At 42.6% G+C, this 144179-nt stretch overlaps 4 protein-coding genes across 7 annotated transcripts; 1 reads left to right on the top strand and 3 right to left on the bottom strand.

The window, feature by feature from the left end:
* Nucleotides 1-746: 746 nt before the first annotated feature.
* On the bottom strand, nucleotides 747-9122 carry eif4e2 (eukaryotic translation initiation factor 4E family member 2). 2 transcript variants are annotated; one of them, XM_060906036.1, is made up of 8 exons: nucleotides 8989-9122; nucleotides 4593-4704; nucleotides 4210-4344; nucleotides 3860-3964; nucleotides 3540-3692; nucleotides 2127-2263; nucleotides 1837-1914; nucleotides 747-1633 (listed from the first exon to the last, which is right to left on the bottom strand). In XM_060906036.1, exons 1-7 carry the CDS (start codon nucleotides 9006-9008, stop codon nucleotides 1866-1868), a joined length of 711 nt encoding a protein of 236 aa, XP_060762019.1. In that variant the 5' UTR covers nucleotides 9009-9122; the 3' UTR covers nucleotides 747-1633; nucleotides 1837-1865. The 2 variants fall into 2 exon arrangements, with proteins under 2 accessions (XP_060762019.1, XP_060762018.1); XM_060906035.1 differs by having other exon boundaries at nucleotides 747-1914; nucleotides 8989-9121.
* Nucleotides 9123-32538: 23416 nt separating this feature from the next.
* On the bottom strand, nucleotides 32539-111627 carry capn10 (calpain 10). Of its 3 annotated transcripts, none has more exons than XM_060906030.1 (13): nucleotides 111397-111627; nucleotides 110889-111031; nucleotides 97837-97968; nucleotides 80494-80690; nucleotides 77653-77849; nucleotides 71777-71918; nucleotides 70749-70915; nucleotides 61442-61695; nucleotides 61134-61336; nucleotides 56746-56986; nucleotides 52063-52256; nucleotides 49018-49063; nucleotides 32539-33504 (listed from the first exon to the last, which is right to left on the bottom strand). In XM_060906030.1, the coding sequence occupies exons 2-13, from the start codon at nucleotides 111012-111014 to the stop codon at nucleotides 33475-33477; spliced, it is 1929 nt and encodes a 642-aa protein (XP_060762013.1). In that variant the 5' UTR covers nucleotides 111015-111031; nucleotides 111397-111627; the 3' UTR covers nucleotides 32539-33474. The 3 variants fall into 3 exon arrangements, with proteins under 3 accessions (XP_060762013.1, XP_060762014.1, XP_060762015.1); XM_060906031.1 differs by having other exon boundaries at nucleotides 110889-111016; XM_060906032.1 differs by lacking the exons at nucleotides 32539-33504; nucleotides 49018-49063 and adding an exon at nucleotides 49267-50294.
* ccl20a.3 (chemokine (C-C motif) ligand 20a, duplicate 3) lies at nucleotides 111056-128138 on the top strand. The gene is made up of 6 exons (XM_060905396.1): nucleotides 111056-111106; nucleotides 111559-111666; nucleotides 127084-127270; nucleotides 127518-127617; nucleotides 127740-127817; nucleotides 127909-128138. The coding sequence occupies exons 1-6, from the start codon at nucleotides 111056-111058 to the stop codon at nucleotides 127949-127951; spliced, it is 567 nt and encodes a 188-aa protein (XP_060761379.1). The 3' UTR covers nucleotides 127952-128138.
* Nucleotides 116400-120035, bottom strand: ccl20a.4 (chemokine (C-C motif) ligand 20a, duplicate 4). Its single transcript, XM_060906034.1, has 4 exons — nucleotides 119882-120035; nucleotides 119297-119399; nucleotides 117022-117098; nucleotides 116400-116848 (listed from the first exon to the last, which is right to left on the bottom strand). Exons 1-4 carry the CDS (start codon nucleotides 119946-119948, stop codon nucleotides 116814-116816), a joined length of 282 nt encoding a protein of 93 aa, XP_060762017.1. The 5' UTR covers nucleotides 119949-120035; the 3' UTR covers nucleotides 116400-116813.
* Nucleotides 128139-144179: the final 16041 nt, after the last annotated feature.

Genomic DNA, 144179 nt, shown 5'->3' with positions numbered 1-144179 from the left:
TGTCAAAAACATGTCATCAGCACTTTAAGATTGTCTGTTAGAGGAGGGGTACTGCTGGATGTTTATTTTTGTTGACTTGTTGCCATGCCTCTGTTACTGTTTTGCTGGTTATCGAGTGATGGAATTTTGTACACCGTGATGGTGATAACCACTATTTTCAAATAAAGATGTTACTTTATTCAGACCATCGCTCTGTGTGTATCCTGACTTATATGCCTGTTCGAATCCAGGAGCACTGTGAAAGCCGTGTGAACAGCTAAGTGAGCAAGCCGGATTCCCCCACTTCCCAATTATGGTCAGAAATGCAGAACAGGGAAGGTAACATACTGTCATGAATTTTGGTGAAGGATATTTCTCCTGGGTGTAAATATTTAGCAGAAGAAGTGAGCTAGGTTGTCTGCCCAACCAGAATCAGCCATTTCTTCTTGTTTTTAATTCATCAGGGCATACTGAACAAATATTTCTCCATAGTTTTCATTGTCATTTTTTAAATTTACGTTGTCGTTACAATTTAGTCATGAAATAAGAGGTCATCAACAAATACTTGTGATTCCTAAATTTTACAGCTAGATCAGGTAAACCAATAATCAAATTTAAGTAGTCTACAGAAAACCTCAACTCACTGTTTTCATTTAAACGTACATCCACTGATTAAATCTGATCTCAAGTAGAGATCAGATTGCTTACATGACAATGTTTCCTCCATCTTAAACTCTGCCAAAAGTACATCATTCCACAAGCCAACGTTAGCAGCAGCTGCATATTTGATGTTTATTGCTATCAGTCATCTGTAATCCAGACATTATTTCAAACACACTCAACTTTATAAATCCAGGCAGTATGTAAGAGATGTAGACAAACCATGACCAACCCCAATCTCCAAATCCACATCTGTTATTATTCTTCAGTTTTACTTGGTGGTAAAGGAGAATCAGGATTTTTCAGCTAACAGCATAAATCACACACAAAAAAAATTATTTCCAAGGCAAAAGTCACAGAATGCTGAGGGCTTCTAGGAAGCAGGCACAGTGCGATATCATTTAGGCTTTTAAACTTCAACACGCTCAGCTTAAAACAAAAAAGTTATCAAGAACAGATTCCATGATATCTCTTCAAACAACTTTGAAAATATATTTGTTTCTTACAATTTCAAAAACAAAATTTTAACACTGAAATTAAAATACTGCACTACAGTAAAATGTAACCATTTATAACAATATCAAATAAAAAGTACTTGCTTTCTAAGAAGGATGGGTTATGTGAATCTGAATACCTTGCCAGATGAGGTAAATGTGACTGTACAACGATGCACCAAATTTCATTTGATTGGTTTTATCAGCCTTCATCAGAACCACAGTAGCAATAATTCTTAAGGCTTGTTTCTGCACCGACTTAAGGTTTTTTTTTTTAAAAATAATTATCAGCTGATTTGAAAAAAACATTCATTACTGGTCATTTGGCTCCTCCTTCATTCTCAGGGGCATTTTAGCTGATCAGATATTTCAACCAGGAAAACGGGCTTTCCAGTAGTCAATATCGTTTTTGTTGTCTATTCAAAACAATGTTAATTCATAAATAAGTGAGTTGTATGCCCGAGGAAAGTCCTCTTCACCCACACTGAAGGTAATTAAACCTAGAAATATGAAATAACATTGTATTAAATTACAGACTGCAAATAGCACATTGTCCATATCAAATTTAGTGGGGTGTTGCATTATAGTGGTTAAACTTTAGACTGAAAAGTTCAAGTATAATGGAGTTTTGCTTTTGGCATGAAGTTTTGAAGTGTTATATAGAGATGGATGGATTTTTTTTAAGGTGCTATACTGGTCATACCCCTGGCACTGTTCACCCATGAGAAAGACCTAGCGGCCACCACTAGCATTCACAAGTCCATGGAAATCCTCCCAAGCCCTGAAAACACACAGGAAGGAAAAATAAATAAAATTTACACAAATGTAAAATAAAATCTTCCTATTATAATTTAAATGTCTGTGTCTTTTGTACTCCATGGTTGTTTTGGATCAAGTTCAAACGTGTTTTTGTGTAAGTTTTGTACACCCTGGTGGTGCTTCGGATAAAATTAATTAATGCAAGGATGTGTGCATTTGTGTGCAGCCACTTACTTGATGCTGTCAGTGTGTGTTTTGTACTCCATGATGGTGTTTGGTGGCAGGTTGAGGACTCTGCGAAGTGTGTCTCTGATGCGAGCAGTAGTGGCTTGATCACTTGCTGTTTTGTTCCAGATAGATATGATGTCCTCCTAGACACACACATACACACATGCCTACTTAAATTAAACCATCTACCCTTAAGGACATCAAATTACAGCAACACACCCTGACCCAGATCACTTATTTCAGTTAATTTTTGCATCATAATTAAATGTGTGTTAGAGCAGCAAATACATTAAATTCTGCAGTGCACTGTGTCCAATCATACAAATCACGAAGGAAATATTTAAACAATTTAATAAAATCCTACACGTAAACTTATTTTACAATGTGTTGCTTGCTTTGAAGATGGAGAGGGCTAGAATTATGATGACACCTTCAAGGTTTATAAAAAAAAGTGATTAAAGAGGAACAACATAAAAATAGTAAAACAACTGCATTAAATTATCTAATGCAGGCAATATGTTAACAGACCTCTGTACAGATTTCCAGATTAGTCACATTAATAGAAGTTATAGACTAAAGGAGTGAAGCTACAGACCTCTAGGACTACGTTCAGACTGCACCCTGAAACGACCCATATCCGATTTTTTTGCCCATATGCGACCTGTATCCGATTTGTTATTGACAATCTGAACGACACGGATCCGATTTTTTTCACATGCGACCCAGGTCGCTTGGATATGTGGTCCTAATTCCGATGCGTATCCGTTATTTTCACATGCGACTGCAGTCTGACCGGACAGGTCGCATTCATGCGACCTACACGTCATCAACAAGAGACAAATGTCACTATTCTGCGTTGGCTAATCCCGCTTCTTTGGTGGAAAACAACAACATTTGTACAGTTTTCAGAATTTAAATAGACTTTTATAGAATTGATCAAGCTAATGGTGGATTTGGTAGGGACCTGGATGTTAAATCATCCTGTATTACAAGATTATAAGATTGTTCTGGAAATTTCCAGTAATTTGACACCTTCGGTCTCATTAATCTGCTGCCCACATTAATCAGATTCTTGTGCGAGTTCCGCCGCCGCCACAAAAACCACATCGCCAGGTCTCGCCTCATCTCCATGCTTTACTTGCAAACTTGAAGAGTGCGCTTTTTTTTTTGTTTACGTATATGTGCTTATTACGTGTCAATTTGCGCGTGCGGGACACTTTTGGGTCGTTTTCCGTTCATATTGGAGATCGCATACAAGTCTCATATAATTGGTAATGTGAACGGCCTAACAAAAAAATCGGATTTCACAACAAATCGGATATGGGTCGTTTCAGGTTGCAGTCTGAACGTAGTGTAGGTTAGTACAATGAAGCAAAAGCCCATGATGTAATTGGGTATTCAGGTTCAGCGTTTTAGTACCTGGAAGCGGACAGAGACAACAGCGCCACAGATCTCCTCACCAACCATGAACTGCTCACCCAACATGGCCAGGATCAGATTCTCCCAGCAGCGTGAGGCCAGACCCTTCCTCAACCGAATTATCCACTTCCCTCCGCTCTTATTAGCATCATCCTAGTGACAGAGAGGAGAGAAAACAGAGATAGACATAAGTGAAATAAAACTAGAAGTATATAAAAAAAATAATAAAATAAAATAGTATATCTGATGAAAACTAATAACTATTCGTTTCTCTTCCTCTAAATTTTAAAATTGCTGGAATAATCCTTTATCATACGCACCTCCCACATGGGCTTGATTCCCTCCTTAAACAGGTGGAAGTCACTGTGGCCAGTCAGATCACCTGGTCTGATCATGTGACTGTAAAACCGCCAGAACTGCTCCACCTATGGTACAGACTGCATATTAGATATGTTGAAATGATACAACAAGCTGAACTGTGAAGAATTAAGAAAATGCATTGTTATATTAGTGAATGTGTGCTTGCTTTTGTTTCTGGTTATAACAGCAAGTGTGTATGTGAATGAAGTCTGGGTTTAGACAGATTTAGGCTTAAGAGGAGAAGCATTGAGTGTATAATCTATATATTCAAGTCTGGCTCTCAAGTTATCCAAATAAGCATGTGACAAACCGAAGCAAAGCTGCCGATCTGTTTGATGTTCTGTTCATAGCTCTGTGTACTGGCTGGTCTGCCTGGGGTACGCCGAGAATACCAGAATGTGTAGTTATATTGAAGAGGGTGCTCACCTGCCCCAGGAACCACAGCCTAAAACACATATATGGAGGAGAAAAACTGTTTTGCCTCAATACTTTTATAAATGTATCTACAGCTGTATCAATTTCAGTAGTTAGTTCTGTCACATGCGAAACATCACACTGCACATGGCAGCAAAACATAAACACAAATAATAAAGCCAAGCATGCCAAAAATATGTGAAATGAACTTGTGATCTTTGTGAATACATGTCCTGGAATGAGCACAGGACAGGTTTAGGAACACACCCAGACACACACCTTCCTCTTGGTAGTGTTTTGGTCCTTTTCCTCATCCTCATTCCTTTCCTTCTCTCCATCTTTCGGTGAGCCGTTGTCCTGGTCATGATCTCCACTGTCGTCATCTTTCAGACTGCAGTTACCAAAGGGGGTGGGGGGGAAGAGAATTCAGTGTATTTAAAAAAAAAGGGGGGGGGAGGGGCAGCAGCATCAACTACTTTCTAAAAGCATCAAAAAGACTGAAGTGTCCTGAATTTGTGATGTCACCAATTTTCATAAGAGCCCCTGAAACCAGCAGCCACAAATCAGACCCAATGCATCCGAAAGAAGAAAAAAATATATATAGCCACTGTAAAATATAGTGGTGGATATCTTGTATGCAGACCCTTTGCTCACCAGACATGCTGATGGATGGCATGCTTCCATTTACTCCCATTCTATAGGAAGGAAGCCAAAATACCACCACCATGTTGTCAAATTTGTAAGCAGAGTCTGTGCAGTAGAGACTTTCTCCTCCTCGAGTTCGCACAGTAGAGACACTAGGCAAAGTGAAATACACCCCAATCAATCTTATGGTAGACCTGCCCCCTCTCAGTATATTTTGGTGGAACTCCATCTTGCATCTATCCAGAGAGCTTAAATAGTTTCAGCTGGAGATATTTCATTAATATGGATGTATCTAATAAGGACATTTATTACTTGAACATGAACTGGACATACTCGGACACATTCCTGTGATTTCAGGAAGAGCAGCTGATTTAGTCTGCAGTGCAGTGTGATTTAAAAAAAAAAAAATCACCTTACTATTTGGGACATCTCATCTCATCATCTCTAGCCGCTTTATCCTGTTCTACAGGGTCGCAGGCAAGCTGGAGCCTATCCCAGCTGACTACGGGCGAAAGGCGGGGTACACCCTGGACAAGTCGCCAGGTCATCACAGGGCTGACACATAGACACAGACAACCATTCACACTCACATTCACACCTACGGTCAATTTATGCTGTGTTCACATATATACCGGTAAGATAGTGGTATAACTGTATCGATACAAAGTATACCGGTACAGTTTAGTGCATCTGTCCACACTAGCGAGAAATGTTTGCGGTTTTCTTTCACGATAGCTGAAATGCGCGTGCGTGAAATGTTTCTGTGGTTACCGAGTAACTTCCTTCCGAGAATATGGCGGATGAAACAACGTGTGTGTGCTTTTTGTTGTCAATGTACAGTCTGTATTTATTCTGGTCTGGTCAGTCTGGTCATTTATTCAGTCGAATCGTATAAAACGTGCGAGGCAGTTGAGAAAGAAACAAAGAAAACAAATCTCTGTTCTTCACTATTTTATTCAGCGAAGACATCGATTGAGGTGTGTGACTTTGTGCATGCACATTATATTTGTATCGATACAGAACCGCTTCATCTGTCCACACTACAGCGAAGCGCTACAGTACCAATACTGTACCGGTACGAAACCCATACATTTGTGGGTTTCGTACCGATACAGTTATACCGCTACAGTACCGGTATAGTTGCTAGTGTGGACAGGGTATTAGAGTCACCAGTTAACCTAACCTGCATGTCTTTGGACTGTGGGGGAAACCGGAGCACCCGGAGGAAACTCACACGGACACGGGGAGAACATGCAAACTCCGCACAGAAAGGCCCTCACCAGCCACGGGGCTCGAACCCGGACCTTCTTACTGTGAGGCGACAGCGCTAACCACTACACCACCGTGCCGCCCCACTATTTGGGACATGTACTTATAAAATCCATTCTAAATGTTATTGGTTATGCAAAAAGATTGGACACACCTACTGATTCATAGGTTTTTCTGTATTTTTTTTTTTGACAATTTTTACATTGTAGAACAGTACAAAAGACATCAAAACTATAAAATAACATATGGGTTGTTTTACAATCAGGGTACAAAGTTTGTGTCACAGGGGTCCAAAATTCAAATTGATTCAAACTGGTTCTTGTACCAGTTTTTAAGTGAAGGACAAGTTAAAGAACAGATTCCAGGTAATTTTTTGACATACGTGTATGGTAGTTTTGTGTAATCCGCTATAAGATAAAGAAGATTAAGTGCAGCTTTAAGCAGGGCTGGGAGAAACAAATGAAGTGATTCTCGGAGAGGACTTTTTTTTTGACAATTCAGAATCCACTACTTCCATAGTGCTTTTAAATATAAGGCTGTAAGCTTTGTGTTAGTTGTCTCTAATATTTATGTCCCAATATCTTGACCACATTTTAGGATGAAAATAATCATTTTAGATATGTTATTTTATATTGAAAAATTAGCTGTCTCGGAGAGGACTTTTTTTGACACAATTACATACTAATTTGATCAAAATAGTCTGAAAACTTACTGGCATTCAACATTAAAACTTAACTATGTTTCCAATGATATGGAACCAAATATGTGTTTTATGGTATAAAGAATGATTTAAGTGCATCCCTTTTGGAGCTATCTGTGGTCAAAAAAGCACTTTTTCTAAATGACGCGAGTAATTTTGCTAAATATGACATATATTGCCATACATTCACCAAAAATAACATCACCAATTTTTTTTTTTTTTTGCATGGTAAATAGAGCTACAATAAACAACCAAGTTTATTTATGGCCCTTTTCCACTACCCTTTTTCAGCTCACTTCAGCCCGACACGGCTCGCGTTTCGACTACCTCAGAGCAGCACGACTCAGCTCGCTTCAGCCCTACTCAGCACCCAAAACTCGCACGGTTTTGGAGTGGGGCTGAAGCGAGCCAAACCGAGCCGAGTGGGGCTAGGGGCGTGAGGAGACACTCCCCTGTGCACTGATTGGTGAGGAGGAGTGTCCTCACATGCCCACACACGCCCCGCGAGCACGCTGGGATCTGTAAACACCGTAAACCCGGAAGAAGAAGAATTACGAGAATTTCTGAAGCCTTATGCGCCTCGCCTCATTTATACGCTCTTGCCAGTATCTGTTGGCGTTGTCGGTGACAACAGGCCACAGCACCAAGACCAGCAACACTAACGACTCCATGTCCTCCATGTTTATTGTTTACTATCCGGGTTGTGAGACTACCGCTTAAAAGGTCACTGATGTCACAGTTTGCGCCACCTAACGACATCACGTGACGTCCACCCACTTTCGCTAACTCCACCCAATGTGTCCACCCACTTCCAGCCAGCACGGTTCAGCGCGGTTGTAGTCGAAATGCAACTCCAACAGCCCCACTCAGCTCAACTCAGCACGGCACAGCTCAGCCCAACTCAGCCGCGTTGGTAGTGGAAAAGCGGCATTAGTCAAGCCTTTTGACATTGAAGATAAGTGTTAAATGTGATTTTTAGCTTGCGTACCCTGATTGTAAAACAACCCATAGGGAAGCAGACAATAACCTAGTTCTGCTTCTTTTCATTGCAGACTGACAGGGCAGTTTCCTTCAACGTTAATGGAATTTTCCTACTTCCTTCCTAATAGCACTCTGACTGTGATCTCACATAGGTGGCCTATAAAAGGTCCCATCAGACCACCTGAGACGCTCTGGGTGAAAAAGAACGGCTGTAGGCTCAGGAGTGATGGAGCAGGGACTTTTTATAGCCGACTCATATGGGCTCACAGTCATGAAGTGACTACATTTGGAACAATTTCTTTGAGTACTCAGCAGGAAAACAAGCAGATAAACTTTCCACCGACATTATTTACAGGCCTACTTGTTTGTATTAAACCCACACAAATCAAATGAACAAATCAATTAGGCTAAGTATAAAAACTACACAACTTATTACGCTTTGATAATACAGAGGAGTTATGATTCCTACAACTGTAACAAAAAAATAAATCAAACTTGGCCATGCTTCACTAACCCCACTCTGAGCATTACTGCACGTTTATTGAGACCGCACAGAAGTCTCATGAAGGAAGAAAGAAAGAAAGGAAGGAAGGAAGGGGGGAAAAAACTTTTACGTCAGTTGATTTGTCTTAGTCGTGTCTACAAGGGAAGAGGTTAGTAGAAATACACATCATAAACACTCCTGCAAGATGATTATGTGAGTAAATATTCTTTGACTGGAGAGCGGAGAGTCAGCGAGAGTACTGCGGCTTCCAGTGTACCTGCCCCGGCTGGGTGCTCACGACGAACCCGGGGATTCATTTGCGGCCTACGAGGCCGCTTGACTATTCAGACTATCAGTGCACATGTTTGTCATACTCCCAGTTAGCATTCGTTTTGTGTATGAAGACTAGACAAGGTAGGTTCGTTGTCATGCATCCTACTGAACTGTAGACCTGTCCGTGTGAGGCAGACACACCTCTCACTGCTTCTGTCCGCTACAAACAGCTGCATGGGAGGACTTTACCCTCAGGATTTGCGTTGACAACAGGAACAACTAATTAAAGACAGCAGCGAGTCTCGATGGTTATGTTTACTCACGCGTCAAATTTGTTGTTCATTATTTCCTAAGTTCCGGCCTTCCTCCGCTCGCTGTCCCGGCGGCCGACCCGTCAAATCCGCAGCATCAGCGGCGCGGGCACGAGCGCCTAGCGAGCACGAGCATCCTGGTTCGATGGTGAGCGAATCGCGCATGCGCCGCTTTCAGATGAAAAAACTTATATAGGAAAGTCTATTTTTCTTTTATTATAGCCAGAGGTGAGGTGGACAGGAACGAAGTTTATTTTTTTCGCGATCCAAATCCTGCGCTCTGATTGGCTGGCGAGCGGGTCCGTATCCTACGATACAAACATAGTAGCATTTTTTGGTCAACATTTATTTTTTTTAAATAAGATTCTCAAAAGGGCGGCACGGTGGTGTAGTGGTTAGCGCTGTCGCCTCACAGCAAGAAGGTCCGGGTTCGAGCCCCGTGGTCGGCGAGGGCCTTTCTGTGTGGAGTTTGCATGTTCTCCCCGTGTCCGCGTGGGTTTCCTCCGGGTGCTCCGGTTTCCCCCACAGTCCAAAGACATGCAGGTTAGGTTAACTGGTGACTCTAAATTGGCCGTAGGTGTGAATGTGAGTGTGAATGGTTGTCTGTGTCTATGTGTCAGCCCTGTGATGACCTGGTGACTTGTCCAGGGTGTACCCTGCCTTTCGCCCGTAGTCAGCTGGGATAGGCTCCAGCTTGCCTGCGACCCTGTAGAAGGATAAAGCGGCTAGAGATAATGAGATGGGATGAGAAGATTATCAAAAATCGTATAAATTGTTGCCAGCATTTCTCAGGAGAGCAGCATTAATTTTACAGCATGGATAGTGATAACGACAGTGTTCACAGCGAAAGCGAGTTTTACTACCCTGAGGAAGAATAAATAAAACTAGACCGGACAATTCCCCGGGGGAAATTGTGAGAGGATGCAGTGCGCGAAGCAATTCGGTCACGCATGTTCGCTGGCCGTGAATGTGTGAACCGCAATGATGTTTCAATGCAATGATTACGTGTGTGCTTGAGACAGCAGCCGTCATGAATGAGAGCTATTCAAGAGCAGAAACAAAGTGACTACAGGCAGAAATTAGCATGTACTTCTATAACCTGGGACAGACATCTGTCCTTACCACAAGGATAATGTTTAATTTGTGCACTGTCCCTTTTAAAAATAAAATAAACTCTAAGAAGAGTGTTTGTAGTTTGTATGTACGAACAGAAGTGTTCCTAATAAAGTGGTCGGCTAAGGTGAGGCCTGTCGGCTGCCCTCTTCTCAGTTTCTCAGAGCAGCGGATGTTTGAAAAAGTGCTTTTTTTTCCAATTAATTCCATAGAAATGAATGGGTTTTTTTTGGGACAAGTGTGACTACTACTTTTGAGAAAATTATGTCTGTAGTGTGAAATTTGTGGCTGAAAACAGTTTAAGTTTGAAATTTTGAGCATGATTTGTGTGTGTGGTTGAGACAGCAGCCCCCCTCTGCCCCGTCACTGGCCCCAATCGGCATGGTGACGGGCCTGAACAGGAGAGTTAAGACACACACACAAGATTTTATCAGGTGTCTGCTGTAAATTGCTATGGACCAGGCCTCGAACAATGACAAATAACTCGACAACGGAAGCAGCTATTCACAAAATTCTTTCACAGTGAGCGCTAGAAGGGTCTCCTGAATAAAATGATGTATTTTTTTGTTTGTAGTCTTAAAAATAACGACACTAGAGCGATTTAAAAACGAGTGACTTTTCTATCACGTTTATAATGGATGTCAATGAAGCCTGTCAGCTGCACTGTCCTCAGTTTGACGCTTGTCATTCAAAAACCGTAAATCCTATCGTTTAGGTAGACACAGTGTGTGAATCAGGACAAGTTTTCCTACTACTTTTGAGAAAATCATGTCTGTAGAGTGAAATTTGTAGCTGAAAACACAGTTTAAGCGAGAAAGTTTGACCTTTTTTTTTAACCTCTCTCCACTCTGAGCTTAACGAGGTCCACTGGTGTGTAACGCAATAGACACCCATTCAAAAGCCGGATTTTCTCCCAGAACCCACATGGCGTTTGAGCTGGGACTGATCCGAAAGTGTAGAACCTAGCAGAAAAGTTGAATGCCAGATCCACAGAGGAGAAGTTTTCCTACATTTTAGAGTTTGAATCACGTCTCTAGGTGAAAGCATGCCAGAGCAGTGGATGTTTGAAAAAGTGCTTTTTTTTCAATTAATTCCATAGAAATGAATGGGGGTTTTTTGGACGATTTTTTTGCGACTACGTCGCGAAAAAATCGTATTCTGTAGAGAAAAGTAATAGCATAGCGAGTCCGATCGAGCCGCACGTTTTGATATATTGTTTGTCTGTGTGCGACGTACGGTTATTGAGTTAATCGAAATCGAAATTTGCGTAGGAATAAGATTAAGAAGAAGAAGAAGAAGAAATACGTAGAAGAACAATAGTTGCAGTGCTTTGCACTGCAACCTATGGGCTCCCCTAGGGGAGCCCATAGGTTGCTGTGCTGCAGCACTGCATCCTAATAAAACATTTCAGGAGAAAGATAAAAACCTGTAACTTGCTAACGCCGAGCAAAAACATGGCTGAATCCTGAAGGACTCAATTTTGTATAAATAGGGGACTACGTAGGTGGCAAAATGTAGGTTTTTCCTGCCATGGAAGTGCACTTGTATACCGAGGAGGAAGCCATTTGCATTGCAGCCGTGAATGAGGATTCGTCTCATCTCATCTCATTACCTGTAGCCGCTTTATCCTGTTCTACAGGGTCGCAGGCAAGCTGGAGCCTATCCCAGCTGACTACGGGCAAAAGGCGGGGTACACCCTGGACAAGTCACCAGGTCATCACAGGGCTGACACATAGACACAGACAACCATTCACACTCACATTCACACCTACGGTCAATTTAGAGTCACCAGTTAACCTAACCTGCATGTCTTTGGACTGTGGGGGAAACCGGAGCACCCGGAGGAAACCCACGCGGACACGGAGAGAACATGCAAACTCCACACAGAAAGGCCCTCGCCGACCACGGGGCTCGAACCCAGACCTTCTTGCTGTGAGGCGACAGCGCTAACCACTACACCACCGTGCCGCCCGAGTGAGGATTCAAAATAGCATTAATTTTACAGCATGGTTAGCGATAACGACAGTGTTCACAGCGAAAGCAAGTTTTACTACCCTGAGAAAGAAGAAATAAAAGAAAAACATTTCAGGAGAAAGATAAAAACCTGTAACTTGCTAACGCCGAGCAAAAACATGGCTGAATCCTGAATGACTCCTATTTGTATAAATAGGGGACTACTTAGGCGGCAAAATGTACTTTTTTTCCTGCCATGGAAGTGCACTTGTACAACCCCGATTCCAAAAAAATTGGGACAAAGTACAAATTGTAAATAAAAACGGAATGCAATAATTTACAAATCTCAAACTGATATTGTATTCACAATAGAACATAGACAACATATCAAATGTCAAAAGTGAGACATTTTGAAATTTCATGGCAAATATTGGCGCATTTGAAATTTCATGATAGCAACACATCTCAAAAAAGTTGGGACAGGGGCAATAAGAGGCTGGAAAAGTTAAAGGTACAAAAAAGGAACAGCTGGAGGACCAAATTGCAACTCATTAGGTCAATTGGCAATAGGCCATTAACATGACTGGGTATAAAAAGAGCATCTTGGAGTGGCAGCAGCTCTCAGAAGTAAAGATGGGAAGAGGATCACCAATCCCCCTAATTCTGCGCCAACAAATAGTGGAGCAATATCAGAAAGGAGTTCGACAGTGTAAAATTGCAAAGAGTTTGAACATATCATCATCTACAGTGCATAATATCATCAAAAGATTCAGAGAATCTGGAAGAATCTCTGTGCATAAGGGTCAAGGCCGGAAAACCATACTGGGTGCCCGTGATCTTCGGGCCCTTAGACGGCACTGCATCACATACAGGCATGCTTCTGTATTGGAAATCACAAAATGGGCTCAGGAATATTTCCAGAGAACATTATCTGTGAACACAATTCACCGTGCCATCTGCCATTGCCAGCTAAAACTCTATAGTTCAAAGAAGAAGCCGTATCTAAACATGATCCAGAAGCGCAGACGTCTTCTCTGGGCCAAGGCTCATTTAAAATGGACTGTGGTCAGACAAATCAAAATTTGAAGTTCTTTATGGAAATCAGGGACGCCGTGTCATTCGGACTTAAGAGGAGAAGGATGACCCGAGTTGTTGCTAGCGCTCAGTTCAGAAGCCTGCATCTCTGATCTTATGGGGTTGCATTAGTGAGTGTGGCATGGGCAGCTTACACATCTGGAAAGACACCATCAATGCTGAAAGGTATATCCAGGTTCTAGAGCAACATATGCTCCCATCCAGACGACATCTCTTTCAGGGAAGACCTTGCATTTTCCAACATGACAATGCCAAACCGGGGCGGCACGGTGGTGTAGTGGTTAGCGCTGTCGCCTCACAGCAAGAAGGTCCTGGGTTCGAGCCCCGGGGCCGGCAAGGGCCTTTCTGTGTGGAGTTTGCATGTTCTCCCCGTGTCCGCGTGGGTTTCCTCCGGGTGCTCCGGTTTCCCCCACAGTCCAAAGACATGCAGGTTAGGTTAACTGGTGACTCTAAATTGACCGTAGGTGTGAATGTGAGTGTGAATGGTTGTCTGTCTATGTGTCAGCCCTGCGATGACCTGGCGACTTGTCCAGGGTGTACCCCGCCTTTCGCCCGTAGTCAGCTGGGATAGGCTCCAGCTTGCCTGCGACCCTGTAGAAGGATAAAGCGGCTAGAGATAATGAGATGAGATGAGACAATGCCAAACCACATACTGCATCAATTACAGCATCATGGCTGCATAGAAGAAGGGTCCGGGTACTGAACTGGCCAGCCTGCAGTCCAGATCTTTCACCCATAGAAAACATTTGGCGCATCATAAAACGGAAGATACGACAAAAAAGACCTAAGACAGTTGAGCAACTAGAATCCTACATTAGACAAGAATGGGTTAACATTCCTATCCCTAAACTTGAGCAATTTGTCTCCTCAGTCCCCAGACGTTTACAGACTGTTGTAAAAAGAAAAGGGGATGTCTCACAGTGGTAAACATGGCCTTGTCCCAACTTTTTTGAGATGTGTTGTTGTCATGAAATTTAAAATCACCTAATTTTTCTCTTTAAATGATACATTTTCTCAGTTTAAACATTTGATATGTCATCTATGTTCTATTCTGAATAAAATATGGAATTTTGAAACTTCCACATCATTGCATTCTGTTTTTATTTACAATATGTACTTTGTCCCAACTTTTTTGGAACCGGGGTTGTATACCGAGGAGGAAGCAATTTGCATTGCAGCCGTGAATGAGGATTCAAAATGGCGGCTCAGCTCGGTTTTCCATCGCGGGCGCTCTCGTTTTCTGTTAGAATTTGGTAAAGAAAAAAATAAATATATTATTCACCAGCTTAAGGTCGGTCCATATGTAGGGTGACCAGATTTCCCGAGTCTAAAACCAGGACACTTTGCACGTGACCGTGATACTCGTGCACGCACACGCGTTTTGATGTAAACATGCACCGGCTCAAACAGGTGCTTTTATCATTTTGTAGAAGCTCACTTTTATCAACATTTCAGAGAATAATCAAGTATTTTCTTGTTATCTACCGTACATGTACAGTACTTCTACTCACAATTCAGTTAAAGTAAGAAAATCAGACAACAGATGTGATGATAGGGAATAGGCCAACAGCCTAAATTTCAACTGGTTTATTTCACCTTTGTGAAAGCGGCAAGAAAATGCATTGCTTGCATATTAACATCAACATTTTATGCGATGAACTTTTTTTTTTTAAACAATAGGCTATGCATTGTAACAGGAATGAGCGCATGAGCCTAATCATTGTCACCTCCGAACCTTTACCCAAAATGCTTCTGTTTAATCTTAACCAGTGTAGGCTATTAACTATTTTGAAAACGTGAACCCTGAGTTGACAACAGCATCAAACAAGTCAAGACAATCTGTGATACAGATTAAAGACAGATGAAACAGATGAAAGACAACAAAAAATGTTTCAGAAACACACCCACCCCACCCTAAAGAAGATGCCATTTTATTGCATCTATTTACATGATGAGTGAATTTGCTCCAGTAGCGCTTTATTGCCCGAGAGCCTGCTGTGAAACTGCGAGCAAGTATCAGCGAAATGGGCCCGGGTAATGAGCAAGGCTTTGAGAGTAGGCACGGTCATGCGATTCCTCTTGTCAGTCCAGGTGTTGCTCATGAGTGAAAATATTCGCTCAACTGGAGCATTGGTGCCAGGTAGGCACATGGCAAACTGGCAAAGCTGGCTGACATTGCTCTAAGGAATCTCCGTACTCTTGAAGTGCGCAAACATCTCCGCCCAGCGCTCATCCGTTGGCTTGCCATCAGCGCTCCACTGAGCCACCTTCTCAGTGGTATATAGCCGCACAGACGACGTCTCGTCAATGTGACATTGATGCAATCTTGACGACACATACTGGAGGGACGATTCAACCTCATCCCATTGAGGGACAGTGTTGAGGAGAGTCCAGGAAAGGACCTCTATCTCCTTAAACGGAGCTCCCCATTCCTTCAAGTATGAAATGCAACACTCATAAAAGGCGCAGACGGTGTTGCGAAATTCCGCTGCCTTTCGTGGATCATCAAGGGTGCTCAGAAGATTCTTCACCTATAGAGATCTTGCATGTGACGTCACAGCCGATCCAGATTGTAACAGACGCCATCTTGTCGGTCAAACGCCATATTTCCGCCTTCTACTTCTGGTTCTACTTCTGCTTCTACTTCTACCTTTTCTTCTGGAAAACCCTACTATATACAATTCTACTACAATGGCTGCGGCTACAAGCTCTCCCTACCTGTGCACGTTTTTTATGTTTTTTGTGTGTATTTTTGCGTGTTGTTCGTCTGTACCGGACTTCAATATCCACTACAACCGTATGGACTTACTGGACATTGGTTTCCAGCAGAAAATGACGGTTTGTAGCGATTTCCATCGCATGCACAACATTCTGGACAAGATAGCGAGACCAGCGGGGTCTCCGTGGATTGTTATCGGGTCTGGCAGGCGAAGGAGGCGGCGTCGGGAGCGGAAGCAAAAGCGAGGCTGCAGGTAGAGCCGGCCTGTTGACTAAGCTCAGAAAACAGCCACTCAAATCTCCACTGCCAAGCCTCTACCTCTCCAACGCCAGATCCATGGTAAACAAGACGGACGATTTGGAATTACAGCTGGAATTACCTTATTCTATTCTATAATCAGCTGGTCAGTGCTATACAAATCCTGAATTTCTGTAAAGATAACTGTCCAGAGATTTATAAGCACGCAGTGCTTCACCACTGAACAGCGAGGGAAAGTTAATGAGGTAATTATACACGTCTGGGTATTCCACCTCTGGCAGTTCAATATCCACTGACACGGTCATGAAAACTACATCCGGTAAGCGATAAGGGTCACTAATCTGTAGGTCGTTTATTTTAGACATATATCTAATTATCTGTTCATTAGAAAAATGAGCCGTGTAGTCCGTCGGTTGAAATTGATCCATTTTGTATACGAGTGCAGCAGTATTCGGCTGTGTTTTTTACCGACAAGATGGCGGCTGTTTACATTCCGGTCACGTGACTGCAAGATCTCTATAAAAGCAAATAATTTCCCAATTTTCCAAATTATTAACAAATAAATAAGTTTCAAATCACTTTATTGGCTAATGTTTCATGTTTATTTCCACACACTATGTATAACCTAAGCCTAATGTTAGGGCAAAGTAGGAAGAATTATGCTTTATGGAGATGCTGACAAACTTTATGGAGATGCTGATTTCATTCATCCAGCAGGACTTGGCACCTGCCCACACTGCCAAAAGTAGCCTAATACCTGGTTAAATTACAATATTCTAATTTTGTGAGATGCTGAATTTGGGATTTTCTTTAGCTGTAAGCCATATCAAAATTAGCACAAGTAGGCTCATGGCTAGAAATATTTCACTTACTGTCTAAAAACTTCTTTTTTTCCTTAGCCTTTACTCCCTGATCATTTTCCTCTTTTATTTTAACTGCTCAGCCTTCAATTTGATTTCATTATTGTATTGTGTACAAAGATGGTATACAGTGTGTGCAGTAAGCTTCATGTTCAACACCCTGGACTTCTCGGAGAAAGGGGTAAGCAACCTAAAATCTTTTGAAAATGAACATTTTCTCTTTGGCATTGTCGCGTAGTAGTTGACAGCCGCTAGCGAAAAAAAAACGTTATAACACGGCCTCTATATTGCAACATTGTACAAATAGATACACTGTAAGGTTGACTGCGCACACACACACATTGATGCTGAATTGCTAGAATCTTTATTGACATCTTGTTGGCTATATATGATCGCTGTAACCGGGACAGTTTGTTAGTGTTTGGTGTAAACCGGGACATTTCAGTGTCCCGACGGACCTTTGTCAGGACTGGGGACACGCAACTCAAAATTGGGACTGTCCCGGTCAAACCGGGACGTCTGGTCACGTTATCCATATGGTGAAATACTGTAACCTCGGCCCAGAGGGCTTCGGTCAGTACTTTCAAGACCTTGGTCATGGTATTTCACGATACGGACCTCCCAGCTGGTAAATAACACATTTATTTTTTTCGCGGTCCAAATCGTTGCGCTCTGATTGGTTGGCGAGCGGGTCCGTATCCTACGGCACGGACCCCAGTTATGGACCTCCGGTGACTCGCTCATTTACAACAACAACAAACATAGTAGCATTTTTTGTCAACGTTTATCTTTTTTTATAAAATTTATTTATAAGATTATCAAAAATCTTATAAATTTTTGCCAGCATTTCTCAGGAAAATAGCATTAATTTTAAAGCATGGATAGCGATAACGACAGTGTTCACAGCGAAAGCGAGTTTTACTACCCTGAGGAAGAAGAAATAAAAGAAAACAGTTCAGGAGAAAGATAAAAACCTCTAACTTGCTAACACAGAGCAAAAACATGGCTAAATCCTGAATGACTCCTATTTGTATAAATAGGGGACTACATAGGCGGCAAAATGTAGTTTTTTTCCTGCCATCGAAGTGCACTTGTATACCGAGGAGGAAGCCATTTGCATTACAGCCGTGAATGAGGATTCAAAATGGCGGCTCAGCTCGGTTTTCCATTTCGGGCACTCTCATTTTCTGTTAGAATTTGGTAAAGGAAAAAAAATATTATTTACCAGCTTAAGGTCGGTCCGTATGGTGAAATACCGTGACCTCGGCCTTAAATACTGACCTCGGCCCAGAGGGCCTCAGTCAGTACTTTTAAGACCTTGGTCATGGTATTTCACAATACGGACCTCCCAGCTGGTAAATAACGTGTATTTATTTTTTTCGTGGTGCAGTTTCCATCAAATCCTGCACTCTGATTGGCTGGGGAGCGGGTCCGTATCCTACGATACGGACCCCGGTTATGGACCTCTGGCGACTCGCTTGTTCACAACAACAACAAACATAGTAGCATTTTTTGTCAACATTTTTTAAAAAGATTTATTTATAAGATTATCAAAAATCTTAGAAATTTTTGCCAGCATTTCTCAGGAGAATAGCATTAATTTTACAGCATGAATAGCGATAACAACAGTGTTCACAGCGAAAGCGAGTTTTACTACCCTGAGGAAGAAGAAATAAAAGAAAACAGTTCAGGAGAAAGATAAAAACCTCTAACTTGCTAATGCTGAGCAAAAACATGGCTGAATCCTGAATGACTCAAATTTGTATAAATAGGGGACTACATATGCAGCAAAATGTAGTTTTTTTTCCTGCCATGGAAGTGCACTTGTTTACCGAGGAGGAAGCCATTTGCATTACAGCTGTGAATGAGGATTCAAAATGGCGGCTCACCTCAGCTCAGCTTGGTTTTCCCTTTCGGGCGCTCTCGTTTTCTGTTAGAATTTGGTAAAGAAAAAAAAAATTATTTACCAGCTTAAGGTTGGTCCCTCCTACCGTAGAACTGCCACCTTATTGTGGTGGAGGGGTTTGTGTGCTTCAATGATCCTAGGAGCTATGTTGTCGGGGGCATTATGCCCCTGTTAGGGTCTCCCAAGGCAGACAGGTCCTAGGTGACAGGCCAGACTAAGAGCAGTTCACCAAAACACCTTATGGATAACAATCTATCAAGGACCGTGACGTCGCCTGGTATGGCCATGAGTGCAGATCCCAGGGGTGACGGGGGGGACATGACCCCCCCCCCAAATTCTGAAAAACATGAATTGTTCCCCCCAATAAAAATCCCCTAAATTATTAAAAATTGTACAAACAAATGTATTTTCAAACAAATGATTCCCTGTGCAGTACTTTTTGAATGATGTGGTGAGCCTCTACAAAGTTGTGATTTATGGTTGCATGGTATGAGTTGCATACAGGCAAAAAAAAAAAAATCTCACTTTTGTGCCCCCCCCCCAATCCTGACATCGGATCTGCACCCCTGGGTATGGCGCAGCCGGGGCCCCACTCTAGAGCCAGGCCCGGGGTTGGGGCTCGTATGCGAGCGCTTGGTGGCTGGGCCTTTGCCCACGGGGCTCAGCCGGGCTCAGCCCGAAGCGGTGACGTGGGCCCGACCTCCTGTGGGTTTACCACCCACAGAGGTAGCCGTAGGGGGCTGGTGCAATGTGGATTGGGCGGCAGTTGAAGGCAGGGGCCGCGACAACCTGATCCCCGAACACAGCGGCTAGCTGTTGGGACATGGAATGTCACTTCGCTGGGGGGGAAGAGCCTGAGCTTGTGCAGGAGGTTGAGAGGTACCGACTAGAGATAGTCGGGCTCACCTCCACGCACAGCTTGGGCTCCGGAACCCAGCTCCTCGAGAGGGGCTGGACTCTCCACTTCTCTGGAGTCGCTCATGGTGAACGGCGGCAGGCTGGTGTGGGCTTGCTTATAGCTCCCCAGCTCAGCCGCCATGTGTTGGAGTTTACCCCAGTGAATGAGAGGGTCGCCTCTCTGCGCCTTAGGATCGGGGAGAGGGCTCTTGCTGTTGTTTGTGCCTATGGGCCGAATAGCAGTATAGAGTATCCAGCCTTCTTGGAGTCCCTGGGAGAGGTACTGAGAGGTGCTCAGACTGGGGACTCCATTGTTCTACAGGGGGACTTCAACGCTCACGTGGGCGATGACAGTGACACCTGGAGGGGCGTGATTAGGAGGAACGGCCTCCCCGATCTGAACCTGAGTGGTGTTTTGTTATTGGACTTCTGTGCTAGTAACGGTTTGTCCATAATGAACATCATGTTCAAGCATAGGGGTGTCCATAAGTGCACGTGGCACCAGGACACCTTAGGTTGGAGGTCGATGATCGACTTTGTTGTCATTTCATCGGATCTCCAGCCCTATGTCTTGGACACTCGGGTGAAGAGAGGGGCTGAGCTGTCAACTGATCACCACCTGGTGGTGAGTTGGATCTGCTGGTGGAGGAGGAAGCCGGACAGACCTGGCAGGCCCAAACGTATGGTGAGGGTCTGCTGGGAACGTCTGGCCGAGCACTCTGTCGGGGAGGTCTTTAACTCCCACCTCCGGGAGAGCTTCTCCCAGCTTCCGTGGGAGGTGGGGGACATTGAGTCTGAGTGGACCATGTTCTCTGCCTCCATTGTTGATGCAGATGTTCAGAGCTGTGGCCACAAGGTCTCCGGTGCCTGTCATGGCGGCAATCCACGAACCCGGTGGTGGACACCGGAAGTAAGGGATGCCGTCAAGCTAAAGAAGGAGTCCTATCGGGCCATGTTGGCCTCCGGGACTCCTGAGGCAGCTGATGGGTATCGGCAGGCCAGGCGTGCCGCAGCTCGGGCAGTTGCGGAGGCAAAAACTCGGAACTGGGAGGAGTTCGGTGAGGCCATGGAGGAGGACTATCGGTCGGCCTCGAAGAAATTCTGGCAAACTGTCCGGCACCTCAGGCGGGGGAAGCAGTACTCTGCCAACACTGTTTACAGTGCGGGTGGGGAGCTGTTGACCTCGACTGGGGACATTGTCGGGCGGTGGAAGGAATACTTCGAGGATCTCCTCAATCCCACTGTCATGTCTTCCATTGAGGAAGCGGAGGCTGATGACTCAAAGGTGGACTCGTCCATTACCCAAGCCGAAGTCACTGAGGTGGTTAGCAAGCTCCTCGGTGGCAAGGCACTGGGGGTGGGTGAGATCCGCCCCGAGTATCTCAAGTCTCTGGATGTTGTGGGGCTGTCTTGGCTGGCATGCCTCTGCAACATTGCGTGGCAGTCGGGGACAGTGCCTCTGGAGTGGCAGACTGGGGTGGTGGTCCCTCTTTTTAAGAAAGGGGACTGGAGAGTGTGCTCCAATTATAGGGGAATCACACTTCTCAGCCTCCCAGGGAAGGTTTACTCCAGGGTACTGGAGAGGAGAATTTGGCCATTAGTCAAACCTCGGATCCAGGAGGAACAATGCGGTTTTCATCCTGGTCGCGGAACACTGGACCAGCTCTATACCCTTCATAGGGTGCTCGAGGGTTCATGGGAGTTTGCCCAACCAGTCCACATGTGCTTTGTGGGTTTGGAGAAGGCATTCGACCATGTCCCTCGTGGTATTCTGTGGGGGGTGCTTCGGGAGTATGGGGTTCGGGGCTCTTTGCCTAAGGGCTGTCTGGTCCCTGTACAAATGGAGCAGGAGTCTGGTTCGCATTGCCGGCAGTAAGTCAGACCTGTTCCCAGTGCATGTTGGACTCCAGCAGGGCTGCCCTTTGTCACCGGTTCTGTTCATAATCTTTATGGACAGAATTTCTAGGCGCAGCCAGGGGCTGGAAGGAATCCTGTTTGGGAACCACAGGATTTCGTCTCTGCTTTTCGCAGATGATGATGTCCTGTTGGCTTCTTCAAACCAGGACCTTCAGCATGCACTGGGGTGGTTTGCAGTCGAGTGTGAAGCGGCTGGGATGAGAATCAGCACCTCCAAGTCAGAGGCCATGGTTCTCGACCAGAAAAGGGTGGCTTGCCCTCTCCAGGTTGGTGGAGAAGTCCTGCCTCAAGTGGAGGAGTTCAAGTATCTCAGGATCTTGTTCACGAGTGAGGGAAGGATAGAGCATGAGATCGACAGGAGGATCGGTGCGGCCTCCGCAGTGATGCGGTCGCTTTACCGGTCCATCGTGGTGAAGAAGGAGCTGAGCCAAAAGGCAAAGCTCTCGATTTACCGGTCTATCTACGTTCCGACTCTCACCTATGGTCATGAGCTTTGGGTAATGACCGAAAGAACAAGATCGCAGATACAAGCGGCCAAAATGAGTTTCCTTCGCAGGGTGGCTGGGCGCTCCCTTAGAGATAGGGTGAGAAGCACAGTCACTCGGGAGGAGCTCGGAGTAGAGCCGCTGCTCCTCCACATTGAGAGGAATCAGCTGAGGTGGCTCAGGCATCTCTTTCGGATGCCTCCTGGACGCCTCCCTGGGGAGGTGTTCCAGGCATGTCCCCCTGGGAGGAGGCCCTGGGGAAGACCCAGGACACGCTGGAGGGACTGTGTCTCTTGGCTGGCCTGAGAACACCTCGGTGTTCTTCCCGAGGAGCTGGCCGAGGTGTCTGGGGAAAGGGAAGTTTGGGCTTCCATGCTCAGACTGCTGCCTCCGTGACCCGGCCCCGGATAAGCTGAAGAAGACAAGATGAGAGACGAGACGAGGTCGGTCCGTATGGTGAAATACCGTGACCTCAGCCCAGTACTTTCAAGATCTCGGTCACAGTATTTCACAATACGGACCTCCCAACTGGTAAATAACACACACACTATATAATACATATAATTTCATCTCATCTCATGAGGTGAGATTATATATATACTTGAGTACTGTACTTAAGTACACTTTTTGAGTATTTTTTTTAAACTTATGACTTTAACTTCACTACATTTGAAAGACAAATATCGTACTTTTTTACTACACTACATTTCTATCAAATGTTATTATGAAGTGGATTTGAAAGTGGATGGTTTTTTTTCTTTCTTTTTTTTCTAAAACGTGATTGTTCGAGACAGTCTATCAGTAATCACTAGGGTCATGTCATGTCCATAGACTGGATAAAATCAAGTTCAATTTCTCATCATTATTTGAACACGATCAGTTGATGGCAGAATGGAAGGAGGTGGTTCTTCTGGGGAATGCGCACACTCATGGCTTTACCTAGAACCCATGTTTCAGTTTTCTGAAAGGATTAATGATTCGTTTTGTTTTAAGCATTTGCCAAAAACTCGCCATCCAATCTGCGGAAGCGTATTGAGGTATATAAATGTTTTATTCCAAGAGAAAGCTTGCAATGGAGTTGTCTGTGTTTTTAGAGCTAGCGATAACATTGCAATAGCTATGCAGTCTGGTTAGTCAAATGACTTTCTATGGATTTGCCCGCCAAGTTGCCATCACCTTGTCCACGGCTCATGTTAACACATAGCTAGTTAACTTGGACCCTGTTAGTTAGTATGTAAAAAGGGAGTTACGCTAACATGAATAACGTTAACTTTTCTGAAGTCCTTTCAGAAATATGTTTTAGCATAATCTTGCCAAATAAACAATGTAGAAATCTTTCTTTTCTATATGATTTCGAGTTTGAAAAGAGTTTGTTAGCATGTCAGGTGGAGCGTCACTGACTAGCTAGCTTAACGTTAAACCACCATGATGGCTCAGCATGTGTTCATTTTGTGAATTCACATTTCTGTCTTTGGTAACAGCATTAGGTTTGTAAGCGCTGTGGCAATAATACAAAGATGCATTGACAGAAAATGTACTTTTAATACTTAAATATTTTTAAAAGCAAGTACTTCAGTACTTTTAAGTACAAATTTGACTGTACAACTTTCACTTGTACTGGAGTAACATTTGACCAGTGGGATCTGTACTTTCAAGTAACGAAGTTGGGTACTTTGTCCACTTCTGATTATAGTAAACCAAAAGTAATATACAGTGGTGCTTGAAAGTTTGTGAACCCTTTAGAATTTTCTGTATTTCTGCATAAATATGACCCAAAACATCATCAGATTTTCACACAAGTCCTAAAAGTAGATAAAGAGAACCCAGTTAAACAAATGAGACAAAAATATTATACTTGGTCATTTATTTATTGAGGAAAATGATCCAATATTACATATCTGTGAGTGGCAAAAGTATGTGAACCTCTAGGATTAGCAGTTAATTTGAAGGTGAAATTAGAGTCAGGTGTTTTCAATCAATGGGATGACAATCAGGTGTGAGTGGGCACCCTGTTTTATTTATCTATCAAAGTCTGATCTTCACAACACGTGTTTGTGGAAGTGTATCATGGCACGAACAAAGGAGATTTCTGAGGACCTCAGAAAAAGCGTTGTTGATGCTCATCAAGCTGGAAAAGGTTACAAAACCATCTGTAAAGAGTTTGGACTCCACCAATCCACAGTCAGACAGATTGTGTACAAATGGAGGAAATTCAAGACCATTGTTACCCTCCCCAGGAGTGGTCGACCAACAAAGATCACTCCAAGAGCAAGGAGTGTAATAGTTGGCGAGGTCATAAAGACCCCCAGAGTAACTTCTAAGCAACTGAAGGCCTCTCTCACATTGGCTAATGTTAATGTTCATGAGTCCACCATCAGGAGAACACTGAACAACAATGGTGTGCATGGCAGGGTTGCAAGGAGAAAGCCACTGCTCTCCAAAAAGAACATTGCTGCTCATCTGCAGTTTGCTAAAGATCACGTGGACAAGCCAGAAGGCTATTGGAAAAATGTTTTGTGGACGGATGAGACCAGAATAGAACTTTTTTCTTTCGATTACGTTCATTATGTCTTATATTAAATATAGTTAGTTTTTTTTTTCTTTTTTATCAGACATCTAATTTTTGGGTTTGTTTACCTGACATGTTTCGACGTACAACTTCCGTCTTCCTCAGAGTGTCACCGGATGTTAATTGGTGACGCATCTTTTATCAGCTGCTGTTTCTGAAGGCGTGGCCTTCCTGTCTGGATTGACAGGTCGGTCACGCCTTATACTGTCTGTTCGTCCCCTGCAAGATGTGACTCCAGGTATGGGAGAGCATGTATGCTCCCTCATCCCGGTTGATGGTCCTCGGGCTTCGCTTACGGATCTCTATGGCCTCCCTGATCCAGCGCTGATGTTTGTTATCTTCTGTGCGGATGACTCTGGCATTCCCCCAGTCCATAATGTGGTTTTCCCTTTTACAGTGATCTGTTATAGCTGACTTATAATTTTCCTGTTGTGCCTTTTCTTTTATTGTTCGGGTTTGTCTTGTAGCTGTCTCCTTTTCGCACTCTTTCTTATGTTCATGTTTTCTTGTGTTGAAACTCCTTCCTGTCTCCCCAATATAAGTTTTATTGCATAATTTACATGGAATCTCATATATGGTGTTGCATCTGTTGTCCGGATGTATTCTGTCTTTGGGATGCACCAGGATCTGACGGAGTGTTGTGTGTGGTTTGACCGGTGTGTTAACATTGTGTTTCCTCATTACTCTTTGAATGCGTTCAGTTATTCCCCTGATGTATGGTAATGTCACTACTCCCCTGTGTTCTTGTTTGTTAGTTTGTTTTTTCTCTTTCTTCTGTGTTTTGTTGTTCTTAACCTGTTCCGCCCCTTTGGATATTGCCCATTGTGGATATTGACATGCCTTCAGTGCGTGTTGTATATGTTGTTCCTCCTGTTCTTTGTCCTGTGGATCTGTAATTATTGCTGTGCGTTCATGTAATGTTCTAACTACGGATATTTTGTGCATTATGGGGTGTTCGGAAGTCCAGTTTAAATATTGGTCGGTATGTGTGGGTTTTCTGTGTACTTTTATTTTGATGTCCCCATCTTCTGTGTGTTGTATTTTTAAATCCAAAAATGCTATTGACTGCTCCGTTTCTTCTTCATGTGTGAATTTTATATTGCCGGTATTGTCTATGGTGTTGAGATGGTCGGTGAGCTGTTGAGTGTGTCCCCTCTTTACTTTTTCCAATATGTCGTCCACATACCGTTTCCAGAGTGTTGGCCTGTATTCTGCTGGTATTGTAGTGAGTGCTTTCTGCTCCAGATCCTCCATGAAAAAGCCGCACATGATGGCTGATAGTGGGTCTCCCATGGCAAAACCTTCCTTCTGTCTGTAGATTGTATTCCTGAACTGAAAGTATGTGGATGTGGCGATGAATTGAAGGAGCTGAGTGATGTCTTGTACGGTGAGGTTTGTGCGTTTCCTGAGCGTCCTGTCTGTTTTTAATTTGTCTTGTACTATCTGTATGGTGGCTTCCGTGGGTGTTCTGGTGAAAAGAGATATGACATCATGTGAAATAAAAACTTCATCTTGCTGCATTTTGATGTTTTTTAGTTCTTCTGCCAGATGTTTTGAGTTTTTGCAGTGTTGGTCTGTGAGTCCTAGTAATGGTTTAATTATTTCGGTGAGTGCTTTTGATAAGTTGTATGTGACTGAACCAATGCTATCTACTATGGGGCGTAATGGTGTTCCTGGTTTGTGTATTTTTGGTGTACCGTAAATCCTGGGGATGACATTGGCTGTGGGTACTAAATGATTGTAATCCTGCTTATCTATTTTTTTTTCATCGAGTAGTGGTTTGAGTAGTGCTTTAAGTTTCTTTTTCTTGTCTTCTGTTGGGTCTTTTTTTAATATTTCAAATGCGTTGTCGCTGAGTAATTCATTCATTTTTCGTTCATATTCATCAGTGTCCATAATAACTACTGTTCTGCCTTTATCTGCTGGGAGGATTGTGATATCTTTATTTTTAGCTAATGTTCTCATGGCTTTGGCTTCCTGTTTGGTGATGTTACTGGGTGGTGGTTTGGCCGTTTTCAAAATACCAGCTATTGCGTTTCTTAGTGCTGCTTTTTGTCCCTGATCCTGTATTTTCTCACATGCTAATTCAGTTGCCAGAATGAATTCGTCGTGTGGTATATGGTTCGGTGTGACAGCGTAGTTGAGTCCTTTTGCTAGTATACTGCGTTCTGCTTGTGAGAGTTTGTACCTTGATATGTTATGAATCCATTTGTCGTTGATGTGTGCGTGCTCCGGTTCTGCCTTCTTTTTCTGTGTGATGAGTTTGTCCAGTTTTCGTATTTGTCGGGTTTTTGTCTCTGTGAATTCCTGTTCGTGTATGTCTGCCAAGTGTCCGTGTATTGCCATTTCCATTTCCTTGTTTTGGGGAAACCGGCGTTTGAAAGTTTCCGTCTCCCTGTGTAGTTCGCTGTTGATATTATTTAGTTTATCCGTTGTGCACCGTATCCGTTCTTTTACCAGAGTCATCCGCACTTTCCTGATCATCTTTTCCGCGTTTCTGGTTGGAATCGGGTTCTTGATGTTCAGGCTGGCCGGTACGACTTCCTCATCCCGGCAGCGCAGATTGAATCTCAGGTGATTCCTGTAGCGTGCCCGTTTCCGTGTCAATCGCTCTAGGCGGCGAAACTCCTTGATGCTTTCATCAACGACAAATGGATTCATAACATATCAAGGTACAAACTCTCACAAGCAGAACGCAGTATACTAGCAAAAGGACTCAACTACGCTGTCACACCGAACCATATACCACACGACGAATTCATTCTGGCAACTGAATTAGCATGTGAGAAAATACAGGATCAGGGACAAAAAGCAGCACTAAGAAACGCAATAGCTGGTATTTTGAAAACGGCCAAACCACCACCCAGTAACATCACCAAACAGGAAGCCAAAGCCATGAGAACATTAGCTAAAAATAAAGATATCACAATCCTCCCAGCAGATAAAGGCAGAACAGTAGTTATTATGGACACTGATGAATATGAACGAAAAATGAATGAATTACTCAGCGACAACGCATTTGAAATATTAAAAAAAGACCCAACAGAAGACAAGAAAAAGAAACTTAAAGCACTACTCAAACCACTACTCGATGAAAAAAAAATAGATAAGCAGGATTACAATCATTTAGTACCCACAGCCAATGTCATCCCCAGGATTTACGGTACACCAAAAATACACAAACCAGGAACACCATTACGCCCCATAGTAGATAGCATTGGTTCAGTCACATACAACTTATCAAAAGCACTCACCGAAATAATTAAACCATTACTAGGACTCACAGACCAACACTGCAAAAACTCAAAACATCTGGCAGAAGAACTAAAAAACATCAAAATGCAGCAAGATGAAGTTTTTATTTCACATGATGTCATATCTCTTTTCACCAGAACACCCACGGAAGCCACCATACAGATAGTACAAGACAAATTAAAAACAGACAGGACGCTCAGGAAACGCACAAACCTCACCGTACAAGACATCACTCAGCTCCTTCAATTCATCGCCACATCCACATACTTTCAGTTCAGGAATACAATCTACAGACAGAAGGAAGGTTTTGCCATGGGAGACCCACTATCAGCCATCATGTGCGGCTTTTTCATGGAGGATCTGGAGCAGAAAGCACTCACTACAATACCAGCAGAATACAGGCCAACACTCTGGAAACGGTATGTGGACGACATATTGGAAAAAGTAAAGAGGGGACACACTCAACAGCTCACCGACCATCTCAACACCATAGACAATACCGGCAATATAAAATTCACACATGAAGAAGAAACGGAGCAGTCAATAGCATTTTTGGATTTAAAAATACAACACACAGAAGATGGGGACATCAAAATAAAAGTACACAGAAAACCCACACATACCGACCAATATTTAAACTGGACTTCCGAACACCCCATAATGCACAAAATATCCGTAGTTAGAACATTACATGAACGCACAGCAATAATTACAGATCCACAGGACAAAGAACAGGAGGAACAACATATACAACACGCACTGAAGGCATGTCAATATCCACAATGGGCAATATCCAAAGGGGCGGAACAGGTTAAGAACAACAAAACACAGAAGAAAGAGAAAAAACAAACTAACAAACAAGAACACAGGGGAGTAGTGACATTACCATACATCAGGGGAATAACTGAACGCATTCAAAGAGTAATGAGGAAACACAATGTTAACACACCGGTCAAACCACACACAACACTCCGTCAGATCCTGGTGCATCCCAAAGACAGAATACATCCGGACAACAGATGCAACACCATATATGAGATTCCATGTAAATTATGCAATAAAACTTATATTGGGGAGACAGGAAGGAGTTTCAACACAAGAAAACATGAACATAAGAAAGAGTGCGAAAAGGAGACAGCTACAAGACAAACCCGAACAATAAAAGAAAAGGCACAACAGGAAAATTATAAGTCAGCTATAACAGATCACTGTAAAAGGGAAAACCACATTATGGACTGGGGGAATGCCAGAGTCATCCGCACAGAAGATAACAAACATCAGCGCTGGATCAGGGAGGCCATAGAGATCCGTAAGCGAAGCCCGAGGACCATCAACCGGGATGAGGGAGCATACATGCTCTCCCATACCTGGAGTCACATCTTGCAGGGGACGAACAGACAGTATAAGGCGTGACCGACCTGTCAATCCAGACAGGAAGGCCACGCCTTCAGAAACAGCAGCTGATAAAAGATGCGTCACCAATTAACATCCGGTGACACTCTGAGGAAGACGGAAGTTGTACGTCGAAACATGTCAGGTAAACAAACCCAAAAATTAGATGTCTGATAAAAAAGAAAAAAAAAAACTAACAGAATAGAACTTTTTGGTTTAAATGAGAAGCGTTATGTTTGGAGAAAGGAAAACACTGCATTCCACCATAAGAACCTTATCCCATCTGTGAAACATGGTGGTGGTAGTATCATGGTTTGGGCCTGTTTTGCTGCATCTGCGCCAGGATGGCTTGCCATCATTGATGAAACAATGGATTTTGAATTATAGCAGTGAATTCTAAAGGAAAATGTCAGGACATCTGTCCATGAACTGAATCTCAAGAGAAGGTGGGTCATGCAGCAAGACAACGACCCTAAGCACACAAATCATTCTACCAAAGAATGGTTAAAGAAGAATAAAGTTAATGTTTTGGAATGGCCAATTCAAAGTCCTGACCTTAATCCAGTCAAAATGTTGTGGAAGGACCTGAAGTGAGCCGTTCATTTGAAGAAACCCACCAACATCCCAGAGTTGAAGCTGTTCTGTATGGAGGAATGGGCTAAAATTCCTCCAAGCCAGCGTGCAGGACTGATCAACAGTTACCGGAAACATTCAGTTGCAGTTATTGCTGCACAAGGGGGTCACACCAGATACTGAAAGCAAAGGTTCACATACTTTTGCCACTCACAGATATGTAATATTGGATCATTTTCCTCAATAAATAAATGACCAAGTATAATATTTTTGACTCATTTGTTTAACTGGGTTCTCTTTATCTACTTTTAGGACTTGTGTGAAAATCTAATGATGTTTTAGGTCTTATTTATGCAGAAATATAGAAAATTCTAAAAGGTTCACAAACTTTCAAGCACCACTGTACAAAGTGTGTGGTCTGTTTAGTTACATCGTTAGAATTGCATACAAAATATAAGACTTTGGCCATCATTTTGTACACGTGTGGAGGATCCTAAATATTTGTTGTACTTTATGGTTCAAATGTTTCATGTACTCAAACAGGCCTGCTACTTTGGCTACCATATTCAGCCTTAGGCTTGGTTATGTTGTAGTTCTAATATAATACTAGTCTGAAACTGCACATGCAGTATTCACTATAACATTGATCTAGTTAGTTGTGGTGGCATGGTGGTGGAAGTGGTTAGCACTGTCATCTCACAGCAAGAAGGTTCTGGGTTTGAGCCCAGCGGCCCTTTCTGTGTGGAGTTTGCATGTTCTTCCCCATCTGTGTGGGTTTCCTCCAGGTGCTCTGGTTTCTCTCCCAGTCCAAAAATGTGCAGGTTAGGCTAATTGTTGGCTCTAAATTGTCCATAAGTGTGAATGTGAATGGTTGAGAAGAGAAAACCTCTATAATAATCCAGTAGAAGGCAACGGGAAATCACTACTGTAACGTTCCCTAGACACTTTGATGGATGAAGCCATCAGAGCGTCACTGTAGTGATATGCCAAAATCAGTTGTATTCTTCTAGTGTGATCTCTGTCAATGTGGCTACAGGTTTGTTGCTTGCTCTCAGCCGGGTCCTCCTACAGATCTTCCAGTCTCTGCAATCCCTTAAACATGATTCCAGTTCTTGTGAGTTCCCAGCTCCTGCGTCCCTCTTCAATACAGCAACAAAATCGCTCTTGGTCTTCCCTGTCTCTTTTGCTAAAGCACTGGTTGCCATGTGATGAGCTGACTAGCTGCCAGCTCTGGATGTCTAAAGCAGTGTCCAGCCAGCTGCATCCTCCTAGCCACTACCTTATCACAGATCCTTGATAGCTCTCCATATAGCACTTCATTTGTGATCTGCTGCCTCTAGGTAACATTAAGGACTGCGCGCAGTATATGTCTGTAGTGACCTTTGAGAGCTCTTTCGAGCCCTGATGTTAGGATTCAAGCCTCGCATCCATACAGGAGAACAGACTTTACTGTGGCCAAGTAGTTCAACCTCCCTTTACGTTCTTGACCTCCATATACTCTGCAGGCTGTTTAGTGTTCTCCAGGCTAGAGTTTTTCCAACATTTAATGCCAGCTTCAGTAGACTCCACCCAGGACCCCAGCTACTTGAAATCTGACACCTCTTTGAGTGTACTACCTGATAGAGTTATTGGGTACTCAATGTTTTAAGCCTTGGTCTTTTTGGCATTCAGACCAAGTCCCACCTCATTACATTCAACATCGACTTGGACTAGCAGTCCTGGGCTTGCAGGGTCTGGTTGCAGAGTACACCGATCTCGTCAGCAAAGTCTAGGTCTGTGAGGGATACTGCAGGAGTTCTTTTGGATCTCCTTAGTATTATGGTGAATCCAAGTTCAGTTCCCCCCCCCATTGCCTGCCTTAACGCATAATCTAATACAATTATAAAGAGAAAAGGTGCTAGGGTGTCCCCTTGTTGCACCCCTGCAAGAATGCCGAATTTCTGTTTCCCCATCAGGTGTTACTACCTTTGCTCTGGTGTTGGTATATGTGCCATCAATGGCACAGAGTAGGTTTGGAGGAATGCCATATATGCTTTCAGGATCTTCATCGTTTTACTGCTATGTATCAAGTCAAAGGCTTTCCTGAAGTCTATAAATGTCAGCACTGCTAGCAGATGGTTCTTCTTAACTTCCTCACTGATGTGTCTGATTGGCAAGATTTGGGCAACAGTGATTCTCTTGGGTCTGAATCCATTTTGATTGTTTTGCAGCATGGGGTCCAGGACGCTCCTTATTCTGTTTCGTATCATGATACATGTAGTATCTTTCTGGGTGAAGACTAGTATTATGAGCGCAACGAAAAGGAAAACAGGCCACCATGACAATGAGTTAGAAGTTAATGGACCAAAAAAGCTGACAAATTTAATATTGGAGAAGCATTTGTGCACTGGAAACACTTCCGTTCAAAGGGGAATATCAACCATATGCAGAGAATTCCTTGTTTTTACTTGAATGATAAAGTAACTATTCAATGAAACAAAAAAAAAATCAGGAATCAACAAAGCTTATTAAAACAAAATGATTTTTAATTATTCAAAATTAGGATAAGAATGCATTCAAGAATTGAGTAAGGCCTTAAATGTTTTTGGGCAGAAAATGTGACTGTAAGTACCACATTTGATTACATATTTTTTTGCCATCTAGATTTGATTTTATCAGGTGTTATGGAAATGGGTATATTGAGCAGGGAAATCTTCAAACTGTGCATGTCTCAGGCCTTCATGAACTGCCGATCAACCCATCTCGTCTAGATTTAAGCTTGCATTGTATCCATGCAGGCAAACTTAGAGTTCTCTACCCTAATACTGAGCAAAAACCAGGTATGTAAAAAGAAAAACAAGTTAGTAACAGAGCGGCACAATAACTTGAACAATTGTTTTCCATGCGCCACTTTATTTGTTAAAAATTGTAAACCTACACACACACTATACATGCAGAGCAAAGGTAATGTGACAGTAGATACTTATTTTACCCAAAATAATGTTTAACTGTTGGGTTTGTATCATGGTAATTGCTCAAATGTTTACAACATAGTATATGACCCTATTTGGATTATAAAAACATGCTGTTCTAAAACAGCCATTGGCAACTTCAGAAGGAACGAGAGCTGACTTGTTCACCTCTCTCTCTCTCTCTCTCTCTCTCTCTCTCTCTCAAAACTGGTTAGCTGTTGGCAGGCCCACCAGCTCTGTATGGGTCAGCCAGTAAACTCTCTCCCTGAATAATCTCTTTGTTCTTGATGGTGGGACACTTTGCTTTCAACTGATCATTGTACAGCAGCACAGTGCTTGTAAAACCACGAGAGAGACCATGGCATGGGCGGCAGCTTCAATAGCTCCTATTAGATGGCAGGGCAGGGCAGAGCGCCATCGGCTTTCATTAGAGTCGGCCCAGTAGACAAGATGTACTAAACACGACGTAATCTCTCTGGCTTTCATCTAGGGCCAGTATCAAACAACCCATGTCAGCAGAAAGCTGGAGACAGAAAGAGCAACCCTTCCTAAACACTACAGCTCCATCACAGAGACATGGGAAGTCTGAAAAGTAAAGAAAAAACACAACATTAGTGATTTACAATAAGGGCAGGATAATATATAACAGTATACTGTAATAAGGAAATCTGCTAATAAATTGTGTAACCCCAGTCATATCACAGGAAAATAAGTGATCTGTAATATGGACACTGAACTATTTATTGCCAGAATGCATTCATGTTATTTGCTATGCCACTGGGCCTGTTGTTTATATTCAATCTTTCACAAACACAGATAGGATGCATGATGTTATCCAAATGTCCATCACAAAACTCTAGACCCATCATCGCAGCACATTTATAGCTATAGCTGGAGATTTCAACAATGCTTCTCTCTCTCCACATCTAACAACTTTAAGACAGCATGTGGAATCTGTTGTACATAAATGTCAAAGATGCCTACAGCTTCAAAGCACTTCCACCACTAGTGAGATCTGATCATAGCCTTGTTCTTATACCCCTGGATAAGCTCATGGTATAGCAGCAAACAGTGACCAACAAGACAGTGAAGAAGTAGTCACATGAGGCCAATGAATCACTGAAAGGATCCTTTAAGGATACAGAATGAAATGGGCTCTATTCCCCACATGGTGAGGGCATAGACAGCATAACAGCTTGCGTAATGAACGATGTTAACTTCTGTGTAGATACTGTCATATCTTCTAAAACTGTATGCTGCTTCTCTAAAAATACAACCCTGATTCCAAAAAAGTTGGGACAAAGTACAAATTGTAAATGAAAATGGAATGCAATAATTTACATATCTCAAAAACTGATATTGTATTCACAATAGAACATAGACAACATATCAAATGTCGAAAGTGAGACATTTTGAAATTTCATGACAGCAACACATCTCAAAAAAGTTGGGACAGGGGCAATAAGAGGCTGGAAAAGTTGAAGGTACAAAAAAGGAACAGCTGGAGGACCAAATTGCAACTCATTAGGTCAATTGGCAATAGGTCATTAACATGACTGGGTATAAAAAGAGCATCTTGGAGTGGCAGCGGCTCTCAGAAGTAAAGATGGGAAGAGGATCACCAATCCCCCTAATTCTGCACCGACAAAGAGTGGAACAATATCAGAAGGAGTTTGACAGTGTAAAATTGCAAAGAGTTTGAACATATCATCATCTACAGTGCATATCATCATCAAAAGATTCAGAGAATCTGGAAGAATCTCTGTGCGTAAGGGTCAAGGCCGGAAAACCATACTGGGTGCCCGTGATCTTCGGGCCCTTAGACGGCACTGCATCACATACAGGCATGCTTCTGTATTGGAAATCACAAAATGGGCTCAGGAATATTTCCAGAGAACATTATCTGTGAACACAATTCACCGTGCCATCCACCGTTGCCAGCTAAAACTCTATAGTTCAAAGAAGAAGCCGTATCTAAACATCCAGAAGTTCAGATGTCTTCTCTGGGTCAAGGCTCATTTAAAATGGACTGTGGCAAAGTGGAAAACTGTTCTGTGGTCAGACAAATCAAAATTTGAAGTTCTTTATGGAAATCAGGGACGCCGTGTCATTCGGACTAAAGAGGAGAAGGACGACCCAAGTTGTTATCAGCGCTCAGTTCAGAAGCCTGCATCTCTGATGGTATGGGGTTGCATTAGTGCATGTGGCACGGGCAGCTTACGCATCTGGAAAGACACCATCAATGCTGAAAGGTATATCCAGGTTCTAGAGCAACATATGCTCCCATCCAGACGACGTCTCTTTCAGGGAAGACCTTGCATTTTCCAACATGACAATGCCAAACCACATACTGCATCAATTACAGCATCATGGCTGCATAGAAGAAGGGTCCGGGTACTGAACTGGCCAGCCTGCAGTCCAGGTCTTTTCACCCATAGAAAACATTTGGCGCATCATAAACGGAAGATACGACAAAAAAGACCTAAGACAGTTGAGCAACTAGAATCCTACATTAGACAAGAATGGGTTAACATTCCTATCCCTAAACTTGAGCAACTTGTCTCCTCAGTCCCCAGACGTTTACAGACTGTTGTAAAGAGAAAAGGGGATGTCTCACAGTGGTAAACATGGCCTTGTCCCAACTTTTTTGAGATGTGGTGTTGTCATGAAATTTAAAATCACCTAATTTTTCTCTTTAAATGATACATTTTCTCAGTTTAAACATTTGATATGTCATCTATGTTCTATTCTGAATAAAATATGGAATTTTGAAACTTCCACATCATTGCATTCTGTTTTTATTTACAATTTGTACTTTGTCCCAACTTTTTTGGAATCGGGGTTGTAAGCCATGTGTCAGTAGTGAGCTGAGAACTCCCCTCAACCAAAAGAAGAGTGTCTTTTGCACACGGAGGAAATTAAGCAGGTCCAGAGAGAATTTAAACTGAGGATTAAAGAGGGCGAGGAGGAGTATAAGACCAAATGAAAGAACAAAATGGAGCAGAAAAACCTGTGATGTTTAGAGAGCCTTATAGATCATCACTGGCTCCAAATCAACCAAGGGCAGCTGTGAATGAGCAAATGAACGCAGTCAATTATTTTACACAGTTTGATAACAGCCCCACTCACACCTTCTCTTCAATGCTACCCTTGCCTCCCCAACAACTCTCATCTCTGGACAACAGCAACTCATTCAATCAGCAGTTTTCAATCTGGAAAGGGTTCATGTCAAATGGAAAACTTCATATGTGGTCCTAGTCCCAGTCAGGGCAATCAAAAGTTGTAAACAACTTTTGATTGGTGGCCTTAACATCACATCCCTAGATAAGCCAGTGACCAACAAGACAGTGAAGAGGTGGTCACCTGAGTCTACTGAATCACTGAAGGGATACATTGAGGGTACAGAATGAGATGTGCTCTATTCCCCACATAGTGAGAACAATCAAGTGTGTGTGACATTAAGGCCAACTTTTGATTGCCCTGTCTGGAACTGCGACCACACGAAGTTTTTCATTTGACATGAACCATTTCCAGACTGAAAGCTGCTGATTGAATGAGTTGCTGCTGTCCAGAGATGAGAGTTGTTGAAGACCTTGGAAAGACTGATATTGGCTCACCTTCACCCACTGGTGAGAGCTTCACAAGATTCACTATAGTTTGGCTATCAGGATAGCATTGGTGTGAATGATGCAGATGTCTATCAGCTGAACAGGGCAAACTTCTACCTGGACACATCAGGCAATACTGTGAGAGTCGTGTTCTTCGAGTTCTCTAGTGCTTTCAAAACCATACAGCCTGATGCAGGTAGATAAATCCAGTTGATGCAGGTAGATAAATCCATCATCTCATGGGTAATGTATTACCCAACTGGTAGACCAGTATGTAAGACTCCATGGCTGTGAATCAGATATGGCTATATACCCCACTGGGGCCCCTCAAGGGACTGTACTGGATCCCTTTCTGGTCAATCTGTATACCTCTAATTTTAGGTACAACAGAATCAAGTCACACAGATATTCTGATGACACAGCCATAGTATGATACATCAGAGGAGGATTAATATAGGGCCTTGGTGGAGAACTTGGCTGAGTGGTGCAAACTTGAACATTGGCAAGACAAAAGAGATGGTGGTAAACTTCAAGAGATCCAGTTCTTGTCACCACTAAGAGAGAGGATTTGGAGGTCATGAGCACAGGAAGTACCTGGGTGTGCATTTGAATGACAGACTGGATTGGACCATCAATACTTATGCTATGTACAAGAAGGGTCAAAGTTGCCTTTACATTCTGAGGAGGTTGCAGTCCTTCAATGCATGCACATCAACCCTGTGGGTGTTCTGCCAATCAATTGTATCGAGTGTATTTTTTGACACTGTTGTGTGCTAGGGAAAATGGTATTTTGCAATTTAGCCTGCAATAATGTTTCTGTATACTTCTGAATTCATTCTGCTGCTACCATCATGAGGCTGCAAGTTAAGTCAATTCTCAAAGTTGATTTCTTACAAGCAGGAAAAATAGGCAAGTGTAAGGATTCGAGTGACTTTGACAAGGTCTGAATTGTGATGGCTGGACGACTGTATTGGAGCATCTCCAAAATGGCATGTCTTGTGGGATGTTCCTGGTATTCCGATCATATTTTGCGCTTCATAATGCACCAAATGTTTTAAATGGGAGACAGATCTGGACTGCAGGGAGGCCAGTTTAGCACCTGGACACACTTACTATGGAGCCATGCAGTTTTAACATGTGCAGAAAGCGGTTTGATATTGTCTTCCTGAAATAAGTCAGACCTTCCCTAAAAAGATTTTGTCTGGATGGCAGCATATTGCTCTGAAACGTGTGTATATATCATTCAGCATTAATGAGGTCTTCCCAGATGTATAAGCTACCCCTGTCATGTGCACTAATGTACCCTCATACCATCACAGATGCTGGCTTTAGAAATGTGCACTAATGACAAGCCGGATGGTCCCTCTCCTCTTTAGCCTGAAGAACGTGATGTCCATGATTTCTAAAAAGAATTTCTACTTTTGATTCATCAGACCTTGGGACAATTTTCCACTTTGCCTCAGTCTATTGTAAAAGAGCTCGGACCCAGAGAAGGTTGCTGTGTTTCTGGATATTGTTCATATATGGTTTTAAGTTGCATTTGTGGATGCAGTAATGAACTGTTTTCACAGACGATGGTTTTCTGAAGTGTTCCTGAGCCCATGCAGTGATTTCCATGCGTCTGTTCTTAATGTAGTGTCCCCTGAGGGTCTGAAAATCCCATGCATCCAATTTCAGTTTTCAGCCTTGTCTCTTGCATACAGAGATTTCTCCAGATTCTTTGAATCTTTTACTGATATTATGTACCACAGATGACATGATCCTCAAATTCTTTGCAATTTTACATTGAAGAACATTATTCTTAAATTGTTTCACTGTTTGCCCACACAGTCTTTCACAGAGCGGTGAACCCCTCCCCATCTTTACTTCTGAGAGAAACCGCCTCTCTAGGATGCTCTTGTTATACCCAATCATGTTACTGACCTATTGCCAATTAACTAGATTAGTTTTTTAGCATTACACAACTTTATCAGTCTTTTGTTGCCTCTGTCCCAGCTTTTCTGAAACGTGTTGCCGACATCAAATTCAAAACGAGCATATATTTTTCAAAACACAATTTCTCAGTTTCAACATTTGATAAGTTGTCTCTGTACTATTCTGAATGAAATATAGGGTTTCCGTGATTTACAAATTATCACTTATGTTATTTACAGTTATTTACACAGTATCCCAACTTTTTTTGGACTCAGGGTCATGTAAATATATAAAAGGGCAAATTAACGCTCATATGTATGCATATATCTGTATATGTAAATTACACACACACACACACACACACACACACATATTAACACACATTCCTTTTAACAGCACTCATTTTTTTGACACGCGATTAACACATGCACATTCTGTGCCCTCTCCCCCGTAGTTTGGGAAATCAGGAAGTAAAGGAGCGAGAGCGAATGATGTAGCAAGTAGCTGGTCGGCATAAGTCCTGATAAAGTGCAGTGATGTACAGGATTAACTTATTGTTGCTTTCTGACTCTCTACATAAAGTGTGTATTTTTTATATGCGTTTGATGGTCCAGAGGGGAGAAAAGATGTGTTAAGGTCCGGGTGGGTGTGTAAGCAGGCAGGTTGCACACTTGAATGAGTGTATTATTCTGAGAAATTTGTGAGTTATGCAAAAGTTTATAAATGTACTTTTTGCTCATGAAAATGTACTGTATTGTAGCGAGTTTCGAGTGTGGGTGGAGCACAGAGGACGGCAGGACAATGCTTGGAGGCAGATAAATTATTTATTTTAACAACTTTTCAGTCTAAATATTTCCTTTCATACACACCCACACACACACACACACGCACACTTGTCTGGTCCCGGGTTGCACTCCCTCTCCTCTCTCTCTGCCTCCTTAAATAGGGAGCGGTTACTGGGAAAACACACACACAAACAGGTTAATTATCCTCAGGTGTCGCGATTCTGCCACTCACCTTCCCCGGCTCCACCCTCCTGTCACAGACCGGCGCTTGACCACGCCCCCGCTGCCACATACCCCCACCGCCCGACTCAGGCCGGGCGCTCGTCCGGCCCGCAGCCGACTCCCCCCCCCCCCCTTGACGGGAGAGGAAGTCCGCCACGACCATCTGCGCCCCCGGCCTGTGGACCACCTTGAAGTTGAAGGGTTGGAGTGCCAGATACCAACGGGTGATCCGCGCGTTGGCATCCTTCATGCGGTGGAGCCACTGGAGGGGCGCGTGGTCCGAACAGAGAGTGAAAGAGAGCCCCAGCAGGTAGTAACGGAGGGCGAGGACCGCCCACTTAATCGCCAGGCACTCTTTTTCAATTGTGCTGTAGCGCCCCTCACGCACTGACAGCTTCCGGCTGATGTACAGGACCGGGCGGTCCTCCCCCTCCACCTGCTGGGACAAAACGGCCCCCAGCCCTCTGTCCGACGCATCGGTCTGCAACACAAAAGGGAGAGAGAAGTCAGGGGAGTGTAAAAGTGGCCCCCCACACAGTGCAGCCTTTACCTCAGAGAAAGCCCGCTGGCACTGCTCCGTCCACTGGACCGGATCTGGCGCCCCCTTTTTAGTGAGGTCAGTCAGTGGGCTGGTGACGTCCGAATAATTAGGTATAAACCTACGATAGTAGCCAGCCAGCCCCAGGAACTGCCTCACCCCCTTTTTGGTCTTGGGCCTCGGGCAGGCCGCAATCGCTGCCGTCTTATTAATTTGGGGACGCACCTGCCCGTTGCCCAAGTGGAAGCCCAGATACCGTACTTCCACCCGCCCAATCGCACACTTCTTCGGGTTGGCAGTGAGTCCCGCCCGCCTCAGCGACCTAAGGACGGCCCTCAGGTGTTGTAGGTGCCGCTGCCAATCACTACTATAAATGATGATATCATCTAGGTAAGCGGCTGCATAGGTGGCGTGGGGCTGGAGGACCCGGTCCATCAGCCGCTGAAACGTAGCGGGCGCCCCAAACAGCCCAAAAGGAAGTGTGACGAACTGGTGTAAGCCGAACGGTGTGGAAAAGGCCGTTTTCTTTCGGGATAATGGAGTCAAGGGGATCTGCCAATATCCCTTCGTCAAATCCAGTGTCGAGTAAAAGCGAGCCGTGCCTAGTCGATCGAGCAGCTCATCAATACGAGGCATTGGGTACATGTCGAATTTAGACACCGCATTGACTTTTCTATAGTCCACACAGAACCGGACCGAGCCGTCGGCCTTGGGAACCAAGACCACCGGGCTGCTCCAGTCACTGTGGGACTCCTCGACGATGCCCATTTCGAGCATGGCCTGAAGTTCTTCCCAAACCACCTTTTTTTTGTGTTCGGGTAATCTATAAGGACGGCTCCGCACTACCACCCCCGGGGGCGTCTCTATGTGGTGTTCTATGAGGTTAGTGCGACCGGGCAGGGGCGAGAACACATCCGAAAACTCGGCCTGCAACTGGGCGACCTCCGTGAGTTGGGTCGGGGAGAGGTGGTCTCCACAGGGGACCGGAGAGGTACGTGTTGCCAATGACCCTTTTTGGACCTCCGGCCCCAGCTCCGCCTTCTCCGGAACTACCGACACCAACGCCACGGGGACCTCCTCGTTCCAGAGTTTCAGCAGATTGAGGTGGTAGATCTGTAGCGCCCCCTCCCTGTCCGTTCGCCTAACCTCATAGTCGACGTCCCCGACTCGCTGTGTGACCTCAAAGGGTCCTTGCCACATGGCAATTAATTTGGAGCTCGACGTGGGCAACAGGACGAGTACCTTATCTCCCAGAGTGAACTCTCTAAGGCACGTGCCCTTGTTGTACAGGCGGGCTTGCCGTTCCTGGGCCTGCCGCAAATTCTCCTGAGTTAGGTGGGTGAGCGTGTGGAGTTTTGCGCGCAGATCCATAACGTACTGAATTTCGTTTTTGCTCTGTGAAGGTCCCTCCTCCCAATTTTCCCGCAGGACATCTAAGATGCAGCGTGGCTTACGCCCATATAATAATTCAAACGGGGAGAACCCCGTGGAGGCTTGGGGGACCTCTCGCACTGCGAACAACAAGGGTTCGAGCCACTTATCCCAGTTACGTGCGTCCTCACTTACGAATTTTTTGATAATGTTCTTGAGGGTGCGATTGAACCGTTCAACTAAACCATCCGTCTGTGGGTGATACACGCTGGTGCGGATCGGCTTAATACCCAGTAGCCCATACAGTTCGCTCAGTGTCCGTGACATAAACGAGGTGCCTTGGTCAGTCAGAATCTCTTTCGGGATTCCAACCCGGGAGATGACGTGGAAGAGGGCCTCCGCAATACTGCGTGCTGAGATATTGCGAAGAGGCACCGCTTCCGGGTATCGCGTTGCATAGTCCACCAGAACCAATATAAAGCGGTACCCTCGTGTTGACCGATCTAATGGCCCGACGAGATCCATCCCAATTCTTTCGAACGGGGTCTCGATTAATGGTAGGGGGCGCAAGGGCGCTTTTGGAATGGCCGCTGGATTTACTAACTGGCATTCGTGGCACGCCGTACACCACTTACGGACATCGCCGTGAATCCCCGGCCAATAGAATCGGGCCATTATCCGGGCGAGTGTCTTATCCTGCCCGAGGTGTCCAGCCATGGGATTAAAGTGAGCTGCCTGGAATACCAATTCCCGGCGGCTCTTTGGAATTAACAATTGGGTGACTCGCTCTTTTGTCTGAGTGTCCTGCATCACTCGGTATAACCTATCCTTCAAAATGGAAAAATAGGGGAAGGACGGGGTGGCGTTCGGCTGGAGCGTCTGACCATCGATTACTCTCACTTGGTCAAACGCGTGTCGCAGAGTCTCGTCTCGCGATTGTTCCAGTGGGAAATCCGCGAGGGATTCCCCAATAGAAAGAGGAGGGGCCGGTGGCTCCTCACTCTGTCGCGGAGATGACGTAGATGGCTCTGCGACCGCAGCTCCAGCCAAAGCGACACCGGGACCCTCCCCTGTCAACTGGCAGGACTCACTCTTTACTAGGCGTGCCATTAAACCCCGAAATCCCGGCCAATCAGTCCCCAAAATCAAAGAGTGGGTAAGGCGAGGATTAACCGCCGCCTTCACTATCGATTTTTCCCCTCTGAAATGTATGTGGACCGACACCAACGGGTAGCTGTGAATATCCCCGTGCACACACAACACCTTCACCCCTTGTGCTCCCCCCAATGCCTCGTCTTGCACCAGGCTTTGGCGGATTGAGGTCTGATTGCAACCTGAATCCACCAACACCTGATATGTAGCCCCTTGTACACTTACCGGTATGCGATACGCTCCGGCCCGATCGAGGGCAGCCTCTGGCGCGTCGGGGATCCGCACCACCGCCCCCACCTCCATCGCTGCACACTGTTGCTGCAGGTGGCCCGGTTCCCCGCAGCGCCAGCAGACCGGCCCGGGCCTTCCCTCTGCAGCTGTGTTCTGGGGCTCACTCACCTGAAGGGGGGGAGAGACAGACACAGAAGGGAGAAACGGGAGGGCACCACGGGTGCGGCGGGCCGGCTGGGGTGGAGCCGGCCCCCGCCTCCGCGGTGGGGGAACGGGGAGAGGACGGGACACGGGAGGAGGGGGGAGAGAAAGAGAGAGAGGAGAGAGAAGCTGATGATGTCCGCTGTCCTGCCGCCGGAACAGCCGCCAGATGATCCTCCGCCAGTCCCACGGCCTGATCCAGCGACGCCGGGCGGTGGCACTGGACCCACTCCACGGTTCCGGCTGGTAAGCGGGCGATGAACTGTTCCAGCGCCACCTGGTCGATGATTCCCTCGGCATCGCGATCTTCGGCCCTCAGCCACCGCCAGCAGGCGTCCCGGAGCTGCTGGCCGAACGCGAACGGGCTGCCGACTTCCTCCATCCGCAGCGCGCGGAAGTGCTGGCGCTGCTGCTCCGGCATGCGCCCCACGCGCTGGAGGACAGCCCGGCGAAGATCGGCATAGGCCAGCCTGCGGTCGGCGGGGAGCTGTAGTGCGGCCAGCTGCGCCTCTCCCGTCAGGAGGGGGAGGAGGCGCGCCGCGCACTGCTCCATCGGCCACCCCGAGGCTTCGGCGACCTGCTCAAACAATGTGATGAACGCCTCGGGGTCGTCCTGCGGGCCCATCTTGGTCACGGTGAGGGGAGACGGGCCCGCGGCCGGGGCGCTGGTGGACCCCGCCGCCGCGAGGAGACGCCGGAACGCCTCTCGATCTTCCTGCTGGGCCAGCACCAGGGCTTCGAAGCGGCGCTCCTGCTCCTTTCGGAGCGTGACAAGTGCCTGGTGCTGGCTCTGCTGAGCCGTGGCGAGGGCGTGGACCAAGTCCGCGAACGGGGAGGATTCCATGGGGCTGCTGTGTTGGTGCTCCACCTTTTCCCGGGTTTCGGCACCACTGTAGCGAGTTTCGAGTGTGGGTGGAGCACAGAGGACGGCAGGACAATGCTTGGAGGCAGATAAATTATTTATTTTAACAACTTTTCAGTCTAAATATTTCCTTCCATACACACACACACACACGCACACTTGTCTGGTCCCGGGTTGCGCTCCCTCTCCTCTCTCTCTGCCTCCTTAAATAGGGAGCGGTTACTGGGAAAACACACACACAAACAGGTTAATTATCCTCAGGTGTCGCGATTCTGCCACTCACCTTCCCCGGCTCCACCCTCCTGTCACAGACCGGCGCTTGACCACGCCCCCGCTGCCACATGTATATTTACCAGTGAGTTGTTGCATTTTACTGGAAAATATCTTTATGAGTTGTGTGGCTTAACAAATGTATTTATTTGGGTTTTGTATTTTTCTTTATTTAAAGATAGCCAGGGTGGCACGGTGGTGTAGTGGTTAGCACTGTCGCCTCACAGCAATACGGTTCTGGGTTTGAGCCCAGTAGCTGATGAGGGCCTTTCTGTGTGGAGTTTGCATGTTCTCCCCGTGTCTGCTTGGGTTTCCTCTGGGTGCTCCGGTTTCCTCTACAGTCCAAAGACATGCAGGTTAGGCTAATTGGTGGCTCTAAATTGACTGTAGGTGTGAGTGTGAATGGCTGTTTGTTTCCATGTGTCAGCCCTGCGATGACCTGGCAACTTGTCCAGGGTGTACCCTGCCTCTCGCCCATAGTCAGCTGGGATAGGCTCCAGCTTGCCTGCGACCCTACACAGGACAAGCAGCTACGGATAATGGATAGATAATGGATAAAGATAGCCACTACTGTTGTCCAGAGTACACATCACCTAGTTAGTTTATTTTATTGCTTAGTTTGAAGCTGGAAATTGAGTACAAAACTAGAAGAAAATACTATATTGTTTTCTTCACACTGAATTGTACTGAACCCTCAAAATTATAAAGTTAATGCTGCTTAATTTTTTTTAAATGCAGTGGGTGAATAAATACCCACAAAAATCATTTTTGCTGTGTCCAGCTTTATCATTGCTGACCTGGCCACAAACATTTGCATAAAAGCAAGCATATTTGTCCACTCTCACTCCTCCAAAACTTGAAAAGCATACCTTTTAAGATACATTTAGAACAGATTAAAAAATGTCCAATTAATTTGTGATTAATCGTGAGTTAACTATGGACAATAATGCTTTTAATCATGCTTAAATGTTTTAATCGATTGACAGCCCATATATCTTATATAAAATGAGGATATTACATGGTTGCACAAAGATATGAAGTTTATCTTTGAGTGGTGAACATATTCACAAGTGAGCAAAGCAAACAAGTGAAAATATTTTCAACACAAGATAAACCTCATATCTTCACACTACTGTGTAATGTTCTTCATATTACATGGACACGTCCACAAAAAAAAGTTTAGTTAATCAATAGAACTTCAATTCTGGACCAGTTCACCATTTTGACAATCCTCGTCTAGTCAGCGGGAAAACATTGGGAGTGACGTCATCGGAGTGAAATCAGAAAATATTTTGCATGAAAAATGCGAATGCAAGTTTTCCTACACAAGAAGATAAACTTCATATCTTCAAAGGCAACATGATGTTCTTTTTATGATAGACATTCACAAACAAAAGGTACCCAAATTTATCAAAACAATTCATCTATTTCCTCACAAGGGACACAGAGATTTATATCATGGTTTTGGAATCACTGTGGTGGTCATCACTATTCTCTTGCAATAGGACCAGTCCAGATGGCATAAACGGTGCTAGCAGTAACTTAAATTTAACTGGTAAACAAAAATATCTACTCACCATGCCAAAAGAGTTAAAAAGAAAAGTTTTGAGTGAGGAAAATGGTTCAAATTCTGGTTTTACTGGCAGAGGGATACCGTGAGCGTCAGGTTGATTCTATGCTCAAATTTTCAAAGACCGTAGTTCATAAGAACAAGGTCAAGCAGCAGACATAGGGGCCAACAGAAGTTACAGATTGGTAGAGGGCGAAAACGACTCTCCACTGACCGGGATGATCAACTCATTCGTCTGTCACTCAACAACCACAGGATGACATCAAGTGACCCACAAAAAGAATGGCAGCTGGGGTTAAGTGCACGGCAAGGATGGTTCGAAACAAGCTCGTCTGGGCAGGATTGAAGTCATGCAAAGCTAGAAAAAAGCCCTTCATCAATGAAAAGCAAAGGAGCCAGGCTGAGGTTTGCTTAAGATCATAAGGATTGAACCATACAGGACTGGTTATCTTCTCTGAGGAGTCCAATTTTCAGCTTTTCCCATCGCCCGGTAGTCTAATGGTTAGACGGAGATCTGGAGAGGCCTACAAGCCAGTGTCTTGCACCTGTTGTGAAATTTGGTGGAAGACCAGTGACAATCTGGGGCTGTTTCAGCAAGGCTGAAATGGGGCAGATTTTTGTTTGGGAAAAACACATGAATCAAGCCATGTACAAGGTTATCCTGAAATAAAACTTGCTCTCTTCTGCTCTGACAATGTTCACTAACTGTGAGGATTGGGTTTTCCAGCAAGACAATGCTCTATGCCACACAGCCATATCAATCAAGGTGTGGATAGAGGACCACAAGATCAAGACCCTGTCATGGCCAGCCCAATCTCCCAGATCTGAACACCACTGAAAGTCTCTGGAATGCAATCAACAGGAGGATGGACGGCCACAAGCCATCAAACAAAGCTGAGCTGATTTGAATTTTTGCGCCAGGAATGGCATAAAGTCACTCAAGAGCAACGTGAAAGACTGGTGGAGAATATGCCAAGACGCACTGAAAGCTGCGATGTAAATGTCGGGGTTATTCCATCAAATACTGGTTTTTGAACTCATCCCAAGTTCAAACATTAGGATTGTGTTTAAAATTGAATACAATCTTGATTTCTATGCATTATTCAGGGTCTGAAAACATTTACTCTTTTGTTATTTTGACTAATATGTCATTTTATGCAATTAAACGCTCTAAGTGGCAATATTTTTATGTGGAATTGGGGGGGGTGTCAGTAAATAGGTTCCAGCTTGCCTGCGACCCTGCACAGGATAAGCGGCTATAGTTAATGGATGGATGTTGTCAGTAGTTTGTGGAATAAAACAAAAATGTTCATGTTCCACACCTATAAATAGTAAAACCAGAGAAACTGATAATTTTGCAGTGGTCTCTTGATTTTTTCCAGAGCTCTGTGTGTGTGTGTGTGTGTGTGTGTGTGTGTGTGTGTGTGTGTGTGTGTGTGTGTAAAATAAAATTTTATTCTATCCACATTCACTGGATATGAGCAATCACACACTCTGGCTAATCTACGACTAGGCTATCAATCAGCTCATATACTGTGAGTAGAGAAAAACAAAATGGCGGAGCGTGTTGCTGAACCAACCGAGGACAAAATAAAAATTCCACTTGAAAACAACAAAAAAATTATCAAGTATTGAAAAAGAAACAGAAATACCTGAAAAATATAGTTTTTCACACACACACCCCATAGCTCCTGTTTCACACTCCAACCCAGTTGGCAGGAGTAATACACCTTTTAAGATGATTTGCCAACCGCCAAAAAACCCTGAAGACACCCCCACCCAAAAAAAAAGCAACAAAATATGGAATAAAAGTATTTGATGGTAAGAACATATCTTTTTTTATTTATTTTTCAAGAATTATAGCATTTTTCACAAATTGCTACAAATTGTTCACCAGTTTGTTTACATTCTGAGTGGAAATGATTTCGTTGGATGTTTTGTATAAAGTTTTTATTTATCAAAAATCCAGTTATTCCACTCACTCTCATCATATGTGGCTTATAGCCGACTCGCCGCTATGTGCTCATGTACAACTTAATTTCGTGGAACCCAAAAAATAAAAAAATAAAATAAAGCACATGTATGCATAGATATATAGACTTTTTATATATATTTATATAAAATAAAATCTCTGTGAATGTGTATGGTTAGTGCTTACAAGTAATCCATATAAAAAGATTTAATTGTTCATTGCTGATATATTCTGATATCAAGATATTTTTGTCATTTTTTTCTTTACACAGGAATTTTGAAAAAGGACTTTATTTCTTGGTGTTTTCCTTGTAGAGTTTTTATGTATCGGGTGAATACTAAAGAGGAAAATAAAAACCTTTTACTTGTCACAAATTTCTACTTCATAAACTTGTCAAAGTTTTGTACATAAGGCTTTCATGGTTTCCTGGACAATAATTCACAAATAAAAATTCATGAGGTACAGAGTCCGGAGATGAATTCAGGGCTTACTCCCCAACAGTAAGCAAAGACAGTTGTGCTGTAATCTGGTAAAATGACACAACCTTCCGTATGTGAAGCAGAAGTTTTTGCATAGTAAACGATGTTCTACATGTAAATGTTTTCCAATTATACCTGCCGTGTCTAAGTTTCTGTTCTAATCAGTGAGTAATAATGTAACAAACACTGGTATTAAATCAATCATCGACAAACTCCTGTCCAATTAACACTGACTCATAGAACCAGCAGTGTCACCTGCTGGTTCTACCCTGTCAACACACACACATACACACACGCACACACAAACACACGTACTTCTACCTTTGTGGGGAAACTCATGGCATAATGCATTTCCTAGCCCCTTACCCTAACCTCAGCCATCACAACGAAATACCTAATACTAACCCTTAACTGAATCCTAAAACAAAGTCTTAATCCTCAGACTGCCCTTTGAAGAAGTGAGGACTAGCCAAACTGTCCTCACTTCCCAAAAATGTTCCAACTGTGTTGGTAAAAAATGTATTCCAGTCCTCAATATGTTGCAAATACACACACACACACACACACACACACACACACACACACACACACACACACACACACACCCTCATAGGCAATAACACACCACTACATTTGAATTTTTGATTAAAATCTTGTGCCACATTTGAATCATGCATACTCATCATATTACTGATTTTAAAAATGTCATGTCTGTTGACAATGCAGACAGATATGAAAAAATGTGCATATTTCGGACAGTACTTGAACTGGCTTTAGTTATCATGGGCATTGCTACAGAAACTATAGCAAATTTTCATGCTGTGCTGTAGGGTCTCAATGCAGTTAAAAAATGAACAGAAATAAATGTGATATCCAGTACTTAAAATATTTAAAGTAATACCAGTATTTAAAGCTGCACTCACCTCCTGAACTGCCTGGCCCAAACGCTCCTGACAGCTTATTACTTTTCTGCACACATACACACCGATAAATAACACATGTAACAATATCTGTAACAGACTGAAAACCTACTTTGAGAGAAAAATATTACAGTTTAAGCAAATGGACCTCTTAAAGGTCATAGGCAATGGTAGGAGGTGAAACATAGAAACACTTTATTGTCTAGAAAAACGACCCAAAAAGTGAATTCAATCTTCCTGGTGTCTAATTTGCACCCTAAAATTGAATAAAACAGTTAAAATATACTGTTTTGCCCAATTTCTGAAGGTTTGTTTACATCTCACGCATGCACACTTTCACTGCCAGGGGACAGTCATCGTGATGTCATTTAAGCCAAACAGACTGGGAGCAGCTCTGTGCTTACTTGCAAACCGAGCACACATGTACGGACTTTGGTCATTAGAGGTTGTGTAAAATGTCTGAAAGCGATAGCAATTTTGAAGTAGGAACTCTCCAAATTAAATATCGAGAGGTGAAACCATATATGTATGAACCTATGGCCGGTGCGAAGGAATCGGTGAATGTGGCTCACTGGTTTGACCGTGCGGCCTCGGAATCGGACAGCGACTCGGCCAACTCTGATCGCGGTGACCCCGGACCTCAACAAGACTCACGCCCAAACGGTTTATCCTGGTAGTTATGATAAATTCCTACTTTCGTCGTAATACTAAATAAGAGCCCTTTTGAAGAATAATTAAACCGCCGTCCCTAGTGGAAATAGGTAACAATTACTTGACAGGGTGCCGGTAGGCCACATTAGCCTGCCATCCGCGGCATTATACTATTTATAGCCTACTCTAAGCGAGGAAATATCCGTTTGTCTCATTTCCACAATGATTGTACAGGATCCCTCAGGATTCTTGACTTGTCAATTGCAAGCAAAAGTAAAAATGTTTACCTCCAATCTTCTCCTTTTTGCTTGAGCGTTGCTGGTCCATTTCTTCTTTGACTGCTTGATTTTGTTTCATGCGCACAATCCACTCTCTCCACCTCTTCTCCTCTTTCAGAAAAAGCCAACCCTCTGGCTTCACATACACAATCCACACTCTCTGCCTCGTCTCCTCTTTCGGAAAAAGCCAATCCACTCGCTCCACCTCTTCTCCTTTTTCGGAAAAAGCCTATCCTCTCGCTCGGCCTCTTCTCCTCTTCCAGAAAAAGACAATCCACTCTCTCTGCCTCTTCTCCTCTCTCGGTAAAAGGTAAAAACTTCTTCCTGAACCGGTCCCGTTGTTACAGTTCACTGCACAACAATAAGGCATGTTTTTTCCTTGCAAATTCCCAAATGCACGTCTGCACTCAAGCCGAACAGCAATGTAAGTAAATGGAAGTGGACTCAACTCAAGCAGTTTGTTTGTTTTAAATGACGTCACGCGCCAAGTGGTCACGAAAATAGCTGAACAGAAATTCGCCACGATCCGCGCTAACTTATTTTAATTATTACTTATTAACAATACTTCTTGGGACCAGAAGAAAATTACAGAGGGTTTAACATATAAAGTTTCAAATGTGCATAAAATTAAAACTGTTGCCTATGACCTTTAAAGTTTTCATATAAAGCAGCTTCTAGAATAAATCACTCACTCAGGTGCTTTAAACCAGCACAATGTAATTACTACCATTCGAGGGGGGCAGGGCATAACAGGAATGGACAAACCAGTAATCCTGGTAGCCATGAGCAACCAGAAAAAGAAAAAAATTCCTGATGAAAAACATTTTCATTTGGTATACATGTTTAAATATAATACACTTCACATTGGTGTGATGCACCTCAATGTTTTAACTACAGCACAGGCTTTTTGTTCTGTGGGTCTGTCTGGATGATAATAAATCTATTTTTACTTGGAGGACTAATTAGCTTGCATGGATGACAGTCTTCTGAGAATCAGGAATCACACAGATAGAAAAGCTGAAGAAACTGAGCAAAATAAATTCTTGTGCAAAACGTTTTCATATAAGCAGTCACTTCACAATTCCACACATCATAAATATTCTAAACAGACAGACTTGAATTCAAGTACCTGGGGTCAACTGTGCAAGAAAATGGGGGCTGCGATAGTGAGGTGAGAAAGAGGGTGCAGGCAGGGTGGAGCAATTGGAGAAGGATTTCAGGAGCCATTTGTGATAGGAAAGTCCCAGCAAAAGTGAACGGTAAGATGTATAAGACAGTAGTGAGACCAGCTATGATGTATGGCTTGGAGACCGTACTCTTAACGAAGAGACAGGAGGCAAAGATGGAGGTGGCAAAGTTGAGGATGTTAAGGTTTGCGATGGGAGTGACAAGGTTGGACGGGATAAGGAACGAGCACACCAGAGGGACAGCACATGTGGAGAGCTTGGGAATTAAGCTAAGAGAGATGAGACGGAGATGGTATGGGCACATCCTGAGAAGAGATGCAGAGCATGTGGGAAGGAGAATGTTGAGGATGGAGCTGCCAGGCACACGAAAACGAGGAAGGCCAAAGAGGAGATACATGGATGTGGTGAGAGAGGACATGAAAGTGGCAGGTGTGGTAGAGAAGGATGCGAAAGACAGGGAGCAATGGAGACGAAAGATCCGCTGTGGCGACCCCTAATCGGGAGCAGCCAAAAGAAGAAGAAGAGACTTGAATAATGTGTTTTGGGTTCAGGACAAGGACAGAACACCACAGCTTATATTAAATCTGCAGATTTTTATTTTCCATTGAGGGGTGGTGTTTGCAAAAATATTTGTAATTGTGATGTGCAACATTTGTTTGCTTCCCTTTGTCAATATTAATGAACTTAACTAGCTAAAAAAAAAGAAAACTAGCTATTGGTTATTACATTATGTTAGCGACCATGTTTTAGTCTAGTCAGTTAGGTTTCCGGGCTAAAACATGGGACTGGGCAGCGCACTGGAGCTTTTATTTTCCAAGTGGCTTCCTAATGAATTTGATTTGTCCACCCTGTACAAGTTATACAGATTTTAAAATCATCTGTTGAGGAATGGTGATTAAAGTTTGCATTCTGTGAAGTGTGAATGTGTTTACCTTGGTATTTTCTGTGCGATGGTGAGTGTGTATTCTGCACTGCAGTCTGGCTGGTATGTGGAGGGCAGAATGACATAGCCAGCAGGGGGCAGCCTACACTGGACACTTACTTCCTGAGAGTGAGAGTGAGGAACACAACTCACCACAGGGCACACTGTGCCTGAGATCACCATTCCATCCACTTCACCAGCAACCTACACACACAATGTATGACTTAACGGTGTGTCCAATGCTGCCTTCACATTTTGACAATAAAACATCATGTACATGTTATTATGATTTGGTGAGGGCTTTAGTTTGAATATATACTCCTATAAAGTCATGGATGAGAAAACAAGTCGAGAGTTAACAAGTCTAGTCAGTATAGCATTTTTAACAGACATTGTCGCAAAGCAGCTGTACAGAAAAATAAAGACTTTAAACATACGAACTAATTTTATCCCTAATATTTTTTTTAATCTTTAACAATAAAAGGACATGCTAATGAACTGTGGTGGGACATGGGTTCATGCTTTTAGTTCATTCTTTTAGTCAAGTCACTGGCATATTACTGGATGTGTTTTAACCAAAAGCCCTAACTCTTTGGGATGTTTCATGAAAATGACAACATCCTGTTTGATAAAAAATTTATTTTTTGGTCAGTGCTACAGCACATAGACAGAGCTTCCTATCACTGTGTGACTGAAGAAAATTCTGTATATCCATCACCCACATGCTTCTAACATGCTGCAAGTTTGTTCATATAAAAATAGTAGCAATAACATGGTGGCTGGATGAATATTATAAATACCAACAGAAAATGTATATTTCAAATGCCCAGATTCAGTGAGACTGTGCCCATGTTTACATTAGACCGTATCAGCGGATCATCAGATTAACGTTTTTAAAACGATTAGCGTGCACACAGCAACACCAATACACGATTTGCGTGCACACAGCAACACCAATACACGGATACGCTCGGCTCCGCAGGCATCCTGCGCTCCAAATCACTCCGCCCTGAACAGCGAGTGCCCTCTGGAGGGTGCGCACTCCGGCCTTGCGCAGCTCACAGAGCACGCGAGTGGAGTGCACAAGCTGTGATTCGGGACTGAGCCGCTGTGTGTGTGATCTCAGTGCATGTCGGGCATGCACGTCACTTACCACTTGCAAGTGGAAGGATGGCAAGCCTAAAGACAATCATAACTACACAATGGGCAGTATTTGCATCAGTATTTGCAGTATTTTCATACTTTTATACTCTTTAATGAAAGGTGATACAAGGCGGAAGTCCGCGCCGTTTTTCAGCAGTCGCGTCACATGACCAACGCCAGCGAATCAGGAAGGTGGATGTCACAGTGACGTTGTCCAATGAGACGCCAGCTAGAGCTCAGCACAGCGTATCCGCGTATTCTCAATGTTTACACAGCACCGGAGCTGACACGATCTGGATTGAATACGTGGACCCTGGCGGATTCCCGTTTCCCGGCGTTTCCAGGCGGTTTAATGTAAACGGACAGTGCATCCGCGAAGAAAACGAGACAGATACGGTCTAATGTAAACTTGGCCTGAGACTCCTGTAGCCTCCAATTCCTGTTCTTGTTTTTTTTTCTTTCTCAGAAGGCACCAATCATTGCACTAAGTGGGCCATTTATTTGTACAATGGCTCTTAGTTGTGTAACATTAGTATAATGTGTTTAGTGACCGATGTCTCTTGTAGCCCCACCTAAAAGCAGGAGAAACATTAGATGCAAGTCCATATTTGTAGTGGTGTGCTACAATCTACATAGAACATAGTCAAGTCAAGTTTATTTGTACAGCGCTTTTAACAATAAACATTGTCGCAAAGCAGCTTCACATAATTTGAACGATTTAAAATATGAGCTAATTTTATCCCTAATCTATCCCCAATGAGCAAGCCTGTGGCGACAGTGGCAAGGAAAAACTCCCTCAGATGACATGAGGAAGAAACCTCGAGAGGAACCAGACTCAAAAGGGAATTCATCCTCATTTGGGCAACGGACAACATGACTATAACATTAACAGCTTTAACATGAAGTCAGTTTTGATGATGTTATAAACTCTTCATTGATGGAAACTTGAGTGCAAAACTGTTCATGACAACTGCAGTCCTAAAGTTAGCAAGTCAACTGTAGCCCTCAGCCATAAAAGTTCCAGTAAAAATACGCAAGTCTACACGGATTAATGGTGGTCTTGTGAATACATAATATGCAAATACAAAATATGAATCATTTGTGAGTTACTAAGGCTATGTTCACGTTACAAGCCTCAGTGTTCAATTCTGATTTTGTGCTCAGATCAGATTTGCCTTTCTTGATGATTCATTCATAAATTACAAGCGATCTGTACCCAACTGTAACGTACACATCTGTCCTTCGAAATGACACGTATGTGTACAGTGATGCGTTTCTACACAAGTCATCTGCGTCACCAACAACAAAAAATAGCATATTTATGAGAACTCATGGTATTGCAACCAATATGCTAGTAGCTAATATATGCATCACATTTTGCTCTGGAGGATGGCACAGTTCATCAGCTGTACATGATCAGGCTGAGAAGGCAAAAAAAAAAGCCAGATGGCTAGCTTTTGCCGTTTTCATAGTTATTGTAGCTCTCCTCCATTGTTGTTTGCTGTGCTGTCACAGTGCTATTGATGAAGACAATGCTCAGTGCATGTGTATAGGCAACAAAACCACAGAAATTCCAATTTGACTGTTCTCATTCATGTCACATGGCGACGGATCAGAAATGTATCTGATCTAGAACCACATATGAAAGGCTATGTTCAGAATGTCAGTCAAAATCCAATTTATGGGCATATCCAAATGGGATCCAATCATATGTACCAAGTCTGAACACCCCAACATTACGAGATCCAATTTTTACAAATCCGTTTCAAACCACATCCGTATGTGGTTTGAAATATGATTCAAATTGTATTTTTTGCAAATCCATTTAGGTTCTGATTGGATTTCAGGTGGGTTTCAGGTTCCATACTGCCACATGTAAAGTAAGTAGGCGAGCCATTCCACCGAATCGTGCCATTTCCGTCCCTAGAAAATTATATGTATAAATGTACATAAAAATGTACTTTAAAATACATTTCCTTATTATGCAGAATGTCCTGCACATTGATCTGATTTCAAATTTAAGATATATAATTGTAAAGATTAATAAAAACTACCTAAAACACTGAAAAATAGCATGTGTTACCTGTCCCCGCACTCTAACTTTATACTTAACTATGAAATATTATGATTAAAATCCTTCAGAAACAGTATTTCTTTTGCACTGTTGTGTGACTCCATATCCTATCCATGGTTTAAATATATTTTTTTCATAAGAAATCCACAATATCTTAGTTAAAATACACATTTTAGTCGTGTCCCTGGGTTTTCACTCAGTCCTGTTACCCAAACATATTACCCCATCTGACAAATTTGGAACATTCCATAAATCACATGCTCAACAGGAAGTTACATCAGTTGTGTCTTCTGTAGGCCATGGGAAGACCAAAAGTTAGTTCTCGTTTACTTTTCTGTATATACCGTATGATGATTTTTTAACTTTGACTGATAAGGTCAATGTCAACATACTGTCCTGTTACTTAAATTATTTCTTAGATGATATTTGTTTATTTTAAAAATACAGATTTTGGTAAATCACTAGAACGTGCTAAGTGTGGTCATGCTATTAGCGATGACGCCATGTGGCTTAATTCCATGTATTAGCTAATCCTAGGCTAAAAACTCAGTCCTGTTACTTTCAGAGTTTTGGTAACAGGACTGAAAAAAATGCAGCCATCTTTGACTTCCAAACCTTGTAACGTAGCCTGAGGTTGACCAATATACATTTTGAATAGTTAAATATGTGTGTTATTATAATCAGTGTTGAAAAGATATAACAAATTAAGTTTAATTTGGGAGTGGTACAACAAGCAAATGGCACCCATTCGGTGGAATGTCCCAGGCCCATTTCAATACCTTCCATTTTGGTTTGTTTGTTAACCATTTCAAATTTCGGGCACAATGTCATTACTACTTCTGAGGCAATGTTATTACTATAGCAACCAATGTGAATAAGACTGAAAATAATGATTGCCACACGGAGACAGACAAATTGGATCTGATCACTTGTAATATATAATGTGGACAGCCAATCAGAAAGATCAGATTCAGATCAGATGTGCAAAAAAATCGGATTTGGACTGACAGTGTGCACCTAGCCAAAGTGACTCAAATTGGATTTGAAAAGACCAGATTTCTATGTTCACACAACCCTGAAAACATAAGACTTGTCACATTAAGGAAAAAAAAAAAAATCAGATTTGAGTCACTTCAGCCTAGTAACGTTAATGCAGCCTAATATTCTTTCCAAATTTTACACCAAGGTGATGTGTAAACACTCTGGCCCTATTGGGAATGCTTGCATACATTTTATTCTTACCAATTAGAAGGCCAATGTTGCTTGTCCCTCCTGCATAACTATTATTAAAACTTAATATTCATGTTTGAATGGCCTATTTGAATCTCAGCAACCATCCAAGCAAAAGCATAAACACTACAAATCAAAGATGAATCAAATTTTGGAAGCATAGTTTAAAATTTGTACATGTAGGATTGAACATCACATGTCTCTCTGATTCACGTCTCAAAATCCCGTCAACTCCCCGCTACTCACCTTATAAATATGAAAGCCAATGGCATGAAGAGTGTTCTCTGGGCTATGCTGGCGTAGAATGACTCTAATGTTTGTCCCCCCAGGGTCATAAGTCACTATGAGGGGAATATGAGGGTTCTGTCCATGTGACGGGAAGTTCCGACCTCCTCCTGCCGTAGTGCCAACTGTCCAGCAACCATGCACACTTGTCATCTCCCATTCTCCACCTACACACTCCTGCTGCACATGCACCTTTACTGCACTACAAAGAGTATGAAGGAAAGATGTTGATTTATAATAACCAAATGTCTAGTTTTAAAAAAAATGCGTCTATAAGCATTTGGACATGTCACACAATTTTGGCAATTTTGCCTCTGTACACCACCATAATGGATCTGAAATGAAGCAATCAAGATATGACTGAGGTGTTGACTTTCAGCTTTAATTCAAGGGATTTCACAAAAATTAACCATTTAGGAATTGCAACCATTTTTAAAATACATTAAAAACCTTTTTTTTTTTAAAGTACGTCCATTTTCACAAGCTCAAAGGTAACTGGACAACTGACTGATTAGCAATGGCCAAATGCAGCCAGTTTCCTTGGTATTTTTTGACAAATTAAGAAGATAAAAGTTCTGGATGTGATTCCAAGTGTTGAATTTGCATTTAGTAGCTGTTTATGGGAACTTTCAATATCCAGTCCATTAGAGGAATCAACGCAAGTGAAGGAGGCCATCATTAGGCTGGGGGAAGAAAAAAAAACCCGGCCCTATCAGAGAGATAGCAGAAACATTAGGAGTGGTCAAATCAACAATTTGGTACATTTTTAAAAAGAAGGAATGTATTGGCAAACTGAGCAACACCAAAAGGCCTGGAAGACCACAGAAGGAAAACGAAAGTGGATGATCATAGAATTCTTTCTTGGTGGATAAAATAACCCTTCAAAACATCTAGCCAAGTTAAGAACACTCTTGAGGAGGTAGGTGTTTAACTGCCAAAGTCTACAATCAAGAGATACCTTATAGAGTTTTACGCCTATCTGGTCTTTCAATTTGAGTGCAGTATTTATTCATTTCACTTTCAGATTTTGCGATGTCTTCCCTCATCTCTCTCTCTCTCGAATAGCCTGTGCTGGTGTGCAAATTTTCTCTGCTTCTGCTCAAAAAAAAACTCTTCCTTCTCTGTCTCAAATAGCCCCTGTTCATGCTCAGACTGTTTTTGTGTACTCATAAATCTTCTGTGCTCTCTGTCCCTCTCTCGGATTTTGGTGATAATTCACCAAGCAATAGAATGTATGACACTGACCAATGAAATAGTCATTGGCTCCTTGGGTGCACTGGGTCCAAGAGAGAGCTCAGAAATCTGTGAGCAGAAGATTCATAAGCACACAAAAGCAGTCTGAATGCGAGCAGGAGTTATTTGAGAGAGACAAAGGAGAAATCATTGCAAAATCTGAATGTGAAATATATAAATACTGCTCTAAAATTGAAAGACCACGCTCTTGATTAAAGATAGGAATAAAACTCAATAATGCCTTCATGAATGAAAATAGGGCTTACCTAATGATGCAAATTACTGGTAACATTCAAGAACAAAAAGGCCAGATTAGACTTTGCTAGAAAAAAAAAGCCTGCCCAGTTCTGGAACAAGATTCTTTAGACAGATGAAAGCAAGACTGATTTGTATGAGAACCATGGGAAGAGAGAAATATGGAGAAGCAAAGGAAGGGCTCATGATCCAAAGCTTACCACATCACGTGTCGAATATGATGGAGGCAGTATTATGATATGGGCACGTATGGCTGCCAGTGGAACTGGATCACTGGTGTTTATTGCTGATGTGACTACTGATAGAAGTACCAGGATGATTTCTGAAGTGTATAGAACTATACTTTCTACTCAGATTCAGTCAAATGCTGCAAAACTGATAGAACGGTGCTTCACAGTACAGAGAGATAATGACCCAAAACATACTACGAAAGCAATCGAAGAGCAAGGCAAAGATGGAATGTTATTAAGTGGCCGAGTCGGTCACCTGACCTCAAACTAACGAAGCATGCTTTTCATTTTCTGAAGACAAAACTAAAGGCAGAAAGACCTAAACACAAGCAGCAACTGAAGGCAGTTGCCGTAAAGGCCTGGCAAAGCATCTCAAGGGAGGGACCTCTGCATTTGGTGATGTCCTTTGGTTCCAGAATTCAGGCAGTCATTGACTACAAAGAATCTGCATCTAACCATTAAAAATAATCCTTATATTTATAATTGTTACTTTGCATTTAAACTTCATTGTGGTTGTATACAGAGGCAAAATTATGAAAATCATGTCACTGTCCAAATACTTATGAACCAGACCGTATAAACAGTAAACTACCCAAATTTCCACATTTAAAAATCAAAAGACGACTATATTCTATACATTTAAGATAGATAGATAGATAGATAGATAGATAGATAGATAGATAGATAGATAGATGCTTGAAAGTTTGTGAACCCTTTTGAATTTTCTATATTTCTGCATAAAAAACCTTCATTTGTCATATGCACACTTCAAGCACAGTGAAATTCATCCTCTGCATTTAACCCATCTGAAGCAGTGAACACACGCACACACCCAGAGCAGTGGGCAGCCACACCAGAGCGCCCGGGGAGCAGCCAGGGGTCAGGTACGGTACCTTGCTCAAGGGCACCTTGTCCCAAGACTGCCCCACGTCAACCTAACTGCATGTCTTTGGATTGTGGGGGAAACCGGAGCACCCGGAGGAAACCCACGCAGACACGGGGAGAACATGCAAACTCCACACAGAAAGGCCCTATATGACCTAAAACAAATCAGGTTTTCACACAAGTCCTAAAAGTAGATAAAGAGAACCCAGTTAAACAAATGAGACAAAAATATTATACTTGGTCATTCATTTATTGAGGAAAATGATCCAATATTGCATATCTGTGAGTGGCAAAAGTATGTGAACCTTTGCTTTCAGTATCTGGTGTGACCCCCTTGTGCAGCAATAACTGCAACTAAACATTTCCAGTAACTGTTGATCAGTCCTGAACATCAGCTTGGAGGAATTTTAGCCCATTCCTCCGTACAGAACAGCTTCAACTCTGGGATGTTGGTGGGTTTCCTCACATGAACTGCTCGCTTCAGGTCCTTCCACAACATTTCGATTGGATGAAGGTCAGGACTTTGACTTGGCCATTCCAAAACATTAACTTTATTCTTCTTTAACCATTCTTTAGTAGAACGACTTGCATGTTTAGGGTCATTGTCTTGCTGCATGACCCACCTTCTCTTGAGATTCAGTTCATGGACAGATGTCCTGACATTTTCCTTTAGAATTCGCTGGTATAATTCAGAATTCATTGTTCCATCAATAATGGCAATCCGTCCTGGCCCAGATGCAGCAAAACAGGCCCAAACCATGATACTACCACCACCATGTTTCACAGATGGGATAAGGTTCTTATGCTAGAATGCACTATTTTCCTTTCTCCAAACATAACACTTTTCATTGAAACCAAAACATTCTATTTTGGTCTCATCCATCCACAAAACATTTTTCCAATAGCCTTCTGGCTTGTCTATGCGATCTTTAGCAAATTGCAGATGAGCAGCAATGTTCTTTTTGGAGAGCAGTGGCTTTCTCCTTGCAACCTTGCCATGCACACCATTGTTGTTCAGTGTCCTCCTGATGGTGGACTCATGAACATTAACATTAGCCAATGTGAGAGAGGCCTTCAGCTGCTTAGAAGTTACCCTGGGGTCCTTTGTGACCTTGCCAACTATTACACACCTTGCTCTTGGAGTGATCTTTGTCGGTCAACCACTCCTGGGGAGGGTAACAATGGTCTTGAATTTCCTCCACTTGTACACAATCTGTCTGACTGTGGATTGGTGGAGTCTAAACTCTTTAGAGATGATTTTGTAACCTTTTCCAGCCTGATGAGCATCAACAACGCTTTTTCTGAGGTCCTCAGAAATCTCCTTTGTTTGTGCCATGATACACTTCCACAAACATGTGTTGTGAAGATCAGACTTTGATAGATCCCTGTTCTTTAAATAAAACAGGGTGCCCACTCACACCTGATTGTCATCCCATTGATTGACTCTAATTTCACCTTCAAATGAACTGCTAATCCTAGAGGTTCACATACTTTTGTCACTCACAGATATGTAACATTGGATCATTTTCCTCAATAAATAAATGACCAAGTATAATATTTTTGTCTCATTTGTTTAACTGGGTTCTCTTTATCTACTTTTAGGACTTGTGTGAAAATCTGATGATCTTTTAGGTCATATTTATGCAGAAATATAGAAAATTCTAAAGGGTTCACAAACTTTCAAGCACCACTGTATACAGACAGACAGACAGACAGACAGACAGACAGACAGAAATGTGTGCACACCTGAGGTAAGTGGGGCAAGTAGCATGCACTCGAAGAAGGAAGTGCCCCTGTGCACCCTGTAGGAAGGTGCTGGGCACAAGCAGGTAGAACCCAGCACTTAAGTGTGCGTGTATCACCACCTCACGCTCATATGTGTGCGTGAGTGAGGATGCACAGGGCGTCGAGTTCAGTGTCTGTGTCAAGTTAAAGCGCTTTTTGTCTACCTGTGAAAGCAAAATAAAGAATAAAATCACACACTGACTAGTCATATTCCAAATCCCTGTACTTGCCCTTGAGTGCTTGAGAAGTGGCCAAATGTCCCCACAAACCTTCCATACATGCAGTGCAATGGCTTGATAGTACGGGTGCTGATGAGTGTTGCTAATTGATTGCCCTTCCTGGGAATTGTACAATGAGCTCCATGGTCCATGCTGCAGAAGTGACATGAGCACCTCTCCTCCTTCCTGAACCTTTAACCAGAATTTAGGATTGCTGCTGTAGCTGCTATTGTTGCGGCAACCTCCTGCTGAATGGCCTTTGACCCAGGAGCCACCTATCTGCTGGGTGTGAGTCAAGAGAGACCCTGTAACAAGTGAGGAGACACAAAGATGGCAGCTGAAGCCACATTCCATATAAAGTAAGGTGACCAGATTTCTGAGAAGTAAACCAGGGACATTTTTGATTCAGCAATGAAAATATAATTGAAAACATCTAATGTTTCCATCTTTGTAATAAAAAGGGGGGATGTTTCTGGTTTTCATGTATTTTGATCATGCATTGCATAAAAAGTGTGAGTTTCCTCACTGAGTGGACTGTAGGCCTATTCTGCAACTGCTTTAGGTTAACATTAATTAAAGACAATATGAAAATCTCTGGTATGGGTACATAGTTTAGATTTATAGACTCTTAAATTGTAAGCTAGCTGAAATGTTTTAGACCCATGAAAGTAAATACACTATGTTGCCAAAAGTATTTGCTCACCTGCCTTGACTCACATATGAGCTTAAGTGACATCCCATTCCTAATCCATAGGGTTCAATATAACGTCGGTCCACCCTTTGCAGCTAGAACAGCTTCAACTCTTCTAGGAAGGCTGTCCACAAGGTTTAGGAGTGTGTTTATGGGAATTTTTGGCCATTCTTCCAGAAGCGCATTTGTGAGGTCACACACTGATGTTGAACGAGAAGGCCTGGCTCTCAGTCTCTGCTCTAATTCATCCCAAAGGTGTTCTATCGGGTTGAGGTCAGGACTCTGTGCAGGCCAGTCAAGTTCATCCACACCAGACTCTGTCATCCATGTCTTTATGGACCTTGCTTTGTGCACTGGTGCACAGTCATGTTGGAAGAGGAAGGGGCCAGCTCCAAACTGTAAAAACAGTCTGCATGCCTAGGTGCTTGATTTTATACACCTATGGCCATGGAAGTGATTGGCATGGGCGCAGATAGAGGGGGGGGGACGGGGGGGATTCGTCCCACCCAGATTTAAATTCACCTCGTTCGGTCCCCCCCACTTATAGGGAGGAAAAAACGTCTATGCTGTCTTTCTTTGCATAAGGCAAACCTCACGGAAAAATCAAAAGACTAATTACCATTCGGTTTATTGAGGTGCACAGCAATACATAGTTGCAACTGCGCAGACTGCACAGGTTGCGAGCTCGAGCTTGGTTGCTATGGTTACCCACAAGTTTGACAGGCACATCGGGGACAGCTCCTCCTAGTTCAGGACCCCAACACGGCATGATGAAGGGTGCCAAAAGGCAGAAAACGATTGCATCGGTTTTTTTTTAAAAACGACTGTAAGTAAACTGTGCCTTACTTTATCATATCACCTTGCAATTTTTTGATAGTCTGTTCAAAGTAATGTCGTAGTGAAAGTAAACTCATATGGAGTAGAGATGCCTTTCTGGTAGCCTCCTTCTTTTGGTGGTAGCCTGTAGATACAGTGCTCAGAAGGCAGTTTTAATGTTTAATCTGGCGTTCCCTGCCATAATTTCAGCGAACATATTGTTTCATAAGGAAACTTTGCGAAGAGTTGTTGACTGACTGCCGCTCACGCAACACACAGGCATAGTTAGAAAGTCAGGATGCACTGGTTTACACTTTACACACACACACGTAGCCCAGCCTCTCGCTATGTTTAACAGTTGGAACTTAGCAGTTTTAAAACTAATTTTGCAGTTTTGCAATTTCTGTGCGTGATGATAATGTGTAAACTTTGGATTTCCATAGGCTATGTTAAAATGTTATCATTGTCCTGGCCTGCAGGTAGTTCCTGGTGATGGCAGTGAGGGAGGTGAAATAACATGTATACACACTACCGTTCAAAAGTTTGGGGTCACCCAGACAATTTTGTGTTTTCCATGAAAAGTCACACTTTTATTTACCACCATAAGTTGTAAAATGAATAGAAAATATAGTCAAGACATTTTTCTGGCCATTTTGAGCATTTAATCGACCCCACAAATGTGATGCTCCAGAAACTCAATCTGCTCAAAGGAAGGTCAGTTTTATAGCTTCTCTAAAGAGCTCAACTGTTTTCAGCTGTGCTAACATGATTGTACAAGGGTTTTCTAATCATCCATTAGCCTTCTGAGGCAATGAGCAAACACATTGTACCATTAGAACACTGGAGTGAGAGTTGCTGGAAATGGGCCTCTATACACCTATGGAGATATTGCACCAAAAACCAGACATTTGCAGCTAGAATAGTCATTTACCACATTAGCAATGTATAGAGTGGATTTCTGATTAGTTTAAAGTGATCTTCATTGAAAAGAACAGTGCTTTTCTTTCAAAAATAAGGACATTTCAAAGTGACCCCAAACTTTTGAACCGTACACACACACACACACAAAATGGAATCATTTGCTGACAGCTCAGTCCTCCCCAGTTCAAAAATCCTATCTGCGCCCCTGGTGATTGGAACACCTGATTCCGATAATTTGGATGGGTGAGCAAATACTTTTGGCAATATAGTGTATATTAAATGAATTACCATATATGCCACTAGTAATGGACAATGTATTTAAAAACATACAAAATGCACAACACAATTGAAATAAAAGAGTTTACTTCAGTCCAAGCAATTTCAAAGTATGGTAACATTATTATTATTATTAGTAGTAGTAGTACTAGTATAAGGAAGAACAACTATTCAGGGGTCCTGGTATCAGAATGGTCATTCAGTAGTCTTGATAATCTAGAGTAAAAGCAAAAGACATCATGAGCAAAATAGACAATAGTACATGTAAAATAGGCCACAGGCCAGAGGACCTCGCAATGCACCCCCACCCCCCAATGAAACAAACTTTTTTTTTTTGAAAGGTCTGGCTATGCTGAATATGAATTTGAATGTTAACACGGAAAATTTCAGGATACACTACCTTTTTCAGCCCTACTATTAAGGGAAAACAGAATGCCCTCTGGCCGGCAGCCTAAAACACTTAACATAAAGACTGCTAATTACATAATATACTGATACTGTACCAACCTAGTCTGTGTATTTCTCAGAAGAAGAGTGTATTTTCTTCAGGATTTCTTTGCTTTTGGTCAGCTTCACCATGAACTCCTGGCTCTACTAAAAAGTTGTTCTTCAGCTTCACCAATCAAAATATTGGAAAGGATATCACCAGAGGTATTCTAGAACAGGGATTCTCAACCTTTTCTACTTTAAGGCCCACGTATTCATACTTGTAATGAGTCAGGGTCCATTTAAAAAGATCCCCAATTATTTTGGCTCATCTATTCTATTAGAATCTACTAAATCAATTGTAAAGTGTATTAATGGGATGCAACATCACTCCCTGTTATAGATGGGAGCCCAGGAATTAAATAAATGCAATAAAAACAAACTGTTTTTAATCATAGGTACTGTATTTAAAACTGGATGGATGTGTCAGAAACCAACATAAAACCATGCATGCAGGGCATTCTCAGTCAAAACGGATTAATGATCCAAAAGTGGAGTCTGATCGATTAAAACAAGAACTTATTGCCATGTTTGTGTACAGCAAACAAGCAAGTTATTAAAACCAAGAAGTACACTCTAAAGAAGTGGATATCGAAACCACTAAATGGGATAGAGCCTTACACGCTAACAAAGAAGGATTTTTCCTATGAAAGAAAAAATTACTAGCTAAATTTGACATTAGTAGAATAAATTTTGATCCTACTGTAGCTGTAACTAAATACAAAGACAACAGTTATGCATACTATTAATTAATGTGAAGATAATTAGCACATTTAAAGTTTTTTTTAAAGGTTGTGTATACTTTTAGTCTTTTGTATTTGTAATTATTTGTATCTGTATATGCACGACCCCACCAGCTCTGCTGATCAATTTATCGTGTTTGTTATTCATTCATTCATTACGAGTTGGAAAATTATCCATCCATTGAGTTCCCCGACATCTCAAACTACCTGGTGCTGCAGACATCGTTCTACAGTACACAGACAAACAGATAAAAACCTGGAAGAGCATGGAGGTGTACAACTTTTTATGTGGCTGGGTTAAAGATCTGGGGATCAAGACACTACAAGATAAATCCTGTATTGTTTTTTTTTTGCCTGGGTAAATAGGAGTTTCTAGGTTTTTTGTATGCGTCTTTGCGATGGTTGCTAGGACGCTCCAAGTTTTCAAGTGTAAACAAACCATAGCCGCTCGATTCTCAATCCTCCCTGCTCTTCTCTTCTAGCAGGCATCATAGAGCCATACAATTTACCCACAAGCATGTTTTCTCTCTCTCTCTCTCTCTCTCTCTCTCTCTCTCTATGTCTTTATGTTAAGTGTTTTAGGCTGCCGGCCAGAGGGCATTCTGTTTTCCCTCAATAGTAGGGCTGAAAAAGGTAGTGTATCCTGAAATTTTCCGTGTTAACATTCAAATTCATATTCAGCATAGCCAGACCTTTCAAAAAAAAAAGTTTGTTTCATTGGGGGGTGGGGGTGCATTGCGAGGTCCTCTGGCCTGTGGCCTATTTTACATGCACTATTGTCTATTTTGCTCATGATGTCTTTTGCTTTTACTCTAGATACATACAATTTACCCACAAGCATGTTTTCTCTCTCTCTCTCTCTCTCTCTCTCTGCGCATGCATGCATGCATGTGCAGGTTAGATGTAGAGGAGGAATGTGACAAAAAATAAATCCACAAAACAATACGTGAGGCATTTGCTGAAATCTGGTAGATGTTGCGGGGTCTGTCGGTCATGGTTAAAAATGGGGACATTTCCGGGGACAGGGCACCAAAAATGGGGACGTCTGATCACCCTAATATAAAGCTGGTCATGAGGATTGGAGGAAACAGTGTTTTATAAATCCATTGAAGCATATTACTTGAACTTCCTAGATTCAGTCTAGATTATGACTCTCTGCAAATAAATACATAGCCATCATCTTAGACATTTTATGATCTGACACGTGTTGGCTTAAATTATAAATTTACACTTAATCTATAAGCTTTATAAAAAGTGCTTGTGATAAAGCACATTAATGAAACAATCAACTTGTATTCATGACTGTACTGTATTTATGGAATTACTAAAATCATGAAAATTATACTTAAGCATTTGATAACCAATAAATTCAAAAACTATATTACTTAAAATGTTTATAGAATTCAACATGTGCTACTTTACTTTTAAACCTTTAACTTCCATAGACTAACCTCATTGCCAGGCAGTGTTCTACCTTTAAATATCATGTGGGGTCAGTAAAAGCTTTTTTTTCCTCAAGGCACTCAAGTTATTATCTTGTACTGTAACTAAGTAGTTACACTGAACTGAAAATATGGAACACAACTAAAATGATCAGCAAAGGCACATGAAAACATCCAAAATGTGGGGAAACAGTAATATTCAGTAAGTTTATGCAACCGTGGATTAGCCTGGTGCAAAAGTACAACTTGCATGAGACAAAGGTTAACATCTTGGTACAAGTGTCTGTGTAAGCTCTGTAAGGCAAGTTGACTCGTAAAGACAAAGTTTAACTGTATTATAAGAAGCCCAATATAATAACAGCAGTCACCATACATTAAGTACACTTCGCTATGTTTAAGAGATCTAATTTAAAGCAACAATATGCACCTAAATGCCAGGTGCAATCTTAATAAATTTCCTATACTGCTCTTATCTGCTATCTTGGATTGCATAAAGGCTGAAATTGAATGCAAGTAAATGAGAGTCTGCTTAGTTTATACTTGACTACATGTGAATGTGAGGACAACAGGAATGTATATTGCCTGAAGATGGCTGCATACCCTATGAACATCAGGAGAATTAAAAACCAACACCAGATGGCACGTCTGAGCAAAACATCCCACTTTCCTATAGTCAGTCACTAAGTTTAATAATTCCAAGCCAGTAACAGGGGAAAACACATTAGTCACATTAAACACAAGGACAAGAACTGTTGATTTCTTTTTACAACTTTTGGCCTGTGGCATAACCTGTTTCGCTGAGTGTAATGTAATGGAAACAAGTGCTGGAGCACAAGTGCAGCTGCTGCAAATACACAACCGGTGGGGCAGAAGGTGCTGGGAAGGAGCGTGGACTGAGAGGTGGTATTTTGAGATTTGATCATTTTTTCATCACCTAAACAGCATATAGGCTATACATATCATGGCTGTATAAATGAAACATTCAAACATCGGCGGGAGTTCGACTGGCAACGCTGGTAGCCGCAGCAGTGATTTCTTTCCATACTGCATTTTTCTGACTTCCTATGAAGTTACTTTTCAGGCTGCCAAATAGAAATAATTTGTTCAGGTGCACTTCTGATCTTAGAGCTTCTGTTTCGAGGGCAGAGAAATTTCTTTTCTGGCCATATTACGCCTCTCCATGTCGTAAAGTCTGGGGGTGTGGCCTCTAAACTGAATGAATATTTAGGGGCATGATATTTAAATGACGATGGTTTTCAGCCACCACATTTATCAACACCTGATCATTCTTACGCTGAGACTGGTGAAATATGAACGTTTCATGAATCACACGTGAACCCTATCGTATGATGATTTCTACACATGGAGTTGTGCTGGTTTCTATGCTAGATTGATAAATGAGGGCCACTGTCTGGAAAAAAGAAAATAGGAGAGAAGCTCAGCAATGAAAACAGTAGGTGTACAGTCCATGGTCCATAGCCTACTTTGTGATGTGGTGAAGTTTGCTACCAGTCTCAGCAGCTCCTGAACCAAGTAGTAAAACTCCCTGCGGCGCGTTCTCGCCTACTTCTCAGGATAGGATGTACCCAAATTTCCCCCCTCTACTTTGTAAAAGAATAAGCACCAGCTTATCATTACTTGTCAATTCCATTGTCATGCGATTACTTTTGTGGACTGCTCACATAATTGCATCACGTTTAAAGGTATACTGCCTTTCAGATTTTTCAAGTTTAGGTCATAAAAAGAATTTTCCCTGACACCCAATTATTTTTGTTTAATGGACCAAAAGCTACTGAATTTGAATCAGACTTCCAATTTTATTATTATTATTTTAAAATAGAACAATTAATGAATTTAGGGCCACGTGGCCCTGAATTTTCCGCTATTCTCCGTGAAAGACTGACTACAATAACGGAAAGCGAGAACTAAAGATGTTATGTTGTGAAGGAAAGGAAATGCAGGACCAAACTAATAAATGTTGGCTGTCAGCGAGCACCTTGGTGTGATCAGCTGTTCGTTTAGCGACAGAATGGTATGATGTTGTCTCCTGCTCTGTCTATTTTGTTGTCTACTGTCTTAGTGGCTGTATTTGTAAGACTGATTCAGTTTGTAGTGATGTGAATGTCTTGATGGTTTGTCTGATGTGTAAACACTTTTCTGTTCTGTCACTGTTGTTTGTTTGTTCTGTTTCTGTTATGTTTGTTTATGTCTTTGTTTGTTTTTATTGTTTTTAACAACCTGACTTTTACAAAAGTTGGTCACATGGGTTTACAAACATCATGCCTAAGGACTGCAGTTGAAAATTAGCCTGTTGGCTAACACAGGCACATTTACAGTTCTATTGATTAATGTGCAATGTCCTTTTAAATAAATGAAATGAAATGAAAAAAAAGAAGAATGATGTAACTGTCAGTGCACGGTCAAGGTAAACCTGTAAATGGAAGTAATGCAACACTGGTTGCCAGCTGCCATAAAACCCTAAAGATGAAGAAGACAACGACTAAGGTAAGCATGCACATGCGCATACGGATGACTTCTGTCTGCTTGACTGCATAAAGCAAGCGATTTCATGCACATTCTTTGCTAGGGAATCTCCTCAAATTAAATAACTTCCCAACCACAGAATGGCCTGGGTTTTTTTTTTTTTAAGATATTACAAAACTAAACATATACCACAATGACCAAATTTCAGAGGGAACTAAATTTCACTGATTTTATGAAATTGAAAGTCTGTCTACTTTCAATGGTAATATTAAATGTTGTGTTAAATTCATAATTTTTTTCGCACTTTAGCATGGTTCATCTGTGTCACGCTGTATGTGTAAAGACCTTTAGGAATATAATTTGATAATTAGGTATAATTTTATTGATATTTTTGTTACCTCAATATTCTAAGCAAGTATTTTGGTCTAGCCTTGGTTATCGTTTAGCACTGGTGATTTTTGTTTCTTGTACAACTGTTTGAACGTGATGGTTATGTACATATATGTTTTAAGCTCTTTATTTGATGTGAGACAGAAGAGGAGTCTTTCAAAATGATTTGAATTTTACTGCTGAATTAAATATTCAAAAGTAATTTAAAAAAAAGTCTATAGTTGGAGCCCCATGAACAATGAATAGACCAGGTTTAAAATGTAGGATTTTAAAAACACATACATCACACAGACAGCGGTACGGTGGTGTAGTGGTTAGCACTGTCGCCTCACAGCAATAAGGTTCTGGGTTCAAGCCCAGTGGTTGATGGGGGCCTTTCTGTGTGGAGTTTGCATGTTCTCTGTGTCCGCGTGGGTTTCCTCCGGGTGTGCCGGTTTCCCCCACAGTCCAAAGACATGCAGGTCAGGTTAATTGGTGGCTCTAAATTGACCGTAGGTGTGAATGTGAGTGTGAATGGTTGTCTGTGTCTATGTGTCAGCCGTGCGATGACCTGGCGACTTGTCCAGGGTGTACCCCGCTTCTCACCCATAGTCAGCTGGGATAGGCTCCAGCTTGCCTGCGACCCTGCACAGGATAAGCGGTTATGGATAATGGATGGATGGATATACTGTACATCACACATTTCTAATGTTCTGGATCACTGTTCAAGAATTTAAGAGTAATATAAAGAATATCCTCCACTGTTTGAGTTGCAAGTGATCCAGGGGATTAACAGCAGGATTGGCACAGCAAAAAATGTTCAGGATGGGTTATACTGCTTTGAAATACCAAAAACATATGATGAAGGGAAACAGTTTAAAGCTCTGAGCATCAGAAGCAATGCTTTGTAGTGAATGCAAAATGAAATAAGCAGTCTGGGTACATTGATTGTATCTCTATTTTCATAAATATTGCTTATATTGGTAGTAATTCAGCCAAATTGGTATTTAAAACTTAATTTTATAATAGTATTGCTGGCAAAAAAAAAAAAAAAAAATTCAGGATGCAGAAGTAGGATGTCTGTTGCTAAGTAGCAAACAGAACACAAGAATCAAACATATTGTGGGTACCTGTGTAAATACTCTGAAGATGATGATCCTCAGTGATTGGATATCCTACAGTCACGTCATCAAATTTCTGCTGGAATTCCAGCTCATCCACCCAGAATTCCCCTTCCTTTGTGTGGCCCAACAAGTCTGCAGAGCATGAAGGGTCCAGCAAAGTCCATCCTGCTCCTCTAAATTGGGTTTGTGTGTGTGTAAAGGGGGGAGCAGAGAATGAAAGAGGTTGTGAGATATTTCATATACACCTGCATTACAGTAGCCATAATTATTTTGTTGGTCAGAGATGAGCTTCAACTTGCTATACTGCTTTGAGATAAATAAATCTTAACATCTACTGTTTAAACCCTGACACTATTAAAGTGAACTGACTGTGGCTCTAATGAGACATCATGGTTTAGATCATGTTCCGTAATGGAACTTTCAAAGTGATGTTACTGTAACTATGAGTCATGTTATTGTTCTGCATGACAACAACTATATTTTTGTTTCCAAGTGTGATAATATCATGTGAGCAAACTCTCACTGCTACCTCATTCTCATTCATCTCATTATCTCTAGCCGCTTTATCCTGTTCTACAGGGTTGCAGGCAAGCTGGAGCCTATCCCAGCTGACTACGGGCGAAAGGCGGGGTACACCCTGGACAAGTCGCCAGGTCATCACAGGGCTGACACATAGACACAGACAACCATTCACACTCACATTCACACCTATGGTCAATTTAGAGTCACCAGTTAACCTAACCTGCATGTCTTTGGACTGTGGGGGAAACCGGAGCACCCGGAGGAAACCCAAGCTGACACGGGGAGAACATGCAAACTCTGCACAGAAAGGCCCTCGCCAGCCACGGGGCTCAAACCCGGACCTTCTTGCTGTGAGGTGACAGCGCTAACCACTACACCACCGTGCCGCCTCACTGCTATCTGCATATTGCAATTAAGCTAATGCTAATTTTAAAACTTAAAATTACAAGACACGGCAAAGATAAAAAATAAAATAAAATCATATCCCATAATCTGGAAAATACAGCACCCACTTCTCAGTCCAGGCTCCTTCCCAGCACCTCCTGCCCCATGGGTTGCGTATTTGCAGCAGCTGCACTTGTGCTCCAGCACTTGTTTTCACATCTTTCCATTCCATTACACTCAAAGCATGGAACTGACCCTGCTCAGGGGCACCTTACAGAAAGACAAAGTGCATTGCAGCTACAGCTATAGAAAAGCTGACACATATGATCACAACAAACTATTAAAGTACAAACTACAGCCTACAGCACTGCAGTACTGTACATAAAGTATGATATGCTGTATAATAATACACGTATAATAAGCTGTATTTCAATAACAATCAGTAGAGTATATAATAAGATAGATACTGTATGTGACATTAATAACAAAAAGGTAAAATGCAGATCACGCACTTCAGGCTTAAGGTCAATGACCAAAATAATACCGTACAGCACCATTTAAATAATATTACTGATTGAAACTGAAAGTAAATTGAAAACAATGATTTTAAATCATCTTTGCCATGCATTGCATTCAAAACTATACAACAAAACATTATTTGATGTTTTACCTCATGAATTGTATTTTTTTTTCAAAAGAAACACTTCTTTCAATTCTGATTCTTCCAATACATTGCAAACAAAATTGGGATGGTAAAGCATTTGCCACTTTATAAATGTTCCTATTCCTTATCACAACACACAAAAGATGTTTAGGGACTGAAGATACCAAGTAATGAACTGTTTCAGGTGTTATTTTGTCCCATTCTTCCTGCAAACAGGTTTTAAGGGGTTATCATTGTCATATTTTACATTTCAAAATTCTCCACACATTCTCCATTGGGGACAGACACCCTCTTCTTCCACAGCTATGTCTTTGTAACATGAGCAGAATGTGGGCTTGCATCACCTTGTTGAAATATCACTGGAAAAGATGTTGTCTTGAAGGCAGCATACTGTATGTTGCTCCAAAATCTCAGTGTACTTTTCTGAATTAATGCTGCCGTCACAGAAGTGTAAGTTACCTTTGCCAAGGGCACCAACACAAGGACTTTTTCCTTGCCACCATCACCACAGGCTTGCTCGTCAGGGATAAATAAATGTATTAGGGATAAAATTAGCTCATAAGTTTAAAGTTTTTATTTTTCTGTAAAGCTGCTTTATGACAATGTCTGTTGTTAAAAGCACTATACAAATACACTGACTTGACAATAATTTTGGCAAAAAAGGCCAAAACTGGAATAGCCTGCTTGGCACGAGGTGTTAAAAGCCCTGACCTGAATCCAATTAAAAATCTATGGAATGACTTGAATTGAATGTTAGTCAGGGCTCTACATTAACTTTTTATTCATTTGTCCAGTCAGACAAGCAGCAAGATTTTTCACTTGTCCTGACCATGACCTAGTATATACTAGTTCAGTGAAAGGAAAGTGGTTAACAAAGTTTATCAAAAAACACGTATAGTTATGATAATTATTAAGCTTTAATGAATTATAATTTTTCAATAAAACTCAAACTTTAACAATAAACAAAAATCCAAAAACTATCCAATGCCCCATTATGGTGCATGTGTCCTTATAACCCAACCTGATATGCAATTTTAAAAGTTGGAATTGTCGTCTTTTTCCACTTCCTTTCGACAAAATGAAACCAAAAGAAAACAAGTTAGACATGATAAAGGATAATCATGTTGTGAATGAAAACAAACCGTGAGTTCGGCACTGTCGTAAAATTCTCATGAAATATTTTACAACATTTGTGATGGTTAATGTGTACCATTTTTAATAAATAAATAAATAAATATTTGCCATATATATTTATTTTATTGAGGTACTTGATTGCTATTTCTGCAATTTTGATAAATTCAAAGTTTAATAATCTATAATAGATAGTAAAACATGGTTATATTTTTTTGTCTGCACATGCACCTGCTGTACTAGGCTTCCTTGGAAATTCATAAATAATAACATGGCCGGATTGAGGTGATTGAACTGGTTTTGTTGGAACTTTATTGATGTAACTCTTGAATAATTACTATAAAAATGGTGATTTTCAACAAATATTCAACTTGTCCCTTCAGAGGCAGATGCGGATTTGACTTGTCCGGACCAAACATTTGGTTGTCCCGGACAATCAGACTACCATTAATGTCGAGCCCTGTTACTGTCCATCAGAAAAAAAAAAAAACAATTAACCTCTCCCAGCATTAACATTTTTGCAAAGAGTAATAGGGGAAGATCTCCAAATCCAGGTATATTATCCTTATGAAGAGCTACCCGAAAAGACCAGTACCTGTAGTTGTTGACAAAGGTGCCTCTACCAAGTACTGACTCTGTGGGGTGGGAGTATACTTATAAAACGTTCTGTAAATTAAATGCTCACCTCTTCCCCCCCCCCCCAAATTAAAAAACTTAATTGTATTTGTGTGGTATGTTGTGTTGATTGAATCAGAGAAAATAAGTCCCATTTAAATTCATGATGTTTACAAAAGTTTACACAACAAAATGTAAACATTTTGAAGGAGTGTATTTATTTTCTATCCACTGGACAAGTGCAGAATTAATAGAACAATTTGTGATATGTAGTTTTGAAATTGTTTACCTAATACATTACTGTGTTAAGCATGTTATGTACTTCCTACTGGTTAAAGGCTGAAAGATTCATAACAGGTGATAAAAAAGGAAAATTCCCCTTTCACCCCCACAGTGAAAGTCAGCCTGACCAGCCTAACCAGATAAACAATTGCATTGTGCTTGAAATAAGAAAAGGTTTTTTAACATGTAAAACTTTGAATAGGATGTGAGAAATTACTTCCTTGGGGCAGTTCCTGCGGAACATAGCTTTTATTTGGGCTATTCATTATTTTAGTTGTTTAAGCACCCAATGCACATAACCAAAAGATTGTGCAGTTGAGGGCAGAAGCACAAGCTAGCAGCTTTTGTGAACTTGTTCATTGCTCACGTTTCCTGATGTTTACAGTTTAGTAGACAGGGTACTTCATGACTAAGGTTTTTTCTCCAGTGTTGGGCAGCTCCCATATTAAACCCATTGTTAACTGGCAAGGAAGTAAATAAGATACAGTGCTGTGCAAAAGTCCGAGACACCCCAAATTGTTGCATTCTAGATGTCTTCTGCTTTATATTAGTAAAAATGTTTTTTTGTTTTTTTCCACAGATAATTGTTAAAGAAATTACCCTTTCTTTAACAATTATCTGTGAAAAAAACCAAAAAAACATTTTTACTAATATAAAGGGGCGGCACGGTGGTGTAGTGGTTAGCGCTGTCGCCTCACAGCAAGAAGGTCCAGGTTCGAGCCCCGTGGCCGGCGACGGCCTTTCTGTGTGGAGTTTGCATGTTCTCCCCGTGTCCGCGTGGGTTTCCTCCGGGTGCTCCGGTTTCCCCCACAGTCCAAAGACATGCAGGTTAGGTTAACTGGTGACTCTAAATTGACCGTAGATGTGAATGTGAGTGTGAATGGTTGTCTGTGTCTATGTGTCAGCCCTGTGATGACCTGGCGACTTGTCCAGGGTGTACCCTGCCTTTCGCCCGTAGTCAGCTGGGATAGGCTCCAGCTTGCCTGCGACCCTGTAGAAGGATAAAGCGGCTAGAGATAATGAGATGAATGACTAATATAAAGCAGAAGACATCTATAATGCAACAATTTGGGGTGTCTCAGACTTTTGCAGACTTATCCTGTCTTTAACAAAAGGAGGATATTAAGATGAGTGGACAAATTCATTTAGCAAGCCCACCAGGCAAGCAAAAAACTTCAGTGTGCTGCCCAATCTAACTTTTTGGTTGCCTGGAAACCTAATGTTAAAAAGTGTTAGGTAATGTAATGGAATAAAGTATGGGGAATTAGTTAAGTGCTTTGATAAAGCCTAAGCGAAACAATTTAGTATACTGTCCAGGATAGGGGATTTACCTTTAAACAATATAACGCCCAAAACAATTGTTTGCTAACTTGGATGTTGATAAATTTCACTGAAGCACTTTATGTGAGTATTGGGAGGATAAAATACTGAAGAATATTTTCAGCAAGAGCATCACAGGATCTATGTGTCTTGTTCTATTCAGTAATACAAGTTGGCTCACAACATTCTCATAAAAGAACAAGCGCAAAGAATTTACTCATTCATGAAAGCCTAACAGTGTGCGATATCATTTCAGCATTACATGAAGCGCATTAAAGGGGAACAGAGGGCAATATATAGAGTAAATATAACAATAAAACACACATTAACGAACCTTATTCAAGACTTACAAAAGTTTTTTGTTCTAAGGTTGGAAAGTTATAGTGTTTTGAAAGTAGCTCGAGCAAACTATTTCCGCAGTTTGAACAGCCCGCCATGATATTAATTTTATCCAATCAGAATGCACGTTCATTTTCTCTGTGTAACACTCATGACGTATGTATGTGCCCAGTTGTGTTGGCTCATTGAGGTTGGGACTAGCACCTGTGAATCGGAAAGTAGGATGAACTGTATGTGATCGGCTACACAATGCCACAGTGTGTTGCTTTCGGGTGTAATAACAGGACCGATGGAAAGCATAACGATCCTCCAGACGTGTCTTTTGTGGGATCTCTTCGTATGATTCGACAGAGCTATCGCTTTCACTTGATGCGCCCGACGCCATGATTACACGCTTCTCTCCTAGTGCAGTGGGTAGGGCTGACATCACGGTCTTTTAAAAATGGCGACTCTTGTGCCGTTTAGCGTACCGACTATTATATTTACAATTACCAAGATATTTCGTTGTTTTCTAGTATATAAATTTGATAGAATACTTAAGAATACGTTACTTTGTCACATCAGCAACTGTATATATTATATTTGGTACCCCTTTAAGTTTAAATAAATCATAAATATCAATAAGAACCTTTGTTATTATAAAGTCAATAAGGAAGGTTTTCACAGGCTTTTTAAATACTTTGTTGAACCTACTTGACTGCAACTAAGAATGGGGGGAGGACCACCCCACAACAGCGGGACACAAATATGCTTGTCACAGGTGCGTGAGGTAGTAATTTATCCACCTCTGTTACATAGACAACTTTTCAGAAAAATGAAAAATCATCATTTAGATTTTATTTGATTACCTACAGAAACAGGCTTAAGAAGAACAGTAGTAGATTTTTCAAGATGCTTAGAAAAACCCACCAGCTGATTTCCTTATAAAATTGCATGATGGTGATTACTGACAAAACATGTTTTATAAATGTATAAAAAGAATGCTACCCCCTAACATGCCCCACAGTAGTGTGATCCACTTCCTACTTTAATTGTGACTGTAGCAGTGATGTGATTCTGTGAGTGTGCCAGTGGGGGCTGATGGCCAGAAAGTAATGTGGTCATGTTAGTTTCAAACAAAGGATTCATCAGCCAAACAAACATTCATTTACATATATCAACCAATAAAATACATTTCTAATTTAACCAGACTGCAATCTGTTCGCTGTACTGATTTATTTCTCGGCCACATGTACCTAGCTAGCTAGTTGCCAGCGTGCAGCACGTTGAATTTGAGTCACTGAAACAAGTATTGCTTACAACTTTGATTAAAACTCATATTCTTACGGTATATTATTCCTCATCATACGCCACACCTACTGACAACTGGCAATAAATATTTTCTACCTGAATGCCTATTACAGATAGTCCTAATGAATGTTTGAGATAATGAATGAATGTATGGCTTTGAAAAAAAATTAAATACATTTAGCATTTTACTAATAGTATTAATAGCAGTACTAATAGTCATGTAGTAGTAATTACTGTGTCTGTAATATTATTAACTGTGTTTGCTGCAGCAGGACTTCTGATGTCCTCTTCACGCTTATTGATTTGTCACTAATTTATCAAAATCACAACTACATACTCTACTTGTGCTGTTCTCCCACTCACCTGTAGGGGCTTCATGTACACAACAACTGATGTAACTCCGTTTCCTCATCTCTTCTGAGAGCTCTGGGAACAAGCTCCTCCCTCCAGGTGTGCTCATAGACTTTTTTAAACTCCAGCGTTCAGCCACTCCCCCACTCAGGTCCACCACTGCCTCACACACCTGTCCTGCCCATAAATGCTCATATGAACCATGCAGCCTTTAGAAAAACAGACAGACAAAATATGCATTTTTGTGCACTGGAAAATACACTACATAGCAAAAAGGTCTGGGCACAACTGGCCATCACACCCATATGTGGGTCTTCCTCAAACTGATGCCACAAAGTTGAAAGCGCACAGTTGTATCAGATTTCTTTATACAACCCCGATTCCAAAAAAGTTGGGACAAAGTACAAATTGTAAATAAAAACAGAATGCAATGATGTGGAAGTTTCAAAATTCCATATTTTATTCAGAATAGAACATAGATGACAGATCAAATGTTTAAACTGAGAAAATGCATCATTTAAAGAGAAAAATTAGGTGATTTTAAATTTCATGACAACAACACATCTCAAAAAAGTTGGGACAAGGCCATGTTTACCACTGTGAGACATCCCCTTTTCTCTTTACAACAGTCTGTAAACGTCTGGGGACTGAGGAGACAAGTTGCTCAAGTTTAGGGATAGGAATGTTAACCCATTCTTGTCTAATGTCGGATTCTAGTTGCTCAACTGTCTTGGGTCTTTTTTGTCATATCTTCTGTTTTATGATGCGTCAAATGTTTTCTATGGGTGAAAGATCTGGACTGCAGGCTGGCCAGTTCAGTACCCGGACCCTTCTTCTACGCAGCCATGATGCTGTAATTGATGCAGTATGTGGTTTGGCATTGTCATGTTGGAAAATGCAAGGTCTTCCCTGAAAGAGACGTCGTCTGGATGGGAGCATATGTTGCTCTAGAACCTGGATATACCTTTCAGCATTGATGGTGTCTTTCCAGATGTGTAAGCTGCCCATGCCACACGCACTAATGCAACCCCATACCATCAGAGATGCAGGCTTCTGAACTGAGCGCTGACAACAACTTGGGTCGTCCTTCTCCTCTTTAGTCCGAATGACACGGCGTCCCTGATTTCCATAAAGAACTTCAAATTTTGATTCATCTGACCACAGAACAGTTTTCCACTTTGCCACAGTCCATTTTAAATAAGCCTTGGCCCAGAGAAGACGTCTGCGCTTCTGGATCATGTTTAGATACGGCTTCTTCTTTGAACTATAGAGTTTTAGCTGGCAACGGCGGATGGCACGGTGAATTGTGTTCACAGATAATGTTCTCTGGAAATACTCCTGAGCCCATTTTGTGATTTCCAATACAGAAGCATGCCTGTATGTGATGCAGTGCCGTCTAAGGGCCTGAAGATCACGGGCACCCAGTATGGTTTTCCGGCCTTGACCCTTACGCACAGAGATTCTTCCAGATTCTCTGAATCTTTTGATGATATTATGCACTGTAGATGATGATATGTTCAAACTCTTTGCAATTTTACACTGTCGAACTCCTTTCTGATATTGCTCCACTATTTGTCGGCGCAGAATTAGGGGGATTGGTGATCCTCTTCCCATCTTTACTTCTGAGAGCCGCTGCCACTCCAAGATGCTCTTTCTATACCCAGTCATGTTAATGACCTATTGCCAATTGACCTAATGAGTTGCAATTTGGTCCTCCAGCTGTTCCTTTTTTGTACCTTTAACTTTTCCAGCCTCTTATTGCCCCTGTCCCAACTTTTTTGAGATGTGTTGCTGTCATGAAATTTCAAATGAGCCAATATTTGGCATGAAATTTCAAAATGTCTCACTTTTGACATTTGATATGTTGTCTGTGTTCTATTGTGAATACAATATCAGTTTTTGAGATTTGTAAATTATTGCATTCCGTTTTTATTTACAATTTGTACTTTGTCCCAACTTTTTTGGAATCGGGGTTGTATACTGTAACATTAGATGAGACATAAAAAGGTCCATAACCTGGTCCAGCATGATAATGCCCCTGTGCACAAAGCGAGGTCAACAAAGGCATGGTTTGACAAGGTTGAAAAACTCGAGTGGCTTTGCACGGTGGTGTAGTGGTTAGCACTGTCACCTCACAGCAAGAAGGTTCTGGGTTCAAGCCCAGCGGCTGGCAGGGGCCTTTCTGTGTGGAGTTTCTCCCCGTGTCAGCGTGGGTTTCCTCCAGGTGCTCCGGTTTCCCCCACAGTTCAAAGATGTGCATTTAGGTTAACATGGGGTGGCCTTGGGCTGAAGTGCCCTTGAGCAAAGGTACTTAACCCCTGACTGCTCCCTGGGCACTGTAGTATGGCTGACCACTGCTCTGGGTGTGTGTGCACATGTGTTCACTGCTTCAGATGGGTTAAATGCAGAGGATGAATCTCACTGTGTTTGAAGTGTGCATGTGACAAATAAAGGTTTCTTCTTAGGTTTCTTCTTCAGAGCCCGGACCTCAAGCCCACTAAACACCTTTGGGATGAACTGGAATGGTATAAATTTGGAATGGATTGTTCACAAAGCACATATTGGTGTGATGGTCAGATGTACACAAACTTTTCTATATAGAGTATAAATTGACAGGAAATAAGAAAACCACACACAAACTCTACATTTCTGAATATAACAGTGATACTGAGATTTATTTCAAGAAACACTTGTCAGCTACACAAGCATTTTATCAGAAGGGAGTGATTTCGATGTGTTTGACATGGTTGTGTTTGATTATCAGCAACATGGATGAAGGCCATGAGACTAAATATGGAATAACAATATTGAGTTTATTCTAATTAATTTAATGAATAGTCCCATAGTACTCACTTTGCATATGCTTTCTCCAACAATGCTACCCAGAAAGCCATAGGGTTGCGACAGCGAGAGAAGCAGGGTGTGTTGTTGATGCAGGGCAGTCGATCATCTATCCGAACTTCTGTCCAGTGGCCATTCCTCCAGAATTGGAACCGAAACTGACCAGTATAACCTTTCTGCCCCCAAATACACTGTCCAGGGGGCATTACCTGAAACAATCATACACACACTCAGTCTCATTTCATTGTGACTGTTTTCTAGTCCCTGATTTGGGAACGCAAGGCACTACAATTTTTATTCTGAATCATTCATTTATTCGTTCATCTTCAGTAACCTCTTTATTCGGTTAGGGTTGCGGTGGCTCTGGAGCCTAACCTGGGAATGCTGGCCAACACTGGGACTGAGCCAGTCAACTGCAGGGAAACAGGTGAACACACATTTAACACACTCATTTACACCTTTAGGACAATTTAAAGTCACCAGTCAACTTACTGGCATGTTTTCAGGAGGTGGGAGGATACTGGAGAGATCATAGAATACAAGAAAACCCAGAAGAAACCCATGTGGACACAGTAAGAACATGAGGAACTTCACACAGAGTAACCCAAGCTCAGAATCGAACCAGGGACCCAGAATCTGTGATGCAGCAATGTTACTACTTGTGCCACTGTGCCACCCACACATTATTCAACATCATCTCATCTCATTATCTCTAGCTGCTTTATCCTGTTCTACAGGGTCGCAGGCAAGCTGGAGCCTATCCCAGCTGACTACGGGCAAAAGGCGGGGTACACCCTGGACAAGTCGCCAGGCCAGGCTGACACATAGACACAGACAACCATTCACACTCACATTCACACCCTACGGTCAATTTAGAGTCACCAGTTAACCCAACCTGCATGTCTTTGAACTGTGGGGGAAACTGGAGCACCCAGAGGAAACCCACACGGACAGAACATGCAAACTCCGCACACAAAGGCCCTCGCCGGCCACGAGGCTCGAACCTGAACCTTCTTGCTGTGAGGCGACAGCGCTAACCACTACACCACCATGCCGCCATTATTCAACATATTAAAAAAAATAAATAAATAAAGTTACTATCTATCATTCAGTCACTCACTCATTTTCAGAAACTGCTTTCCTTGCCAGGGTCACAGTGGACCCAGAGCCTATCCTGGAAACACTGGGAGTGAGACAGGAAAACACCCTAGATAGGATGGTAGTGCGCCACAAGGCATCACGCACACACGCATTCACACCTAGGGGCAATTTATCTTAAGTAATTTACCTTTAGTATAAGCAAGTTTTTGGAGGTAATATTATGCATATTATTGATTATTATGTCTAGTACACTCACCAAATGCTTTATACACCTGTTTATGTAGTTATCCAATCAGCCAATCAAGTAGCAACAGCACAATCATGTAGATACAGGTCAAGCGCTTCAGTTAAGGTTCACATAAAAAATGATCTCTGTGACTTGACTGTGGCATGGTTGTTGGTTCCAGATGGACTGGTTTGAGTATTTCAGAAACTGCTGATCTCCTGGGATTTTGACACACAGTCTCTACAATTCGCACAGCATGGTGCGAAAAGCAAAACACTGCGTGAGTAACAAACACCTTGTTAATAAGAGACGTCAGAGCAAAATGGCCATATTGGTTCAAGGTACCAATAAGGATGTAGGCTACATTCACACTAATATGTTTTAGTTTTAAAACGGAAACCATTTCTGTCCCAATGAGCATTTTAGCTCTGTATCAGAAATAATCTCTGTACATAATAACACGTCTGAACACGCATATCACATGATCATTCCAAGGTTCTAACTAGACCAAAATATCAGCAAAGTGGCACCAGTCATAATCGGCAGGGGTTCGGGGGCCGCCTTAGGCCCCTGAAAGCTCACGGGTTCTACATGCTCAGAGATGCATTCTAGTGCATTTTCTGGCACTTGCAGGCCTCCCTGAAAGTCACTCTTTTTGGTAATATTAATGAGATTTTTTTTTTTTTTGCCAAAAGTTGCTGTGGTTGTTTTTGATTGAAGACTTATTATAATTAACATTCAACGATATTAGTGACATATTTATGGAATAAGAACTGAAAAAGAATAAAACAACCAGCTGATATTCACCAAGTGCCAGCTTTATTTTCAGCTTCAGCCATCCAATTACAATATATGACTATCTAGATCTAATTCATAAATCATACCTTCCCCTATTGACTGTTATGCAACAGTTTCAATGCACCGTGTTGCATCATTTAAAAAAAAATTGCCAGGGACCGGTGCGTATTACGTGCATGGGCGCGCAAGTGCCTCTTTCCGGCGGGTATTTGCACTTGGGAAATTATAAAGGAAACAACAGTAGGAAGTGACCATTATCCTATAATAATTGAGGTAGGCCTGAGTCGTACTGGAGGATTAGACAGATGGGTTTTCAACAGTGCTGACTGAGAAAAATTCAAACAGATTAGTGATAAAGAAATGCAGAAAGTGGATGCTAATCAGGATGTTGATGAATTAAACCTGTCTGTCTGTGATGCCATTCTAGGGGCCAAACAAATAATTCAAAGGAAGGGAGCTATACAATCTCGAAATAAAAGTTTTTAGAATGTTAAAAAGAAATATTAACTTCCAGAATCTTATTGAATATAAAAGTTTGCAAGCTAATGTAAGGAAAACAATTAAAAGTGCAAAGAAGATTTTTTGGAGGACATTTTGTAATTCGGTAAGACGAGAAACAGAAATTCCTAAAATATGGGAAATGATAAAAAGAATGAATGGGATTAAAAAAAAGTATGGATATCCAATCTTAATTGACAACACAATTTCAGCTGTGACAGATGAGGAGAAAGCGGAGATGTTAGTACAGACTTTTGTAAAAAAGTTCATAGCTCCAATAATATTAGTGAAGAGGGGTGAAGAGGAAGGGACGCTACAGTAGCCGAGAATGAGGAACTATTACAGCAAGATGAAGACAGCAGTGAACAAGTGTACCATTCACAAAGGCAGAACTGAATAATGCGGTCAGAAAAACTAAGAAATCAATCATTACCAGGAAAAGATGGAATACCTGTTAGGACTTGGACTGTTTTGGCCTCTAGAGGCTGCTGTTATTTCCTTTTCGTGTCATGTTTATTTTGGCCTCTAGAGGCCACCACTGTTCCTGTGTTTTGTGTTTTTTGTTAATTGCCTGTTTGTCCTGATTATCTTCACCTGTGTCCTTAATTAGTTTGTGTATTTATACCCCTGAGTTCAGTCCTCTTGTCACGGAGTCTTTGTGCTGTTATGTTTATCTCCAGTTTCCTTTGTACTGTGTTTTGTGGATCTTCTGAGCTTTTGCATTTTTGCCTTTTTCTTTTTGAATTATACTCTTTGTTTTTGTTTTTTTTTTTTTGTTTTGCCCTGGATTGTATATAGTGTACATAATATAAATAAACCTTTTGTTACTTTTTCTACTTCCGCCTCACGCCTCTGCATTTGAGTCATTCCCCTGGTGGCCTAGTGGGGGTTTGCTGGATCATCACACCAACGAACCAGGTTCGAATCCCAGCAAAACCCTAACAGAAAGACTCCGTCATGACCGACTCAGCAGAGGCTGCTTCAACTGTCTACCCGGCCAACCTTCAGGGAATTATGGCAGCTTTGACACGCTTCGGAGCGACCATGGACGCTCATGGACGTACGCTCACCAGCCAACGTGAGGCCCTCGCTCGCCACGAGGAACTGCTTCAGCAAATTGGGAAAACCCTGGCACAGCTGACATCTCTGCCTGCATCTCCTGCTCCTGATCCAGTTCCTGCTCCTGATCCAGCTCCCACTCCTGATCCAGCTCCCACTCCTGCTCCAGTGCCTCCTGCCATGCTGCCTTCTTCACCTCGCGAACCCAGCCTTCCTGCACCACAGAGGTATGACGGCAAGCACAGTGAGTGCCGAGAGTTCCTTACCCAGTGTCAACTCACCTTTGAGGTTCAGCCTACCACCTACACTACGGATCGCTGCAAGATTGCCTTTGTGATCACCTTATTAGCTGGTAAGGCGCGAGCCTGGGCTACTGCTATCTGGCAAAGACAGGGACCTGAGTGCTTTGATTTCCAGCTGTTTTCTGAAGAGATGCTTCGGGTCTTCGATCAGGCAGACATCAGTACCGACGCAGCCCGAAAGCTCATGTCCATCCGGCAAGGAGGAAGCGTCGCAGATTACGCCATCTCGTTCCGAACACTCGCAGCAGTAAGTGGATGGAACGAGACTGCCCTGGTGTCAGCCTTCCACCATGGTCTGTCTGACCCCATCAAGGACGGTCTGGCCTCTATTGGATGCCCAAGTGACCTCGAAACCCTCATCTCACATGCTATTCGTCTGGACAACAGGATGAGAGAACGCCACCAAGCCTTGAGCCCCCCCAGCCTCCCTACCTCTACCTGGAGACCGTCTACCTCCTTCAGTGACTGTCCAGAACCCATGCAAGTGGGTCGTACTCGCCTCTCCGCATCTGAGAGGGAGCGCAGAAGGAGGGACAAGTGCTGCATCTACTGTGGCAAGCCTGGTCACTTCCGAGCATCATGTCCCGAACTCTTGGGAAAAGGACCGCCCCGTCCAGCCGAGGGAGGGTTGTGACGGGGCCTACCCTCTCTCCCGGACTCCCTGGCCAAGGAATCTACATCCCGGTCTCCATCTCCTGGGGTGAGTCTGTCCACTCTTGTCAAGCTTTGATAGACTCAGGGGCGGCTGGGAACTTTATGGATATTCACTTCGCCCAAAGCATCAATATACCTACTGCACCTCTTGAAGTCCCTCTGTCTGTGTCTGCCCTCGATGGCCAAGCGTTAGGTGATGGAAGAGTCACTCAAGTTACTTCTCCAGTCTTCCTCCAGTCTCAAGGTCACAAGGAAGAAATATCCCTGCACCTGATTCCTTCACCTGAGTTCCCAGTTATTCTAGGCCTTCCTTGGCTTACTCGCCACAACCCTCGCATAGACTGGGTAACAAGCCAGGTTGTGGAATGGGGCCCTGCATGCCATGCCTCTTGTCTGCTCTCTAGCTCTCCTGTGTCTCCTGCCGAGCCCCCTGATCTCACCGAGTTATCTCAAGTTCCCACAGAGTACTGGGATCTCAAGGAGGTATTCAGCAAGAGCAGGGCCGCCGTTCTTCCTCCGCACCGGGCCTACGACTGTGCCATCGACTTGCTCCCTGGGACTACCCCTCCTCGTGGCAGACTGTTTTCCCTCTCTCAGCCAGAACGCAAGGCCATGGAGGAATACCTCAAAGACGCCCTGGTCTCTGGGTTCATTCGACCCTCCACCTCACCTGCTGGTGCCGGCTTCTTCTTTGTCGGCAAGAAGGATGGGGGGCTTCGACCATGTATTGACTACAGGGGCCTGAACAAGATCACTGTGCGCAACCGATATCCCCTTCCGCTGATGTCCACTGCTTTCGACCTGCTCCAAGGCGCCACCGTCTTCACCAAGTTGGACCTACGGAACGCATACCACCTCATCCGTATCCGACAGGGAGACGAGTGGAAGACTGCCTTTAACACCCCGTCTGGGCACTACGAATACCAGGTGATGCCCTTCGGACTCACCAACGCACCAGCTGTTTTTCAGGCCCTAATCAACGACGTCTTAAGGGACATGATTAACCTGTACGTCTTTGTCTACCTCGATGACATCCTTATCTTTTCCAAGACCGTGCAGGAGCACCGCCACCATGTCCGCCAGGTTCTCCAGAGGCTGCTACAGAACAATCTGTTCGCCAAGGCCCAGAAATGCGAATTTCATGTTCCCGAGGTCTCCTTTCTGGGATTTATTGTACGGACAGGCCAACTCCAAATGGACCCTGCCAAGACCCTGGCCGTCCGGGACTGGCCTACTCCCAAGTCCGTTAAGGAGGTTCAGCGGTTCTTAGGATTCGCTAACTTCTACTGCAAGTTCATCAGGAACTTCAGTTCTGTGGCAGCACCCATGTCAGACCTCACCAAAGGGACAGGTGGATCTTATGGCTGGTCTCCTCAGGCAGAAAAGGCGTTCAAAGACCTCAAGGCCCGCTTCTGCACGGCACCCATTCTGGTCCTCCCGGACACCTCCCAACCATTCATCGTGGAGGTGGACGCCTCGGACAGTGGTGTCGGCGCGGTACTCTCTCAACGTTCGGAAGGAAAGCTGCACCCCTGCGCTTACTTCTCCCACCGCCTGAGTCCTGCGGAGTCCCGGTACGATGTGGGGGATCGAGAACTGCTAGCGGTCAAACTGGCCCTTGAGGAGTGGAGGCACTGGCTGGAGGGAGCGCAACATCCATTCCTGGTTTGGACTGACCACAAGAACCTGGAGTACCTCCAGCAAGCCAAGAGACTGAACCCTCGACAGGCTAGGTGGGCCCTGTTTTTCAGTCGGTTTGACTTCACCCTCTCGTACCGTCCCGGCTCCAAGAACACCAAACCTGACGCACTGTCCAGGCTGTTCTCTGCCACTAACAGGGAGAATGAAGTCGGGCCTATTATCCCGGTGTCCCGGATTGTGGCCCCTGTCCGCTGGGGTATTGAGGAGGCTGTTCGACGAGCCCAACGCCAGGACCCCGGTCCTGGGACGGGGCCACCGGGCCTCTTGTACGTCCCACATCAAGCCCGGGCCAAGGTTCTCCAGTGGGGTCACTCTTCCCCTCTCACCGCCCACCCGGGAGCTCGGAGGACCCTGGACTTCCTGAAAAGACGCTTCTGGTGGCCTAACATGGAGCAGGAAGTAAGGTCATTTGTCCTGTCCTGTGAGGTTTGCACCAGAACCAAGAACCCACGACAGCGTCCCCAGGGTCTCCTGCATCCTCTGACCATTCCCCGGCGTCCCTGGTCCCACGTGGCAGTCGACTTCATCACGGGTCTCCCTGAGTCACAAGGTAACACGGTCATTTTGGTCTTAGTTGACAGATTCTCCAAGGCCTGCCGCTTCATACCACTGTGCAAACTCCCCTCTGCTCTTGAAACTGCGAAACTTTTGTTTAATCATGTCTTCCGAGTCTTTGGTCTTCCACAGGACATCGTCTCAGACCGAGGGCCCCAGTTCTCCTCCCGAGTGTGGCACGGGTTCTGCAAGGTCATCGGAGCCACTGCCAGCCTCTCCTCTGGGTTTCACCCACAGTCCAATGGTCAGACGGAGAGGCTCAACCAGGACCTGGAAACCACCCTGCGAGGCCTGGCTATGGATAACCCGACATCGTGGAGCACCTGGCTGCCATGGGCAGAGTACGCCCACAACACCCTGCAGTCATCAGCCACCAAGCTGTCGCCATTCCAGTGCCAATTCGGGTTCCAGCCACCTCTGTTCCCGGACCAGGAGGAGGACGCAGGGGTGCCCTCGGTCAACCAATATGTGAGACGGTGTCGCAAGACCTGGAGCAAGGTCAGGAAGACCCTCATACAGACCTCCAGAACCAACCAGACTCAGGCCAACCGCCATAGAAGACCTGCACACGCTTTCCGCCCTGGGCAGCGTGTTTGGCTGTCCACTAAGGACCTTCCACTGCGGGTGGAGAACCGCAAGCTTGCTCCTCGCTACATTGGCCCCTTCAAGGTGGTGCGCAGGGTGAACCCTGTCTCCTACCGGCTTCAGTTGCCCCGGACTCTGAGGATCAACCCCACTTTCCATGTTTCCCTGTTGCGGCCTGTACTGACGTCTACGTATGCCCCTGCCCCTAGGAACCCCCCACCCCCCCGCATCTTCCAGGGGCAGACTGTGTTCACTGTGCATCGCCTGCTTGACTCCCGCCGGGTCCGCGGCGGGTTGCAATATCTGGTGGACTGGGAGGGCTATGGTCCTGAGGAGCGCTGCTGGGTTCCTGCTCGGGATGTCCTGGATAAAGAACTGTGTCGGGACTTCCATTCGGCCCATCCGGATCGCCCTGGGAACGTCAGGAGACGCTCCTAGAGGGGGGGGTCCTGTTAGGACTTGGACTGTTTTGGCCTCTAGAGGCTGCTGTTATTTCCTTTTCGTGTCATGTTTATTTTGGCCTCTAGAGGCCACCACTGTTCCTGTGTTTTGTGTTTTTTGTTAATTGCCTGTTTGTCCTGATTATCTTCACCTGTGTCCTTAATTAGTTTGTGTATTTATACCCCTGAGTTCAGTCCTCTTGTCACGGAGTCTTTGTGCTGTTATGTTTATCTCCAGTTTCCTTTGTACTGTGTTTTGTGGATCTTCTGAGCTTTTGCATTTTTGCCTTTTTCTTTTTGAATTATACTCTTTGTTTTTGTTTTTTTTTTGTTTTGCCCTGGATTGTATATAGTGTACATAATATAAATAAACCTTTTGTTACTTTTTCTACTTCCGCCTCACGCCTCTGCATTTGAGTCATTCCCCTGGTGGCCTAGTGGGGGTTTGCTGGATCATCACACCAACGAACCAGGTTCGAATCCCAGCAAAACCCTAACAATACCGGTATGTTACATCATGATCTGAGTGAAACATCAAAGGACGTTTTACTGGAATTGTATAATAAAGTTTGGGAAAAAGGGAAATTACCACAAATCTGGAAAGAAGTGGTCATAGTCCCAATACATAAGCCAGGAAAAGATCGCACAAACCCAGGGAACTATAGGCCTATTGCATTAACATCCAATGTATGGAAAATTATGGGGAGAATGGTAAATGAAAGATTACCATATGTAGAAAATAAAGGATGTTTATCAAAGTACAACCCCGATTCCAAAAAAGTTGGGACAAAGTACAAATTGTAAATAAAAACGGAATGCAATAATTTACAAATCTCAAAAACTGATATTGTATTCACAATAGAACATAGACAACACATCAAATGTCGAAAGTGAGACATTTTGAAATTTCATGCCAAATATTGGCTCATTTGAAATTTCATGACAGCAACACATCTCAAAAAAGTTAGGACAGGGGCAATAAGAGGCTGGAAAAGTTAAAGGTACAAAAAAGGAACAGCTGGAGGACCAAATTGCAACTCATTAGGTCAATTGGCAATAGGGCATTAACATGACTGGGTATAAAAAGAGCCTCTTGGAGTGGCAGCGGCTCTCAGAAGTAAAGATGGGAAGAGGATCACCAATCCCCCTAATTCTGCGCCGACAAATAGTGGAGCAATATCAGAAAGGAGTTCGACAGTGTAAAATTGCAAAGAGTTTGAACATATCATCATCTACAGTGCATAATACCATCAAAAGATTCAGAGAATCTGGAAGAATCTCTGTGCGTAAGGGTCAAGGCCGGAAAACCATACTGGGTGTCCGTGATCTTCAGGCCCTTAGACAGCACTGCATCACATACAGGCATGCTTCTGTATTGGAAATCACAAAATGGGCTCAGGAATATTTCCAGAGAACATTATCTGTGAACACAATTCACCGTGCCATCTGCCATTGCCAGCTAAAACTCTATAGTTCAAAGAAGAAGCCGTATCTAAACATGATCCAGAAGCGCAGACGTCTTCTGTGGGCCAAGGCTCATTTAAAATGGACTGTGGCAAAGTGGAAAACTGTTCTGTGGTCAGACAAATCAAAATATGAAGTTCTTTATGGAAATCAAGGACGCCGTGTCATTCGGACTAAAGAGGAGAAGGACAACCCAAGTTGTTATCAGCGTTCAGTTCAGAAGCCTGCATCTCTGATGGTATGGGGTTGCATTAGTGCGTGTGGCATGGGCAGCTTACACATCTGGAAAGACACCATCAATGCTGAAAGGTATATCCAGGTTCTAGAGCAACATATGCTCCCATCCAGACGACGTCTCTTTCAGGGAAGACCTTGCATTTTCCAACATGACAATGCCAAACCACATACTGCATCAATTACAGCATCACGGCTACGTAGAAGAAGGGTCCGGGTACTGAACTGGCCAGCCTGCAGTCCAGATCTTTCACCCATAGAAAACATTTGGCGCATCATAAAACAGAAGATACGACAAAAAAGACCTAAGACAGTTGAGCAACTAGAATCCTACATTAGACAAGAATGGGTTAACATTCCTATCCCTAAACTTGAGCAACTTGTCTCCTCAGTCCCCAGACGTTTACAGACTGTTGTAAAGAGAAAAGGGGATGTCTCACAGTGGGAAACATGGCCTTGTCCCAACTTTTTTGAGATGTGTTGTCATAAAATTTAAAATCACCTAATTTTTCTCTTTAAGTGATATATTTTCTCAATTTAAACATTTGATATGTCATCTATGTTCTATTCTGAATAAAATATGGAATTTTGAAACTTCCAGATCATTGCATTCCGTTTTTTTTACAATTTGTACTTTGTCCCAAGTTTTTTGGAATCGGGGTTGTATAAAAGTGGATTCAGAAGAGACAGAAACACTATGGACCCAGTTATATGTTTAGAACATGAAGTTAGGAAAACACAGATTAATAGGGAAAGTGTGGTAGCCATTTTTTTTCAACATAGAGAAGACTTATGAGGGGCGGCACGGTGGTGTAGTGGTTAGCGCTGTCGTCTCACAGCAAGAAGGTCCTGGGTTCGAGCCCCGGGGCCGGCGAGGGCCTTTCTGTGTGGAGTTTGCATGTTCTCCCTGTGTCCGCGTGGGTTTCCTCCGGGTGCTCCAGTTTCCCCCACAGTCCAAAGACATGCAGGTTAGGTTAACGGGTGACTCTAAATTGACCGTAGGTGTGAATGTGAGTGTGAATGGTTGTCTGTGTCTATGTGTTAGCCCTGTGATGACCTGGTGACTTGTCCAGGGTGTACCCCGCCTTTCGCCCGTAGTCAGCTGGGATAGGCTCCAGCTTGCCTGCGACCCTGTAGAAGGATAAAGCGGCTAGAGATAATGAGATGAGATGAGAAGACTTATGATATGATGTGGAAGGAAGGATTATTAATTAAACTAAGTAAACTGGGGATTAAAGGACCAATGTATCGAGGGGTAAAATACTTTTTGTATGGAAGATCAATTCAAGGTTCTGGGATCGAGCCCAGTGGCCGGCGGGGGCCTTTCTGTGTGGAGTTTGCATGTTCTCCCCATGTCTGCATGGGTTTCCTCTGGGTGTTCCCATTTCCCCCACAGTCCAAAGACATGTGGTTAGGTTAATATGGGATGGCCTTGGGCTGAGGTGCCCTTGAGTGAGGCACCTAACTCCCCACTGCTCCCCGGGTGCTGTTAGCATGGCTGCCCACTGCTCTGGGTATGTGTGTCAGGGCTTTACATTAACTTTTTTTCTCACCGGCCACTGTGGCTAGTGGTTTTCCCGAGTCACTAGCCATTCAGCCTTTTCACTAGCCACAATTTTGTTGCCAGGAAATTGCAGTTTTTTCTTCACCGTGATACATTAAAGTTCGGAAAATCTAGATTTAATTATGAATGGCAGCGTATAATGTATCTCTACAGTAGCACTCAAGTATTCAGTGCTGTTAAGGTAGCTCCCTATATGAAATCATGCAACCAATTCAGACAAAAATATAAACAGAGTATTCTGTTTATTGAACTCAAATTCAAGCCCCTTACAATATGAAATATCATATAATATGAAAAATAACATTCAGTACAACTGTACTGAATCTAATATTAAAAGTCCAATTCAAAACATTTATCATTGAAAAACATTTGATGTTTTGATATGCAAGTATTGTGTATTATCAAGTATTATGTATATTATGTATTATCTATTAATAGTGTGTGTGTGTGTGTGTGTGTGTGTGTGTATGAACATGTGTAGAGAGAGACATTAGATGTCCTCACTACATTTATCCTCAGATGAGTCTGAATGGTCCATGAAAAATGGTCTTTGTGACCTGAGGCTTCCAGCAGGCCATAAGTTGATAGCTGGGGCGAGATCAACTTCTTTCCAATCGTGTGAACGTTTCTAAACAGCAGCTCCATCCTCTCCAGCTCAGCCGACTTCATGACAGCCAAGGACTTGAAAGCAATGCTGTCCTGTAGTGAACCAGCCGTCTTCGCCTGTTTTGATGTTATAGTACTGATGTGTGCATTTGACTTTTTGTGGTCCTTTATAGTTTTGAGTTTAAAATTACTGGTGCCTGTCTTTGCCATACTTTCTACAGTCGTTGCAGTACATGGTATTTTCAGTTTTGCTATGAACGTGCGGTCTGGGGCGGCACAGTGGTGTAGTGGTTAGTGCTGTCGCTTCACAGCAAGAAGGTCCAGGTTCGAGCCCCGTGGCCAGCGAGGGCCTTTCTGTGCGGAGTTTGCATGTTCTCCCCGTGTCCACGTGGGTTTCCTCGGGGTGCAGGTTAGGTTAACTGGTGACTCTAAATTGACCGTAGGTGTGAGTGTGAATGGTTGTCTGTGTCTATGTGTCAGCCCTGTGATGATCTGGTGACTTGTCCAGGGTGTACCCCGTCTTTTGCCCGTAGTCAGCTGGGATAGGCTCCAGCTTGCCTGCGACCCTGTAGAACAGGATAAAGCGGCTAGAGATAATGAGACGAGACTAGCCAATCTTGCCCGAACTTCCATTTGCCATTGAACTGTCTTATCTTCCTATTAGTGTCTTGTTCATCTCCATGGCCTTAGCCAGCTATGAGGCCACCGAGGTCTGGACCTCGGTCATTTTTAAGAGCTGAAAATACATTTGTACGCTAAATATTCAACTGGATAAAAAAATAAAGAGTAACATTAAAACTTCTCCATAAAAAGTGCATTGTTAATTATGTTAAACATTGATTCTGTCTTCTGTGTCTGTTTCGTGTGCACGGCTCTGAGACCAAAAACACAAAAGCGAATGAGCGCGTGACTCGGGGGAGGAACGCAGTGCAGGAGACACGGGGTTTCCATGGGAACCATCAGCGCACTTTCATCAAGCTGTTCAATTTACACTTTCGAAGCAGTGCAGTTGTAGCCTACCTTGTTTGTGATTTTAAAAATAAATCATTCGATAAGCCATAGCAATAGAGTGGAAAGTTTCAACTTATGTTTGCCTTGGATAACTTTGCCTAAAACATGGTGGTGTATACTTTTTTTTTCCCAGAATTTTTTTTTTTTTTTTTTGTGTAGGTGTAACGGATGCCAGATTGTTAATGTATCTTAGTTACATAGGCTACATGGTTAGGGTATCTTTTGTCCTCATTGCTTGGGCCAGATCAAACCATTAAACAAGCTTAAATTATTCTTACTCTTGCCACATGCATGATTTTTTTTTTCAAAACTGATGATATTCAGTTCAAACACCATTAAAAGTAATTTCAGGAATAGATCCCTTGTGTGACGTGTAATTCATCCCTCTCATTTAAATATGTCGAAAATTTTTCAGCGCGCACTTTGTGCATCACGGACCTCGGTGATTTTAAAATGCTGCCTCTGGCACTGCTCATCTCTGCCCCTTTTTCCCTGAGCAGCAGGGTTTGAAACTCCAGCTAGCTATATGCCGCCACATAGTGCGCTTGTCAGTCGTCAGCAACTTTGTTGCTTCGTTCATTAACCGCAGGTTACCATATCATTGATTTTATCTGAGACGTTAACGAACATTCTAAACAATTCTAACATGTTGTCAATGTTTATGCAGGTGCTCATGGCAGTTGTAGGCGCGTAATATTACATTGCAATGCGTTTATTATATCAGATGCCTTCAGAGAAAACTGCAATTAAAATATACCACAGAATAAACCACCCGCCAAAGTGGCTAGTGAGACTAAAGTTATTACCCGCCAAAGCCGAATTTTACCCGCATTTGGCGGGTGGGCGGGTGCTAATGTAAAGCCCTGATGTGTGTGCTCATTGCTCACGTGTGTGTGCACGTGTGTGTTCACTGCTTCAGATGGGTTAAATGCAGAGAGGAATTTTGCAAGTGTGTGATGAATAAAGTTGTGCTTTCTTTCTTTCAAGTAAGAGTAGGAAGGTGCTACTCAGGAAATTATATTGTTGAAAATGGAATGCCTCAAGGAAGTATAGCGAGTTATTTTCTATCATGATAAATGATGTTTTTTGAAGTTAAAGAAAGGAATGGGATTCTCTCTGTTGGCAGATGACGGGGCAATTTGGAAGAGAGTTAAGAATCTGGAATTTATTGTAAAGAAACTACAAGAAGCTAGTGCTAAAATAGAAGAATGGTCATTTAACTGAGGATTTAAATTTTCAGTTGATAAAACAAAATGTTCTTTACAAAGAAAAGCGTTGGCAATAACTTTAAATTGAAATTATATAATCAAGAATTGGAGAAAGTGGAAAAAAATGTAAGTTTTTAGGATTATGGTTAGATGAAAGAATGACATGGGTAGTACATATTCAGAAAATAATTGACAAATGTAAAAAAAAAAGCATTAAATGTAATGAGATGCTTGGTAGGGAGTGAATGGGGAGTAGAGAGAACAGCACTGAAAACTATTTACATAGGATTAATAAAATCAGTATTAGATTATGGTTGTGTAGCATTTGGTTCTGTAGCAAATACAGCTCTAAAAAAGTTAGACAAGATTCAGTATCAAGCTTTAAGACTATGTTCAGGTGCCATCAGAACAACCTCAATATCAGCATTACAAGTCAAAAAGGGAGAAATGCCACTGGAGTTAAGACGAATACAGCTGACTTTAAGTTACTGGGTTAATCTAAAAGGACATAATGAAGAACATCCAACACAAGATACACTGAAACCGTGTTGGGAAAAGGAGAGGAGGGAAACAAAAAGCTTTGGATAGACAGTTGAGCAGAAAGCAAAAGAACTAGAAATAATAGAATTAAACGTCCTACAGTCCCACTCTCAGCAATACATCCATGGATACTACATGATGCTGGAGTAGATCTCATATTGCTTGACAGAAAGAACAATGACAAAAAGTTTATTTTACATCCACAAGTAATAAAAAGCTATATAGGAAATTATTGCAATTTTGTTCAAATCTACACAGATGCTTCAAAGAATACAGCTAACAGAATTGGTATCTCATTCATAGTTCCAGAATTTAATATTAGTAATTTGAAACAAATCAGTGATGGAATAATAATAATAATAATAATAACAACATTTCTCACATGGGCGGCACGGTGGTGTAGTGGTTAGCACTGTCACCTCACAGCAAGAAGGTCCGGGTTCGAGCCCTGTGGCCGGCGAGGGCCTTTCTGTGTGGAGTTTGCATGTTCTCCTCGTGTCCGCGTGGGTTTCCTCCGGGTGCTCCGGTTTCCCCCACAGTCCAAAGACATGCAGGTTAGGTTAACTGGTGACTCTAAATTGACCGTAGGTGTGAATGTGAGTGTGAATGGTTGTCTGTGTCTATGTGTCAGCCCTGTGATGACCTGGCAACTTGTCCAGGGTGTACCCCGCCTTTTGCCCGTAGTCAGCTGGGATAGGCTCCAGCTTGCCTGCGACCCTGTAGAACAAGATAAAGCAGCTAGAGATAATGAGATGAGATATACTGTCCAAAATATGAAACGATGAGAAGGGAACTGAGACTGAACCTTGAAAAACTTAAGTTAAATTTGGATTTGTGGGCTTTTTTACAAAGAAGCTCTGAAGAGAAATGTTATTTCTTTTTGTTTCAGTATCTCAGAAGAGTGAAACTGATGGAGAGAATTAAAAAAGATTTTTTTAAAAGATGTCGTTAGTATCCCGATCCACACTCCATACCAGTTGGTGGCAGTAACGCACCAAAACACTGTTTGCCAATTGCCGTAAAACCCCAAGTAGTAGTTGTTTTGTAACCTTTTCCAGCCTGATAAGCATCAACAACGCTTTTTCTGAGGTCCTCAGAAATCTCCTTTGTTCGTGCCATGATACACTTCCACAAACGTGTTGTGAAGATCAGACTTTGATAGATCCCTGTTCTTTAAATAAAACAGGGTGCCCACTCACACCTGATTGTCATCCCATTGATTGAAAACACCTGACTCTAATTTCACCTTCAAATTAACTGCTAATCCTAGAGGTTCATATACTTTTGCCACTCACAGATATGTAATATTGGATCATTTTCCTCAATAAATAAATGACCAAGAATAATATTTTTGTCTCATTTATTTAAGTGGGTTCTCTTTATCTACTTTTAGGACTTGTGTGAAAATCTGATGATGTTTTGGGTCATATTTATGCAGAAATATAGAAAATTCTAAAGGGTTCACAAACTTTCAAGCACCACTGTAGTTCTATTACTTTATCATCAATTGGCCTTTTAACATTAATTTTTAAATAAATAAATAAATGCCTGAAAACACTTTGTTTAATGATAATTAATTATTAGATTTGATATAAATAGTTTATGTATTATGAAATTTATTTATTCAATTCTGTCAACATTTTATAAAATAGCTCATTTTTGCTAACGTGCCTTTCTGAAGATTTTTCTTGGTCACAGAAAAATTTACTATCACTTTGAAAAGGTTACTATCATGTGACTGTTGAAAATTATGTCTCGTCTCATCTCATTATCTCTAGCCGCTTTATCCTTCTACAGGGTCGCAGGCAAGCTGGAGCCTATCCCAGCTGACTACGGGCGAAAGGCGGGGTACACCCTGGACAAGTCGCCAGGTCATCACAGGGCTGACACATAGACACAGACAACCATTCACACTCACATTCACACCTACGGTCAATTTAGTCACCAGTTAACCTAACCTGCATGTCTTTGGACTGTGGGGGAAACCGGAGCACCCGGAGGAAACCCACGCGGACACGGGGAGAACATGCAAACTCCACACAGAAAGGCCCTCGCCGGCCACGGGGCTTGAACCCGGACCTTCTTGCTGTGAGGCGACAGCGCTAACCACTACACCACCGTGCCGCCCTGAAAATTATGTATTTCTGTTAATTATGCATATTTATCTGCAAAGAAGACATGCTGGCCGGGATTCTCTCCATAAACGTAAAGTCATAATATTTACATCTCACACCATTGACCAGTGATGAGAGCATGCACGATGTGTAAAGCGGTAAACTAGATATTTTTATTACACTGGAATGAGGTATAGTACATCGGAAAGGGGAGAAGGCAGTATAGTAGAAGCCAACTTGTCAGCACTGTGCGTGAACCCAACAAGCTGAACAATTCTAACAAATGGAACCAGCTCAACATTTATAATGCTCTCTAGAAAGCGCACTTTCTGTTTGAAAAATGCACTGAATGTGACAAAAGAGAAAACAGAAAACGATAGCGGTCTACTGCCAGCTTTACAGGGTACCATTGGCTCTGTACCTATAGTCACAAGCTGTTAGGTAGATAGCTCCATATGTTGTATATCTGATCTGATATTTGCTGTGTGATAGTAATGTGTGACATCCACACAAGAAAGTATCCAGATGATTCTCACCACCTGCGTGCTTAGAATGGATGAAACAGAAATTCTACTGTTCCTGCTCAGTTACAATGAAAAAGTTTATCAATATCCTACATCACAACAAAATTACACCACAAACATGTTCATCTTTAGGATATTATAATGTTTTTGGATCGGTGTCTTTGTGTTTACCTGATCCAGCAGATAGCGGCTCTTCAGCAGCATGTCACAAGCACACAGCAACCAGCAATCACCCAGAATGCCTTGTTTTGGGTAAGCCTCAGTAAAATCATCAGGGAAGAGGCATGGACTCTTACAGATTTGCTGTGCAAAAAAACAAACAAAAAAAAATACCTGGTAGAAAGCATACAGTACACAATTCACAGTACACAAGAAACGACTTTTTTAATGGGTGTATTTCATAATAGCCCTATATGGTTATGTTATAATCCAAAAGACAGCAAACAATTTTTGTTTTCATCACCGCACTTACTAGTTAGCATTCAATTATACTAGAGTATAAAATTTCACTATCAAATACTGCTGAAAGTTATTGATAAATAGAAAGCTAAGAGCAATTTTGATGGCATAAAAAATAAACCTTGTATTATTATTATTAATTATTATACATTACATTATATTATCACTGTATTGATATACACTTAGTTACGGCTATTGTATTCAGCTATATTGTATTGATATACAGTACCAGTCAAAAGTTTAGACAAGCTCATTAATATGAATGAACCCCATGCTGCAAACCACAGCATCACAGACCTCCACTTGCTGTACCACCATAAAATGCTCCTAAAAGTCACCAGATGCCACCAAACGGGCTCCCTTTTTTTCAAAGTTTTCCAACAAGAGGGGGGAAAGCCCCCTCTCGTACTCCCCCCCCCCCCCCCCCCCCCCCGTGTCTATGTACTCTCCAGCCTATGGGCCGTGCAGGGCCACCCAAAAGTTAGGGCTTTATTTTAATCCTGGGGAGAACACTGCTATTGCCTAATATTTGCCTGCTTTGTCCATTCTACAACCAGCTTTGATGTGTTTGGAGACATTGTCCTGTTGCAACATCAAATTGTGTCCAAGTTTCAACCATCTACAGTGGTGCTTGAAAGTTTGTGAACCCTTTAGAATTTTCTATATTTCTGCATAAATATGACCTAAAACATCATCAGATTTTCACACAAGTCCTAAAAGTAGATAAAGAGAACCCAGTTAAACAAATGAGACAAAAATATTATACTTGGTCATTTACAGTATTTATTGAGGAAAATGATCCAATATTACATATCTGTGACTGGCAAAAATATGTGAACCTTTGCTTTCAGTATCTGGTGTGACCCCCTTGTGCAGCAATAACTGCAACTAAACGTTTCCGGTAACTGTTGATCAGTCCTGCACACCGGCTTGGAGGAATTTTAGCCCATTCCTCCCTACAGAACAGCTTCAACTCTGGGATGTTGGTGGGTTTCCTCACATGAACTGCTCATTTCAGGTCCTTCCACAACATTTCAGTTGGATTAAGGTCAGGACTTTGACTTGGCTATTCCAAAACATTCACTTTATTCTTCTTTAACCATTCTTTGGTAGAACGACTTCTGTGCTTAGGGTCATTGTCTTGCTGCATGACCCACCTTCTCTTGAGATTCAGTTCATGGACAGATGTCCTGACATTTTCCTTTTGAATTCACTGGTATAATTCAGAATTCATTGTTCCATCAATGATGGCAAGCCGCCCTGGCCCAGATGCAGCAAAACAAGCCCAAACCATGAAATAGAAAGAGTTCACGACATCAAATTTTTGGGGATAACCATAGATGACAGAATCAATTGGAAATCGCATATCAGACACGTACAAACTAAAGTCTCAAGAAGCATTGCAAGAATAAACAAAGCAAAAAAGGTTTTGGATCAGAAATCACTCCATACTCTTTACTGTTCCCTAGTCTCACCATACTTTCAATACTGTGCTGAGGTTTGGGGCAACAATTACAAAACATCAATACGGCCACTAACCATCATTCAAAAAAGAGCAATACGGATCATTCACAACATTGGCGATCAGGAACACACAAACTCATTATTTTTACAGTCCAAATTACTAAAATTTATAGACATTGTGGATTATCAAACAGCTCAAATACTGTTCAAAGCTAAAAATAATCTATTACCAATAAATATACAAAAATTATTCAGTATCCATGAGGGGAGTTATAATTTAAGGGGAAAAATTAACTTTAATTTAACTTTATTTCGTACAAACAGGAAAAGTTTTTGTGTTTCAGTTAGCAGGGTGAGACTATGGAACAGGTTCACCATGGAGTTGAAGCAGTGTCCAAACATGAAACAGTTTAAAATGAGGTTCAAAGATACTATTTAAGAGGTACAGGGATGAGGGAGGTGATGGGTAGCACTAAGTGTTATGAGAACACTTTTCTGTTACTTTTCGTGTCTGTGTGCGTGGGTTGTGCATGCGTACTGTATGTGAAGATGTATGCTTATAATACATATATTTTATATGGGTATATGTATGTATGTATGTATGTATGTATGTATGTATGGGGAGGTGTGTGTATATAGGGATGTATATGTGTATATGTATGTAGATATGTATGTATATGTATGTGTATACATATGTGTTTATGCTTGAGCATCTAGACAGGTAACGAGGACGCTTGTTATTGTTATTCATTATTTAAGGAGAAGGGGTGGGAGTTTATAAGTTATACTTCTTCTCACTCCTTTTCGAATATGTCTCATCTCATTATCTCTTTATCGCTTTATCCTGTTCTACAGGGTCGCAGGCAAGCTGGAGCCTATCCCAGCTGACTACGGGCGAAAGGCAAGGTCACTGTAGCGACCCTGGACAAGTCGCCAGGTCATCACAGGGCTGACACATAGACACAGACAACCATTCACACTCACATTCATACCTATGGTCAATTTAGAGTCACCAGTTAACCTAACCTGCATGTCTCTGGACTGTGGGGGAAACCGGAGCACCCGGAGGAAACCCACGCGGACACGGGGAGAACATGCAAACTCCACACAGAAAGGCCCTCGCCGGCCACGGGGCTCGAACCCGGACCTGCTTGCTGTGAGGCAACAGCGCTAACCACTACACCACCGTGCCGCCCCTTTTCGAATATGTATTATACTTAAATGTTTATTTTATTTTTATTATTTTGCTTTTCATATTCGAAATAGGGTGGCACGGTGGTGTAGTGGTTAGCGCTGTCGCCTCACAGCAAGAAGGTCCGGGTTCAAGCCCCGTGGCCGGCAAGGGCCTTTCTGTGCGGAGTTTGCATGTTCTCCCCGTGTCTGCGTGGGTTTCCTCCGGGTGCTCTGGTTTCCCCCACAGTCCAAAGACATGCAGGTTAGGTTAACTGGTGACTCTAAATTGACCATAGGTGTGAATGTGAGTGTGAATGGTTGTCTGTGTCTATGTGTCAGCCCTGTGATGACCTGGCGACTTGTCCAGGGTGTACCCCGCCTTTCGCCCGTAGTCAGCTGGGATAGGCTCCAGCTTGCATGCGACCATGTAGAACAGGACAAAGCAGCTAGAGATAATGAAATGAGATATTCGAAATAAACACTTCAATCAATCAATCAATCAATCAATCAATCAATCAATCAAAACTACTACCACCATGTTTCACAGATGGGATAAGGTTCTTATGCTGGAATGCAGTGTTTTCCTTTCTCCAAACATAACGCTTCTCATTTAAACCAAAACGTTCCATTTTGGTCTCATCCGTCCACAAAACATTTTTCCAATAGCCTTCTGGCTTGTCCACGTGATCTTTAGCAAACTGCAGATGAGCAGCAGTGTTCTTTTTGGAGAGCAGTGGCTTTCTCCTTGCAACCCTGCCATGCACACCATTGTTGTTCAGTGTTCTCCTGATGGTGGACTCATGAACATTAATATTAGCCAATGTGAGAGAGGCCTTCAGTTGCTTAGAAGTTACCCTGGGGTCTTTTGTGACCTTGCCCACTATTACACACCTTGCTGTTGGAGTGATCTTTGTTGGTCAACCACTCCTGGGGAGGGGAACAATGGTCTTGAATTTCCTCCATTTGTACACAATCTGTCTGACTGTGGATTGGTGGAGTCCAAACTCTTTAGAGATGGTTTTGTAACCTTTTCCAGCCTGATGAGCATCAACAATGTTTTTTTCTGAGGTCCTCAGAAATCTCCTTTGTTCGTGCCATGACACACTCCCACAAACGTGTTGTGAAGATCAGACTTTGATAGATCCCTGTTCTTTAAATAAAACAGGTTGCCCACTCACACCTGATTGTCTCATTTGTTTAACTGGGTTCCCTTTATCTACTTTTAGGACTTGTGTGAAAATCTAATGATGTTTTAGGTCATATTTATGCAGAAATATAGAAAATTCTAAAGGGTTAACAAACTTTCAAGCACCACTGTAGCTAATGATTATGCGGAAGGTTATGCGGAAGAATTTTTTTGGTAGTCCTCCTTCATTATTCCATCAACTTTGTTTAACAATGCCCAACACTGTTGCTTAACAGTTGGTACAGTGTTCTTGAGGTTGAATGCCTCTCCTTTACTCCTCCAAACATTCCTCTGGTCATTGTGGCCAAACAACTCAATCTTTATCTTCTCTGATCATAAAACTTTCCTCCATAAGGTTTTTTCTTTGTCCATGTCAGTGTCGTAGTCGAGTCACTAAACCTTGAGTCCAAGTCCAGTCTCGAATCCCCAGTGTTCAAGTCCAAGTCGAATCCAAGTCATTAAAAAAAATTTGAGTCGAGTCCACTGTTGATCTGAGTCGAGTCCAACACTCCAACTGCAACATTTGACGGTGGCTGTTTTAGCGCCATTAACATTAGTTTGTTCCTGAACATGATGTGCGTATGAATAGGTAAATGTGCATTCTCTTTGTCAGGGAGCTGTATTCTGTCAGAGATTGGGAAACGGATGTAAGTGCAGAAGGTGTGTTAATTAATACAAGTGAAGGCAGGTAAACAACCCAGAATGGCAGGCAAAATCGTAAAACGGTGAAACGGGCAATAGGTCGAGTGAGGCACAAACAGGTTATCGTAGACTCGGCAGAATCAAAGACACAAAACAGGAAATCAGCGATCAGGAAACCAAACAAGGAAATAAGACTCAGTAATGTGTCAGCAATGTATCTCAATGCTTCGCAAAGCAAGTGTGTTTTCACAGTTTTTATATAGGCGCGCTGTTTGCACCTTAATCCTGAGCAGGTGCGAGTCGTTTACAGCACGCACAAGAGAGTCTGCTTGGCATGCATGCTGTCCAGAGTGTGCCCAAGAGTGTACTAGTGCATCTCAAAAAATTAGAATATTGTGAAAAAGTTCAATATTTTCCATCAGTTATTTAAGAAAGTGAAAATGTTATATATGGTATTATAGACTCATTACACATAAACTAAAATGTTTCAAGCATTTTTCTATTTTAATTTTAATCAGTATGGCATACAGTACAAAAACATAAAAAACCCATCTCAAAATATTAGAATATTTAATTTCGAGTTTGAGTAAAACAGTATGAACACAGTGTATCTCTCGGTCTAGTTCAGTACACACAACCACAATCATGGGGAAGACTGCTGACTTGACTGTTGTCCAGAAGATGATCACTGATGCCCTCCAAAAGGAGGGTAAGCCACAAAAGGTCATTGCTGAAAAGGGTGGCTGGAAAAGGTGCACAAGCAACAGGGATGGCTGTAGTCTTGAGAGGATTGTCAAGAAAAGTTAATTCAAGAACTTGGGAGAGCTTCACAAGGAGTGGACTGAGGCTGGTGTCAGTGTATCAAGACCCATCACAAACAGACATCTTCAAGAAAGGGGATACAACTTTTGCATTCCTAATATCAAGCTACTCCTGAGCCAGAGACAATGTCAGAAGTGTCTTATCTGGGCTAAGGAGAGAAAGAAATGGACTGTTGCTCAGTGGTCCAAAGTCCTCTTTTCAGATGAAAGTACATTTTGCATTTAATTTGGAAATCACGGTTCTAGAGTCTGGAGGAAGAGTGGAGAGGCACAGAATCCAAGGTGGTTGAAGCCCAGTGTGAAGTTTCCACAGTCTGTGATGATTTGGGGTGCCATGTCATCTGCTGGTGTTGGTCCACTGTATTTTATCAAGTCCAAAGTCAACACAGCCATCTACCAGGAGATTTTAGAGCACTTCGTACTTCCATCTGCTGACGAGCTTTTTGGAGATGCTGATTTCCTTTTCCAGCAGGACTTAGCACCTACCCACAATGCCAAAACTACTACCAAATGGTTTGCTGACCATGATATTACTGTGTTTGATTGGCCAGCCAAGTTGCCTGACCTGAACCTCATAGAGAATCTATGGGGTATTGTCAAGAGGAAGATGAGAAACACCCGACCCAAAAATACAGATACGCTGAAGGCCACTATCAAAGCAACCTGGGCTTCAATAACACCTCAGCAGTGCCACAGACTGATCACCTCCATGCCACACCGCATTGATACAGTAATTCATGGTAAAGGAGCCCCAACCAAGTATTGAGTGTATAAATGAATATATTTTTCAGAAGTTGGACATTTCTGGATTGTAAATCCTTTTTTTGATTGATCTTAGGGAATATTCTAATAATTTGAGATACTGGATTTCTGATTTTCATGAGCTATAAGCCATAATCATCAAAATTAAAACAAAAAAGGCTTTAAATATTTCACTTTACATGTAATGAATATAGAATATATGAAAGTTTACCTTTTTGAATTAAATTATGAAAAAAGGAACTTTTCATGGTATTCTAATTTTTTGAGATGCACTAGTATCTTATGCACACACCAAGGTGTGCAGGTGTGACACTCTTACACGAAATTAGTACAAAATTAGTGTAGATAGAATTATCTTATGCCAAATTATTATGGTATGTTACCAAAAAAAAAAGAAAAAATCCGAGTCCTTGTCTCCATTTTCTGAGTCCTAATGCAGTTAATGCACAAGTCCGCGTCATCACTGCTCAAGTCCAAGTCGAGTCACAAGTCTTTAAAATTAGGGCATGAGTCGGACTCAAGTCCGAGTCCTGGACTCGAGTACTACACGCCTGGTCCACGTGGTCAACCGCGAACTTTAGTCAAGCTTGACTGTGTTGATTTTAGAGCAGGGACTTCTTTTTTGGATGGCAGCTTCTTAGTTCACGCCAACGTAAATCTGGCTTGACTGTAGATAGTGATGCTGGTGTTCAAGCAGCTTCCATTTCATGACAGGTCTGTGCCTTGGTGATTCCTGGGTTGTTCCTGACCATCCAAACCAATTTCCTCCCACCTGAGGATGACAAAGTGGCTACACCTCCCAATACCTTGTACTTTTCAAACAAACACTTTATGTTGGCACAGAGAAGCTACCAGCTGTAGTCAATCATGGTCACTAACAGGAAGTTAAGGGGCCTTGGGTAATTAAAAGAAATTTTCGAACTTTCAACACCACTGAATTAATAATCAAGTGAGTGTATGTATATTTTTAACCCATCCATCCATCCATCCATCCATCCATCCATCCATCCATTATCTGTAGCCACTTATCCTATTCTACAGGGTTGCAGGCAAGCAATTAGCACGCGTGATAAAATTAAACCATCTATAGTCATTCTGGAACAGATGATGTCAAATTCAAAATCTACTGGAAGGAAAAAAGGGCGACTGATGAACTGTTTGTACCTTAATGCCAGAAGCCTTGTTCACAAGATGGATGAACTACAGACACTGTCTATCGATATGGACTTAATTGCAGTCACAGAAACCTTGCTGAAATCTGATATTCAGGATAGTGAACTTCTCCCCAACCTTGGATTTACCATCCACAGACGAGATAGAAAACATAAATCAGGTGGAGGAGTTATGCTTGCTGTAAAGAATTCCCTGCATAGCTTACAACGTCAAGACCTTGAAAGCAACTCAGTGACATTGGTATATGAACTTCGTCCGGTTTGCAGACGAAAGCTGGCTGTAATAGTGTTTTATAGACTACCAGACTCTGATAATGAATGTCTGAAAGAACTAAAAAAGTCCCTGTGCCTGACCACACGTGCCAAGTTTGACCAAGTTATCATTTGTGGAGATTTTAACCTACCTCGCATGGACTGGGATATTGAGTCGGCAACATCCAATGACTGTAACCACAACTTCTTCTCCAAACTGGTACGTGATAATTATCTATGTCAAATGGTTGATTTCCCAACAAGAGAAGATAACATCTTAGATCTAGTCCTTACAAATATTCCAGAAAAAGTATGCAATGTATGTGGTTTTACTGATATTCTCCAAACAGACCACAAATTGATCAGCTTTACCTTAGATTTTAACATCCCAAAGAAACCTGTCTCCAACCGGGTCATCTACAACTTCAAGCATGCAGACTGGAAGGGACTGAATGACGAGTTCTCTCACACTCCCTGGGACATGGCTTTCGTGAACAACGACGTTGATGCATCATTGTCCAACTGGTGTGATCTGTTTCTATCTACTGTTGAAAAACATGTCCCCAAAGTGCATGTGCGAAATCCTGGTCATCCGTGGTTAGACAAGGAACTTCTGTCTCTAATTAGAAAGAAAAACGCACAAAGGAAAAAAGCAATAAGAACTGGCTGCCCAAATGACTGGTCCAAATTTAAAGACCTTCGACGAAAAACCAAACAGAAGCTTGCTTGTAAAAAGAAAGATCATGCCTCCAAGCTCAGAGACTCTTTGTTTGAGAACCCCAAGCGTTTTTGGTCACTCGTCAAATCATCCATGACACAGCATACTAGTCCCACGTACCTCCGTGATGGTCAAACCTTTGTGACAAACAGCGTTGACAAAGCTAACTTGCTGAATTCATTCTTCCACTCTGTATTTATTACTCATGATACAACACCTCCAAGCATTGACAACACTCCAACTGCAACATTTCTTCCTCGCTTGTCAAGTATCCAGCTCACTTTTGATGGTGTGATGAAAGCTCTATACTTGTTGGATCCAAAGAAAGCAAGTGGACCTGATGAAATCCCTGGGATGATTTTAAAGAACACAGCTCAAGCTATCGCACCATCGCTGTGTTGACTATTCAACTTGTCTCTATCGTTAGGAACAGTTCCTAATAAATGGAAATGCGCCAACGTAACACCTATTCATAAACGAGATGACGCATCTATCGTTGCTAATTACAGACCGATCTCCCTGCTGAATATCAACTCTAAAACGCTAGAATGGAGTGTCTTCGATCATTGTTATCACCATTTGTTTCCTTATCTGTACCACCTACAACATGGATTCCAAAAGAGGAAATCAACAGCTAATTACAGTCTACCATAATATCGTGGAAAGTACAGCTAGTGGTAATGAAGTTGATGTGGTTCATCTTGATCTATCAAAGGCATTTGATAAGGTATCACATCAATTGATGTTATTCAAACTGCAGTCATACAGGATCTCAAGATCTCTACTTCAATGGTTCAAGAGCTATTTGCGTGACAGACAGCAGCGTGTCGTCTTGGATGGTGCTTATTCTGACTGGTTACCCGTATCATCTGGTGTTCCTCAAGGCTCCATACTTGGACCACTTCTCTTTCTTATCTATGTCAATGATATCCCAGATTATGTACAAGGTGACTCCAAACTTGCCCTCTTCACTGATGACTCGAAGCTGTACAAAGTTATCAAATCTGAACCATGTAAGGAATCCCTTCAAGATGACATTGATTGTATTCACCGCTGGAGTGTTGACTCGCACATGTCATTCAACGCTTCCAAATGCAAAGTCGTCAACATGTCTAAGAAAAGAATCCAAACCACTAATTACCAGTACCATCTTGGTAATCAGGTCCTTGAATATGCAACTGAAACAAAAGACCTTGGTGTTACTGTGTCAAGTGACCTAAAATGGAACAAGCACATCGAGGATAAGTGTGCGAAGGCGAATAAGACCCTAGGACTGGTGAAGAGAACTTGTGGAAGACACATTAAAGAGGTGGCAACAAGGAAGACTTTATATTGCTCGCTGGTAAGACCGCAGCTTGAGTACGCCTCCAGTGTATGGTCACCATACACTGTGAAACATATCAAGCTAATTGAAGATATTCAACGTAGGGCAACAAAGTTTATTCTGAACTATCCAGAAGACATGTGCTACACTGAAAGACTCCGCATACTCGAGCTCCAACCATTGGAGCATAGAAGGAACATCACTGACCTTATTCTCCTATACAAGATAAGAAACAACTCAATTGACAGTGACCTCAAACAGCACCTCCTACCTTCTGCATCCTCCTACAACACAAGGAACTTTGACAGAAATAACTATATTCAGCCTCAACACCACAAGAAAACCTACTACAGAGCCACCTTCCTCCCAAGAACAGTTGGTCTCTGGAATAAGCTTCCAACTGAAGCTAAGTCAACGAAATTGAAACTATCGCAATTTAAGAAACATGCAATTAGCTACTATCATAATCAACTGTCACAGTACAAACCTCATTAACTCTTTACTTGACTATTGAACCCTATTTTATAGCCCATAAACTTTGATAATTTTGAAGAATAAGATCAAATTATATAAAGACTTATTTATATATATTTTTTTATTTATAGGAGAAGTTTATCAATTGGGATGAAAGTTCTGTAGCTTCCACCTGTCACAAGATTTAGTTTTAGAAATTTTATCATTATCTGCTTCTCGTTTCATTTTATTGTAACTGTATTTATATATTGTGACAAAAAAAGCTGGAGCCTATCCCAGCTGACTATGGGTGAGAGGCGGGGTACACCCTGGACAAGTCGCCAGGTTATCGCAGGGCTGACACAGAGACAAACAACCATTCACACTCACATCTATGGTCAATTTAGAGCCACCAATTAGGCTAACCTGCAAGTTTTTGGACTGTGGGGGAAACCGGAGCACCCGGAGGAAACCCACACAGACATGGGGAGAACATGCAAACTCTGCCCTCACTGGCCACTAGGCTCAAACTCAGGACCTTCTTGCTGTGAGGCAACAGTGCTAACCACTACACCACCATGCCACCCATATACTAGCGCATTTCAAAAAATTTGAATACCATGAAAAAGTTCCTTTTCATAATTTAATTCAAAAAGGTAAACTTTCTTATATTCTATATTCATTACATGTAAAGTGAAATATTTAAAGCCTTTTTTGTTTTAATTTTGATGATTATGGCTTATAGCTCATGAAAATCAGAAATCCAGTATCTCAAATTATTAGAATATTCCTTAAGATCAATCAAAAAAAGGATTTACAATGCAGAAATGTCCAACTTCTGAAAAGTATATTCATTTATACACTCAATACTTGGTTGGGGCTCCTTTATCATGAATTACTGTATCAATGCGGTGTGGTATGGAGGTGATCAGTCTGTGGCACTGCTGAGGTGTTATTGAAGCCCAGGTTGCTTTGATAGTGGCCTTCAGCGCATCTGTATTTTTGGGTCGGGTGTTTCTCATCTTCCTCTTGACAATACCCCATAGATTGTCTATGGGGTTCAGGTCAGGCAACTTGGCTGGCCAATCAAACACAGTAATATCATGGTCAGCAAACCATTTGGTAGTAGTTTTGGCATTGTGGGTAGGTGCTAAGTCCTGCTGGAAAAGGAAATCAGCATCTCCAAAAAGCTCGTCAGCAGATGGAAGCATGAAGTGCTCTAAAATCTCCTGGTAGATGGCTGTGTTGACTTTGGACTTGATAAAATACAGTGGACCAACACCAGCAGATGACATGGCACCCCAAATCATCACATACTGTGGAAACTTCACACTGGGCTTCAAACACCTTGGATTCTGTGTCTCTCCACTCTTCCTCCAGACTCTAGAACCGTGATTTCCAAATTAAATGCAAAATGTACTTTCATCTGAAAAGAGGACTTTGGACCACTGAGCAACAGTCCATTTCTTTCTCTCCTTAGCCCAGATAAGACACTTCTGACATTGTCTCTGGCTCAGGAGTAGCTTGATATTAGGAATGTGAAAGTTGTATTCCCTTTCACAGACATAGCATAGAAAATCGCCACGTTTCAATTTGTGTAACTGAACTTGTTTCATGTCACTGGTCATATAAACCTATGTAAACAGGAAAAATGTGGAAGAGTTTGGTTGCATCTAACTACAGCCCCAAAAAATACCATTGGCCATGCTGAGCCTAGCTACATTGCTAACAGGAGTGACAGCGTGTCTGACTGCGTCTGACTGACTGGGAGGTCGCGCAAAGCTCGGAGAGGTACGGAGCAGCTCGTCTCAATTCAGATAAGAGCATATTTCATTATGGAAGTACGGTGGACTGTTCCTTTAATTTTGATTAGATTAGATTTGATTCACTTTATTCATCCCACATCGGGGAAATTCACGTGTTACAGTAGCAAGAAAATGTCAAACAGATAACAAATAAAACTGAAATAAAAATTAGACAAACAAAGGATTAAATACAGAGGGCTATTTGCATTATCTACCGTGAAAAAGTATAGAAAAATTACCTTATTGAGAGGCTCGGAAAAATTGCACATTACAGGTAGATTCTGTATATATATATATACACACACACACACACACACACACACACACACATATATATATATATATATATATATATATATATATATATACATAAATAATATATATAAGTATGCATAAAAATAGTTTAGGGCCTATATTAATTGCACATAATAATTGCATCGATGAGAGATGGCAGAGGTAGTAGTGGTGAAGTAGTGCAAATATAACGACAAACAGGTTATTGGTGCTACGTTACAAATTGTGGGTATTATACAGTCTGACAGCAGTAGGTATGAATGACCTGCGGTATCTCTCCTTCTTACACCGTGGGTGTAGCAGTCTACTACTAAACGAGCTGCTTAAAGCCCCCACAGCCTCATGTAGGGGGTGAGAGGGGTTATCCATGATTGAGGTCAGCTTGGCTAACATCCTCCTCTCACCCACCACCTCAATGGAGTCCAGAGGACAGTCCAAGACTGTAAAAGTTAGTTTGTTAAATTAACAATGTTCAACCATGGTTACAAATTGTTCGTCATCGATATGACAAGATGACTTGATTGTGAGTCTTTCTTGAGCGCAAGTAAAAATGATTTCTACGATTTGTATAAACTGCTGCATCGCCAACCTATGCCCCTCCTTTGCCACCCTAAGGAAAAATCTCCGGAGCCGCCACTGGCAATACATTAGTTTCCAAATGATGCACATCATATGGGACAGAATCCCTATAAGATTACCTTGGGGCGGAGCCAGGTGACTTTACCAGTGAGTCTGGAAAGGGGCGTGGTGTAGTCTGAGAAGAGGGCGGAATCATCAGCTGCAAAGTTTGGATCCTCAAAAAGCCCATCCTTCTCAGCTGCCATCTCTATAGCAACCAAGTCTGTGAGTCACGGACGAGCAAAGCATGCGATGTTATTTCATGATCATTTCCACTACAGCTGTATGCGAGTTGTTGGTCTGTATTCATTTCTGAAAACTAGATCCTCAACATTATTGACAATACTTAGAGTGGATTAAAATTGTAATAAAAATTCATCTAATTATCATTCATGTTTGTTTGTTTTAAACTGGAACACGGTTTTAAATTAATAACCCTCTATACCAAAACCATTTCCTACAGATGTGTAGTAATATTTGACTGAAACATCAGTGACATTTAGTATACAGTATGGATTAATAACCCAAAGGAAAACTCATAACGAGCCCAAATATCAAAAAGAACTCAATGTTTTGAAAGTTACCTACCTTGGGCGGAGCTAGCTAGACAGCTAATTCTCTACCAGTTAGTTGAAATACTGACAATTTCTGCATTGTAATCAGTGCAACAAAACCGACTACCTATTACGGGCAAAATATAATCGCGTCTGTCTATTCAGCTCTCCTTAAATTCATACTGCGCATATTAAGGACAATAAATTGAGAAATACCAGCCTAAGCCAAGATGCACACTTCCGGAAAGACGACACGTTGCATAGCGCCCTGCCATTCATACAGAGACTGAACCAGGGTTGCCAGGTATATGATAAGAAATCTTTGTTATACTTGCTTTCAACGAAATTTGACGTGACTCTCACACAAGACCTAACATCTCATTCTCTCTAGCCGCTTTATCCTGTTCTACAGGGTCGCAGGCAAGCTGGAGCCTATCCCAGCTGACTACGGGTGAAAGGCGGGGTACACCCTGGACAAGTCGCCAGGTCATCACAGGGCTGACACATAGACACAGACAACCATTCACACTCACATTCACACCTACGGTCAATTTAGAGTCACCAGTTAACCTAACCTGCATGTCTTTGGACTGTGGGGGAAACCGGAGCACCCGGAGGAAACCCACGCGGACATGGGGAGAACATGCAAACTCTACACAGAAAGGCCCTCGCCGGCCCCGGGGCTCGAACCCAGGACCTTCTTGCTGTGAGGCGACAGCGCTAACCAGTACACCACCGTGCCGCCCCACATTTTAGAAGTGAGGGGGACAAATTGTTCAGAGGTCTATTGAGTGATTTATCATCCTCTCACATTCAATTGCACCTCTCCTTAGCAGCTAAAGAACCACATAACCACAAACAGCACAGCACCAGGGAACCGACTTTAGTTCTTTAAAATGATATACTATCAAAATCTAAAGTCAAAATCTATAAATCTCATCTCATCTCATCTCATTATCTCAAGCCGCTTTATCCTTCTACAGGGTCGCAGGCAAGCTGGAGCCTATCCCAGCTGACTACGGGTGAAAGGCGGGGTACACCCTGGACAAGTCGCCAGGTCATCACAGGGCTGACACATAGACACAGACAACCATTCACACTCACATTCACACCTACAGTCAATTTAGAGTCACCAGTTAACCTAACCTGCATGTCTTTGGACTGTGGGGGAAACCGGAGCACCCGGAGGAAACCCACGCGGACACAGAGAGAACATGCAAACTCCGCACAGAAAGGCCCTCGCCGGCCACGGGGCTCGAACCCAGACCTTCTTGCTGTGAGGCAACAGCACTAACCAGTACACCACCGTGCCGCCCCACATTTTAGAAGTGAGGGGGACAAATTGTTCAGAGGTCTATTGAGTGATTTATCATCCTCTCGCATTCAATTGCACCTCTCCTTAGCAGCTAAAGAACCACATAACCACAAACAGCACAGCACCAGGGAACCGACTTTATTTCTTTAAAATGATATACTATCAAAATCTAAAGTCAAAATCTATAAATCTATAAAGTAAAATTTATAAATAGAATTAAGAATAGTAGTAGTGACATAGCTAGTTATATTCTCTTCTCACCTGTGACCCTGCATAAACATCCCTGTTGGCCTCTGGTCCACTGTCTCCTCTCTCACCCTGCTCTTTCTATTGTGGCAATAAAGATTAAAAAATATGTGGAAAGCAACATTTTGAAACAGAATTAGGAATATAGTAATAATAATCAGCAAATTCATGTACTTTAAACTTTAACTACCACAAAAATAAATTAAATCTTTACAAAAATAACACTCAAAGGAACACAAATACATTTATATTCTTATTTTCTACCCAGAAGTGAGTAATCTTAGAGTAGCCAAAATAGTAACGTTACTCAAGTAAGAGTATTGTTACTTTAGAATAATATTACTCAAGTAAAAGTAAAACGTATTTTGCAACAAAACAACTCTTAAGAGTACAATTTATCCAAAAAGTTACTCAAGTAAATGTAACGGAGTAAATGTAACTAGTTACTACCGTCACTAAGTTAGTTCTTTAAAATGATATACTATCAAAATCGGGGCAGCACGGTGGTGTAGTGGTTAGCGCTGTCATCTCACAGCAAGAAGGTCCGGGTTCGAGCCCCGTGGCCGGCGAGGGCCTTTCTGTGCGGAGTTTGCATGTTCTCCCCGTGTCCACGTGGGTTTCCTCCGGGTGCTCCGGTTTCCCCCACAGTCCAAAGACATGCAAGTTAGGTTAACTGGTGACTCTAAATTGACCGTAGGTGTGAGTGTGAATGGTTGTCTGTGTCTATGTGTCAGCCCTGTGATGACCTGGTGACTTGTCCAGGGTGTACCCCGCCTTTCGCCCGTAGTCAGCTGGGATAGGCTCCAGCTTGCCTGCGACCCTGTAGAACAGGATAAAGCCGCTTATCCTGTTCTATAGGGTCGCAGGCAAGCTGGAGCCCATCCCGGCTGACTATGGGCGAGAGGCGGGGTACACCCTGGACAAGTCGCCAGATTATCGCAGGTCTGATACACAGAGAGACAAACAACCATTCACACTCACATTTACACGTACGGTCAATTCAGAGCCACCAGTTAACCTAACCTGCATGTCTTTGGACTGTGGGGGAAACCGGAGCGCCCAGAGGAAACCCACGCAGACATGGGATCGAACATGCAAACCCCACACAGAAAGGCTCTTGCCGGCTGCTGGGCTCGAACCCAGGACCTTCTTGCTGTGAGGCCACAGTGCTAACCACAACACCACCATGCTGCCCAATACAAATTACTGTTAATAAATTTAGATCTCTGGTTACCTCTAGGTTCTCTGGTTTTCTTGCACCCACCCATTTCAGTATGTGGTTCAGCAACAGTAAACTTCCCCTAGATGTGAACGTGTGTGCTTGGTGCCCTACATCCAGGTTGTATTCTCACCTTGAACCAAGGGTTCAGGGGTTCCAGATGAACCATAACCCTGACAATGATAAACCTGTTAATGAATCTAGCAAAATGCACTCTCTGTGGAGAGAGAAACAAAACCATGCTCCTCATTCATTCTTTCATCATAGACACACATTCACACCTGGAGACAATTTAGCATATCTAATCTACCTACTGCTATATTTTAGGGAAGTGGGAGAAAACTAGAGAACCCTGAGAAAACTCACACAAACACACTCCACGCTGACTGGGACCTGAGCTCAGGATTGAGCTGGGGACCCTGGAGATATGAGATGGCAGGGCTCTGCCCTGCACCACCATGTTCAGCAGAAAAAGTAAAATAAGACCTTCAGATAGGACCATGGTGAGATAATGTTAATTTTAGAGACTATATTATGCACAGTTTAAGTCCCAACAACTCAACATGCAGTTTGTTTGCTAATTTGTAAGGTGTTGCCACAATGTTTTGATCATGCATTCCTTCTCACCTACCTCTCCAAATGTACTCTTTACCTCCTGGTAATTTTGGGTCTATTTATTAAATCACCAGGCATGCATGTTCAAGAACTATGGCTTTCTTCCCATGGATTGAAACTGGTACCACACAACTAACAACTAAATGCAAACTGACTAAGTATCCTGACTCTTCAAAGCATGCAAAATTAGTATATGTAGCATATCTAATCCACGGCACGGTGGTGTAGTGGCTAGCATGGTCGCCTCACAACAAGAAGGTTCTGCATTCAAACCCATTGGCCGGCGAGGGAGTTTGCATGTTCTCCCCGTGTCTGCGTAGGTTTCCTCCGGGTGCTCTGGTTTCCCCCACAATCCAAAGACATGCAGTTAGGTTGACGTGGGGCAGCCTTGGGCTGAGGTGCCCTTGAGCAAGGTACCTGACTCCTGACTGCTCCCCGGGCGCTCTGGTGTGGCTGCCCACTGCTCTGGGTATGTGTGCACTTGTGTTCACTGCTTCAGATGGGTTAAATGCAGAGGATGAATTTCACTGTGCTTAAAGTGTGCATGTGACAAAGGTTTCTTCTTCTATATGTAAATGTATTAACAGTGACTGGAATATTCTACTCTTTGTAGCCTGTTTGTAGTTGCCTACATCCTTATATTGGCTGTTGTGAAGTAATAGTGGAAATTCATCTGGTAGATGGAAATAGGCACCGAATAAATGTTGAGAAAAGATAAAACAAAAGTCTGTGCATATAAAGCAATGTTTATAACCTTATTATTACAGTACTGGCAACCGTCTGACGTCAATGTGTACTTTTGTGCCATCTACAGGGTGAAAAGCCAAATTACATCAAACTGAGCTGGCCCAAGGATAATGCTGTGCACACTAGAGATGAACCTCACCATCCTTATTGATTTACATTTAATCACACTCACTTGGAACAGTAATATATACAGTTATGGGAATATTTATTTCTATCCATATTCACTGGATATGAGCAATTGCGTGCTCTGATTGGCTACTCCACTACTAGGCTATCAGTGAGTAGAGAAAAACAAAATAGCAGCGCATGTTGCTGAACCAACCAAGGATGAAATAAAAACGATACTCGAAAGCAAAACCTCCAAACATTAAAAATTAAAAAAGCAACAAAATATGGAATAATGGTATCTTTTTTTCAAGAATTATTATTATTATTATTAGCATTTTTCACAATTTGCTTCTGTCATTTTGCCGGTTTGTTTACATTCTAAGCATAAATGAGTTTGTCGGACATTTTGTATAAAGTTTTTTATTTATCAAATGTGCAAAAAATAAAAATACTCTGTGTCTCAAAATCCAGTGAATGTGGATATAATAAAACAGTTATTACACTCAATCTTTTCATATATGGCTGATAGCTGATGAGGTGTTAGGTGCTGCATTGGCTATCAGCTCATGTACAACTCGATTTTGTGGAATAACATATGTCAGAAGGGATTTGCAAGTCATTGCATTGTTTTTAATTTACATTTTACACAGCGGCCCAACATTTTTGGAATCGGTGTTGTGTGTATGCACACACACACACACACACACACACACACACACACACACACACACACACACACACACACACACAGAGTCATGGGGCTAAAGAAAGTAGGCAGAAAAAAGTATGAATGTCCTCCTTCTGTGTTTTTATTTGTTACAAATCTTTTAAAAAAATATATCTTTCAGTATGTGGTCATTTTTCAGCAACATTCAGAAACTAGGTGGGGAAAAATAATAAGTATATCCTTCCTACTTCCACATCATTTAAAGAGTAATTAACACGCAGGTGTTACTAAAATCAATTCTTGCCGCTCATCAACCTGGGAAGGGGTTCAAGTCCATCTCCAAATAATTTAAAATTCATTATTCTCAAGCGAGAAGGGTCGTTTACAAGTGGAGATACTTCAAGACAGTCATCAATCTTCCAAAGAGTGAGCATCCCAGCAAATTCAGTGCAATGTCCAACCAGAAAAAAGGAATCATAAGTAATTCTATCTTTCTATCATTCCTTTTCCCCCCTCATCCTATTTCCTCATTTCTCATCCTCTTTTTGGTTTGGATTTTCTGCTGGGTCCTGCAACAGAGTGTATCTCATCAGTAAAGTCCTCAACAATACACCCAAAGCATGTGTTCACATTTCGGGCAGTAAATAACACAATACTTATAACTATTATTTATTATCCTCATGCCAGACTACTAACTTCAGTTGGGAAATGCTTTTATAAATCAGTGTAATGGTGAACTTACTCATGTAATTCAGAGCATTTTTAACCCATGTTGAATCAGGACTGGCACAAATCTTTCTTCCTGTCACTGTGGTAAATCTGCAAAAGAGGGAAAGAGACAATTAACATGACTATAACAGAATGTTATTAATTTAAGATTACTATCACTTTAATGTTACAGTGGTGCTTGAAAGTTTGTGAACCCTTTAGAATTTTCTGTATTTCTGCATAAATATGACCTAAAACATCATCAGATTTTCACACAAGTCCTAAAAGTAGATAAAGAGAACCCAGTTAAACAAATGAGACAAAAATATTATACTTGGTCATTTACAGTATTTATTGAGGAAAATGATCCAATATTACATATCTGTGAGTGGCAAAAGTATGTGAACCTTAAGGATTAACAGTTAATTTGAAGGTGAAATTAGTCAGGTGTTTCCAATCAATGGGATGACAATCAGGTGTGAGTGGACACCCTGTTTTATTTAAAGAACAGAGATCTATCAAAGTCTGATCTTCACAACACATGTTTGTGGAAGTGTATCATGGCACAAACAAAGGAGATTTCTGAGGGCCTCAGAAAAAGCGTTGATGATGCTCATCAGGCTGGAAAAGGTGAAAAAACCATCTCTAAAGAGTTTGGACTCCACCAATCCACAGTCAGACAGATTGTGTACAAATGGAGGAAATTCAAGACCAATATTACCCTCCCCAGGAGTGGTCGACCAACAAAGATCACTCCAAGAGCAAGGCGTGTAATAGTCAGCGAGGTCACAAAGGACCCCAGGGTAACTTCTAAGCAACTGAAGGCCTCTCTCACATTGGCTAATGTTAATGTTCATGAGTCCACCATCAGGAAAACACTGAACAACAATGGTGTGCATGGCAGGATTTCAAGGAGAAAGCCACTGCTCTCCAAAAAGAACATTGCTGCTTGTCTGCAGTTTGCTAAAGATGACGTGGACAAGCCAGAAGGCTATTGGAAAAATATTTTGTGGAAGGATGAGACCAAAATGGAACTTTTTGGTTTAAATGAGAAGCGTTATGTTTGGAGAAAGGAAAACACTGCATTCCAGCATAAGAACCTTATCCCTTCTGTGAAACATGGTGGTGGTAGTATCATGGTTTGGGCTTGTTTTGCTGCATCTGGGCCAGGATGGCTTGCCATCATTGATGGAACAATGAATTCTGAATTATACCAGCGAATTCTAAAGGAAAATGTCAGGACATCTGTCCATGAACTGAATCTCAAGAGAAGGTGGGTCATGCAGCAAGACAATGACCTTAAGCACACAAGTCGTTCTACCAAAGAATGGTTAAAGAAGAAGAAAGTTCATGTTTTGGAATGGCCAAGTCAAAGTCCTGACCTTAATCCAATCAAAATGTTGTGGAAGGACCTGAAGCGAGCAGTTCATGTGAGGAAACCCACCAACATCCCAGAGTTGAAGCTGTTCTGTACAGAGGAATGGGCTAAAATTCCTCCAAGCCAGTGTGCAGGACTGATCAACAGTTACTGGAAATGTTTAGTTGCAGTTATTGCTGCACAAGGGGGTCACACCAGATACTGAAAGCAAAGGTTCACATACTTTTGCCACTCACAGATATGTAATATTGGATCATTTTCCTCAATAAATAAATGACCAAATCTAATATTTTTGTCTCATTTGTTTAACTGGGTTCTCTTTATCTACTTTTAGGACTTGTGTGAAAATCTGATGATGTTTTAGGTCATATTTATGCAGAAATATAGAAAATGTTAAAGGGTTCACAAACTTTCAGGCACCACTGTATATTAATAGCAAGTAACCACATATTCTGACAAATTAACAACTTGCACTCTAGTCCAGCCTGAGACTCATAATATATCTAAAGTAAGATTCAAACACCTTTCATACACAATTACATAATTCAGTATTAATTAGCAAAATTCCTGGAACATGTCAAAGAACAGCAAACGTTATGTAACTCTAATGACATGCTATCATTTTACAGATTTTATCTTAAGTGATTTTGTTCATTTAAGTGTGAATTAATTAAATTCATAAAGATACTATTATGTTAAAACTTAAGTAACTGACTGAAAAAAAACTTTCTAGAGCTGAACAGTCATAAGTAAAAATCAATTCATTAGTCTTAGTGAGTATTTATTATAATTTATTACAATGTTAGTATTTATTACAATATTTAAGACTGTGTTCTCTAGAAGACTTGCTACTGTACAGTCTTTAAAGTGTTTGGGATAAGTGCAAACTAATATAATGTTGTATTTAGATAAGTGTTAAATGTTTACTTACATTACAGCATGTAGTCGACAGACAGTAGTTGCGTCCTGTATGGTGAAGTCTTTCAGTCGATTGAGAGGCAAAGGTTTTGATGCAAAATTCATACAACATCTCACTGCACACAGGATGATATACTTTAGATTCAATGCACAAAATTCATATACACAGCAAAATCCCCAGTGTTGAATTAACACCCAGAGTGTTGATTTAACACCCTACTGTGTTTATATAGGTCCAACTGGACACAAATTAACTCTGAAAGTGTTAATTCAACACTGAGGAATTTGCTGTGTATGTACTCCAAAAAGGACTATTCAAAAATTAAAGAGCAAGATAGAAGGAAACAATAGCAATGTAATATAACATAATGTAATATAATGTAGTGTGCTTTTATTGTTTTGTTGCTTAGATACTACTCAGATTTAGAATGAGCACTATTTACTATGTATGCATGAAGCTAGTTGAGCCTAATATTACAGTTATGTCAATATGTACCACCCAGCATGTAATACATACACTGAGATTCATATTCATTTAATGAAACATAGTTTAGTGAGTGTATTGAAAGTGTAAAATCTAAAGTTGTATTCTACTTACTGGTTTCTCCCAGAGGCAAACACAACAGCACCAACGCCATGAGTAAGACAGGCAGAGATTTGATCATTGTGTAAAGTAATGAGTCTCTTAATAATGTCTACACCAGGGGAAAAAGATTACAAAGCAAGGATAATAGAATAAACCCCTGTCCCAATCAGACACACTGGTTCTGATACATGGCATTTGGAAAAGCTGCTTTTATACACAAAACTGTACAAAAGGTTTTTTTTCCACGTGGAAAAAAAAAACTCGGGGGATCTTTAGTTAGAGGAAGAAAGTGGGGAATTTTTGACCTGCACAGGAAGTTGTATTTATGTCAAACAACTCTGTCATTGTGAACATTTCTGTTCTTAGAAGGCCATTACAAGCTGTTTTGTTTCAAATAAATTTTTCTATACCAATAAATCCAAGGAATTTGAAAATTTCTGATCCTTGATATTTGGATTATATATTTTACTTTATATACAGTACCAGTCAAAAGATTGGACACAGCTACTCATTCATAGGTTTTTTTTCCCTGTATTTTGACTATTTTTCTACATTGTAGAACAATACTGAAGACACCAAAATATGAAATAACATATGGAATATACTGTATATATGGAATTATGTGGTAAACAAAGAAGTGTTAAAAAAAGTTCCTAAATATGATTCTGTCCTATTTTAGATTCTTCAAAATAGCCACCGTTTACCTTGATGCTTTGCACACTATTGGCGTTCTCTTAACCAGCTTCATGAGGTAGTCACTTGGAATGCTTTTCGGTTAACAGATCCCTCATCAAAAGTTAATTAGTGGAATTTCTTGCCTTCTTAATGCATTTGAGATCAAACAGTAAATAGTAAATAATAAAATACAGTAAATAGCCCTATTGAGGTTTTTCACCCACGTGACCAAGTCATGTGATGCATCGTTAGGCTGCCATTTTGGACATCACGGCTCGAATCAGTTTGAATGCGAGGAAGGCGACAAACGAAAAACATAAAAGAAAAAGGAGCGAGATGCAGAAAACACCTTCACTATCCAGCGACGTAGGGCATTTACAGGGCGAGCAAAGGGAGAGGTATTTGCAAAAATTGAGGTTAGCAGACTTAGAGAACGACGTTTACCTGCTTCCACCTGTTCACTGACGTACGGAAGTACACGAAGCCCTCGTCTTTACCTGACTTCAGCCCACATGATCTGTATACCAATGTCGTTAAAAACCCATCGCCATACACAGGTATTGATCTGAAAGCGTATAAGAGTTTGGATGCCTACAAATATTTTGTGTCAGGCTGGGTAACATGCCTACATCAGTGGGTCGTCCCTGGAGCCGGTGGTCGCCATCTTATTACAGCTAAGGGTTGTTCACATTTTCGTTTACTTTCGGTCCTCAGGATAAACAAAATGTTATTAAATGTCATTGGAATAACTTCTTAGTCTGTTGAGACATGGCCTGTTATAAATTTGCTGTTACCAGGCAATGACCAAGAACTGTATTATTAAGGTCGGTGTCTGTGTTGTAGCAGTGTACTAGCAGCTAGCTGTTAGCACTAGCTAATGTCAACAACAAAGTAGCTAGTATGTTACTGTAGCAATGTTTACGTTCAGTCATTTGGATGACTGTTAAAACCTTTCAGTCTCCAGTTTTTCCTTTACTGTATTTACTAGTTTACTGTAATTATGATCCGGCAGCTATTTACACTGGATCCAGTGTAAATAGCTGCCGGAGCGTGCTCCGGCTTGCTCCCCCTCAAATTAAGCAGCGCACTCCGGGAGCAAGCCGGAGCGCGCTGCTTAATTTGAGGGGGAGCAAGCCGGAGCGCGCTGCTTAATTTGAGGGGGAGCAAGCCGGAGCACGCTCCAGAACCTCGGCCGGAGCACTCCGGGAGCAAGCCGGAGCGCGCTGCTTAATTTGAGGGGGAGCAAGCCGGAGCACGCTCTGGCAGCTATTTACACTGGATCCGGTGTAAATAGCTGCCAGATCATAATTACAGTAAACTAGTAAATACAGTAAAGGAAAAACTTGAGACTGAAAGGTTTTAACAGTCATCCAAATGACTGAACGTAAACATTGCTACAGTAACATACTAGCTACTATGTTGTTGACATTAGCTAGCTTGACCTTCAAAATGGCGGACACTGGGGCGTCACGTGACCCTGTGACGTCAGGTGAAATACCTCAATTCCACAACTGTAGTAATCCATATCAAGTCAACAATCACTCACCTAAGTAAAGAGAAAAGACCTCGACATTACTTTAAGACATGAAGTGTCTTTTCATTTATAAAAATAAAGAAAAAACACTGAATTAGAAGGAGTGTTCAAACTTTTGACTAGTACTGCACATAAACTGTATATTGGTTACTGAAACTTCACATCGTGCTTATTGGTTGGCATCTTTAATGAGTAGCAAACCTATTGTCTTTACAGTCTAATCATACATGAGATGAGACAGAAATAATTTATAACTGAAACTAGTAATTATGAACTTTAATAAGCCCACTTCCCAACTGGTCACACTGGCTCAGATACATGGCATTTGGAGATGCTGATTTTTTTTTTTAAATATACATTAACCTGTGGAAAATTTGGGGGGATGTTTAGTTAGAGGAAGACCGGGGGAATTTGTGAGCTGCACAGAAAGCTGAATTTAGGTCAAGCATCTGTCAACATGAACATTCTGTTCCTGAAAGGCCATTAAAAGCTGCTTTGTTCAAATACATTCTTCTATACCAGTAAATGAAAGAAACTGGAAAATGGATGGTCCTCGTCATTTTATCTATCTATCTGCACACACACACACACACACACACACACACACACACACCATCCACTTTAATACGAACATCTTTACATCTAATCTATCTAAATCAGCTAATCATATGGCAGCAGTTCTATGGAAAAATCATGCATATACAGGTCAAGAGCTTCAGGTAATGTTCATCTCAAACATCAGAATGAAGAAAAATAGTGAATTTTTTAAAAAGAAAAGACACCTTTCTGTTTTAGCCAGCATAAACTTTTTCAGCAGTTTGTGTTACAGTAGCTCTTGTGTAGGATTGGATCTTCGTGCCCCATGCAAATCAGTGAGCCTTTGACACCCATGACCCTGTTGCCGGTTCACTGGTTGTCCTTCCTTGGACCACTTTTGGTAAGTACTAACCATTGTATATCAGGAACACCGCACAAGAGGTGCCATTTTGGAGATGCTCAGACCCAGTCATCTAGCCATCTAGCTAGATGACTGGGTCTGGGTCTAGTCATCTAGCCATCACAAGCCAGTCATCTAGCCATCACTAGCCTTTGTCAACGTCCTCAGAGCCTTATGCTTGCCCATTTTTCCTGCTTCCAACACATCAACTTCGAGAACTGAGTCTTCTCATGCTGCTTAATATATCCCACTTCTTGACAGGTGCCATTGTACCAAAATAATCAATGTAATTCACTTTACCCGTCAGTGATTTTAATTTTATGGCTGATCAGTATGTGTGTGTATGTATATATATATATATATATATATATATATATATATATATATATATATATATATATATATATATATATCAGCATGCAGTGTTGCAAAGGCACTTTTCTGTATTATCTCCCGAGTCAGGATTCCAAAAGAAATCCTGACTGATCAAGGCACTACGTTTATGTCAATGCACACTATGCGAATTGTACAAATTACTGGGGATTAAATCGATTCATACTAGTGTTTATCATCCGCAAATGGATGGGCTGGTTGAACGATTTAACAAAACACTTAAGAACATGATTCGTAAGGTCATTCAAGGGGAGGCTAAAAACTGGGATAGGTGGCTAGACCCTCTGTTGTTTGCAGTGCATGAAGTCTCGCAAGCCTCCACTGGGTTTTCCCAGTTTGAATTGCGGTATAGGCACAAGCATGTATACACACATGTATAGGTGTGCTTTTAAAAATTGTTGTATGTCACACCTGAGTTTTTGACCTGTTTTTTATTTTTGACAGAGACCATTACTGTGTACTCCTATGCACTCTAATGCCGCTTTTCCACTACCAACGTGGCTGAGTTGGGCTGAGCCGTGCCATGCTGAGTTGGGCTGAGTCGAGCTGAGTGGGGCTGTTGGAGTTGCATTTCGACTACAACCACGCTGAACTGTGCTGGCTGGAAGTGGGTGGACACATTGGGTGGAGTTAGCGAAAGTGGGTGGACGTCACGTGATGTCGTTAGGTGGCGCAAACAGTGACATCAGTGACCTTTTAAGCGGTAGTCTCACGACCCGGATAGTAAACAATAAACATGGAGGACATGGAGTCGTTAGTGTTGCTGGTCTTGGTGCTGTGGCTTGTTGTCACCGACAACGCCAACAGATACTGGCAAGAACGTATAGATGAGGCGAGGCGCATAAGGCTTCAGAAATTCTCGTAATTCGTAATTATTCTTCTTCCGGGTTTACGGTGTTTACAGATCCCAGCGTGCTCGCGGGGCGTGTGTGGGCATGTGAGGACACTCCTCCTCACCAATCAGTGCACAGGGGAGTGTCTCCTCACACCCCTAGCCCCACTCAGCTCGGTTTGGCTCACTTCAGCCCTACTCCAAAACCGTGCGAGTTTTGGGTGCTGAGTAGGGCTGAAGCGAGCTGAGTCGTGCTGCTCTGAGGTAGTCGAAACGCGAGCCGTGTCGGGCTGAAGTGAGCTGAAAAAGGGTAGTGGAAAAGGGCCATAAGACATAACAGCACTAAACTACTTTTACTTTTCATTGTGCTGGTAATATCCTCTTGTATATTTAGTATGGGGCGGCACGGTGGTGTAGTGGTTAGCGCTGTCGCCTCACAGCAAGAAGGTCCTGGGTTCGAGCCCCGGGGCCGGCGAGGGCCTTTCTGTGTGGAGTTTGCATGTTCTCCCCGTGTCCGCGTGGGTTTCCTCCGGGTGCTCCGGTTTCCTCCAAAGACATGCAGGTTAGGTTAACTGGTGACTCTAAATTGACCGTAGGTGTGAGTGTGAATGGTTGTCTGTGTCTATGTGTCAGCCCTGTGATGACCTGGCGACTTGTCCAGGGTGTACCCCGCCTTTCGCCCGTAGTCAGCTGGGATAGGCTCCAGCTTGCCTGCGACCCTGTAGAAGGATAAAGCGGCTAGAGATAATGAGATGAGATATTTAGTATGAAGTGTACCTTTACTTGGCTTTGAGAGCAAATCTTTAAAAGGTACATCATTATTCCTTAATGTACAATTATGCACCCTAAAAATATGCATATTAAAATGTACAAAACACATACTCTTGATAGTACTACCCCAACAATGAGGAAAGGTGCAGTTTGGTACCTTTATTTTTGGGAGTGTATTTACTGCCAATCTATTCTTGTTTACTTGATATATGATTTGTATTGTATGCTATCCTGAATTAAAATGTTGCCTAAGTTATAGTTTTCAAAGATTCTTCAATCATAGTTCAGATGACAAAATGTCTGATATTCTAAACATGATTATAAGTGACACTGGAAATTCTGCAGGTTTAAAGGGGAAGCCATGATGAAATATAAGGGAACATTTTAAACCCATAAGTCTCTGCCATGACCTAGTTAATACAGTGGATATCACATTTTCCCCTTTGATTTTAAAGACTATGGTTGCATGTTGTGTCATGACCTAGAAAATAAGAGCTGAGTTTGTTTTGTAGCCCACACACACTACAAGAGCCCCTGCAGTTCTCATGGGGTTCTTTTTCTAACACTGAGTGTTGATTGTGGTGCCAATGATTTAAGTATTGTCCTAGACTACAATAATTTTTAAAATAAATTACTTTAAGTCTGCACTTTTTCATTTGTAGCTACACAACTACATCACTAAATAAATAAATAAATAAATGAAACAAAACATGGTTCAGGAAGAGGAAAGCCTACACTATTATCTGTAGGTTGTTCCCATAACTTTTATAAGAACTTATCTGTCAGTACTTTTTCATGATTCATGGATTTAAAAATAAATAAATCAATCAATAAATAAAACTGTAAACATGATTTTACGATGCTTATGAGTGTGGGTTTTGCATTGTTACACAGTTTTTGAAAAACAAAAGGGGGTTCTCAGGGGTTTAATGATCAACACTAGGTTTTTAAACAGGTTCTAATTAGAACTTTCTCTGATAGAGAAACCCTCTGTTGTGCAGTTCAATACGGTACCTTTATGAATTATTGGTAACAACATCTCATCTCATTATCTCTAGCCGCTTTATCCTTCTACAGGGTCACAGACAAGCTGGAGCCTATCCCAGCTGACTACGGGTGAAAGGCGGGGTACACCCTGGACAAGTCGCCAGGTCATCACAGGGCTGGTAACAACATCTCATCTCATCTCATTATCTCTAGCCGCTTTATCCTTCTACAGGGTCGCAGGCAAGCTGGAGCCTATCCCAGCTGACTATGGGCGAAAGGCGGGGTACACCCTGGACAAGTCGCCAGGTCATCACAGGGCTGACACATAGACACAGACAACCATTCACACTCACATTCACACCTACGGTCAATTTAGAGTCTCCAGTTAACCTAACCTGCATATCTTTGGACTGTGGGGGAAACCGGAGCACCCGGAGGAAACCCACGCGGACACGGGGAGAACATGCAAACTCCGCACAGAAAGGCCCTCGCCGGCCCCGGGGCTCGAACCCAGGACCTTCTTGCTGTGAGGCGACAGCGCTAACCACTACACCACCGTGCCGCCCGGTAACAACATTAAATCTTAAAATACTTTAAATACACAGTATGGTAATAATGCACATCACTCCAATGTTTGTTTGTTTTTTAACTGCCTTGTTAAAAGAGGTTGATTTTAGCCTTTAGTGGTTTGTTGATGTAGAAATGAAGTTAGTTTTCTGATTGTCTGTTCTACATGTTTTGAATTAAAAGGGGCATGCTGTACCTAGAATTTTTAAACATAATTATCTATAGTGTTACAGCTTGAAGTTAACTGTGCACTGCTTCAGATTTTTAATAATGACAGTTATCTCTTATCTCAGTACAAGGGCATGTATGTATAGGTATACATGTAAGCAACTAGTGATTACATAATTGAGAGTAATCATCAGCTGCTATTGAATCAATTGTGCTTTAAAAATATTTCAATGCTATTTCATCACTGTTGGACACACTACATTAAATATCAGGCATGCCGAACCTCAGTATTTCCCCAAATTCCTTTTTATGTAAACCTCTTCCTCATTGCAGTGAAAGTCTGATTTAAGCGCAAATGGAAAATCCACAGGTGTTGGGTTTTCCACTATGGGAGGTATAAAGTTCTTGCTCTCAGACAGAGTGACACACACCGCCCAGAGAGTAACTCAGACATAATGGCCCAGATTAGAGGTGGAGCTCCCACACTTGTGCTGCTTCTGATAGTCAGCTTGTTCTGTCAAGACACTGCTGCTTGGGGTAAGACTTTCTCTTTCTCTGTTATCACTATGCAGCTGGAAAGACAAAACTCTGTACTTGTAAACTGCTCTTGGCATGTCATATTACTTGTTTCTTTTAATTTATGAATGCCTTTAGATTTATATACTTTCAATGTGTTTTGTACTGTGTAAAGGTACTGAAAATGAGCACAAAAAAATAGAGCTTGAAGATAGAACAGACATTGTATATGCTAATATATTTCTTTTATTTCTTATTTATTGTTTAGGATGTTGCAGGCGATATTCCAAAGGACAGCTCCCTGCTAATTTAATCCGAGGATATTCAATCCAGGACATCAATGCAAACTGCAACATCAATGCTGTCATGTGAGTTTCATATACTGTACATATACTCATGCAACGTCTTTCTTTTTTCATCCCTCTCCTCTTCTGTCATGTGCTTCTTTGAATAATAATATTAAAATCATTTGTTCTTATCCTCTTTTTAGTTTTTACACGTATGGACACAGAAGAGTGTGTGCTGATCCTTCTCAGCCCTGGGTGAGAGACAGCATCCAGAATCTGATGTAAGCATAAGCAGTGTTTTCTTAAAAGATTTTATTTGAATAAAAGTAATAATAGTTTTAGTCAACTAAAATGATTTTCTTTTTTCTTTAGGAACAAAGTGTTGGCTCTAAAGAAGCAAAGAAAACAGCAGTGAAGAGAGAGAAGCTAATATTTTACTAAGCATTTATGTATAATATTTATATATAATATAGATTTTCCATTGACATAGTATCATTCTTTATGAAGAAGCTGTTATGATTTATGCAATATGCATAAGCACTATGTATTTTTTGTATGTACATCTTATTCAGTACATTAAACCTGAATTTGTTTTAAAATTAGCCTGTGTCTTTTAAATCAATTTCTGTGTTCTGAAACCATAGTCAATAAGGAAATGCTATTTGTATCAACACTTTTTTTAACAATGGGAAAAAAAAACATCAAATAGCCTCCTAAAGTACACCCATATATACCTACATATCATAATTATACATATTATGCAAGTACATTGATGACGTGTTCACAACAACCTCAACACGATCTGTCTGAACTTTCCCCCATTTATCCTGTATTCAGACACATCACTAAATCTGCTTCCTCTTTCGTCATAGAACAGACCTTGTGCATTTGGAAATTTTAAAATACTTTATACATGGTGAGGTTAAAAAAGGCACCCAGTTATTGAAACGTTATATAAATATACTTAAATGGGGAAAAAGAGTATAATTACATACACAGCTTATTAAGCAGGCGTGTCTCCTGAGATCCAAATATAGGTATTCAAAGCTGGTTTTATTTATAACCTCTAACTGTCAAGGTGTAAATTCCCCACACCTGTACAGCAGGAAGTAAAATTGCACTTAGGTCAGAGCAGAGGAAGGGCTGGAATGCTTAAACTCTATAAACCTGTTTAAAGTGTACAGCAAAAGGTGAACTATTAATCAGATAACAACTTGCATTCTTGTCCAAACACACATGCACACACAACTTGTCTGTAATCAGCTTGACTGCAAGAAGGCAAAGAAAAGGGATGGTGCAAGAAACATACTGTCAGAGTTGCTGCCAGAAGTTTACATACATGGAGAAGATCCATCCATCCATTATCTGTAGCCGCTTATCCTGTTCTACAGGGTCGCAGGCAAGCTGGACCCTATCCCAGCTGACTATGGGTGAGAGGCGGGGTACACCCTGGACAAGTCGCCAGGTCATCGCAGGGCACAGAGAAGATTGTCATGATAATTTTGGGCTTTAAATTATTATTTTTTTAATCATTCTTTTTTCTGTGGCAGAAGGATTATACAACATATGCTTCATTATTCCATCCACTTTGTGCAATGCACCAGTTCCACTGGCAGCAAAACAGCCCCATATGATGCTATCACAGTTTGGGTCTTCTTCCAGCAAAATAGTTTAGCAAAGTGACTACACCTCCCAATTACACCTGCACTGAATTAATAATCTAAATGAGTGTATGTAAATTTTTGATCTTGTATGTATAATTCTGACCCTGTGTTGATTTTAGAAAACCCAAAATAAATTAAAGCTGCTAGTGGCCTTGACGGGCCCTCGCACGTGTGGTTCTGCAACCCAGGACATTCCGCCACCCAACAAAACAGTCACATGTCATATATTCATCAAATGTTCAAAGGTGATGCGCATGTTGCAAATGCCTTGACTGCTTGACGGATGAGAGATAGACAGACAAAGACTGTAAGTGTGTGTGTGTGTGTGTGTGTGTGTGTGTGTGTGTGTGTGTGTGTGTTTCTGTGGTGTGAAAATGTACATTTATATATATGTACAAAACTATACATGTGTCTCCTCCTTATCTCTATCTCATGCTGTAATCTTAAGTCATCTTAGCTTTCCTGTGTCTGCAGTGTGTGTGTGTGTGTGTACATGCAGAGTTTTCATATGTCTGCAGCAAAATACACAATGATGGCAGGTCACTATTATTGTGTGTGTGTGTGTGTGTGTGTGTGTGTGTGTGTGTGTGTGTGTGTGTGTCTGTTTGTCAGAGGGAGAGAGAGAGAGAGAGAAAGAAAGTGTGTGTGAGAGTGTGCTCATAGATGTTGCGTGTGCATGTGAGTGCATACTTGTGAGTGTATGTGTGTATGCATAAATATGCATATGACTGTGAGTGTGTGTATGAGTGTGCACAGAATCGTATATGTTACCCATTCTCGTGAGTATTCATGTGTGTGTATATGATTGCAACTGTGTGTGTGTGTGTGTGTGTGTGTGTGTGCGCATGAGTGTGTGTGCACGTGTGTGTGTGTGCTACATGTATAATATATAGATTTAGGCACTGTCTAAAAGCGGAGCTGCCATCTGTTTCTGGGTTGTAGAATTTTCTTATATCATAACCAGTCTCTTTTGTTTTATTTCTTTACTGGCTAGCACTGGCTACTAGGCGGTGTGTATAACTGGCAATTACTAACACTGACCACTAGGCGGTATGTATGACTGGTAATTACTAACACTGACCACTAGGCGGTGTGTATGACTGGTAATTACTAACACTGGCCACTAGGTGGTGTGTGTATGACTGGTAATTACTAACACTGACCACTAGGCAGCGTATGACTGGTAAGTACTAACACTGACCACTAGGCGGTGTGTGTATGACTGGTAAGTACTAACACTGACCACTAGGCGGTGTGTGTCTCATCTCATTATCTCTAGCCACTTTATCCTGTTCTACAGGGTCGCAGGCAAGCTGGAGCCTATCCCAGCTGACTACGGGCAAAAGGCGGGGTACACCTTGGACAAGTCGCCAGGTCATCACAGGGCTGATACATAGACACAGACAACACACTCACATCTACGTACGGTCAATTTAGAGTCACCAGTTAACCTAACCTGCATGTCTTTGGACTGTGGGGGAAACCGGAGCACCTGGAGGAAACCCACGCGGACACGGGGAGAACATGCAAACTCTGCACAGAAAGGCCCTCGCTGGCCACGGGGCTCGAACCCGGACCTTCTTGCTGTGAGGCGACAGTGCTAACCGCTACACCACCGTGCCGCCCTAGGCGGTGTGTATGACTGGTAATTACTAACACTGGTAATTACTAACACTGACCACTAGGCGGTGTGTACGACTGGTAATTACTAACACTGACCACTAGGCGGTGTGAACAACTGGTAATTACTAACACTGGCCACTAGGCGGTGTGTATGACTGGTAATTACTAACACTGGCCACTAGGCGGTGTGTGTATGACTGGTAATTACTAACACTGACCACTAGATGGTGTGTGTACGACTGGTAATTACTAACACTGACCATTCGGCGGTGTGTCTTATCTCATCTCATTATCTCTAGCCGCTTTATCCTTCTACAGGGTCGCAGGCAAGCTGGAGCCTATCCCAGCTGACTACGGGCGAAAGGCGGGGTACACCCTGGACAAGTCGCCAGGTCATCACAGGGCTGACACATAGACACAGACAACCATTCACACTCACATTCACACCTACGGTCAATTTAGAGTCACCAGTTAACCTAACCTGCATGTCTTTGGACTGTGGGGGAAACCGGAGCACCCGGAGGAAACCCACACGGACACGGGGAGAACATGCAAACTCCGCACAGAAAGGCCCTCACCGGCCACGGGGCTCGAACCCAGGACCTTCTTGCTGTGAGGCGACAGCGCTAACCACTACACCACCATGCCGAGAAAGTTGGCATAGTATGTTGAAATTGAAAACGATTTGTAAATACTCTTTTGACCTGTACTGCATTCAAAACAATACAGCAGCACGTTATTTGATGTTTTACCTCATGAACGTTATTGGGTTTTGTTGTTTTTTTGTCAAAATAAACACATTTCAAAAGAAGTTGGGATGATAAAAGTAGGGATGTCCCGATCCGATCACGTGATCGGAAATCGGGCCCGATCACATGGTTTCAGACTCGATCGGAATCGGGCATTGCCTCCCGATCAGGGATCGGATATATATCTATATAATATATTCTCATTTTTAACACATCAATAGCTATGCGTTGGCACAGAGTGAGACCAGACCTCTTGTCTCAACACAGCAACATCAACGCGTGCGGCATGACATCACTTTGTAGCGGAGACGCTATTGGTTATTGGCTGCCTGTTGCCGGCAAAGTTGAACACGGAAGCAGTTCGAAGCGGAAAGCAAAGCATGAGATCATTTTTTTTTTCGTTGGATGACAAAAGAAACGGGCTCAAACCTGAAAGGGTAGAAATGCTTGTTTTCATCAAGAAAAACGTTCATTTCCTTAATTGAAATTACTGTACACCACTGTGAGATGCGTTCTTAAAAGCAAATTACCGGCACTGTGGCACTTTATTTTTTTTTATTTGTTTACATTCCTGCCAGGTATTTTAAGGTTATTTTTTTAATTTGTTATTTATTGTTCAAACTGCCTCACGTAAGTGCTCTGTTTGCTAACGGAGTTGTTGGATGTTAAAATAAGGTGTTAAATAAAAAATGAGGAACATCCTGGATCCGTTTCTTTCCTCGTCTTTATTTTTTATGGATTATAAGAAGTATCGGATCGGGACTCGGTATCGGCAGATACTCAAAATCAAATGATCGGTATCGGATCGGAGGGCAAAAAAACCTGATCGGGACATCCCTAGATAAAAGTATTTACCACTTTATAATGTTGACCTTGGTTCTCACAACACTTAAAATATGTTTAGGGACTGAAGACGCCAAGTGATTAAGTGTTTCAGGTGTTGTTTTGTCCCATTCTTCCTGCAAACAAGTCTTAAGGTGTGCAACAGTATGGAGTCATCATTGTCATAATTTCATTTCAAAATTCACCACACATTCTCTGTTGAGGACAGAGGGGAGAGACATGCTCTTCTTCCTCAGCCATGCCTTTGTAATGTGTTCAGAATGTGGCTTTGTATTGTCTTGTTGAAATATCCCTGAAAAAGATATAATCTTGAAGGCAGCATATGTTGCTGCCATTACAGAAGTGAAAGTTCCTTTTGTCAAGGGCACTGACACAACCCCATACCATGACAGACCCTGGCTTTTGGACTTGTTGCTGTTAACAGTCTGGGATGCTCCTTTTCATCTTTGGTCCAGAGCACATGGCGTTTGTTCGTTCAATCTGATTCTTCTGACCATAATACACATTTCCACTGTGTGATGGTCCATCCCTGATGTCGCTGAGCCCAGAGAAATCAAAAGGTGTTCTGGGACACATTTAATACACTGCAAAAATTTGAAAACTGAATTTGAGAAGAAAATTACTTAATACTAGTGAAGTTACAGTGGCGCTTGAAAGTTTGTGAACCCTTTAGAATTTTCTATATTTCTGCATAAATATGACCTAAAACATCATCAGATTTTCACACAAGTCCTAAAAGTAGATAAAGAGAACCCAGTTAAACAAATGAGATAAAAAATATTATACTTGGTCATTTATTTATTGAGAAAAATGATCCAATATTACATATCTGTGAGTGGCAAAAGTATGTGAACCTCTAGGATTAGCAGTTAATTTGAAGGTGAAATTCGAGTCAGGTGTTTTCAATCAATGGGATGACAATCAGGTGTGAATGGGCATCCTTTTTTATTTAAAGAACAGAGATCTATCAAAGTCTGATCTTCACAACACATGTTTGGGGAAGTGTATCATGGCACGAACAAAGGAGATTTCTGAGGACCTCAGAAAAAGCGTTGTTGATGCTCATCAGGCTGGAAAAGGTTACAAAACTATCTCTAAAGAGTTTGGACTCCACCAATCCACAATCAGACAGATTGTGTACAAATGGAGGAAATTCAAGACCACTGTTACCCTCCCCAGGAGTGGTTGACCAACAAAGATCACTCCAAGAGCAAGGCGTGCAATAGTTGGCGAGGTCACAAAGGACCCCAGGGTAACTTCTAAGCAACTGAAGGCCTCTCTCACATTGGCTAATGTTAATGTTCATGAGTCCACCATCAGGAGAACACTGAACAACAGTGGTGTGCATGGCAGAGTTGCAAGGAGAAAGCCACTGCTCTCCAAAAAGAACATTGCTGCTCATCTGGTTTGCTAAAGATCACATGGACAAGCCAGAAGGCTATTGGAAAAATGTTTTGTGGATGGATGAGACCAAACTAGAACTTTTTGGTTTAAATGAGAAGCATTATGTTTGGAGAAAGGAAAACACTGCATTCCAGCATAAGAACCTTATCCCATCTGTGAAACATGGTGGTGGTAGTATCATGGTTTGGGCCTGTTTTGCTGCATCTGGGCCAGGGCGGCTTGCCATCATTGATGAAGCAACGAATTTTGAATTATACCAGCGAATTCTAAAGGAAAATGTCAGGACATCTGTCCATGAACTGAATATCAAGAAAAGGTGGGTCATGCAGCAAGACAATGACCCTAAGCACACAAGTCGTGCTACCAAAAATGGTTAAAGAAGAATAAAGGTAATGTTTTGGAATGGCCAAGTCAAAGTCCTGACCTTAATCCAATGGAGATGTTGTGGAAGGACCTGAAGCGAGCAGTTCATTTGAGGAAACCCACCAACATCCCAGAGTTGAAGCTGTTCTGTACGGAGGAATGGGCTAAAATTCCTCCAAGCCGGTGTGCAGGACTGATCAACAGTTACCAGAAAAGTGTAGTTGCAATTATTGCTGTACAAGGGGGTCACACCAGATATTGAAAGCAAAGGTTCACATACTTTTGCCACTCACAGATATGTAATATTGGATCATTTTCCTCAATAAATAAATGACCAAGTATAATATTTTTGTCTCATTTGTTTAACTGGGTTCTCTTTATCTACTTTTAGGACTTGTGTGAAAATCTGATGATGTTTCAGGTCATATTTATGCAGAAATATAGAAAATTCTAAAGGGTTCACAAGCTTCCAAGCACCACTGTATCTTGCTGCATGGACAGATATTTTTACTTGACAAGACATCTTGCAATAAGTTGGTTGCAATCTAGAACTAGGTTGAATAATCTCAGAATTGGTGTTTTGTATTCTTCTAATAGGAAATGCTAGATTGTTTAAACTATTTTCAAGATATTTTCACTTGTTAAGATACCTTTTTTTTTGCAGTGTATAAGGCTTCCTTTTTGTACAATAAAGCTTTAACTGGTATTTGTGGATGTAACTCCATACTGTAGTGCCTGACAAAGGTTTGCCAAAGTAATCCCAAGCCCATATGGTTATATCAGCTACCGTATGGATGATTGATCGTTCTTGATGCAGTGCCTTCTGAGGAATCGAAGATCACAGGTGTTCAGCTTAAGCTTGTACCCTTGCCCTTTATGCACCAAAATACGACCAGATTCCTTGAAGCATTTAATATTATGTACTGTAGAGGGTGAAATATCCAAATCCCTTCATATCTTTCTTTGAGGAACGTTGTTCAACATTTCAATAATTTTCTCAGGCATTTGTTGACAAACTGGAGATCCTCGGCCCATCTTTGCTCCTCAAAAACTAGGCCTTTCCTGGATACAGCTTTTGTACCAAATCATGATTATAATCACCTCTTGACATCACCTATTTCAAATCACATCATTATTTAATTGTTTTACCTCATTACTAGTCCTAAATTGCCTCCGTCACAACTTTTGTTGGAATATGTTTCAGGCCTGAAATGCAGGAATGGTATGTATGAAACAAATGAAATTAAGCTGACCAGACAAAACATGAAATATCTTGGGTCTATACTGTCTGAAATGAAATACAAGTCAAAGCAAATTTAGAAATCACTGCTTTCTTTTGTTTTTTAATTTGTATTTTCCATTTTGTCCCAACCTTTTCTGATTTGGGGTTGTATGAAAAAGGCAAACGTGAAAGAGCCCAACAAAATACTATAAGAATAAACAGGATTCAGGTCTAATAGACTTATTTATTCTTGCTGAACAGCTTAGGCATTTATTTGTTTTCTAATTTGAAGGGCAGTAAATGAAAGGTTGCCAATCTATCCTCATTTGAGTTTGTCATTACCCATTTCAGAAATTGCTTAATCAGAGAACTCATGATTGGCCGATATTTATTAACAGGACAGGTTCTTGTGAATCTCTTCAATTTAAAAAAAAAAACATTCAAACTCTGAGTATATTGCAAGAGAATGGGTCATCTGTGTGATATATTTTATTGCTCTGTGTTTTAGCTAGTGTGCTATCTATTTTGACAGGCTATGTAACAAAATGCAGATGTTGGATCACTTAAAAAACCAAAAAAAAAAAACCATCAGGTTTTAAAAATATACTTATTGGAAGTGACTGTTTTAGCTACCTTTAGCAACCTGCATTTCTTCATCTTCCCATAGCTGGCAACATTTTAGCAGTTCATCATTGGTGTGTCTATGGCATTTAAACTTGGCAGAGCCCATCTCATTCCAAGCTTGATCAATGGACGATTTAGAGTAGCTAGTTAGCCTAACTGCAAGTCATTGGACTGTGGGGGAAACCAGAGCACCCGGAGGAAACCCACACAAACATGGGGAGAACATGCAAACTTCACAAAGGCCGCCGCTGGACACTGGACTTGAACCTTTTTGCGATGAGGCGGCAGTGCTAACCACTGCACCATCGTACTGCCCACCAACCTGTATTTAGCTACCTATAATTAGTGAGTGAGCTCTAGCAAGTGTCAAATGTGTGCAGACAGATTTAAGCCTACACAGCATGCTCAGAGATCACAACAGAGCAGCAAAGAGGTTTTATATTTCCCTGGGTGCTCTAACTGGCAATCACACTGATGTACACAAAGTTTCCTTTATACTTTTGTAATACTGAAGAAACATTAGCATTCATATCATGAAATACTGACTTCAAACCAAGCTGCTCAATGGCCAAGCATATGGTTGCACAAATCATGCAGATCAAGAGCTTCAGGTAATATTGACACTGAACATTGGGGGGGGGGATGTGACAATGACTATTGCATGACATGACAGGCTGGTTTGAGTATTTTAGAAACTACTTATCTCCCGGGATTTTTGTACACAACAGTCAACAGACTCACGTGAGGAAAAAAAACCCCAGTGATCAGGGATTCTGTGGGTGGAAATGCCTTGTTGATAAAATAGGTCAGCGAGAACTGGACAAACTGGTCTGCTTACAGCACTTCGATGGTGTTGAGGAAATAACCTCTCTTTACAATCGTGGTAAGCAGAAAAGCTCTCAGAACACAGCACACTGAACCAAGAGAAGCCAACAATAGGAATGAGAGTACAGTGAGCACAGATTAACCAAAACAGTTTAATATTGGGGTAAAATATTACCTGGTTTTGGTGAACCAAAAGGAAGTTGCTGTAAATCTGTAAAGAAGCTGTAATTGATGCCAAAGGTGCTTCTACAAAGCACTGAAAAAAAAAGGATCTGAATATATATCAAAACATGAAGTTTTAGTTTGTGATTTATAGGAGAGTTGCCAGGTTTGCACAGAATTCCCATTCCAATTTCAGGTCAAAGAAATGCACAAAATACAGTGGTGTTTGAAAGTTTGTGAACTCTTTAGAATTTTCTATATTTCTGCATAAATATGACCTAAAACATTATCAGATTTTCACACAAGTCCTAAAAGTAGATAAAGAGAACCCAGTTAAACAAATGAGACAAAAATATTATACTTGGTAATTTACTGATTGAGGAAAATGATCCAATATTACATATCTGTGAGTGGCAAAAGTATGTGAACCTTTGCTTTCAGTAGCAATAACTGCAACTAAACGTTTTCGGTAACTGTTGATCAGTCTTGCATGCCGGCTTGGAGGAATTTTAGCCCATTCCTCCATACAGAACAGCTTCAGCTCGGAGATGTTGGTGGGTTTCCTCACATGAACTGCTCGTTTCAGGTCCTTCCACAACATTTCGTTTGGATTAAGGTCAGGACTTTGACTTGGCCATTCCAAAACATGAACTTTATTCTTCTTTAACCATTCTTTGGTAGAACGACTTGTGTGCTTAGGGTCGTTGTCTTGCTGCATGACCCACATTCTTTTGAGATTCAGTTCATGGACAGATGTCCCAATATTTTCCTTTAGAATTCGCTGGTATAATTCAGAATTCATTGTTCCATCAATGATGGCAAGCCGTCCTGACCCAGATGCAGCAAAACAGGCCCAAACCCTGATACAACCACCACCATGTTTCACAGATGGGATAAGGTTCTTATGCTGGAATGCAGTGTTTTCCTTTCTCCAAACATAACGCTTCTCATTTAAACCAAAACGTTCCATTTTGGTTTCATCCATACACAAAACATTTTTCCAATAGCCTTCTGGCTTGTCCACATGATCTTTAGCAAACTGCAGATGAGCAGCAATGTTCTTTTTGGAGAGCAGTGGCTTTCTCCTTGCAACCCTGCCATACACACCATTGTTGTTCAGTGTTCTCCTGATGGTGGACTCATGAACATTAACATTAGCCAATGTGAGAGAGGCCTTCAGTTGCTTAGAAGTTACCCTGGGGTCCTTTGTGACCTCGCTGACTATTACACACCTTGCTCTTGGAGTGATCTTTGTCCGTCGACCAGTCCTGGGGAGGGTAACAATGGTCTTGGATTTCCTCCATTTGTACACAATCTGTCTGACTGTGGATTGGTGGAGTCCAAACTCTTTAGAGATAGTTTTGTAACCTTTTCCAGCCTGATAAGCATCAACAGCACATTTTCTGAGGTCCTCAGAAATCTCCTTTGTTTGTGCCATGATACACTTCCACAAACATGTGTTGTGAAGGTCAGACATTGATAGATCCCTGTTCTTTAAAAAAAAAACAGGGTGTCCACTCACACCTGATTGTCATCCCATTGATTGAAAACGCCTGACTCTAATTTCACCTTCAAATTAACTGCTAATCCTAGAGGTTCACATACTTTTGCCACTTACAGATATGTAATACTGGAACCTTTTCCTCAATAAATAAATGACCAAGTATAATATTTTGTCTCATTTGTTTAACTGAGTTCTCTTTATCTACTTTTAGGACTTGTGTGAAAATCTGATGTTGTTTTGGGTCATATTTATGCAGAAATATAGAAAATTCTAAATGGTTCACAAACTTTCAAGCACCACTATAGTTGTTCAGACACAGAAAAAAAGGTAGTCACCTCTTCTTTTTCTCATTCTTGGGCAGTAAGCTATCTTTGGTGCGCATCTCTGTTTTGCAGTCTCTCTAATACATTGCCATAATAAGCAAAACCTGGTAACCTTGTTTGGAGGATAATGTTCATTAACACACCCTGTGGCAGCGGGGGCGTGGTTAAGTGCCGGTCTGTGACAGGAGGGCGGAGCCAGGGAAGGTGAGTGGCAGAATCGCTACACCTGATGGTAGTTAACCTGTGTTTTGTGTGTGTTTTCCCAGTAACCGCTCCCTATTTAAGGAGGCAGAGAGAGAGCAGAGGGAGTGCGACCCGGGACCGGAAGCAGAGTGTGTGTGTGCGTGTGTATGTGGCCTTACGCTGCATCTCGACTGAAAAGTTGATTAATAAATATCCTTCGTTGTCCTGCCATCCTCTGTGCTCCACCCACACTTTATTCACGCTACAGTGGTGCCGAAACCCGGGAAAAGGTGGAGCACCAGCTTTGCAGCCCCATGGAATCCTCCCCGTTCGCGGACTTGGTCCACGCCCTCGCCACGGCTCAGCAGAGCCAGCACCAGGCACTCGTCATGCTCCGAAAGGAGCAGGAGCGACACTTTGAAGCCCTGGTGCTGGCCCAGCAGGAAGATCGAGAGGCGTTCCGGCATCTCCTCACGTCGGCGGGATCCACCAGTGCCCCGGCCGCGGGCCCATCTCCCCTCACCATGACCAAGATGGGCCCGCAGGAAGACCCCGAGGCATTTATCACCTTGTTCGAGCAAGTCGCTGAAGCCTCGGGGTGGCCGATGGAGCAGAGCGTGGCGCGCCTCCTCCCCCTCCTCACGGGAGAGGCGCAGCTGGCCGCACTACAGCTCCCCGCCTACCGCCGGCTGGCCTATGCCGACCTCCGCCGGGCCGTCCTCCAGCGCGTGGGGCGCATGCCCGAACAACAGCGCCAGCGCTTCCGCGCGCTGCGGATGGAGGAAGTCAGCCAGCCATTTGCGTTCGGCCAGCAACTCCGGGACGCCTGCTGGCGGTGGCTGAGGGCAGACGATCACGACGCCGAGGGAATCATCGATCAGGTGGTGCTGAAGCAATTCATCGCCCGCTTACCAGCCGGAACCGCGGAGTGGGTCCAGTGCCACCGCCCGGCGTCGCTGGATCAGGCCGTAGGACTGGCGGAGGATCATTTGGCGGCTGTTCCGGCGGCAGAACGGCCAACGATGCTGCCTCTTCTCCCCTCTTCTCTCTCTCTCCCCCCCCCGTATCCCGTCCTCGCCCCATTCCCCCACCACGGAGGCGGGGGCCAGCTCCACCCCAGCCGGCCCGCCGCACCCGTGGTGCCCTCCCATTTCTCCCTTCTGTGTCTGTCTCTCCCCCCCTCAGGTGAGTGAGCCCCAGAACACAGCTGCAGAGGGAAGGCCCGGGCCGGTTTGCTGGCGCTGCGGGGAACCGGGCCACCTGCAGCAACAGTGCGCAGCTATGGAGGTGGGGGCGGTGGTGCGGATCCCCGACACGCCAGAAGCTGCCCTCGATCGGGCCGGAGCGTATTGCATACCGGTAAGTGTACAAGGGGCTACATATCAGGCGTTGGTGGATTCGGGTTGCAATCAGACCTCGATCCGCCAAAGCCTGGTGCAAGACGAGGCATTGGGGGGAGCACAGGGGGTGAAGGTGTTGTGTGTGCACGGGGATGTTCACAGATACCCGTTGGTGTCGGTCCACATATATTTCAGAGGGGAAAATCCATAGTGAAGGCGGCGGTTAATCCTCGCCTTACCCACTCTTTAATTTTGGGGACTGATTGGCCGGGATTTCAGGGTTTAATGGCAAGCCTAGTAAAGAGTGGGTCCTGCCGGTTGACAGGGGAGGGTCCCGGTGTCGCTTTGGCTGGAGCTGCGGTCGCAGAGCCATCTACGTCATCTCCGCGACAGAGTGAGGAGCCGCCAGCTCCTCCTCTTTCTATTGGGGAATCCCTCGCAGATTTCCCACTGGAACAATCGCGAGACGAGAGTCTGCGACACGCATTTGACCAAGTGAGAGTAATCGATGGTCAAACGCTCCAGCCGAACGCCACCCCGTCCTTCCCCTATTTTTCCATTTTGAAGGATAGAATATACCGAGTGACGCAGGACACTCAGACGAAAGAGCGAGTCACCCAGTTATTAATTCCAAAGAGCCACCGGGAATTGGTATTCCAGGCGGCTCACTTTAATCCCATGGCTGGACACCTCAGGCAGGATAAGACACTAGCCCGGATAATGGCCCGATTCTATTGGCCGGGGATTCACGGTGACGTCCGTAAGTGGTGTACGGCATGCCGCGAATGCCAGTTAGTAAACCCAGCGGCCATTCCAAAAGCGCCCTTGCGGCCCCTACCATTAATCGAGACCCCGTTTGAAAGAATTGGGATGGATCTCGTCGGGCCATTAGATCAGTCAACACGAGGGTACCGCTTTATATTGGTTCTGGTGGACTATGCAACGCGATACCCAGAAGCGGTGCCTCTTCGCAATATCTCAGCACGCAGTATTGCAGAGGCCCTCTTCCACGTCATCTCCCGGGTTGGAATCCCGAAAGAGATTCTGACTGACCAAGGCACCTCGTTTATGTCACGAACACTGAGCGAACTGTATGGGCTACTGGGTATTAAGCCGATCCGCACCAGCGTTTATCACCCACAGACGGACGGTTTAGTTGAACGGTTCAATCGCACCCTCAAAAATATTATCAAAAAATTCGTAAGTGAGGACGTACGTAACTGGGATAAGTGGCTAGAACCCTTGTTATTTGCAGTGCGAGAGGTCCCCCAAGCCTCCACGGGGTTCTCCCCATTTGAATTGTTATACGGGCGTAAGCCGCGCGGCATCTTAGATGTACTGCGGGAAAATTGGGAGGAGGGACCTTCACAGAGCAAAAATGAAATTCAGTACGTTATGGACCTGCGCGCAAAACTCCACACGCTCACCCATCTAACTCCGGAGAATTTGCGGCAGGTCCAGGAACGGCAGGTCCGCCTGTACAACAAGGACACGCGCCTTAGAGAGTTCACTCCGGGAGATAAGGTACTCGTCCTGTTGCCCACGTTGAGCTCCAAATTAATCGCCAAGTGGCAAGGACCCTTTGAGGTTACACGGCGAGTCGGGGACGTCGACTATGAGGTTAGGCGAACGGACAGGGAGGGGGCACTACAGATCTACCACCTCAATCTGCTGAAACTCTGGAACGAGGAGGTCCCCGTGGCATTGGTCTCGGTAGTTCCTGAGAAGGCGGAGCTGGGGCCGGAGGTTCAAAAAGGGACATTGGCAGCACGTACCTCTCCGGTCCCCTGTGGAGACCACCTCTCCCCAACTCACGGAGGTCGCCCAGTTGCAGGCCGAATTTTCGGATGTGTTCTCGCCCCTGCCTGGTCGCACTAACCTCATAGAACACCACATAGAGACGCCCCCAGGGGTGGTAGTGCGTAGCCGCCCTTACAGGCTACCCGAACACAAAAAAAAGGTGGTTCGGGAAGAACTTCAGGCCATGCTCGAAATGGGCATCATCGAGGAGTCCCACAGTGACTGGAGCAGCCCGGTGGTCTTGGTTCCCAAGGCCAACGGCTCGGTCCGGTTCTGTGTGGACTATAGAAAAGTCAATGCGGTGTCTAAATTCGACGTGTACCCAATGCCTCGTATTGACGAGCTGCTCGATCGACTAGGCACGGCTCGCTTTTACTCGACACTGGATTTGACGAAGGGATATTGGCAGATCCCCTTGACTCCATTATCCTGGGAGAAAACGGCCTTTTCCACACCGTTCGGCTTACACCAGTTCGTCACACTTCCGTTTGGGCTGTTTGGGGCGCCCGCTACGTTTCAGCGGCTGATGGACAGGGTCCTCCGGTCTCACGCCACCTATGCGGCCGCTTATTTAGACGACATTATCATTTATAGTAATGACTGGCAGCGGCACCTGCAACACCTGAGGGCCGTCCTTAGGTCGCTGAGGCGGGCAGGACTCACTGCCAACCCAAAGAAGTGTGCGATTGGGCAGGTGGAAGTACGGTATCTGGGCTTCCACTGGGGCAACGGGCAGGTGCGTCCCCAAATTAATAAGACAGCAGTGATTGCGGCCTGCCCGAGGCCCAAGACCAAAAAGAGGGTGAGACAGTTCCTGGGGCTGGCTGGCTACTATCGTAGATTTATACCTAATTATTCAGACGTCACCAGCCCGCTGACTGACCTCACTAAAAAGGGGGCGCCAGATCCGGTCCAGTGGACGGAGCAGTGCCAGCGGGCTTTCTCTGAGGTAAAGGCTGCACTGTGTGGGGGGCCACTTTTACACTCCCCTGACTTCTCTCTCCCTTTTATGTTGCAGATGGATGCGTCGGACAGAGGGCTGGGGGCCGTTTTGTCCCAGCAGGTGGAGGGGGAGGATCGCCCGGTCCTTTACATCAGCCGGAAGCTGTCAGTGCGTGAGGGGCGCTACAGCACAATTGAGAAAGAGTGCCTGGTGATCAAGTGGGCGGTCCTCGCCCTCCGTTACTACCTGCTGGGGCGCCCTTTCACCCTCTGTTCGGACCACGCGCCCCTCCAGTGGCTCCACCGCATGAAGGATGCCAACGCGCAGATCACCCGTTGGTATCTGGCACTCCAACCCTTCAACTTCAAGGTGGTCCACAGGCCGGGGGCGCAGATGGTCGTGGCGGACTTCCTCTTCCGTCAAGGGGGGGGGGGGGGGAGTCGGCTGCAGGCCGGACAGGCGCCCGGCCTGAGTCGGGCAGTGGGGGTATGTGGCAGCGGGGGCGTGGTTAAGCGCCGGTCTGTGACAGGAGGGCGGAGCCAGGGAAGGTGAGTGGCAGAATCGCTACACCTGATGGTAGTTAACCTGTGTTTTGTGTGTGTTTTCCCAGTAACCGCTCCCTATTTAAGGAGGCAGAGAGAGAGCAGAGGGAGCGCGACCCGGGACCGGAAGCAGAGTGTGTGTGTGCATGTGTATGTGGCCTTACGCTGCATCTCGACTGAAAAGTTGATTAATAAATATCCTTCTCTGCATCTAAACGTTGTCCTGCCGTCCTCTGTGCTCCACCCACACTTTATTCGCGCTACACACCCATTTATGGTTTTCTGCATTCGTGGGTTATCGGAACTAAGTGAGGTATGAACCCACTATATAAGTTTTGTGCATCACTTTCTTTTTGGGCAGAAACTCTGGGGGTATGGGCTCATTCCCCCTGGCTCTTATGATGTTGCCCATGAGTTCCTAGCAAATAGGAAATATTGTTGATTTCTGTAGAGTGGACAGAGGTAGAACTAGCAAACAAGACAAATAAGGAAATCCTTTTTCTTGAAGAGCCATCATATTTTTCTGGTT

Source organism: Neoarius graeffei, chromosome 23 (assembly GCF_027579695.1).
Source record: "Neoarius graeffei isolate fNeoGra1 chromosome 23, fNeoGra1.pri, whole genome shotgun sequence".
Lineage (NCBI taxonomy): Eukaryota > Metazoa > Chordata > Actinopteri > Siluriformes > Ariidae > Neoarius > Neoarius graeffei.
The sequence above is the reverse complement of the archived record's forward strand: the minus strand, read 5'-3'. Positions and strand labels throughout refer to the sequence as shown.

Coding starts and splice junctions, on each gene's coding strand:
- eif4e2 (XM_060906036.1), bottom strand. CDS start 9,008: ATGAACAACAAATTTGACGC. Junction 4,705..8,988: donor ATGAACAACAAATTTGACGC/GTGAGTAAACAT, acceptor TGGTAACTGCAG/TCTGAAAGATGACGACAGTG. Junction 3,693..3,859: donor GAATCAAGCCCATGTGGGAG/GTGCGTATGATA, acceptor CTCTGTCACTAG/GATGATGCTAATAAGAGCGG.
- capn10 (XM_060906030.1), bottom strand. CDS start 111,014: ATGGCAGCTGAGAAGGATGGGCTTTTTGAGGATCCAAACTTTGCAGCT. Junction 97,969..110,888: donor TCACCTGGCTCCGCCCCAAG/GTAATCTTATAG, acceptor TTTTTTGCACAG/CAAATCTGTAAGAGTCCATG. Junction 49,064..52,062: donor ATCGCACAGAAAATACCAAG/GTAAACACATTC, acceptor GTATGTGTGCAG/AAAAGTAATAAGCTGTCAGG.
- ccl20a.3 (XM_060905396.1), top strand. CDS start 111,056: ATGCGATGTTATTTCATGATCATTTCCACTACAGCTGTATGCGAGTTG. Junction 111,107..111,558: donor CAGCTGTATGCGAGTTGTTG/GTCTGTATTCAT, acceptor GCGCATATTAAG/GACAATAAATTGAGAAATAC. Junction 127,818..127,908: donor GACAGCATCCAGAATCTGAT/GTAAGCATAAGC, acceptor TTTTTTCTTTAG/GAACAAAGTGTTGGCTCTAA.
- ccl20a.4 (XM_060906034.1), bottom strand. CDS start 119,948: ATGATCAAATCTCTGCCTGTCTTACTCATGGCGTTGGTGCTGTTGTGT. Junction 119,400..119,881: donor TTTGCCTCTGGGAGAAACCA/GTAAGTAGAATA, acceptor TCCTGTGTGCAG/TGAGATGTTGTATGAATTTT. Junction 117,099..119,296: donor TGTCGACTACATGCTGTAAT/GTAAGTAAACAT, acceptor CCTCTTTTGCAG/ATTTACCACAGTGACAGGAA.